The sequence below is a fragment of the Salmo salar genome, chromosome ssa13 (genome assembly GCF_905237065.1).
Source record: "Salmo salar chromosome ssa13, Ssal_v3.1, whole genome shotgun sequence".
NCBI classification, from domain to species: Eukaryota; Metazoa; Chordata; class Actinopteri; order Salmoniformes; family Salmonidae; genus Salmo; species Salmo salar.
Window position 1 is genome coordinate 11,573,576 of NC_059454.1, and position 144,179 is coordinate 11,717,754.

General features: G+C 45.4%; 3 protein-coding genes across 6 annotated transcripts; 2 read left to right on the plus strand and 1 right to left on the minus strand.

The window, feature by feature from the left end:
- Positions 1-11,829: 11,829 nt before the first annotated feature.
- Positions 11,830-14,195, minus strand: LOC106566443 (nuclear factor 7, brain). Its single transcript, XM_014134486.2, has 2 exons — positions 13,880-14,195; positions 11,830-13,617 (listed from the first exon to the last, which is right to left on the minus strand). The coding sequence occupies exon 2, from the start codon at positions 13,384-13,386 to the stop codon at positions 12,385-12,387; it is 1,002 nt and encodes a 333-aa protein (XP_013989961.2). The 5' UTR covers positions 13,387-13,617; positions 13,880-14,195; the 3' UTR covers positions 11,830-12,384.
- A 3,095-nt stretch (positions 14,196-17,290) lies between these two features.
- LOC106566442 (solute carrier organic anion transporter family member 4A1) lies at positions 17,291-91,299 on the plus strand. 4 transcript variants are annotated; one of them, XM_045692934.1, is made up of 13 exons: positions 31,013-31,351; positions 52,931-54,045; positions 57,741-57,831; positions 59,581-59,702; positions 59,816-59,927; positions 67,212-67,366; positions 70,439-70,694; positions 76,762-76,924; positions 81,385-81,563; positions 82,952-83,016; positions 83,352-83,500; positions 83,689-83,850; positions 90,517-91,299. In XM_045692934.1, the coding sequence occupies exons 2-13, from the start codon at positions 53,187-53,189 to the stop codon at positions 90,520-90,522; spliced, it is 2,319 nt and encodes a 772-aa protein (XP_045548890.1). In that variant the 5' UTR covers positions 31,013-31,351; positions 52,931-53,186; the 3' UTR covers positions 90,523-91,299. The 4 variants fall into 4 exon arrangements, with proteins under 4 accessions (XP_013989955.1, XP_045548890.1, XP_013989957.1 ...); XM_014134480.2 differs by lacking the exons at positions 31,013-31,351; positions 90,517-91,299 and adding an exon at positions 17,291-17,463 and having other exon boundaries at positions 83,689-84,497; XM_014134482.2 differs by lacking the exon at positions 90,517-91,299 and having other exon boundaries at positions 83,689-84,497.
- A 22,640-nt stretch (positions 91,300-113,939) lies between these two features.
- LOC106566449 (stress protein DDR48-like) lies at positions 113,940-114,464 on the plus strand. The gene has a single exon (XM_014134496.1). It carries the CDS (start codon positions 113,940-113,942, stop codon positions 114,462-114,464), a length of 525 nt encoding a protein of 174 aa, XP_013989971.1.
- The last annotated feature ends 29,715 nt before the right edge of the window (positions 114,465-144,179 follow it).

Consider the following 144,179-nt stretch of genomic DNA (forward strand, 5'->3'; position numbering starts at 1 on the left):
AGTGGTAAGATCTCATCAAATCTCTTCTTATTGATTCAACAGACGGTACGATATTATCTGTTTTCATATTGTTTGTGATCTAACCAGGGTCAATAATACACATCTGGGGCGTCCAAATTAATATCCAGACGCCTGCTGTAAACAGTGGAATGTTTGTTCAAAATAAATAAATAATCACAAAAGTGATACATAGACATTGATGTCTAATTTGCAACAAAAAAAATATATATATATTGCGTTAATTCCCAAAGATGTGGTTATAACTTACAGAGACTTTACTGGTCATTTTCTGGACCATCCTCGTGTGTATTGTGTTTTTCATGGGCATGGCAAACGTGGTTTTTCAAGATAACATGTTTTTCATGGGCATGGCAAATGTGGTTTTTCAAGATAACATGTTTTTCATGGGCATGCCAAATCAAACTCTCTGAGGGCATTGGCCTGCAAGGCACCTCCATGTCAAAAGCAACCCTGAGTAGGTCAGTTGGAGAATGTATTCAACCTTATTGGCATATTACCCAGAGTGCCTTTCGAGTGTATTGCAGTTAACACCCATGACTGTATTTGTTAGTGGCAGAGATATGGTTGTTGTATTCAATGGTTTTCACTACTGTAGCCTTCACCAAGTGAGTGTTTAAGTGAACATGTTATCTTTCAAATTAAACTCTTTATGAAAATACATTACATGTATCATAAGGCCTTTCTTTGAGGGGCTAGTTACAACCTAACGCAGTGGTCTGAAACTCCTGGTTTACAGGTCACATCAAACCTGCAAGTCACATTATGCTGGCTTGCAAAGTAATGTGTTATTTATATCGGAATCCGGCACGAAGTGAGGATAAACAACAATTTGAACTTCTAATTCACCTGCAACCAGTATTCAGAATGACTGCCAGGGAAGATTGTTTACTGACCACAGGAGGCTACTGAGGGGAGGAAGGCTCATAATAAATGGCTGGAACAGAGTGAATGCAATGGTATTGAAAACATGGAAACGTGTTCGATGCCATTCCATTAATGCCGCTCCAGCCATAACTATGAGCCCGTCCTCCCCAATTAAGGTGCCAACAGCCGCCTGTGTTATTGAGACTAGCTAATTGATATAGACTGGAACAGCCATCTCAGTAACGGGTGCAATAAGTCCATCTACGAACAGACTAGATTTGTTTTGAAAAAGGTTTGTTATTTATTGTGTAGCATGATTAATCAACCAATCAAAGTAAATGCAAAAACAATTCTGAAAATCAACCTGCTGGTAAGCTGGACAATTAAAATGCTGTTTTGAACAAACTTGTTGAAATTCAACTGACTTTGAGCAGAGTTTGTTGAGCAAACACACATTAGCTCAGTGTTTGTCCTTTTGAAGTCCACTCAACTCAGAATAATGCTGATTAAGCAATTGGTGTGTGTGTGTGTGTGTGTGTGTGTGTGTGTGTGTGTGTGTGTGTGTGTGTGTGTGTGTGTGTGTGTGTGTGTGTGTGTGTGTGTGTGTGTTCCATGCGTGCGTGTACGTGTGTGCGTGCCTTTGGCAAACAAGGTGGAAACTACAGACATGATGAGATATTCATCTTATATTAGATCTGATACAAAGACGTACAGGATAGGAGAAAGATAGATTGATTTTAACAAAAAGGCAGGAAGATCCTAAACACATCACTAGTTATTTTATATATAATGTAAGATTATAAAAAAGTTAAACAAAAAGTTAAAAAGGCATGGACTAGATACTAGTGGTTAAAATTGACAATTGTGTCAAGTTCATTCATAAAAATGTTAAACAGAATGCAGACTCCTATACGCTGTAAAGAATCGAATGGAACCATGACGGAGGAAATATCTGAAAATATGACTCATGACTGAGATTAGGTTCCTCCTCAAAGGGTTGAATAACACTGATTGTCAGTTCACCGTTATCCGCCTCTCGATTGATTCCCCTCTAGTTTGGGATGGGGACATAGTGATCACACTTAGGACCAGTCAGGTGTTTGTCACAAGTTAATGTGCAGGAGAATGAGAAAGTACCATGGTTCAGTCCACAGTGATGATAATGGTTCCCATGCTGTATGTTTATATATCACCCACCCTGGAGGTTCTGTTTATGTAGGGGTTTAAGCCACACCTGGAGCGCTGGAGTGGACTGGCTGTTTACATTGTTTACATTCCCAATGTCAAAATGTCAATGTCAAAACGGATCACAGGTGTTTTTAACAACGTGGGTTTCCCTGTACTGACCTGCACACAACACTTTGACAAAACCGTCTGGTTTTCCCCTCAGACCATCCCCATGGTCCACCCATCTCCCCTCAGACCATCCCCATGGTCCACCCATCTCCCCTCAGACCATCCCCATGGTCCACCCATCTCCCCTCAGACCATCCCCATGGTCCACCCATCTCCCCTCAGACCATCCCCATGGTCCACCCATCTCCCCTCAGACCATCCCCATGGTCCACCCATCTCCCCTCAGACCATCCCCATGGTCCACCCATCTCCCCTCAGACCATCCCCATGGTCCACCCATGTCCCCTCAGACCATCCCCATGGTCCACCCATCTCCCCTCAGACCATCCCCATGGTCCACCCATCTCCCCTCAGACCATCCCCATGGTCCACCCATCTCCCCTCAGACCATCCCCATGGTCCACCCATGTCCCCTCAGACCATCCCCATGGTCCACCCATCTCCCCTCAGACCATCCCCATGGTCCACCCATCTCCCCTCAGACCATCCCCATGGTCCACCCATGTCCCCTCAGACCATCCCCATGGTCCACCCATCTCCCCTCAGACCATCCCCATGGTCCACCCATCTCCCCTCAGACCATCCCCATGGTCCACCCATCTCCCCTCAGACCATCCCCATGGTCCACCCATCTCCCCTCAGACCATCCCCATGGTCCACCCATCTCCCCTCAGACCATCCCCATGGTGCACCCATTACCCCTTATACTGAACCCACGGTCCACAAAGACAGTCAGTCTGCCTCTCCCTACCAACAGAGGGCAGCAATCAGGAGACAGGTTGGGAGAACTCACCCCACAAGGTGTCTGTTCTGTCTTGTTTTTCTCAATGCCATTATCTATCACATTCTGACTAATAGCTGTTAGTAGATTATCTCTCACCTTAGTGTCATGAACCAAGTCATGCAGAGGGAGAACAGTGAAGGATAGGATGTCTGGGGTCCTTTGTAGACTATCCAGCCATTTTTTAAAGCCTTCAGAGTCTGGTTTGGTCAAATCAAATTAAATCAATTGAATCAAACACATGTTTAGCAGATGTTATTGTGGGTGTAGCAAAACGTTTTTTGTTCCTAGCTCCAACAGCGCAATAAATATCTAACAATACACAACAATACACACAAATCTAAAAGTAAAAGAATAGCATTTTGAAATATATAAATATTTGGATGAGCAATGTCGGAGTCCGGAAAACTATAGTTTGTTAACAAGAAATTTGTGGAGTGTTTGAAAAACAAGTTTTAATAACTCGAACCTAAGTATATGTAAACTTCCAACTTCAACTGTATATTTTATGTCCCCCCCACTTCTAAAACCAAAGTTACTCCCCTGGCTGTAGATGTCCTAAAGTGTGCTCAAGGTGATGCGCTGGGCTGACCGCACCACCCTCTGAAGAGCCCTGCGGTTATGAACGGTGAAGTTGCCGTACCAGCCTTATGCTCTCAGTGGTGCATCTGTAAAAGTTTGTGTGGGTCTTAGGGGGCAAGCCGAATTTATTCCACCTCCTGTGGTTAAAGAGGTGCTGTTGTGGCTTCTTCACCACACTGTCTGTGTGTGGGTGGACCATTTCAGATTGTCAGTGATGTGTACGCCGAGGAACTTGAAGCTTTTCACCTTCTCCACTGCCCACCACCAGACCCATCCCGTCGATGTGGATAGGGGGCTGCTTCCTCTGATGTCTCCTGAAGTCGATGATCCGCTCCTTCATTTTGTTGACGTTGAGGGAGAGGTTAATTTCCTGGCACCACTCCGCCAGGGCCCACACCTCCTCCCTGTAGGCTGTCTCGTCGTCGTTGCTAAGCAGGCCTACCACTGTTGTGTCGACTGCAAACTTGATGATTGAGTTGGAGGCGTGCGTGACCACACATTCACGGGTGAACAGGGAGTACAGGAGGGGGCTGAGCATGCACCCTTGTGAGGCCCCAGTGTTGAGGATCATTGTAGTGGAGGTGTTGTTGCCTACCTTCACCAGCTGGGGGCAGTCCGTCAGGAAGTCCAGGGTGGGGTTCAGACCCAGGGCCCCGAGCTTAATGAAGAGCTTGGAGGGTACTAGGGTGTTGAATGCTGAATAGTAGTCAATGAAAATAATTCTTACATAGGTATTCCTCTTGTCCAGATGGGATAGGGCAGTGTGTAGTGTGATGGCTGATTGCATCATCCATGGATCTATTGGCACAGTATGCAAATTGCAGTGAGTCAGCCCTCCCCACCCGTCACCTCAGTGCTGTGGCTCAGGAAACCCTTGTCATAACCTGTAATACTGTCTTCATTATTAAAGACCTTTGAACACTGCCCACTCAACACATTTAACAACCCCATGCCATCAGACAACCCCATACAAAGACATGTCTGCACCTGGGACACAGAGACCTGGTTCAGGGTGGCCAAGCAGGTGCGGATTCCAGTCACCCTCTTCATCCTCCCCCCAAGGTCCACCAGGTGAATGTAGTGGGTTCCATAAGTGTCAATGAACTGCTGGTACGGCTCACTGCTGTTGGACGTGTACTCCTTTGGGAGAGAAGCTATGTTGAACTGCTGGTACGGCTCAATGCGGTTGGACGTGTACTCCTTTGGGAGAGAAACTATGTCCCGCTGGGCGTATGCTGGAGGCCCTGAATCTAGGAGATGGAAAGAGCAAGGTTACTGTGAGGGTGGGTGGTGGTTGACAAGGTACTGTGAGGTTGGGTGGTGATGACAGGGTATTGTGAGGGTGGGTGGTCTTGACAGGTTACTGTGAGGGTGGGTGGTGATGACAGGGTACTGTGGGGGTGGGTGGTGATGACAGGGTACTGTGAGGGTGGGTGGTGATGACAGGGTACTGTGAGGGTGGGTGGTCTTGACAGGTTACTGTGAGGTTGGGTGGTGATGACAGGGTACTGTGAGGGTGGGTGGTGTTTACAGGGTACTGTGAGGGTGGGTGGTGATGACAGGGTACTGTGAGGGTGGGTGGTGATGACAGGTTACTGTGAGGGTGGGTGGTGAGGACAGGGTACTGTGAGGGTGGGTGGTCTTGACAGGTTACTGTGAGGGTGGGTGGTGATGACAGGGTACTGTGGGGGTGGGTGGTGATGACAGGGTACTGTGAGGGTGGGTGGTGATGACAGGGTACTGTGAGGGTGGGTGGTGTTGACAGGGTACTGTGAGGGTGGGTGGTGTTTACAGGGTACTGTGAGGGTGGGTGGTGTTTACAGGGTACTGTGAGGGTGGGTGGTGATGACAGGGTACTGTGAGGGTGGGTGGTGATGACAGGGTACTGTGAGGGTAGGTGGTGATGACAGGGAACTGTGAGAGTGGGTGGTGTTGACAGTGCACTGTGAGCGTGGGTGGTGTTGACAGTGTTTGTTGTTATTGTTTGCTATGAAGAAATGACAATGTCTCAATGTAATAAATTGCATAATTTACCAAATTAGTCACCATAGAATATCTCTGTTCTCTCTTCTCTGTCATCCTCCCCTCTTTTTATAGGAAAGGAACAAAAACACTAAACTTAGTGTTATCCTTCTCAAGATAGCAAATGTTTGAGTTATCATTTTATCTCCATGTTTAGCAGTGCAATACAATGTGCAGATGAGAATGATAGTGTTGTTTTCATTCTTTTCAGATTATTAATAGGACAGGAGAAGCAGGTACGGGGAGTCAAACATTTAATAGGGAACAGACATAGAACACGACAGGAACAGTGTCAGCACACGGGTAAACAAGGACATATGACAAACACAGTCCCAAAGTCACAGTGAACAGAACTAGGGAACAGACAGTTATAGGGAAGGCAATAACACAAGTAATAGAGTTCAGCTGAGTCCAATGAGCGCAGATGCGCATGACGGGGAAAAGCAGGTGTGCGTACTGATGGTGGCTTGATTGCGTAATCCTGGAGAGCCGGAGGAAGAGCGGAAGCACGCTTGACATAGTGTGTCAGTGTTTACAGAACGCCACAGTGAGAAGGGCTTTATCATATGGTGGTGCATGTTTTCTCTTTGGCATTATGGAGTATTGTGTGTAGTTTGATGAGCGGGGGGACGGGACGATTTAATCCATTTTAGAATAAGGCTGTAACATTTCAAAATGTGGAATAAGTCCACCAGAGCTGTTTCCAGAGAATTGAATGTTCATTTGCCTACCATAAGCCGAGAATTTGTCAGTATGTCCAATCGGCTTCACAACTGCAGACCATATGTAACCACACCAGCCCAGAACATCCACATCCGTCTTCTTCACCTGCAGGATCATCTGAGACCAGCCACCCAGACAGTTGATGAAACTGTGGGTTTGGACAACATAATCATTTCTGTACAAAATGTCAGAAACCAACTCAGGGAAGCTCATCCGCGTGCTCGTCGTCCTCACAAGGGTCTTGACCTGACTGCAGTTCCACGTCGTAACCAACTGCGGAACCAACTTCAGTGGGCAAATGCTCACCTTTGATGGCCACTGGCAAGCTGGAGAAGTGTGCTCATCACGGCTGAATCCCGGTTTCAACTGTACTGGGCAGATGGCAGACGGCGTGTATTGCATTGTGTGTGAGTGGATTGCTGATGTCAACGTTGTGAACAGAGTGCCTCATGGTGGCGGTGGGGTTATGGTACGGGCAGGCATAAGCTACGGACAACTAACACACTGCATTTTATCGATGGCAATTTGAATGCACAGAGATACCGTGATGAGATCCTGAGGCCCATTGTCGTGCCATTCATCCGTTGCCAACACCTCATGTTTCAGCATGATAATGCACAGTCCTATGTTGCACGGATCTGTACACAATTCCTGGAAGCTGAAAAAGTCCCAGTTCTTCCATGGCCTGCATACTCACCAGACATGTCACCCATTGAGCATGTTTAGGATGCTCTGGATTGACGTGTACAACAGCATGTTCCAGTTCCTGACAATATCAAGCAACTTCGCACAGCCATTGAAGAGCCATAGACAACATTCCACAGGCCACAATCAACAGCCTGATCAACTCTATGTGAGGGAGATGTGTCGCGCTGTATGAGGCAAATACTGATTTTCTGATCCATGCCCCTACTTTTTTTTTTTAAAGGTATCTGTGACCAACAGATACATATCTGTATTCCCAGTCATGTGAAATCCATAGATTAGGGCATAATGTATACTTAAATTGACTGATTTTTCCTATGATCTGTAACTCAGTAAACTCTGTTGCATGTTGCATTTATATTTTTGTTCAGTTATTGTTATTGTCATTTAATTTAACATTGACTAAAGCCATGGTCCACATACAGTCGACTGTTGGTTTACCTCTCCCTGTCTGCAGGGGGCAGCAATCAGCAGAGAGGTTGGGTGAACTCACCAGACAGAGAGCATGTTCTATTTTGTTTTTCTCAATCCTGCTGTCTATCACATATTGACTAAATAGCGGGTCTGTGATTATCACTGACCTTATTGTCATTAACCGACCCATACAGTGGATACAGAGAGAAGGACATGATGTCTGGAAACCTTTTAAGAATGTTCCATCATTATGAGCCGTTGTCCTCTTTGGTCATGGATAACTGTCCAATCCAGCTAGTCACCTCATTGACTGGGAGAGGAGGTAAACTGATGGTTTGGGAGAGAGGACTTGTCTGCCGTGAAAGATGAGGATGAAGAGCTATATGAGAGAGAGCTGGTGGACAAACACCACAGTTTCTTTGTGCAGATTCTGTGGTAGTGTCAGTCCACCATGTACAGGGAGAGTTTCTGCAGCTGTCCTCTCATGCCTGGGTTATTACATAGTCTGCAAGAGTTAGTAGGGGTTAGCTGGCTATGCACATCGATCGGATAGTTGCCCTTGCGCTGCATTTGAACAATAGCATAGCCCTCCTCAGCCTGATCGTAGCCAGGCACAAATCTGTCTTTGTAAAGATTACATTATTTTGGGGTCCCTGGGCGACAGGTAAGACAGAGGCAGGAACAGCAGGTGAGACAGGGCCAGGAACAGCAGGTGAGACAGGCGGAACAGCAGGTGAGACAGGGCCAGGGACACCAGGTGAGACAGGGACAGCAGGTGAGACAGGGCCAGGGACACCAGGTAAGACAGAGCCAAGAACAGCAGCTGAGACAGGGCCAGGAACAGCAGGTGAGACAGGGCCAGGAACAGCAGGTGAGACAGGGCCAGGAACAGCAGGTGAGACAGGGCCAGGGACAGCAGGTGAGACAGGGCCAGGAACAGCAGGTGAGACAGGGCCAGGAACAGCAGGTGAGACAGGGCCAGGGACAGCAGGTGAGACAGAGCCAGGGACACCAGGTAAGACAGAGCCAGGGACAGCAGGTGAGACAGGACCAGATAAACCAGGTGAGACAGGACCAGATAAACCAGGTAAGACAGAGCCAGGGACACCAGATGAGACAGAGCCAAGAACAGCAGCTGAGACAGGGCCAGGAACAGCAGCTGAGACAGGGCCAGGAACAGCAGCTGAGACAGGGCCAGGAACAGCAGCTGAGACAGGGCCAGGAACAGCAGGTGAGACAGGGCCAGGAACAGCAGCTGAGACAGGGCCAGGAACAGCAGGTGAGACAGGGCCAGGAACAGCAGGTGAGACAGGGCCAGGAACAGCAGGTGAGACAGGGCCAGGAACAGCAGGTGAGACAGGGCCAGGAACAGCAGGTGAGACAGGGCCAGGAACAGCAGGTGAGACAGGGCCAGGGACAGCAGGTGAGACAGGGCCAGGAACAGCAGGTGAGACAGGGCCAGCAGGTGAGACAGGGCCAGCAGGTGAGAGAGGGCCAGGAGCAGCAGGTGAGACAGGGCCAGGAACAGCAGGTAAGACAGAGCCAGGGACACCAGGTGAGACAGGGCCAAGGACACCAGGTAAGACAGAGCCAAGGACACCAGGTAAGACAGGGGAGAGAGGACGACTGATGCTGTCATTGTTGTTTCCTGGATAAGGTCAAGAAGTGGACAGAAGGATCTGCTAGGGTAGATCATAGATACAGAACATTCTACCTCATCATCAAGTGCACTTTACTACTGTTCCGACTTTTAATTTGCAAAAAAATGATAAATATTAGGCTGTTTAAAAATGGGGTATGCTTTATGCAGTGTATTACCGTTTAGCAAAATGTGAAAAAGAACATTTATAGTAAAGCGTTATATATATATATATATATATATATTATTATTACATTTGTTCTTCCTCTCCCCATTGTTAAATTTCTTTTAACCTCTCTTGGGGAGCGTCCCACCCACGGTTCACACTATTCAACAGCCAGTGAAAAATCAGAGCGCCAAATTCAAAACCACAAAATGTCATAATTCAAAGTTCTCAAACATACAACTATTTTACATTTTAGTCATTTAGCAGACGCTCTTATCCAGAGCGAATTACAGTAGTGAATGCATACATTACATTATTATTTTTTTTTTTATGTACTGGCCCCCCGTGGGAATTGAACCTACAACCCTGGCCTTGCACACACCATGCTCTACCAACTGAGCCACACCATTTTAAAGATACACGTGTCCTTAATGTAACCACATTGTCCGATTTCAAAAAGGCTTTACGGCGAAAGCATAAAGTTAGATTATGTTAGGACAGAGCCTAAACAAGAAAAACCACAGCCCTTTTCCTAGCAAGGACAGGCGTCACAAAAAACAGAAAACCAGCTAAAATGATGCACTAACCTTTGACGATCTTCATCAGATGACACTCCTAGGACATCATGTTACACAATACATGCATTTGTTGTTCGATCAAGTTCATATTTATATCCAAAAACAGCATTTTACATTGCCGCGTGATGTTCAGAAAATATTTTGCCTCCAATACTGCCGGTGAATCAGCACAACAATTTACAAAAATACTCATCATAAACGTTGATAAAATATTAAACTGTTATTCAAAGAATTATAGATGAACATCTCCTTTATGCAACCGCTGTGACAGATTTCAAAAAAGCTTCATGGGGAAAGCACACTTTGCAATAATCTGAGAACTGCACTCAGAAAACAACAGCAGGCAATACAGATACCTGCCATTTTGGAGTCATCTAAAATCATAAATAGCATTTGAAATATTCACTTACCTTTGATGATCTTCATCAGAAGGCACTTCCAGGCATCCCAGGTCCACAATAAATGTTGTTTTGTTCGATAAAGTCCATAATTTATGTCCAAATAGCTCCTTGTTGTTTGCACGTTCAGTAAGCTACTCCAAGTGTAGGAAGCGCGGCCAAAATGTCACAACGAAAAGTTAAAAAAAGTTATATTTACGTTCGTTCAAACATGTCAAACATTCTATAGCATCAATCTTTAGGGCCTTTTTAACTTAGAACTTCAATAATATTCCAACCGGACGATTCCAGTGTCTTGAAAAACGTTTTGGAACACAGCTACCCCTCACGTGAGTGTGCGCCAATGAACTCATGTGCTTTCCTGAGTCAACAACTTCCAACTTCCTCTGTTCGCTCTCTGTTCACCATAGACGCCTCAAACAACTTTCTAAAGACTGTTGACATCTAGTGGAAGCCTTAGGAAGTGCAAAATGAACCCTAAGTCACTGTGTGTTCGATAGGCAATGACTTGAAAGGACTACAAGCACCAGATTTCCCACTTCCTAGTTAGATTTTTCTCAGGTTTTTGCCTGCCTTATGCGTTCTGTTATACTCACAGACATCATTCAGACAGTTTTGGAAACTTCAGAGTGTTTTCTATCCAAATCTACTATTAATATGCATATTCTAGTCCCTGGGCCCGAGTAGTAGGCCGTTTAATTTGGGTACTTTTTTCGTCCGGCCGTGAAAATACTGCCCCTTACCCAAGAGAGGTTAATACTCACATATCTTCAATATCTCGGTGCTCTCTCTCTCTGTCTCATTTCTCACCACAAAAATGATATGTGCTCTTTGTCTCTCTTATAAAGAGTGCAGAGACTCTAAACAACTGTAGGTCGTTATCCATCTTAGCAGGATATAAGCTACATGAGTCCAAAGGTTACATAATCACATATCTAACTACAGTATACCTCAAGATCAAAAGCACAAATGTACATGATGAAAAGATACTATGTTTAACCCAATGCATGAAGCCTATTGGTGGTGGGACGGTTGATGGTATAGATCTACAGAAGGCCACTTCAAGGAGGACAAAGGGCTGTCCTGAGTAGTCTGCATGGTGAGAGGATAGAAGCTGGTATCAATAATAGTAGTAGAAGTCTGCTTGGTGAGAGGATATTTCATTTGGTTTAAATTTGATTAGGATTGCTTTTAGCCCACCAAAGGCTAGTCTTCCAAGAGTCCAAAAAATATATATTTACAAAAAGCTAAGTAAAAACACAAACAGAGATCCACATTCCCAAAACATTTACATATTACGAGTTACACCACCTAGCTAGGATAGTGGCTGGTGTCTAACATACAATTCATGTATGTGTCCAGTCATAAGTTATAAAAGGGGAACATCAGAACAATCTGTTGGTATTTCTTTCAGTGATGATGTGGCTGGAGACATGTTGCTTTTTGAAAGTCCAATATCTTGACAACTTGACTGCTGACATGCAAAACATTTTGGGACTGTGTTATCAGTGTCCAACCAGGCCTACTGGATTCACAGTAAATCCAATTGGCTTAAAGGCACATACACCAGTAATGCAAAATCAGGGTAAACTAATAGACCATTTTATTTGTCAAGTTCTCTGCACACAAGCTATAATAAATATGTGAAGGTGAGGAAGATGATAAACGTTATGAAAAGCCTCACCCTAATCTAAAATAGAAATTGCTCATTATAAAAACACAAGTCAACAAGTATGATATAATTTGATATATGTACAAAATGAATATTTACAAGATAGTAAAGCGTTAAAACCAAAACATACACTGTTTACATCACAGGGTTGTGGTTATGTAACATCTCAATAACTCAATGTAAAATCTGATTCCTAATCATAACGTCTGCACCATAGTGTCATTCAGTAATTCCCTTAATGCAGTTGTGAAAAGTTAAAGGTTTAAAAGTAAATGTACAGGTGGCATGTCAAATAAAATGTGAGACACTATGATGTGTGTTTAACTAAAGCGTTTACAGAGCATGTCAAATCTCCCTTTGATTCTGATCCATCCATGACCAATATCACAGTTCTGCCACGTTGTGTGTCAAAATTACTTGTAGATTGTTTTACTTTGATGTGACTGGAACTATGATAAGCAGATCAATACCAGCATACTGCCAGGGGGTCAGAATCTACTCCATCACATTCACCAATGTTAAAATAGGCTGACACATCCTTCCAATTACAGACTAGAGTATAGATAATCGACATGTCATCTGCATTGTAGAAAGAGAGTTCCTTGGTTGCACAATTTAGGTATAGCGCTATCTTTCGAGGTGTATCACTAAAAGTGATTAGTTTTTCGGTAACCGTACCGTGAATAGTATATTTTTGATTTCTATACCTGAGACACATTGTTCTTGAACCCAAAAGTCCAAACAAAAACCTCGCCGAAATCTTTTTAACTCCCAGTTCCCAGAAAGCCCCACTTCCCACTTCTATTTCCCAGCAGTGTTGTCCAGTGCTGAACTTACTCTTACTCACTAATTTTGATTGTTGTGATTGATGTCGAGCTGAATGAGTTAAAAAAGCTGATTCCGCATTTCCGGGAGTACAAAACACACTGCGTCTGTCATTGGAGATAGTCAGTTTCTGACTCAGTGTTTGTAGTGTGAGTCTCTCTGGAAGAGGTTTGATTACCTGCAGCATCTCCTTCCACACAAAGAACTGCAGGTGAGACTCATAGGGCCCCAGAGAGAAGGAGACCGGTGTCACCTTGAGGTCATCTACCCTGGACTTGTATGGACGCTCCTTGGTGGCGTCCTCAGTCGTGGCCTCCCCATGACGTTCTGGTGGTGGCATGTCCCTGTCCTTCAGTGCTTTTACCTCAGATAAGCCCATGTCATTCCACCAGTGCAGGAAACCCTCACTGTCTGGGATGTCCTGAGCAGATTTCATCATCACCTCCTTCTCTTTCCTCTCTGACAGTATCAACTCCATAGTCTCTAAATTCCCTCTCATCTTCTTCAAGGCCTTCTCTTCTTTCTCCTGCAACTCATTCTTTATCTGTTCTTCCCTCTTCTTCAGAAACTGGTGCATCTCTTCAAACTGGCTGCTGATTTGAGTCCTCAGCTGACAGGACTTAGTCTTGGTTTTTGTCATCTCTTCTTCCTGTTGTTCGGCCAGTTGCTCCACGGAGCTGTTGTCACTAGTGAGGAACTGAATGGCCTCATCTAGTTCCCGCCTCCTAGCTAAGGCTGCCTCTTTGATAGGTTTAAACTTATGCCCGTCATGCTTCTCCCCATCCCGGCATATGACGCAAACCAACTGTTGGTCTGTCTCACAGAATAGTTTCAGTTTCTCGTCATGGTCTGGACACAACCAGTCAGTCCCCTTTGAAAAAAATAAGCGTAATGCATTATTATTATTATTTTCTCCATAACATCCCAAATAAAGCATACACAGGTAGTGAATGAAAAGTGAAAAAATGCTGACTTGTAATATATTTTCCAAAAAGGTTGCTGGTTCGAATCCTCAAGCCAACTAGGTGAAAAATATGTCCATGTGCCCTTGAGCAAGGCATTTAACCCTAATTGCTCCTGTAAATTGCTCTGGATAAAAGCATCTGCTAAAATGTGAAATGTAAAAAACTCACCCCTCTCTTCTCATCGCGTACTGCTTCCTCTTTAGCTTTGTTGGCCAAGCTCTTCAGAATGTGGTTTGTTGAGAGGTTTCCCTCAGCTGTTGAGATTCTAGCCCGGCAATGAGGACACAGGTTCTGTGTTCTCCGAAAATGTGTAAAACATTGTCGACAAAATGAGTGACCGCAGGAGAGGCTAACTGGATCAGTGAAGAGAGAGAGACACACACAGAACAGGTTAGTTCCTCTATGTACGCAGTAGACGCCATCTCTCACACCAGATCCTTACCTAAGCCTGTGTTAAAATGAGGAAGCAGCTTTTAGTTTCACATCTATTCATCGTGGTTGTGAAACACTTTAACCACACCCTCTCTACGTGTACATTCAGCTCTACAGACACAGAGTGACTAATCTACCAATCACCTTGCATCATAAATAACTACTCAATATTATTTGTTGATCATTCAGTCGGTCAAAATTTACCCATGGTACATCACGGCTTTGATGCACAACCAGAAATTCTCCAGGTACCTGAAAGTAGCAACGAAGTAAAGAAGTCCAACATCACACCCTACTGGTTAATCAGTGCAGAGATATGAGATAGTCTTCAGACCTTGGTTTTAATGTCTAGGCTTCAGACCTTGGTTTTAATGCCTAGGCTTCAGACCTTGATTTTAATGTCTAGGCTTCAGACCTAGGTTTTAATGCCTAGGCTTCAGACCTTGGTTTTAATGCCTAGGCTTCAGACCTTGGTTTTAATGCCTAGGCTTCAGACCTTGGTTTTAATGTCTAGGCTTCAGACCTTGGTTTTAATGTCTATTCTTCAGACCTTGGTTTTAATGTCTATTCTTCAGACCTTGGTTTTAATGCCTATTCTTCAGACCTTGGTGTTTAATGCCTAGGCTTCAGACCTTTGCCTAGCTTCAGACCTTGGTTTTAATGCCTATGCTTCAGACCTTGGTTTTAATGCCTATGCTTCAGACCTTGGTTTTAATGCCTAGGCTTCAGACCTTGGTTTTAATGCCTAGGCTTCAGACCTTGGTTTTAATGTCTAGGCTTCAGACCTTGGTTTTAATGTCTAGGCTTCAGACCTTGGTTTTAATGCCTAGGCTTCAGACCTAGGTTTTAATGTCAAGGCTTCAGACCTTGGTTTTAATGCCTAGGCTTCAGACCTTGGTTTTAATGCCTAGGCTTCAGACCTTGGTTTTAATGCCTAGGCTTCAGACCTTGGTTTTAATGCCTAGGCTTCAGACCTTGGTTTTAATGCCTAGGCTTCAGACCTTGGTTTTAATGCCTAGGCTTCAGACCTTGGTTTTAATGCCTAGGTTTCAGACCTTGGTTTTAATGCCTAGGCTTCAGACCTTGGTTTTAATGTCTAGGCTTCAGACCTTGGTTTTAATGTCTAGGCTTCAGACCTTGGTTTTAATGTCTATTCTTCAGACCTTGGTTTTAATGTCTATTCTTCAGACCTTGGTTTTAATGCCTAGGCTTCAGACCTAGGTGTTAATGTCTAGGCTTCAGACCTTGGTTTTAATGCCTAGGCTTCAGACCTTGGTTTTAATGCCTATGCTTCAGACCTTGGTTTTAATGCCTATGCTTCAGACCTTGGTTTTAATGCCTAGGCTTCAGACCTTGGTTTTAATGCCTAGGCTTCAGACCTTGGTTTTAATGTCTGCTTCAGACCTTGGTTTTATCCTCAGACCTTGGTTTTAATGCCTAGGCTTCAGACCTTGGTTTTAATGCCTAGGCTTCAGACCTTGGTTTTAATGCCTAGGCTTCAGACCTTGGTTTTAATGCCTAGGCTTCAGACCTTGGTTTTAATGCCTAGGCTTCAGACCTTGGTTTTAATGCCTAGGCTTCAGACCTTGGTTTTAATGCCTAGGTTTCAGACCTTGGTTTTAATGCCTAGGCTTCAGACCTTGGTTTTAATGTCTATTCTTCAGACCTTGGTGTTAATGTCTAGGCTTCAGACCTTGGTGTTAATGTCTACACTTCAGACAGCGCCTGTGTTACACAGCAAACATACAGGAGGACAAGCTAAGACGTTGTTTTGTCCCCAATATCGTTTTTACCAGTGTGTTCCTTTCATGTGTAAACCCACCTAACTAACATGACAGTGATAAGGGAGAGATCATTAACATGACAGTGATAAGGGAGAGAGACTCTGCACACTAACTGCACACTCATATTTTAATTGCATCAACAACAGAAACATTAAATACATTGCTTGTGAACTCAACTATAGCAGAAAACAAAAGGACTTCTCATCTGACCACAAAAACAGACAAACCTCTGACACGGAACCCAAACCGGCAGCACGCGTGCACCATCGGGCATAAATGTATTTTGTCCCCCTACACCAAACGTGATCAAGACACGCAGGTTAAAATCTCAAAACAAACCCTGAACCTATGACATTAATTTGGGGACAATTTAGCTAGTTAGCTTGCTGTTGCTAGATAATTTGTCCTATATAGCTAGCTTGCTGTTGCTAGCTAATTTGTCCTGGGATATAAACATTAGGTTGCTATTTAATCTGAAATGTACAAGGTCCTCTACTCCGACAATTAATCCACACATAAAAACACCCAACCGAATCATTTCTAGTCATCTCTCCTCCTTTCAGGCTTTTTCATCGTTTAGCTTATATGGTGATTGGCATCTAAACTTTCAGACAACCGTCAACAGTTCATCTTTCAATCACCCATGTGGGTATAACCAATGAGGAGATGGCACGTGTGTACCTGCTTCTATAAACCAATGAGGAGATGGGAGAAGCAGGACATGCAGCACAACGCAGACGTGCGTGAGTAGTGTGGGTGCAATAATTGAATAACATAGATTCCTAAATTTATTTTGCAACGTTGGCGCATGCAACGTTGTGTAGTCAGGGTATGAGACTGGGATGCACTTGCTCTGCCTCTGACACGCACCCTACAGCCACTAAGGAGAGCCTAACATCCAGGGGAACATCACTTCCTGAAGGTGCTACTGCAGACTACAACCCTCAGATGGCCTCAACATGACAACCCAAACGTGACATGGATTAAATTACACCCAGACAGGGTTACAGACTAGCCTACTTAGCCACAACACAACAGCATTGAAAGAAAAATGGCAACTTGTAAATATGGAAAACCATAAACATATTGGTAGGCTACAGTAGAAGCTTCATTCGTATTCTTCTAGTCTACACGTTCTCTCATTTAACATTGCATCATGTACATGTACACATCTCCATGTAGCCTTGACTCATAAGTCGACATAATATTGTAGAAAGAAAAGTCACCGTGAAGCCACAACTCACTCATATCGACACCTCTCATTCGCGAGATCCTGCATCACGCCAATTGGTCCAGACGCGATAGCGCCATAGGGGGGCGAATATCATTGGGCGACATCAGCCTCTTTGAATTTACGGATGAAGCTGCGTTTAGCGGCCACACGACGCTGCCGCCATAGACCTGGAATAACTGCGAGGACCAACAAACAAAGAAGGACGTTCCGTATTAATGTAGAACATTTGAATCATGATTTCATCCACCCGAAGCCATCAAGGTCGAGAGACAACGGTTGGGTACCTAAAAGAACATTAACATGTAAGTATCTTACATTTTGTATCTGACACATCAGTGTTTACAGTTCCGTTTACGGGATGCTCTGTATCACCGATGGGCCAGCATCTTCACCATGCCCGCGGTCTATGGCTGTCACTACCGTAGCCTGATGGCAACGTGGATGCCGTGGCGTTACCCACCCAGTCGAGCACATGTTTTACGCCTACACATGAATGAAATATTTCCTCTCAGCTCTACACAGCATACATCTTTATCACGAATACTAAAACACATGTTGTTAATCAGTCACATTTGGCTCAGTGACGGTTGATAAATGGACAAAACGGGTTGTTCAACATCAACATGTCTGTAGTCTATTTAATCCCTCACAAGCCTGCTTGCTCTCTTTAATCCATCGGCTGCAATACAAAGGCATTCTGTGTATAGTTAGTTAATACAGCAGGGTGGTCGGGGGACTGGGACATAGTTAAAAATACACAATCAGTTCGTACCTTCATTACATGGGGATAAGATACTATATGCGTGGGAATACTTGAGAACAGATTTCCTAAATTAAAATCACTGAGTTGATTTCCTGGTGATTTTATGTCAATAGTCCTAATAAAAATAAAATAAATAAACTGTTTGATCATTATTATTATTATTATTGACCGTTATACCGTTAGCTGGGTGATGAACCAGCTGGGAACACTGACATGTACCAATGCTACTGTTTATGAAAGGATTTACGCTCATCATGTCTTGGTTATTAGCGCATGGATTTGCCCATCGTCAGGGTGTGTTGAGGCGTCACACTGAGGAATACAATGGAAGAAAACGAAACGGAAATGTACATAGGACGACACTAAACAACCTGATGGATTAATTTCTCTACCTCGTTTTACAAACGGACGTGTAGGTTATTATTAGTCCGTGATAATAGTGCCACTGCGGCGGGGATTATTTGGTCTCACTGTCATAGTTTATAATAGCCTACATATCTGCTCTTTGAGCGCGCAATATGTAGGCTATTTATATATATATATTTATATTTATATAGGGCTAGACGTTTTTGATACATAGGCTACTGGATTTTCGATTCCGTTCGCCTCATTTGTCTACGCATTCGCGCAAAGAGTCTATTTCCCGCGCGCAACATAGTTTCATGCATGTTCTTGCATTAACTCAGGTTAAACACGGTCAAACAGTGACTGGCACCTGCGTCTCTCGTGTGGCTTCATTTGATGTAGATCAACAGGAAAGTATTACAACCATACATCCTTGCAGTCGCAAAACGCTACTGTGTGTGGGTGAAGTGAAGGCACTGTGCACCTGTTCTAAGCTATTCCAAAAAACACGTGATATAGGCCTAAATAGACTATGAGTCATAATACCTATAAGTAACCACAAGGAAATGGTTTTCCACCATTCATTTTTCCGCAGGGGATTTTAGAAACGCTTAAAATAAGGGCTGTGTTTCATGTAGGTTTCCTCTGGTGTGACGTTTTGATAACCATGTAAATCTCTCTAGGACAAGGTGACTTTTATCAATATATTCCTGTGTATTTACATAGTGGGAAAATGATTGCAACCATTTCCCAGTTTGACCACTAGGTTTTATGGGTATTATGACGTCTTCACTGTGGGGCTCTATAGGGCGGGCCCAATGAATACACAGCCTATATACCAACCCTCTTAAAATATCAACCTCATACTTACTCCTGGCAGGTGAGTCATACACCATGCACCATTATCTAACTCCACACATATCTGTGATACAAAGTTGTAGCCTAGGTTCTGTATCCTACGGTCTTTATCCTACGGTCTGTATCCTACGGTCTGTATCCTACGGTCTGTATCCAAGGGTCTGTATCCAAGGGTCTGAAAGCCTAGGGTCCTGCATCCTATGGTCTGCAGCCTATGGTCTGCATCCTATGGTTCCCATCATTTGTATATTTAAGCAATAAGGCACCTTGGGGGTTTGTGGTATATTACCAATATACCATGGCTAATGGCTGTTCTTAGCCACAACTCAACGCTGTGTCTGAACACAGCCCTTAGCCGTGGTATATTGGCAATATACCACAAACCCCCAAGGTGCCTTATTGCTATTATGAACTGGTTACCAATGTAATTAGAGCAGTAAAAATACATGTTTTGCCATACCGGGTATACGGTCTGATATACCATGGCTGCCAGCCAATCAGCATTCAGGCCTCGAACCACCCAGTGTATAATAGCCTATATAGCATACTGAAATAAACTAAAATGTCCCTATACCTTGAAAGTATACCTGGGGATATATTGTCACATATTACACTATAACTGCCAGACCTGGTTTGACACACAGCTGTTTTAAGAGTGATTCCCAGTAACACTTGATCCCTTGTCCCGTATACAGAGGCCTAATTGACAGGGGTCTCCCATGTGAGCTTGTCCACTGTTAAGTTCCCATTGACTGTGGTTTAAACCCTCCCCATCCCACAGGAGACCACTACTCACTGTAAAAACCACATGAATCATTCATCCTGTTGACCGAATGACTGCATGGGTTGTAAGGGTAGTGTGTTGAAGCAGTCAAACCAATCACATGTCTGTCAGGGTGTAATGGAGAGGGTGTCCTCTGTGTGTCAGGGTGTAATGGAGAGGGTGTCCTCTGTGTGTCAGGGTGTAATGGAGAGGGTGTCCTCTGTGTGTCAGGGTGTAATGGAGAGGGTGTCCTCTGTGTGTCAGGGTGTAATGGAGAGGGTGTCCTCTGTGTGTCAGGGTGTAATGGAGAGGGTGTCCTCTGTGTGTCAGGGTGTAATGGAGAGGGTATCCTCTGTGTGTCAGGGTGTAATGGAGAGGGTGTCCTCTGTGTGTCAGGGTGTGGTGTCAGGGTGTTATGGTAGGGTGTGGTGTCAGAGTTTTGTGTCATGGTGTGGTGTCTGGGTGTGGTGTCAGAGTGTGGTTGCAGTAAATTAGATAGATGTTAATCATATTACGCTATGATCCAAAGATAATCTATTTTAGAGAAAGTGTGGGTATCAACAGTCATACAGCGTAACATTTGATTTAATATGTGTGTGTTTTTGTGTTTGCGCATATGCTGCGATTGCATGATTGTGTGGTGTCTTTGTGTGCTTTATCCCTTCTGCGCAAGGTCTCCAGAATGTCTGGTTGAGGAATTCACAGGAAAGGATAATGCCTACGGTCTGCAGGTCCAGTCCCTGCCATAAGCCCATGCAATAGAAACGGCAGCCATCTACATTCTGGTTCTGGTTAGGGATGTTCAGCCTCCTTCCTCTCCCTGCCACCTGCTCCCTATTTGGGCCTGGCAAGCGGATATTGCCTGAGTGAGCAGAATATTTTCACAATGAGGAAAGGTAGCACGCGCTCCAGCAGGTATATCTCTCTGGTCACCCCTAAAGCCAACTCCTCCTTTGGTCGTCTCTCCTTCCAGTTCTCTGTTGCCAATGACTGGAACAAAATACAAAAATCTCTGAAACTGGAAACACTTATATCCCTCACTAGCTTTAAGAACCAGCTATCAGAGCAGCTCCCAGGTCACTGCACCTGTACATAGCCCATCTATAATTTAGCCCAAACTACTACCTCTTCTCAAATCAAATGTATTTTTAAATAGCCCTTCGTACATCAGCTGATATCTCAAAGTGCTGTACAGAAACCCAGCCTAAAACCCCAAACAGCAAGCAAAGCATGTGAAAGAAGCACGGTGGCTAGGAAAAACTCCCTAGGAAAAACTCCCTAGAAAGGCCAAAAACCTAGGAAGAAACCTAGAGGAACCAGGCTATGAGGGGTGGCCAGTCCTCTTCTGGCTGTGCAGGGTGGATATTATAACAGAACATGGTCAAGATGTTAAAATGTTCATAAATGACCAGCATGGTCAAATAATAATAATCATAGTAGTTGTCGAGGGTGCAACAAGCACGTCCGGTGAACAGGTCAGGGTTCCATAGCCGCAGGCAGAACAGTTGAAACTGGAGCAGCAGCACAGCCAGGTGGACTGGGGACAGCAAGGAGTCATCATACCAGGTAGTCCTGAGGCATGGTCCTAGGGCTCAGGTCCTCCGAGAGAAAGACAGAAAGAGAGAATTAGAGAGAGCATATTTAAATTCACACAGGACACCGGATAAGACAAGAGAAATACTCCAGATGTAACAGACTGACCCTAGCCCCCCGACACATAAACTACTGCAGCATAAATACTGGAGGCTGAGACAGGAGGGATCAGAAGACACTGGCCCCATCCGATGATACCCCCCGGACAGGGCCAAACAGGCAGGATATAACCCCACCCACTTTGTCAAAGCACAGCCCCCACACCACTAGAGGGATGTCTCCAACCACCAACTTACCGTCCTAAGACAAGGCCGAGTATAGCCCACAACGATCTCCGCCATGGCACAACCCAAGGGGGGGGCGCCAACCCAGACAGGAAGACCACGTCAGTGACTCAACCCACTCAAGTGACGCACCCCTCCCATGGACGGCATGGAAGAACACCAGTAAGCCAGTTACTCAGCCCCTGTAAAAGGGTTAGAGGCAGAGAATCCCAGTGGAAAGAGGGGAACTGAGTCTGCGTCTCTCACATTGGTAGGCAGACCATTCCATAAAAATGGAGCTCTATAGGAGAAAGCCCTACCTCCAGCCGTTTGCTTAGAAATTCTAGGGACAATTAGGAGGCCTGCGTCTTGTGACCGTAGCGTACGTGTAGGTATGTACGGCAGGACCAAATCGGAAAGATGGGTAGGAGCAAGCCCATGTAATGCTTTGTAGGTTAGCAGTAAAACCTTGAAATCAGCCCTTGCCTTAACAGGAAGCCAGTGTAGGGAGGCTAGCACTGGAGTAATATGATCAAATTTTTGGGTTCTAGTCAGGATTCTAGCAGCCGTATTTAGCACTAACTGAAGTTTATTTAGTGATTTATCCGGATAGCCGGAAAGTAGAGCATTGCAGTAGTCCAGCCTAGAAGTAACAAAAGCATGGATACATTTTTCTGCGTCATTTTTGGACAGAAAGTTTCTGATTTTTGCAATGTTACGTAGATGGAAAAAAGCTGTCCTTGAAACAGTCTTGATATGTTCTTCAAAAGAGAGATCAGGGTCCAGAGTAACGCCGAGGTCCTTCACAGTTTTATTTCAGACGACTGTACAACCATCCAGATTAATTGTCAGATTCAACAGAAGATCTCTTTGTTTCTTGGGACCTAGAACAAGCATCTCTGTTTTGTCCGAGTTTAAAAGTAGAAAGTTTGCAGCCATCCACTTATTTATGTCTGAAACACAGGCTTCTAGCGAGGGCAATTTTGGGGCTTCACCATGTTTCATTGAAATGTACAGCTGTGTGTCGTCCGCATAGCAGTGAAATTTAACATTATGTTTTCGAATGACATCCCCAAGAGGTAAAATATATAGTGAAAACAATAGTGGTCCTAAAACGGAACCTTGAGGAACACCGAAATTTACAATTGATTTGTTAGAGGACAAACCATTCACAGAGACAAACTGATATCTTTCCGACAGATAAGATCTAAACCAGGCCAGAACTTGTCCATGTAGACCAATTTGGGTTTCCAATCTCTCCAAAAGAATGTGGTGATCGATGGTATCAAAAGCGGCACTAAGATCTAGGAGCACGAGGACAGATGCAGAGCCTCGGTCTGACGTCATTAAAAGGTCATTTACCACCTTCACAAGTGCAGTCTCAGTGCTATGATGGGGTCTAAAACCAGACTGAAGCGTTTCGTATACATTGTTTGTCTTCAGGAAGGCAGTGAGTTGCTGTGCAACAGCTTTTTCTAAAATTTTTGAGAGGAATGGAAGATTCGATATAGGCCGATTAGTTTTTTTATAATTTCTGGATCAAGATTCAGCTTTTTCAAGAGAGGCTTTATTACTGCCACTTTTAGTGAGCTTGGTACACATCCGGTGGATAGAGAGCCGTTTATTATGTTCAACATAGGAGGGCCAAGCACAGGAAGCAGCTCTTTCAGTAGTTTAGTTGGAATAGGGGTCCAGTATGCAGCTTGAGGGTTTGGAGGCCATGATTATTTTCATCATTGTGTCAAGAGATATAGTACTAAAGCACTTTAGTATCTCCCTTGATCCTAGGTCCTGGCAGAGTTGTGTAGACTCAGGACAATGGAGCTTTGGAGGAATACCCAGATTTAAAGAGGAGTCTGTAATTTGCTTTCTAATGATCATGATCTTTTCCTCAAAGAAGTTCATCCATTTATTACTGCTGTATTTATCCCCTACTGTATTTATTTATTTGATTTATTATTTGATTTATTTTGCTCCTTTGCACCATATTATTTATATTTTAACTTTGAACTTTCTTCAAACTACAAATCTACCATTCCAGTGTTTTACTTGCTATTCTTTATTTACTTTGCCACCATGGCATTTTTTGCCTTTACCTCCCTTATCTCACATCATTTGCTCACTTTGTATATAGTCTTATTTTTTTTCTTCTACTGCATCATTGATTGTATGTTGTTTTACTCCATGTGTAACTCTGTTTTTGTATGTTGTCGAACTGCTTTGCTTTATCTTGGCCAGGTCGCAATTGTAAATGAGAACTTGTTCTCAACTTGCCTACCTGGTTAAATAAAGGTGAAATAAATAAATAAAATAACAAGGTAGCCACCGAAACAGACCACTTATTAGTCATATGTTGTGTGTGTGGAGCGCAGGTCAGCTGTTTGTTCAGCCACACCCATTAATAACCCATCAACAACTGCCTGACTACATGTCATAAAGTGAAAACTTCAGTTGTGCCCCTTTCGTGTGTCCCGTTAACGGCGTGCAGCAGATAGAAAGTGTACAGACACAGGTGCCAAAGGTCCTAGTTAAGCTACTAAAATGTTGCAGTCTGGCTTCATTTTTTTTAAAGCTTGACAATTAATAACCAAAAAACAAAACCTGCAATAAAATAGAAACATGTTGGCCTATTATAGCACCATTTGAGCTGTATCCTAGGTTGGCGACTCAACTACAACGGCTACCATACCACAATGCACCATACCACAATGCACCATTCAACCGTGAAAACATGGTTTAAGTTGACATGCTAATGAACAGGGAACCATCGCGCTCTCCCAGAAGCTTGGCTGGTGTGTAAAACCCGCCAATTCAGACAAACCAAAAAGTTTCAACATTACAACAACCTATAGCTCCGTTTTTTGGTTATTCGTAGTTAATAAATACTTTTTGATTAGGGGGTCGCAGCATATTATGCACATCTGCGAGCATAGCAGCAAAGGACAAATATTATTTATCTCTTGTTTTAATATGTTAAAATGCTAATATGTTAAAAAGCAAATTTATTGTGTTTTTTTTTCTTTTCGATATGGTTCGTGCGCTGATTGAGTTTGACAACCCTGGGCTAGCGTATGTATTTACGTAGCTAGCTAATTATTTAGCAAGCTAAAAACATGGAGCCTAACGTTAGCTAGCTAGCTGCTGGGAGAATGTCATGTCATTGGAGGAGTAGGTGAGTGATCGACTTTTTCCCCTCATATCGTTTTTCGTTTTTGTGGCTTTTGGTGAATGTGTTCAAATGATCTAAAGTTACGCTGTTGCTACTGCCTGTAAACACACAGTCCAGTTCAAAGTGATTGATAACAGGCCCGTGTGGCAAATGTCTTATTTACATATAGGCCTGCTGTAACTCTGATTGGCTATGGCACACCGTTTTGTGTAGACTGGACAGGACCGAGGTTTTTATTCAGTTTTACTTACTGCAGTGTCTATTAATTGTCCCACTCTATATTGCTATAGAATTTTCACAAATGCCTTACTATATGTCATTCTCAAACATGCTATGAATTTATGAAAACGTTAAAATATCTAAGTAAAAAAAACAATTTAAAAGGGGAAGGGGGATACCTAGTCAGTTGTAAAACAATGCATTCAACTGAAATGTGTCTTCCGCATTTAACCCAACCCCTCTGAATCAGAGAGGTGCGCTGGGCTGCCATAATCGACATCCATATCATCGGTGCCCGGGGAACAGTGGGTTAACTGCCTTGCTCAGGGGAACAGTGGGTTAACTGCCTTGCTCAGGGGAACAGTGGGTTAACTGCCTTGCTCAGGGGAACAGTGGGTTAACTGCCTTGCTCAGGAGCAGAACGACAGATTTGTACCTTGTTGGTTGTATATGAACACATTTTAATGTGATTTCATGTTGCTAAAATGCTGTCAGTCCCATTTTAATATTAAGGCTATGTGAGAGGTTATGGAGCTACAGTCAGTGTCCAGACTTCAGTTTCCATTTAACCCATTTAAACAGAAGGCTACAGTTTTCTTTACGTGCAATAGGCCTATTTGAAGTCATATCTTGTAACTGTCAAATGTGTATATTGCCTCACATTCATCACACATAACATACCACTGCTATCATCCTCTTTAACCACTTCACCTGATCTTTCCCAAACATGACCTTTCTGGCCCTCCACTCTCTTTATTTTTAACTCTCCATTTCACAGCTTTCCTCTTGTTGAATTAAACTCCTTTTTTGCCTCCGTGGTTCAACCTCAACTTTCTCTGCCCGTTCCCAAAAGCATTTGGCGATTGGTGTGTTTTTGGTGTGCGTACAGTTAGGCCCTGAAGCTTAGGCTTACTGACTAATACCAGAGAGCCTCAAATAATGAAAGAGAACCTCAATGTAGCTCATAGATAGAAATTGCACAAGAAAGATACATTACAACATTATTTATTCAATCCACCCGCCAAGCACCCGCCCTTCATCCACACAATATTTCATTAGCCTAAACCCGCCAGCCCCGCGGATATAACCACGAGGACTAGAGTTATGAGTCAACCCGGACATCATAAATGTGTGTGTTTGTGAGCGCGTGTGCAAGAGAGAAAGAGAGTTATGTGTGTAATATGTACATCAAATCTAAACTAAAATATATGTACATGACTGGGTGAACTTTATGACTGGGTGAACTTTATGACTGGGTGAACTTTATGACTGGGTGAACTTTATGACTGGGTGAACTATATGACTGGGTGAACTATATGACTGGGTGAACTATATGACTGGGTGAACTCTACATGACTGGGTGAACTCTACATGACTGGGTGAACTCTACATGACTGGGTGAACTCTACATGACTGGGTGAACTTAGAAGAATAGATATAGTGTCTAGTTTGGTTATCAGACAAGAAGTTGTGTATACATTCTTTATTAACATGGCACCTTTTATAGCTTTACTGGTATCTGCAACGCTTTGTCAAATACTCTACTGTCGACGCCACCCTAGTTCCATATCTTCATCTGCATGAAATAAAATGGAAATAACTGACTTTAAATAGCTTGACAAATAAGGCAGCTGTCAGTGTGCATACAGATCAGGATCAATATTACCTGTCGCCAATGGTGACAGCTAGTCTTACTGGGGTCCGACACATAACGAAAAACACATTACAGGCAAAATACTTAGATACATTTAAAAACATTAACATGTAGTGTGTGTGTCTGTGCATCTATCAGTAACACGTACATGTCAGTAGATGCACACAACAAGTAGGTGACGTGTGGTATGTTAGATACTGTACAAGTTTGCATGTTCACTTGTTTTGTCTGTGTTTATTTCCTTGAAGGTCGTACCATACAACCATACAACCTCTCTCACTGTGTGATGTATGGTAAGCTGCTGGTAATGGCGACTTTGTTTGTGTGAGTGTGTGTGTGTGTGGGAGTGTGCTGCAGTGACCCAGCATCTCTTCTGTCTGTTTTTAATCATTGGCATTAAGAACCTTTATTTCAAATCGTCTTCCTGTCGACCTCGTTCCTCATGTAGGCTGCTGTAGCTCTTTTAATGATATCTGCAATAGTACCATGGTATTCACTGAGGCCTATTTTCATGTTGTTGTCTAAAGTACACTGCACTAGAGGTCGACCGATTATGATTTTTCAACACCGATACCGATTATTGGAGGCCCAAGAAAGCTGATACCGATTTAATTGGCCGATTTGTGTTATTTTTAATTTATTTTTATTTTATATATATATATATATTTGTAATAATGACAATTACAACAATACTTAATGAACAATGAACACTTTTATTTTAACTTAATATAATACATCAATAAAATCAATTTAGTCTCAAATAAATAATGAAACATGTTCAATTTGGTTGAAATAATGCAAAACAAAGTGTTGGAGAAGAAAGTAAAAGTGCAATATGTGCCATGTAAAAAAAGCTAATGTTTAAGTTCCTTGCTCAGAACATGAGAACATATGAAAGCTGGTGGTTCCTTTTAACTTCAATATTCCCAGGTAAGAAGTTTTAGGTTGTAGTTATTACAGGACTATTTCTCTCTATACCATTTGTATTTCATATACCTTTGACTATGGGATGTTCTAATAGGTACTTTAGTATTGCCAGCCTAATCTCGGGAGTTGATAGGCTTGAAGTCATAAAGAGCGCAATGCTTGAAGCATTGTGAAGAGCTGCTGGCAAACACAGTAAAGTGCTGTTTGAATTAATGCTTATGAGCCTGCTGCTTTCTACCACCGCTCAGTCAGGCTGCTCTATCAAATCATACACTTAATTATAACATAATAACACACAGAAATACGAGCCTTAGGTCATTAATATGGTCAAATCCGGAAACTATCATTTACAAAACAAAACGTTTATTCTTTCAGTGAAATACGGAACCGTTCCGTATTTTACCTAACGGGTGGCATCCCTAAGTCTAAATATTGCTGTTACATTGCACAACCTTCAATGTTATGTCATAATTACGTAAAATTCTGGCAAATTAGTTCGCAACGAGCCAGGCGGCCCAAACTGTTGCATATACCCTGACTCGGCTTGCACTGAACGCAATAGAAGTGACACAATTTCCCCAGTTTAATATTGCCTGCTAACATGAATTTCTTTTAACTAAATATGCAGGTTTAAAAATATATACTTCTGTGTATTGATTTTAAGAAAGGCATTGATGTTTATGGTTAGGTACAGTCGTGCAACGATTGTGCTTTTTTCGCAAATGCGCTTTTGTTAAATCATCCCCCGTTTGGCGAAGTCGGCTGTCTTTGTTAGGAAGAAATAGTCTTCACAGTTCGCAACGAGCCAGGCGGCCCAAACTGCTGCATATACCCTGACTCTGTTGCACAGAACGCAAGAGAAGTGACACAATTTCCCTAGTTAAAAGAAATTCATGTTAGGAGTCAATATTAACTAAATATGCAGGTTTAAAAATGTATACTTGTGTGTTGATTTTAATTAAGGCGTTGATGTTTAGGTACACATTGGTTCAATGACAGTGCTTTTTTTCACGAATGCGCTTGTTAAATTACCCGTTTGGCAAAGTAGGCTGGGATTCAATGATAAATTAACAGGCACCGCATCGATTATATGCAACGCAGGACAAGCTAGATAACTACACATGGTTGATATTACTAGTTTAACATTAACATTTTAGTCATTTAGCAGACGCTCTTATCCAGAGCGACTTACAGTAGTGAATGCATACATTTCATTTCATGCATTTTTTAAAATGTTTTATTGTACTGGCCCCCCGTGGGAATCGAACCAACAACCCTGGCGTTGCACACACCATGCTGGCGTTGCAAACACCATGTTCTACCAACTGAGCCACAGGGAAGGCAACTAGTGATTATGTTAAGATTGATTGTTTTTTATAAGATACGTTTAATGCTAGCTAGCACCTTACTTTGGCTCCTTGCTGCACTCGCATAACAAGTAGTCAGCCTGCCACGCAGTCTCCTCGTGGAGTGCAATGTAATCGGCAATGTAATCGGCCATGATCGGTGTCCCAAAAAATGCAGATTTACCGATTTGTTATGAGAACTTGAAATCGGCCCCAATTAATCGGCCATTCCGATTAATCGGTCAACCGCTACATTGCACAATTAATTCAGAAGAATTTTCTGAAGAGGGTCCTGTCCCACATAACTTGACCAAGTGGGTGTATGTCAGGCCAGGTGGAATAACTTGGCAATGGCCTTCGTTTGAGAACTCACAATGTCCCGCTGGCTGCTACTTGACTTTGTTCAAAGCCATTTTCACTGGACCATTCCTGTCCTTTCACATAACTACAACAGGCAAATCAAAGTCTGGTTGTTGAGTGGCCCCATACAAGTGGCCCCATACAAGCGCAACTAAAAAGTTTTCATTATGTTAGATTCATTTTACAGTACTTAGCTGAGGTGAGACTTGTTAGCACTTTAAGATGTGTATTTGTTTGATAGGAACAACAAGATGAACACATAAGAATGTGACAACAAGATGAATGACATAAAGATAATGGTTCAGATGTGGTCACATGCTTCCTGTTCTTACATTTGCAGATTTTCCCAGAAGTGTTATCCGAGAGATGACTAATTCACAGAACCGTTTAGAAAAAGTGAAGTGCCGTTTCAGATAATGGAACAAATGTCTACTTCTGATATGTAGTTCTTGGAAAGGCCCTCGAGTGACAGGTTCATTGTCTCCGCCGCCCTCCATGATCGTTCAGATGGTTGACCTACATCCTGCTGTCTCTGACGGTACTTCACTGAGGGGTCTTGTTCGTTTTCTCGTACTTTCTTTTCATGCTGTCTGTGGTTGAGGCACGCTCGTCAAGGTCAGCAGGCAAGGGCTCTTAATTAGCATCATCGTCATGGTGACCTCTCCTACCTCCTCACGAAGCTCATATAAGGGCAAGTCTGGCTTGGAGACGTCTGATAGGCTGACTCTCTAGGTCTTCTTCCAGTCAGTTTCACCTGCGATCTGACAGACCAACAGGAGGCAGCGAGCTCTGGCAAGCCTGTCTGTCTGGAGAAGTAGGGCAGGAGAGTTTAGTGTGTCTGTGTGTGTCATATAACCACTAACTCCTAACCACTAAGTCCTAACACTAATCACTAACTCCTAACCACTAACTCCTTACCCTAACCCTAATTGTAACTCTAACCCTAAATCTAACCCCTACACTTAAAATAGCCTTTGTCTTCATGGGGACATAGGAAAAGAAAAATAAGTGTTCTTGTTTTACTGTCCTTGTGGGGACTTTTGGGGATTTCAGGTCCCTACAATGATAGAAGAACCAACTAACACACACACACACACACAGTAGAGGAGTCGCACGTGTACATGATGAACTCTATAACAGTCTCTATATCTGAGGAAGGATTAATTGGTGTGTCCCCCTTTCTGACTCTCAGCCCCAAAAGACAAATAGCACAGGGGTGCAGACAGGGGAGGTGAGGGTTAAAAGAGCGTGCCTGCAGGGTGATGTTTGCTCTGTGAGCAGCAGTGAAGCAGAAAGCCAGTATTGGGTCAGTTCCTGCCTTGCCAAGTTCTATTAGCTCCCATAGAGTGAGATGACCCCTGTGGGGTGTACTGTTACTGCGCTGAACTGGAAGGCTGCAAGGCTGGGACGGGGCGTATCCCACTGACACCTGTCTGTACAGGACGACATCCTACACTGGCTGGCATATCTGGGTGTCAATGAAATCCGTCTATTAAGGATAGTATGAATAACTTTAACCACACTGGGACTATATGTACCTGGAGCCTCCTGACACAGCCCAGCCACACCTGTCTGACTCATCTGCACTCCTGAGCAAGTACCAGGAAGTTCAAAGGTCAACTTAATTTTTTTTTAAAGGATAGAAAGGTGTCATTGAAAAATACTGAACGTTTCAACCCTAATGCTTCTGAAACTACTGCTGCTGCTGTTTGGGGAGCACTTGGGTAGCGATACTTTGAGGATTTCCCCGCTAAGGGAATGTATTTTATCTCTGTGAATGTGGATGTACCCAACGACTCACCTGAAACCTGATCTCGTCTGCTGTGTGGAGAACATAGAAACACAAGAGGAAAGGAAAGACAACATCTATAGGAGGAAAATAATCTAGAGGAGAAGGAAAGCACAACTGAAGATCACTTACTCTGACTTGGTGTGTGTTTTTTTTAATAGCTCTTAGTCACATACAAAATCTCTGAATACAGTGTCACTTGACTGAATCAACTGGTAGATTTACCCGAGCACAAATATGTGGGTCAGTTTAATGCCAGACAGTTGTACTGCATGTATATTTCATAATGAAGCAGTAAAGTGTTATAACATTAACTTACTGGATGTAAGATTCCAAAGGGCTTCCCTGGACACTGTGTCACTACTGCTACTGTCAGTGTTAAACCACACGGCTTTCACGTGTTTACAATGTAACGTGTATAACAAGAGGACATTTGTGTAAATTGTAGCTAAGGAGATGCACTACAACATTGGAAATGTGGGGCTGGGGACTATTTCCTACCTCGTGAAAAACTCAACCTTAATTTTTCAAACTCTTTTCTGGCCATGTTGATATTTCATTAAATCCAACCTGTAATCAGGGTAGACGTAACATAGTAATCCTAAATCCGGGACACTCCAATTAGTATCAGATGTTACGTTTTGTATGGTATGTATTAATCTGTGGATGTCCATCATGCATTTCATGTTGATATGTTATGAATTACAATTTGTTGTGGCTAACGTTTGCTAGTTGCTAGGTTGCTAACGGTAACATTAGCTAGGTTAGGGTTAAGGTTAAAGGGTTAAGGTTTGGGTTGGGGTTAAGGGGAGGTTGAGCTAAAATGCTAAAGTTGTCCGTGAAGAGATTCGAACATGCAATCTTTGGGTTGCTAGACGTTCCCGTTACGTCTTCACCCATCCATCCCGACCCAACCAACTCTACTTTAGATTTTGTCTTAAGTAACCTTCTGTCTTATGTAACACATCATACTCATTTGGGTGGTCCGGATTTCCGTTTACTATGTTACGTCCGGTCTATGAGACCAGGCTGTTAAATCATGCATAGCCTGCAGAAACATTATGTAGCAGAGTACTGTAGATGTCTGTTGAACTGATATAGGTATCTGGCTAGTGATAACAGAAAACTGCTGCCCTATCCAGCATAATAAAGGAATGAGTCCTGTATGCCCCATGTATTTTAGATTGGCCCTGCCTTATACCCCAGGCACCCAGACGCTCTAAGACACACAGAGGACTGATGAATAGACAGACTCAGGTACAGCACAGTGTGTGTGAGAGGGAGAGTCGGTTAAAGATGGGGTACTGAGACATACAGTGTGACGTATTGTTTAGACAGAGAGAGTGTAGCTGTATGAGATGTGTCACGGCCCGGGTGTTGGAGAGGGACAGACAGCCACTGTGTCTCCAGGGCCTGGGGTTCTGCCACTGTGTCTCCAGGGCCTGGGGTTCTGCCACTGTGTCTCCAGGGCCTGGGGTTCTGCCACTGTGTCTCCAGGGCCTGGGGTTCTGCCACTGTGTCTCCAGGGCCTGGGGTTCTGCCACTGTGTCTCCAGGGCCTGGGGTTCTGCCACTGTGTCTCCAGGGCCTGGGGTTCTGCCACTGTGTCTCCAGGGCCTTGGGGTTCTGCCACTGTGTCTCCAGGGCCTGGGGTTCTGCCACTGTGTCTCCAGGGCCTGGGGTTCTGCCACTGTGTCTCCAGGGCCTGGGGTTCTGCCACTGTGTCTCCAGGGCCTGGGGTTCTGCCTCAGCCTCAGCCAACATCTCTGACAGCCTGCTGTCCATATGTCCAACTGTCTTTCTGGTAGTTGTATACCTGCTGTGCCATGTCTGTCTATCTGTCTGTCAGTTTGTCTACTCTACTGTACCTAACTTATTTTGTAGTGTTTATCCATCTGTCCCTCCAGTGTGTGTCACTGTGTGGTGTGTCACTGTGTGGTGTGTCACTGTGTGGTGTGTCACTGTGTGGTGTGTCACTGTGTGGTGTGTCACTGTGTGGTGTGTCACTGTGTGGTGTGTCACTGTGTGTGTGTGACTGTGTGTGTGTGTGACTGTGCGGTGTGTGTGTGTGACTGTGCGGTGTGTGTGTGTGACTGTGCGGTGTGTGTGTGTGTGTGTGTGTGACTGTGCGGTGTGGCTGTGTGTGGTGTGTGTGTGACTGTGTGTGACTGTGTGGTGTGTGCGTCAGATTACTCTGATGTGTACTGGTCAACTTCTGATTTGCTATCATGCTCTAGTCAGGATGCTGCTCCTCTATGAGCTACATACTGGTACTGCTCCTCTATGAGTTACATACTGGTACTGCTCCTCTATGAGATACATACTGGTACTGCTCCTCTATGAGATACATACTGGTACTGCTCCTCTATGAGTTACATACTGGTACTGCTCCTCTATGAGTTACATACTGGTGCTGCTCCTCTATGAGTTACATACTGGTACTGCTCCTCTATCAGTTACATACTGGTACTGCTCCTCTGTGAGTTATGTACCGGTACTGCTCCTCTATCAGTTACATACTGGTACTGCTCCTCTATGAGTTACATACTGGTGCTGCTCCTCTATGAGCTCATGTACTGGTGCTGCTCCTCTATGAGCTCATGTACTGGTGCTGCTCCTCTATGAGATGCATACTGGTGCTGCTCCTCTATGAGATACATACTGGTGCTGCTCCTCTATGAGTTACATACTGGTACTGCTCCTCTATGAGTTACATACTGGTACTGCTCCTCTATGAGTTACATACTGGTGCTGCTCCTCTATGAGTTACATACTGGTGCTGCTCCTCTATGAGTTACATACTGGTGCTGCTCCTCTATGAGTTACATACTGGTGCTGCTCCTCTATGAGTTATGTACCGGTGCTGCTCCTCTATCAGTTACATACTGGTACTGCTCCTCTATGAGTTACATACTGGTGCTGCTCCTCTATGAGCTCATGTACTGGTGCTGCTCCTCTATGAGCTCATGTACTGGTGCTGCTCCTCTATGAGCTCATGTACTGGTGCTGCTCCTCTATGAGATGCATACTGGTGCTGCTCCTCTATGAGTTACATACTGGTGCTGCTCCTCTATGAGCTACATACTGGTACTGCTCCTCTATGAGATACATACTGGTGCTGCTCCTCTATGAGATACATACTGGTACTGCTCCTCTATGAGTTACATACTGGTACTGCTCCTCTATGAGATGCATACTTGTGCTGCTCCTCTATGAGATACATACTTGTGCTGCTCCTCTATGAGTTACATACTGGTGCTGCTCCTCTATGAGCTCATTACTGGTACACCTACGCACAGTTGAAGTCAGAAGTTTACATAAACTTAGGTTGGAGTCATTAAAACTCATTTTTAAACCACTCCACACATTTCTTGTTAACAAACTATAGTTTTGTCAAGTCGGTTAGGACATCTACTTTGTGCATGACACAAGTCATTTTTCCAACTATTGTTTACAGACAGATTATTTCACTTATAATTCACTGTATCACAATTCCAGTGGGTCAGAAATGTATATACAGTAAGTTGACTATGCCTTTAAGTAGCTTGGAAAATTCCAGAAAATGAGGTCATGGCTTTAGAAGCTTCTGATAAGCTAATTGACATCATTTGAGTCAATTGGAGGTGTACCTGTGGATGTATTTCAAGGGCTACCTTCAAACTCAGTGCCTCTTTGCTTGACATCATGGGAATATCAAAAGAAATCAGCCAAGACCTGGTTCACAAAATAAATGGCATCATGAGGAAGGAAAATTATGTGGATATATTGAAGCAACATCTCAAGACATCAGTCAGGAAGTAAAAGCTTGGTCGCAAATGGGTCTTCCAAATGGACAATGACCCCAAGCATACTTCCAAAGTTGTGGCAAAATGGCTTAAGGACAACAAAGTCAAGGTATTGGATTGACCATCACAAAGCCCTGACCTCAATCTTATGGATACATTTGTGGGCAGAACTGAAAAAGTGTGTGCGAGCAAGGATCCTACAAACCTGACTCAGTTACACCAGCTCTGTCCGGAGGAATGGGCCAAAATGCACCCAACTTATTGTTGGAAGCTTGTGGAAGGCTACCCAAAACGTTTGACCCAAGCTAAACAATTTAAAGGCAATGCTACCAAATACTAATGAGTGAATGTAAACATGTGATGAAAGAAATAAAAGCTGAAATAAATCATTCTCTCTACTATTATTCTAACATTTCACATTGTTAAAATAAAGTGGTGATCCTAACTGACCTAAAACAACGATTTCTTACTAGGATTATATGTCAGGAATTGTGAAAATCTGAGTTTAAATGTATTTAGCTAAGGTGTATGTAAACTTCCAACTTCAACTGTATGTAAACACAGTGAGGATTGTTAGTCAGAACTTACTGTTTGTGCTGAGGTTAGTCAGAATTGGCTCTAAGTGCTCAATCTGGGTGGCAGTATACACAATGGATGTCATCCTCGTAAAACCATCCTTGTACAAATTTTTCTTGGGCGTACAGTAAGGATGTAACTGTATATAGATAAACAGTATGAAGAACAATACTACCTCTGGTGCCACACAGAGATGAAGGAATCCTGGGGGTTTAATAGTGTTCCTTGTAGACTAAACACAATGGGGAGATCATTATCAAGGCTTGATCTCATGGAAATAGTAGGTTTGCTGTTTGCTGCCTTAACCTCCCAGGAAGCATTGAGTTAACTGGGGCTGAAAGACAACAGTCTTAGTGGGCTGTACCTTGGTTAGTTTTGTAGTGATTGGTTGATTTTCCTTTTTTTCCTCCAATGACGTTACCATTGGACCATACTCTTCATCCAGAATCAAACATTGCACATGCTCGGGCCAGTCTTTCATAATACATCATTTTTTTTAACATACAGTACTTTCCCAAATTATTGTTTTTCAAATATGTTTAGTTTTATATTTTCCCCTCAGTCTGTCCAGGGTCAGCGTCAAGTTACTGTACCATATTACCAAACGTAAACCTAAAAATTACGATGTCACCGACAGTGCAGGAAAGTAGTTTTTAGCCATGTAGCGGTGTAGCTGACTGCTGGTGGACTACTGGTGACTACTACTGGGATTGTTGACATTGACAGTTCAGCATTATTTTATTTTATTTTAAGATAAACTAAAATAATGCTGAACTGTCAATGTCAACAATCCCAGTAGTCCACCAGTAGTCAGCTACACCGCTACATGGCTAAAAACTACTTTCCTGTAGGTAACTAGTGGTGTAGGTAACTAGTGGTGTAGGTAACTAGTGGTGTAGGTAACTAGTGGTGTAGGTAACTAGTGGTGTAGGTAACTAGTGGTGTAGGTAACTGCTGGTGTAGTCTAACTAATGGAACTGCCCACTACATCTTACACAAGAAAACATAACATAACCCTTATTTGTTGTTCTCTATCTGACCATTGTGCGAAGTAATTACTCTCTGGCTGTCACACAGATGTCACTACCCTGTCACCCTCACCGGGTCGGCAGAAACCGGATGTATCTGGTTTTCAGGGTAAATGAAAATAGAGCCTTTGATGCGGTCTTCCTCTTTCGCACGTTAATCTTAACTCTTCCTACACATTTTCTGGATTAGTTGAACAGTGTAGAAGAGAACTTCCTCTTTTTTTCTTCTCATCAGGACCAGAAAGAAAGAAAGTGCTCTCTGTCATTTCTTTTATCTGCTACTTTGTATTATATGACATTTGGATTTAGATATCATTCTTTTTTTTTACCAGGTAGTTTTGATATAGTGAACTGCTTTTTCTAAGTAACTTAAGTTAAACAAATGATACCCCTTAATCTCGTAATGATTGGTTTACTGTAGCTCAACGTCTTGCGATGTGAAGTAATTGGTAGTTAGATTGTATGTTCAGAGTAGCTTCCCCAACATTGGACATGGATACCTCCTACTCTGTTTTATCTGAGGAATGGAGGTTGTGTGTACTATTGTTAGTGAAAGTGCTTCTCTTCTAAAAACAGGTACCTGTTCTCTGTGAGAGAGTGACTCTACCTCTTGAGAATGAGGACCGCTAGTCCTGTCGCTTATTTATCTGAGATATGGTTTGTTTTTGAGGTCCTCATTTCAAATCAAATCAAATCCAATTGTATTGTATTTGTCACATGCGCCAAATACAACAGGTGTAGACCTTACAAGTGAAATGCTTACTTACAAGCCCTTAACCAACAACACCGTTTTAAGAAAAATAAGTGTTATGTAAAAATAGAAAATAAAAGTAACAAATAATTCAACAGCAGCAGTAAAATAACAATAGCGAGGCTATATACAGAGGGGTACCGGTACAGAGTCAATGTGTGGGGGCACAGGTTAGTCGAGGTAATTGAGGGTAATATGTACATGTAGGTAGAGTTATTAATGTGACTATGCATAGATAACAACAGAGAGTAGCAGCAGTGTAAAATGGGGGACGGGGGACAATGCAAATTGTCTGGGTAGCCATTTGATTGGATGTTCAGGAGTTTTATGGCTTGGGGGTAGAAGCTGTTAAGAAGCCTTTTGGACCTAGACTTGGCGCTCCGGTACCGCTTGCCCTGCGGTACCGGAGTGAACTCACTTTGATGTAGAAAATGAAATGATATGAAATGATATGACAGGTCTGTAAAACACTAGGTTTGCCAAATCTCAAGTTTGGCCCTTGTTTTTCTTATATCCGAAGCACTGGGACACAAACCAACAATAATGGATATCAGGCCATGGCTCATTGTGAACGTTGGCTCAAGTGTTTTCCTCCCAGCCCCAGAATTCTAATCATAGACTAATCTAGGCAAGTTGTCTCACTCTCTCTCTTTCTCTCTCACAGTCAGGAAACACCTTGTAAGTACTGTATGTTTCTCTTCAGACATACATTTGACCTGGGAGAAGTAGCAGGGGGCAGTTTGCTCCCTGGACTTTCTACAGACCTACTTATCCACCCCTCCAACCACATCCTTAACTGTCTAACCTTTTCATCCTAAACAAACATACACAAGCATACCTTAACATCCCAAACAGACTGCACCCCAGAAAAACATTCCCTGCTCGCCCCCATCCATTCACACCAGCACTCGCTTCCAGGATACTCATCTAACTATCTCTCTCCAGTCCAGTGAGAATAGCAATGGTCTGAGGGAAATGAGGATATCTCCACTTGGCCATCAATCAACCGCTCGATAAGATTTAATTAGGATTTAATAGGATTTTTCTGGTCTGGCTCCCGTCGGTATGCCCTTCTATCTGCAATCATCATAGCAAGTTGCTGAAGGTTGTCATCTTTTTCTGTTTTCTTATCAAGACAAAGGAGCTGATCGTGGACTACAGGAAAAAGCGGGCCCCCATTAACATCGACGGGGCTGTAGTGGAGCGGGTCGAGAGTTTCATGTTCCTTGGTGTCCAATTCACCAACGAACTATCATGGTTCAAACACACCAAGACAGTCGTGAAGAGGGCACGACAACACCTTTCCCCCCTCAGGAGTCTGAAAAGATTTGGCATGGGTCCTCAGATCCTCAAATGGTTCTACAGCTGCACCATCGAGAGCATCCTGACTGGTTGCATCACCGCCTGGTGTGGCAACTGCTCGCCATCTGACCGTAAGGCGCTACAGAGGGTAATGCGAACGGCCCAGTACATCACCGCGGCCAAGCTTCCTGCCATCCAGGACCTAGGAAAAGCCCATAAAATTGTCAGAGACTCCAGTCACCCAAGTTATAGGACTGTTTTCTCTGTTACCTCACGGCAAGCGGTACCAGAGCGCCAAGTCTAGGACCAAAAGGCTCCTTAACAGCTTCTACCCCCAAGCCATTAGACTGCTGAACACTTCATAAAAATCTCCATCGGACAATTTACATTGACACCCCCCCTCTTGTACATTGCTGCTACTCGCTGTTTGTTTGTTACATTTTACATTTTAGTCATTTAGCAGACACACTTATCCAGAGCGACTTACAGTAGTGAATGCATACATTTCATACTTTTTTTCTCCACCCATTTCCCCCCCCCCGTGTTACTTATGCATAGTCACTTCACCCCCACCTACATGTACAACTAGCCTGTGCCCCCGCACACTGACTTGGTACCTGTACCCCCCTGTATATAACCTCCTTATTGTTGTTCTTATTGTGTTACTTTTTATTATGACTTTTTATTTTAGCCTACTTGGTAAATGTTTTCTTCTTCTTGAACTGCACTGTTGGTTAAGGGCTTGTAAGTAAGCGTTTCACAATAAAGTCTACACTTGTTGTATTCGGCGCATGTGGTAAATAAAGTTGGATTTGATTTGAACAGTACCACACCTCAACAGTGCCATTACTTCATACAGTATTGTTAGGACATTAGTTGTGGTTAGGTATGTACACTACCGGTCAAAACGTTTTACAACACCTACTCTTATTTTTACTATTTTCTACGTTGGAGAATAATAGTGAAGACATCAAAACTATGATATAACACATATGGAATCATGTAGTAACCAAACAAAGTATTAACAAATGAAAATATATTTGAGATTCTTCAAAGTAGCCACTCTTTGCCTTGATGATAGCTTTTCACACTCTTGGCATTCTCTCAACCAGCTTCATGAGGTAGTCACCTGGTATGCATTTTAATTAACAGGTGTGCCGTCTTAAAAGTTAATTTGTGGAATTTATTTCCTTCTTAATGTGTTTGAGCCAATCAGTTGTGTTGTGACAAGGTAGAGGTGGTATACAGAAGATAGCCCTACTTGGTAAAAGACCAAGTCCATATTATGGCAAGAACAGCTCAAATAAGCAAAGAGAAACTTACAAGTTCATTAGCGTTACCTCTGCTGCAGAGGACAAGTTCATTAGAGTTACCTCTGCTGCAGAGGACAAGTTCATTAGAGTTACCTCTGCTGCAGAGGACAAGTTCATTAGAGTTACCTCTGCTGCAGAGGACAAGTTCATTAGAGTTACCTCTGCTGCAGAGGACAAGTTCATTAGAGTTACCAGCCTTAGAAATTGCAGCCCAAATAAATGCTTCACAGAGTTCAAGTAACAGGCACATTTCAACATCAACTGTTCAGAGGAGACTGTGTGAATCAGACCTTCATGGTCAAATTGCTGCATAGAAACCACTACTAAAGGGAACCAATAAGAAGAGACTTGTGTCATGACTGTCATGATCTGGTCAGGGTACAGGAGACCACCACCCTACAGATTATCTCCCAAACCCCCAACAGAGGAGGAGAGATCTAGGGGTCTGAAGATGTGGGGGTTTTATGACCCCTCACGCCCATAATAAACCTTAGGCCACAGAGAAATTCCTTTGTCCTCACAATGGAGAACTGGCCTCAGAACATTAAACATGCAATAAAGGGACTTTGGAACAATGGTTTCCGTCAGCCACAATATGAAAATGTATGTAACTTTTGTATTGTTATTAAAGGTTAAGAGATTACGTTATTATGAAAACATTGTACCTTTAAGAGTTTTCCCAGTATATGCCTGATGTTTATACATTGTACGTTGTGTGGAAAATATCCAAATCAAAGAGAATGTTTTGGTAAGGATGAAATGTGAAGTTAGTGTCTAAAATTGGATTTTAGTCAAATCTAGGCCTTGTCCCTTAACTTGGTACGCCCAGAGAATTGCCCTAAAGGCGGTTACGCCCACTTCTGACCCGAGGGTATAAGACAGGAGAGTGAAGAATTAACATATCAGACTAAGTGACCCCAAGCTGCAGTGAAGGTCTAACAAAGTCAACGAACCCCAAAACGAAACACAAGGTTGAAGACAAAGAAATCTTTTTCTACACGAGCTACGGACGAGTAGCTGTGTCTAAGCGGGTGAATTCAAGCCGAACCACCCAGCCTCCACTCTCCATTGAATCGTGGTATCTACACCGTTCGAGTCCGAAGCTGTGAGCTCTGAGCTACAGAGCTGTCTGTCCTCAGAAGACCCCTTTCAGATCAAGGGTGAGGGATCAGACCACTAAGCCAAGAAGGACACTGACATCGTGAGGACAACCAGAGAGTTGCGCCGGAGAAGTGCGTCATTGAGAAGCCTAAACGACCCACGCGGAGCTTCCCACCTGAGACCTCCAACACGTAATTACATCATTATATTCTGGCCCATAAGAGCGGCAGTTCGGGGCAAGGCTAGGTTTAAATAAGCATAGCTGACAAATGAACCCAAATGTATATTTCTCTCGTGTACTTTCTTGGTTTCTCTCTCTTTTAAATCCCCATTTTGGGTAACACGCGCCATAGTGTGTTGGCCCGTTATACTAAGTCCTAATCAATAGCCTAGACTGTGTTTTGTGTATGTGTATTTTTATCATCATTTTAGCTTGCTAGTAAATAAATAATCAACTAAGATTGGTGTGGTAAACTCATTGGTGTAGCCCGGGTTCGTGCAGATTCACGGATTATGCGACGTTCAGACATGAGACAAGAGGTTGATTAATTTAGCAACTGTTGTAAAATCGATATTCTGATATTCTTTGAGTTAATTTGGGAAATAGAAACTCAAACTAATTTCCCATGGTGCCCCAGGTTGATGAGTTAATAATTGCTTGATTCATTGCTTAATTCATTTAATCACGCAATTATAAACCGTTAATCATTCGATGAGCAACAGTCGTCACATTAACTAATACAACGTCACGACACTTGCTTGGGTCAAGAAACACGAGCAATGGACATTAGACCGGTGGGAATTTGTCCTTTGGTCTGGAGTCCAAATCTGACATTTTTGGTTCCAACCGCCGTGTCTTTGTCAGACGTGGTGTGGGTGAATGGATGATCTCTGCATGTGTATTTCCCACCGTAAAGCATGGAGGAGGAGGTGTTATGGTGTGAGTGTCACCAGCAAAGCAAACCGTCTGTGATTCATTTAGAATTCAAGGCACACTTAATCAGAATGGCTACCACAGCATTCTGCAGCGATACGCCATCCCATCTGGTTTGGGCTTAGTGGGACTAACAGGAAAATGACCCAACACACCTCCAGGCTGTGAAGGGCTATTTTACCAAGAAGGAGAGTGATGGAGTGCTGCATCAGATGACCTGGCCTCCACAATCACCAGCCTTCAACCAAATTGAGATGGTTTGGGATGAGTCGGACTGCAGAGTTAAGAAAAAGCAGCCAACAAGTACTCAGCATATGTGGAAACACCTTCAAGACTGGTGAAAAAGCATTCCAGGATAAGCTGGTTGAGAGAATGCCAAGAGTGTGCAAAGCTGTCATCAAGGCAAATGGTGGCTATTTGAAAAATCTGAAATATAAAATATATTTGGATTTGTTTATCACTTTTTTGGTTACTACATGATTCCATATGTGTTATTTCATAGTTTTGATGTCTTCACTATTATTGTACAATGTAGAAAATAGTAAAAAATAAAGAAAAACCCTTGAAGGAGTAGGTGTTCTAAAACTTTTGACCTGTAGTGTATGTAGACAAAAACTGTGATGTCATCACGGCTGTGGATATCAGCTTTGTGGTATTACCTATGTGGACTCTGGGCAGAGGCTCCAGTATAATGATTTGTTTTGAGGATCCTGAAAGCAGCCGCTTTGATTTAACCTGTAAAGTGACACTCAGGGAACACCTGTCTGTTTCAGCTGGTTAGGGAGAGGAAGTCGAGGCACTTATTGGACTGGTTTATTTTACATAACCTCTGATAGTGTGTGTTTTAGAGATGGAGAGAGACCATCCTTTGGGATCCCTCGTAGTCCAGTGTCGTTTCCCTCCAGTTATCACGGTTCAGGGTTGTCGTTTGGGTCTGGCTGGACATGGTTCTGGAGATCCGTGACTTGCAGATCTTATCTCAGTGGGGTCGGGGATGGTCAGATCTTGTCTCAGTGGGGTCGGGGGTGGTCAGATCTTGTCTCAGTGGGGTCGGGGGTGGTCAGATCTTGTCTCAGTGGGGTCGGGGAATGGTCAGATTATGTGGATTCACATGGCCTTACTTGAGGTGTGCTTTGAGGTTGTTACGGAAATGCTTTTTCTGTCTTCCTGGGGCACGGTATCCATCCCTGAGCTGTGAGTAGAAGATTTGTTTTCCTCACGAGGTGACCTGCCCATCTGAGTTGATGTCTCATTTCGTTGGCTTCTATACCGGAGGACTTGTCGTCTCATTACGATGGCTTCTATACCGGAGGACTTGATGTCTCATTACGATGGCTTCTATACCGGAGGACTTGATGTCTCATTTCGTTGGCTTCTATACCGGAGGACTTGTCTCATTACGATGGCTTCTATACCGGAGGACTTGATGTCTCATTACGATGGCTTCTATACCGGAGGACTTGATGTCTCATTACGATGGCTTCTATACCGGAGGACTTGATGTCTCATTACGATGGCTTCTATACCGGAGGACTTGATGTCTCATTACGATGGCTTCTATACCGGAGGACTTGATGTCTCATTACGATGGCTTCTATACCGGAGGACTTGATGTCTCATTACGATGGCTTCTATACCGGAGGACTTGATGTCTCATTACGATGGCTTCTATACCGGAGGACTTGATGTCTCATTACGATGGCTTCTATACCGGAGGACTTGATGTCTCATTACGATGGCTTCTATACCGGAGGACTTGATGTCTCATTACGATGGCTTCTATACCGGAGGACTTGATGTCTCATTACGATGGCTTCTATACCGGAGGACTTGACGTCTCATTACGATGGCTTCTATACCGGAGGACTTGATGTCTCATTACGATGGCTTCTATACCGGAGGACTTGACGTCTCATTACGATGGCTTCTATACCGGAGGACTTGACGTCTCATTACGATGGCTTCTATACCGGAGGACTTGATGTCTCATTACGATGGCTTCTATACCGGAGGACTTGACGTCTCATTACGATGGCTTCTATACCGGAGGACTTGACGTCTCATTACGATGGCTTCTATACCGGAGGACTTGACGTCTCATTACGATGGCTTCTATACCGGAGGACTTGACGTCTCATTACGATGGCTTCTATACCGGAGGACTTGGATCTCTGCAGGACACTGATGTTGGTTTCTCTGTCTTCCCAGTAGTTGTTAAGTATTTTCCTGAGGCAGCGTTGGTGGAACCTTTTCAAGGGGTTTAATGTGTTTTCGATATGCGGTCCAGGTTTCTACACCGTATAGCAGGGTAGGGATGATCATGGAGGTATACACATCCACTTTGGTCCTGGTGGTAATGTCGTGATCCTGGACGACCCTGTTTCTGAGTTTACCAAAGGCAGCACTAGCTAGTGTAGCATATTGCAGCAAAGATGGCTACTGTAGGTGTGGGAAACTGGGATTGTTTTTTTTAAACTATTGCATTGTTGGCAGTGATCTTGGTAGGTGTGCTCCCGGAGCTTGCTGGTTGAGGACATTTGTTTTGCTGGTGTTGAGTGTTGGACCCATCCTGATGTATGCTTCTATAAATATGTTAACGATGGCCTGGAGGTCAGCTTATGAGCAGGTTCTCACAGAAGTGGTTGTGGTTCTTGACTTGGCTCTAAAACTGATGATATTGAATATGTTCCCATCTGTCCTGTAGGTGATGTTTATGCCTATGGACAGTCTGCTATCTGTCAGGTGACCCATTCCAGCCAGGAAGACAGAGAAGAGGGTTGTTGATAGGACGCAGCCTTGCTTTACTTCGGTCCTTATCTCGATTGACTCTGTGGTTTCACTACCAGAGAGAGTGACACACCGTCATGCAGGAAGTGGAGGATGTTAACACATTGTGTAGGGCAGCCACATTAGGAGGATATTATGGATATTATTACGATATTATGTTATATTATACTGTATAATACAGTGGTTATTATTTGATATTATGTTATATTATATTATACTGTATAATACAGTGGTTATTATATGATATTATGTTATATTATACTGTATAATACAGTGGTTATTATATGATATTATACTGTATAATACAGTGGTTATTATATTATATTATACTGTATAATACAGTGGTTATTATATTATATTATACTGTATAATACAGTGGTTATTATATTATATTATACTGTATAATACAGTGGTTATATGATATTATATTATATTATACTGTATAATACAGTGGTTATTATAATGTTATATTATATTATACTGTATAATACAGTGGTTATTATATTATATTATACTGTATAATACAGTGGTTATTATATGATATTATGTTATATTATACAGCGGGTATGATGTTATATTATACTGTATAATACAGCGGGTGGGGGGGGTCCGGTAAGGTGGTCAATGGGAGGTGGTGGTAAGCTCTAGCTAGTTACCCAGGTGGATTAGCTGGTGTAGTGGTGGGCCGTTCCAGCCGTCAGGGTTGGGCATTGTGCCGTCTCAGCGTGTGCCTTTAAGAGGCTTGGAGAGACAGGCTTAGAACCTGGGATACCTCAGTCTCTATCTCTCTCCCTGACTCTGTTTCTATCATCAGCCTGGCTCTGGCTCTCTCTCTGGCGCTCTCTCTGGCTCTCTCTCTGGCTCTCTCTCTGGCTCTCTCTCTGGCTCTCTCTCTGGCTCTCTCTCTGGCTCTCTCTCTGGCGCTCTCTCTGGCGCTCTCTCTGGCGCTCTCTCTGGCGCTCTCTCTGGCTCTCTCTCTGGCTCTCTCTCTGGTTCTCTCTCTGGCTCTCTCTCTGGCTCTCTCTCTGGCTCTCTCTCTCTCTTCTTTGGGATATATTTGTGATTACCATGAGGAGGAGTGGAGGTAGGATGCTAATCATAGTTAATATTATCTTAGTGTTTGCTGTCATGCTTCATGATTTGTATCGAAGAGTAATTGAGAAAACATTGAAAAAAAAACCACTATAGTGAATCTAAGTAATTTTTTTCCTCGATCTGATTATATTGTTAGTAAATGAAGTAAATGATGTTGTGCCGAGGAGAGGAGTATTAGGCTAGTAGGTTATGTGAAAGAAAAGGGAGAAAGAAATTCTGCGTAGCTCCCAAAGCTAAGCAAGAAAAGAGGAGTTTCTTAAAACCAGTCCCTCAGAATGAAAGATAACAACAGCACTGTGCTCACTTTAATGATATGTTTAAAGTGGTTGTTAGCTTTTCTTTCGTAATACTTGCTCAACCAAACATTAAGGAAAGGAACCAATAAAACGATATGGGTTTAGCGACCATTGAACAAGACATCACATGTTTATTGTTCTGAAGAATGTTGGCAGACCAAACTGTTTCCGCAGGTGTCCTGGGAGTTCTAAAGCACTTACATTATATTCAATAGAATGGGTTCAAGAATCAAAACAGAACATGGTCTCTACAAACCAAGCAACAAGGAGTATGTTTAAGGTAAGAATGGGCTACTTCATAGAAATATCCAAGTGTTATCTGACTAAATGCTTTCAGTTGTTTCTGATTGGCTGTTTTTGTGTTGGGATAGGTTTGATGAGATGGAGTCTGAACTGTAGAATGTGATTAGCTGGTGAACTCTTCAAGGGAGAATGAAGCAAAGGCAATGTTGGCTACTGTGTAGCTATACTTTACCAGGGATTGACATAATGTCACGTCCTGACCCTGGTATGAGGTCATTTTTCCCTAGTAGATTGGTCAGGGCGTGAGGGGGGGGTTTCGTCTATGCGTTTTGGGTTTTCTGTTTTCTATGTGGGTTGTCTAGAGTTTCATTCTATGTTGTCATTTTCTATGTTGTGGCCAGGTATGGTTTTCAATCAGAGGCAGCTGTCTATCGTTGTCTCTGATTGGAAGCCATACTTAGGCAGGCTGTTTTTCATGGGGTTTTGTGGGTGGTTGTTTTCCGTTTAGTCTAGTGTACCTGGCGGGACTGTTGTTGGTCGTTTTGTTGTTAAAGTGATTTCATTAAATACAAAGAATGAGCGCTATCCACGCTGCGTCTTGGTCTCCATTCAACGACCCCTGCGACACATAAAGTCTGAAAGCAAGTATTTCAGGGATTGACATAAAGTCTGAAAGGCACTTGCCCATTGGGCAAATCAGGAGTATTTTTTTGGTTGCCCGAAGATTATGATCACTTGACCGAAAAATTTAAATGAGCTATTTACACGCAGAATGCCTTACCGTGTATTGTCTGCCTTTCACCTACTCATAGGGGAGGAATCAGGAAGATCAGTATTGGAATTCTTTGGTGGTGTGGGGTGAAGTGGTGAGGGGTGGTGTGAGGTGGGGTGAGGTGGTGTGGGGTGAGGTGGTGTGGTGTGGGGTGAAGAGGGGTGAGGTGAAGAGGGGTGAGGGGGGTGGGGTGAAGAGGGGGTGAGGGGGTGAGGTTGGGTGAAGAGGGGTGGGGTGGTGTGGGGTGAGGTGGTGTGGTGTGGGGTGAGGTGGTCTGGGGTGAAGAGGGGTTGGTCTGGGGTGAAGAGGGGTGAGGTGGTGTGGGGTGAAGAGGGGTGAGGGTGGGGGTGAAGTGGGTGGGGTGAAGGGGGTGTGAGGGGGTGTGGGGGGTGAGGTAGTGTGAGGTCAGGGGGTGAGGTGGTGTGGGGTGATGTGGGGGTGGGGTGATGTGGGTGAAGGGGGTGAGGTGGTGTGGGGTGAATGATGTGAGGGGTGAGGTGATGTGGGGTGAAGGGGGTGAGGTGGTGTGGGGTGAAGGGGGGTGATGTGGTAGGGGTGATGTGAGGTGGGGTGGGGTGAAGAGGGGGGTGATTTGAGGTGGGGAGGGGTGAGGGGTGATGTGAGGGGTGATGTGGGGGTGATGTGGGGGGTGAAGGGGGTGAGGTTGTGTGGGGTGAAGAGGGGTGATGTGGGGTGAAGAGGGGTGATGTGAGGTGGTGAGGGGAGGGGTGAGGAGGGGAGGGTGAGGTGATGGGGTGAAGGGGGGTGAGGTGATGTGAAGGGGGGTGAGGTGATGTGAAGGGGGGTGAGGTGATGTGAAGGGGGGTGAGGTGATGTGAAAGGGGGTGAGGTGATGTGGGGTGAAGGGGGGTGGGGTGAAGGATGTGAGGTGAGGTGGTGTGGGGTGAAGAGGGGTGATGTGAGGTGGTGAGGGGATTAGAGGGGTGATGTGAGGGGTGAGGTGGTGTGGGCTGAAGGGTGGTGTGGGATGAGGTGGTTTGGGGTGAAGAGGGGTGAGGTGGTGTGGGGTGAAGAGGGGTGATGTGGGGTGAAGGGGTGATGTGAGGGGTGAAGTGGTGTGGGGCTGAAGGGGTGGTGTGGGGATGAGGGGTGGTGTGGGGTGAAGAGGGGTGAGGTGGTGTGGGGTGAAGAGGGGGGAGGTGGGGTGAAGAGGGGGTGAGGTGGGGTAGGGGTGATGTGGGGTGAAGAGGGGTGAGGTGGTGTGGGGTGAGGTGATGTGGGGTGAAGATGGTGTGGGGGTGAAGTGAGGTGGGGTGGGGTGAAGGGGGGTGATGTGAGGTGATGTGGGGGTGAAGATGGGTGAGGTGAAGAGGGTGAGGTGGTGTGGGGTGAAGAGGGGTGAGGTGGTGTGGGGTGGGGTGAAGGGGGGTGATGTGAGGGGAGGGGTGAGGTGATGTGGGGTGAAGGGGGTGAGGAGGGGTGATGTGAGATGGTGTGGGGTAAAGAGGGGTGAGATGGTGTGGGTTGAAGAGGGTGAGGTGGTGAGGGTGAGGTGAAGAGGGGTTTATGAGGTGGGGAGGGGTGAGGTGATGTGAGGTGGTGAGGGGAGGGGTGAGGTGATGTGGGGTGAAAGGGGGTGAGGTGGGGTGATGTGGAGATGGTGTGGGGTGAAGAGGGGTGATGTGAGGTGGTGAGGGTGAGGTGATGGGGGGTGAGGTGGTGAGGTGGTGTGGGGTGAGGTGATGTGGGGTGAAGTGGGGTGAAGAGGGTGGTGTGGGGTGAGAAGGGTGAGGTGGTGTGGGGTGAAGAGGGGTGAGGTGGTGTGGGGTGAAGAGGGGTAATAGAGGTGGTGAGGGGAGAGGGTGAGGTGGTGTGGGGTGAAGGGGGGTGAAGAGTGGGTAAGTGGTGTGGGGTAAAGAGGGGTGAGGTGGTGTGGGGTGAAGAGGGGTGAGGTGGGGTGAAGAGGGTGAGGTGGTGTGGGGTAAAGAGGGGTGAGGTGGTGTGGGGTGAAGAGGGGTAATATGAGGTGGTGAGGGAGGGGTGAGGTGGTGTGGGGTGAAGGGGGTGAAGAGTGGGTAAGTGGTGTGGGGTAAAGAGGGGTGAGGTGGTGTGGGGTGAAGAGGGGTGAGGTGGGGTGAAGGGGGGTGAGGTGGTGTGGGGTGAAGGGGGTGAGGTGGTGTGGGGTGAGGTGATGTGGGGTGAAGATGGGTGAGATGGTGTGGGGTGAAGAGAGGTGGGGTGGGGTGAAGAGGGGTGATGTGAGGTGATGTGGGGTGAAGATGGGTGAGGTGGTGTGGGGTGAAGAGGGTGAGGTGGTGTGGGGTGAAGAGGGGTGAGGTGGTGTGGGGGTGGGGTGAAGGGGGGTGATGTGAGGGGAGGGGTGAGGTGATGTGGGGTGAAGGGGGGTGAGGAGGGGTGATGTGAGATGGTGTGGGGTAAAGAGGGGTGAGGTGGTGTGGGTTGAAGAGGGGTGAGGTGGTGTGGGGTAAAGAGGGGGTGAGGTGGTGTGGGGTAAAGAGGGGTGAGGTGAAGAGGGGTTATATGAGGTGGGGAGGGGTGAGGGGATGTGAGGTGATGTGGGGTGAAGGGGGGTGAGGAGGGGTGATGTGAGATGGTGTGGGGTAAAGAGGGGTGAGGTGGTGTGGGTTGAAGAGGGGTGAGGTGGTGTGGGGTAAAGAGGGGTGAGGTGGTGTGGGGTAAAGAGGGGTGAGGTGAAGAGGGGTTATATGAGGTGGGGAGGGGTGAGGGGATGTGAGGTGGTGAGGGAGGGGTGAGGTGATGTGGGGTGAAAGGGGGTGAGGTGGGGTGAAGAGGGGTGATGTGAGATGGTGAGGGGTGAAGAGGGGTGATGTGAGGTGGTGAGGGTTGAGGTGATGGGGGTGAGGTGGTGTGGGATGAGGTGATGTGGGGTGAAGTGGGGTGAAGAGGGTGGTGTGGGGTGAAGTGGGGTGAAGAGGGTGGTGTGGGGTGAAGAGGGTGAGGTGGTGTTGGGTGAAGAGGGTGAGGTGGTGTGGGGTAAAGAGGGGTGAGGTGGTGTGGGGTGAAGAGGGGTGATGAGGTGGTGAGGGGAGGGGTGAGGTGGTGTGGGGTGAAGGGGGGTGAAGAGTGGGTAAGTGGTGTGGGGTGAAGAGGGTGAGGTGGTGTGGGGTAAAGAGGGGTGAGGTGGTGTGGGGTGAAGAGTGGTGATGTGAGGTGGTGAGGGGTGATGTGGGGTGAAGGGGGTGAGGTGGTGTGGGGTGAAGGGGGTGAGGTGGGGGGTGAAGAGGGGTGATGTGAGATGGTGAGGGGGTGATGTGAGGTGGTGAGGGGTTGAGGTGATGGGGGGTGAGGTGGTGTGGGGGTGAGGTGAAGTGAAGTGGGTGAGGTGGTGTGGGGTGAAGAGGGTGAGGTGGTCTGAGGTAAAGAGGGGTGAGGTGGTGTGGGGTGAAGAGGGGTTTATGAGGTGGGGAGGGGTGAGGTGGTGTGGGGTGAAGGGGGTGAGGTGGGGTGAAGAGGGGTGATGTGAGATGGTGAGTGGTGAAGAGGGGTGATGTGATGGGGGGTGAGATGGTGTGGGGTGAGGTGATGTGGGGTGAAGTGGGGTGAAGAGGGTGAGGTGGTGTGGGGTGAAGAGGGTGAGGTGGTGTGGGGTAAAGAGGGGTGAGGTGGTGGTGTGGGGTGAAGAGGGGTTATATGAGGTGGTGAGGGAGGGGTGAGGTGGTGTGGGGTGAAGGGGGGTGAGGTGGTGTGTGAAGAGGGTGAGGTGGTGTGGGGTGAAGAGGGGTGAGGTGGGGTGAAGAGGGGTGATGTGAGATGGTGAGTGGTGAAGAGGGGTGATGTGATGGGGGGTGAGATGGTGTGGGGTGAGGTGATGTGGGGTGAAGTGGGGTGAAGAGGGTGAGGTGGTGTGGGGTGAAGAGGGTGAGGTGGTGTGGGGTAAAGAGGGGTGAGGTGGTGGGTGTGGGGTGAAGAGGGGTTATATGAGGTGGTGAGGGGAGGGGTGAGGTGGTGTGGGGTGAAGGGGGGTCAGGTGGTGTGAAGAGGGTGAGGTGGTGTGGGGTAAAGAGGGGTGAGGTGGTGTGGGGTGAAGAGTGGTGATGTGAGGTGGTGAGGGCTGAAGGGTGAGGATGTGGGGTGAAGGGGGGTGGCTTGGGGTGACGAGGGGTGATGTGAGGTGGATTCGGGGTGAGGTGATGTGGGGTGAAGGGGGTGAGGTGATGTGGGGTGAAGTGGTGTGGGGTGAAGAGGGTGGTGTGGGGTAAAGAGGGGTGGTGTGGGGTAAAGAGGGGTGGTGTGGGGTAAAGAGGGGTGAGGTGGGGTGAAGAGGGGTGAGGTGGGGTGAAGAGGGGTGAGGTGGGGTGAAGAGTGGTGATGTGAGGTGGTGAGGGGAAGGGTGGGTGGGGTGAAGGGGGGTGGCTGGGGTGACGAGGGGTGATGTGAGGTGGATTCGGGGTGAGGTGGGGTGAAGGGGGTGAGGTGATGTGGGGTGAAGTGGTGTGGGGTGAAGAGGGTGGTGTGGGGTAAAGAGGGGTGAGGTGGGGTAAAGAGGGGTGAGGTGGGGTGAAGAGGGGTGAGGTGGGGTGAAGAGGGGTGATGTGAGGTGGTGAGGGGTGATGGGTGAGGTGGGGTGAAGAGGGGTGATGTGTGGGGTGGGGTGAAGAGGGTGAGGTGGCGAGGGGTGAAGTGGTGTGGGGTAAAGGGGGGTGCAGGGCTGTGGGGTGAGGTGGTGTGGGTTGAAGAGGGTGAGGTGGTGTGGGGTGAAGAGGGGTGATGTGAGGTGGTGAGGGGAGGGGTGATGTGGGGTGAAGGGGGGTGAAGTGGTGTGGGGTGAAGGGGGGTGGTGTGGGGTGAGGTGATGTGGGGTGAAGAGGGGTGAGGTGGTGTGGGGTGAAGAGGGGTGAGGTGGTGTGGGGTGAGGGTGATGTGGGGTGAAGAGGGGTGAGGTGGTGAGGTGGTGTGGGGTGAAGAGGGGTGGTGTGGGGTGAAGAGGGGTGAGGTGGTGTGGGGTAAAGAGGGGTGAGGTGGTGTGGGGTAAAGAGGGGTGAGGTGGTGTGGGGTAAAGAGGGTGAGGTGGTGTGGGGTAAAGAGGGGTGAGGTGGTGTGGGTTGAAGAGGGTGAGGTGGTGTGGGGTGAAGAGGGTGAGGAGGGGTGGGGTAGGAGATCCAGGGGTCAGCTGATCACCATATGAATGACCTTTGGTTCACCTGTTAGCCTGTGTTCTCTACCTTCTGTTCCACAGCACCATGTACACTCACCGGGTTCATTTGCATTTATCAGAGATATTATTCAAAGTATTTCAACTGTCATTCATGGAGGACAATGTTCTTGAGAGCCAGTAAAGTATATAGGGAACATTCACTGAATAGATACAGTATGTCTTCATGTGAAATGGTGAGATGACTGCTGTGTTTGTCTAGGGGGGGAGGGTCTGTTTGTCTGGGGGGAAACCTGTGGGTCTGGACAATGTAGTTGTGTTAGTGTTTTGGCCTGTCCTTGGACCAGCTCCCCCCATGCAGAGCTAATCTCTTTAGTGTTTATTCTGGTCCTCTGGACCGCTCCATCGCCCCGGCACCATCACAGGAGGGTAATAGGTAGTACAGTACCACGAGACCGGGCTAAACCGGACCAGACCAGAGACACGTGCTCTCTGTCTTTCAGCAGGCACTAGACAGAAAGGAATTGGCTCAGATTAAAGTTCACGTGTTTTATTAGAATCCATTTTTTTTAATCTCCACATTTTCATATTTTCAAAAGAACACCTTGTGATAATGTCTGACAGTCCTCTCTCCTTTTTTTAGGAGGACGTTTCCCAGAGGCCCCGGTAAAGCATATCTTGTCCATTTCCCTGTGTAGTGGTCCCCTCTGGCAGAGGATTGCTTTCGACTTGCAGACACTTTCACTGCTCAATGGCATAACCAAACACTGGGTGAGAGAGTACAGACACTAGCCCACAGGAGAAAATCATCCCTTTCTTACAGCACACTCCCTCTCCCCCAAAATCCTCCCCTGTCTCCCAGGCCTTTTATCCCTCTCAGAGAGCCCCTCCCTGGGGTCATGCCTATCCTACTCAATGCCGACGCCTCCTTCAGCTCCAAGCAGGAGCTGCTGGACCTCCAGGACAGCCCCATGGGCCCCTCCCTAGAGACACCCAGCCCTGTGGACTCTCAGAAGGACAGCCCCATGGGCCCCTCCCTAGAGACACCCAGCCCTGTGGACTCTCAGAAGGACAGCCCAGTGGGTTCAGGCCCCGGCAGCCACATCATCCTCACCAGGGCTGCTACCCCACTGCCTGGACAGCTTTACATGGGCGAAGCGCCCGCGGAGACCCCACTGGGCCTCACATTCATCCCCACAGACTCAGCAGGGATGTGTGGCTGGGGGGCTCTGACACCCCGAGTCATCCAGACCTTCAACACCCCTCGCTGGGTACTGTTCTTCCTGTGTGTGGCCTCCTTCCTCCAGGGCATGATCATCAACGGCTTCATCAACACCGTGGTGACCTCAATAGAGAGGCGCTTTGACCTGCGCAGCTACCAGACCGGGCTCATCGCCAGCTCTTACGACATCGCTGCCTGTGTGTGCCTGGCCTTCGTCAGTTACTTTGGTGGGACGGGGCACAAGCCTCGCTGGCTGGGCAGTGGGGTGCTGGTCATGGCGCTAGGATCTCTTGTGTTCGCCCTGCCTCACTTCACCACTCCCCCGTACCAGGTAAGCATGCCCGAGCGGACAGGGGTGTGCACGGGGAACCGTACCAGCCCGTGCCATGAGAGGGAGGGCGGGGGCCTGTCCAGCTACCGCTTTGTCTTCATGCTGGGCCAGTTCTTGCATGGGGTGGGAGCCACGCCCCTCTACACTCTGGGCGTCACCTACCTGGACGAGAACGTCAAGTCCAGTTACGCTCCGGTGTACATCGGTGAGTCACTACGCACAACACTCTGACCATCGTTCTGATCTCTTTATGAGATGTATTTCCTACGCTTTCATGTTAATTCATGTGGTGCATGTCTTTGTCATCCTCTAGAGAAAAGTTTCCATTGTTTTTAATAACGGTACAATGTTTCATTTAAACGTAAAACAAAAATACAAGGACCTGTAAACTGCAGATCACAGCTTACTTGATTTTTATATGGTGTAGACTATCGTCTTACTACTCTTCTTCTCTCTGTGCTGGCGGTGTTTGTGGTGGCTGACTGATACCGTGTCCTGGATGTGTTTGTGGTGGCTGACTGATACCGTGTCCTGGATGTGTTTGTGGTGGCTGACTGATACCGTGTCCTGGATGTGTTTGTGGTGGCTGACTGATACCGTGTCCTGGATGTGTTTGTGGTGGCTGACTGATACCGTGTCCTGGCGGTGTTTGTGGTGGCTGACTGATACCGTGTCCTGGATGTGTTTGTGGTGGCTGACTGATACCGTGTCCTGGATGTGTTTGTGGTGGCTGACTGATACCGTGTCCTGGCGGTGTTTGTGGTGGCTGACTGATACCGTGTCCTGGATGTGTTTGTGGTGGCTGACTGATACCGTGTCCTGGATGTGTTTGTGGTGGCTGACTGATACCGTGTCCTGGATGTGTTTGTGGTGGCTGACTGATACCGTGTCCTGGCGGTGTTTGTGGTGGCTGACTGATACCGTGTCCTGGATGTTATTGTGGTGGCTGACTGATACTGTGTCCTGGCGGTGTTTGTGGTGGCTGACTGATACCGTGTCCTGGATGTGTTTGTGGTGGCTGACTGATACAGTGTCCTGGATGTGTTTGTGGTGGCTAACTGATACCGTGTCCTGGATGTGTTTGTGGTGGCTGACTGATACCGTGTCCTGGAGGTGTTTGTGGTGGCTGACTGATTCCGTGTCCTGGATGTGTTTTTGGTGGCTGACTGATACCGTGTCCTGGATGTGTTTGTGGTGGCTGACTGATACCGTGTCCTGGATGTGTTTGTGGTGGCTGACTGATACTGTGTCCTGGAGGTGTTTGTGGTGGCTGACTGATACCGTGTCCTGGATGTGTTTGTGGTGGCTGACTGATACCGTGTCCTGGATGTGTTTGTTGTGGCTGACTGATACCGTGTCCTGGATGTGTTTGTGGTGGCTGACTGATACCGTGTCCTGGATGTGTTTGTGGTGGCTGACTGATACCGTGTCCTGGATGTGTTTGTTGTGGCTGACTGATACCGTGTCCTGGATGTGTTTGTGGTGGCTGACTGATACCGTGTCCTGGCGGTGTTTGTGGTGGCTGACTGATACCGTGTCCTGGAGGTGTTTGTGGTGGCTGACTGATACCGTGTCCTGGCGGTGTTTGTGGTGGCTGACTGATACCGTGTCCTGGCGGTGTTTGTGGTGGCTGACTGATACCCTGTGTGAATTTTATCCATGTGGTCTCTTCTACATTAGGTGTGTGTGTGTGGATGGTCAAAGACCACAGACAAATAACACAGCAGCCACCAGAATACTGTGAGACTTGTCAAACAAGGGTGGAATGACAGGAAACAGGATGTGCAGATGAGAGCAGAGTCTGATTCATTGGTGTGAGGGTCATTTGGCTGACTCATGAGATATAGCCGAGAATGACTCACTAACTACACTAGCGTTAGATGTGAAATCATGAGTGTAGAGAGGATTGTATCTAGTGGATCGGAATGGCAATTTTTAACTCCATAAGGGTGACAGACTGTTTACACCCCTGTTGATTGGTTGTTGAATACAGTTGTTGAAATTGGATGTGGGTAACGTTATGTCATTATGTCTCCAACTGAACTCCAACAGACAAGTCCCAGAAACCCCTGCTTACATCTGTTCTCTATTGACCTGACATCATACAGGATCAAAGTCACGTCCAGAATCAGGCCTGCGATTCTGACCATCCTTTACCCCTCCCATCTTTCCATTCAGCACTTTCCCCACAGACATCAATAATATGCCTTTGAATTGTGCCTCTCCCCTGCTTTTTTCCTTTGAGGCAATAGAAGAAAATCGCCATTTCAATGACCTCAGTGAGAACTCAGTGAATGGACTGTCTGTCTCTGTCAGCTTATTGATCAAAATAAACAACATGTATGAAAACCAAACTATCAAAGTAGGAACAATGAGGTCTTATAACCTGGTTGAGGCAGGAACAATGAGGTCTTATAACCTGGTTGAGGCAGGAACAATGAGGTCTTATAACCTGGTTGAGGCAGGAACAATGAGGTCTTTTAACATGGTTGAGGCAGGAACAATGAGGTCTTATAACCTGGTTGAGGCAGGAACAATGAGGTCTTATAACCTGGTTGAGGCAGGAACAATGAGGTCTTATAACATGGTTGAGGCAGGAACAATGAGGTCTTATAACATGGTTGAGGCAGGAACAATGAGGTCTTTTAACATGGTTGAGGCAGGAACAATGAGGTCTTTTAACATGGTTGAGGCAGGAACAATGAGGTCTTTTAACCTGGTTGAGGCAGGAACAATGAGGTCTTTTAACCTGGTTGAGGCAGGAACAGTTGTATTGTATGTATTAAGGATCTCCATTACCTGTTGCCAAGGCAGCAGCTACTCTTCCTGGGGTCCAGCAACATTCAGGCAGTTATAGACAGTTTAAAATGTTTCATAACACTTTTCACAACACATTAAGTGTGTTCCCTTAGACCACTTCTCTACACGCACGTACACATGGATTTTGTTTTGTAGATATTAGCTGTTTTTTTATCTGATTCTACTGCTTGCATGAGTTACTTAATGTGGAATAGATTTCCATGTATTCGTGACTATGTAGTACTGTGCGCCTCCCATAGTCTGTTCTGGACTTGGGGACTGTGAAGAGACCTCTGGTGGCATGTCTTGTGAAGAGACCTCTGGTGGCATGTCTTGTGAAGAGACCTCTGGTGGCATGTCTTGTGAAGAGACCTCTGGTGGCATGTCTTGTGAAGAGACCTCTGGTGGCATGTCTTGTGAAGAGACCTCTGGTGGCATGTCTTGTGAAGAGACCTCTGGTGGCATGTCTTGTGAAGAGACCTCTGGTGGCATGTCTTGTGAAGAGACCTCTGGTGGCATGTCTTGTGGGGTATGAACAGGTGTATGAGCTGTGTGCTAGTCATTTAGACAGACAGCTCGGTGCTTTCAACATGTCAATACCTCTCATAAATACAAGTAGTGATGAAGTCAATCTCTCCTCCACTTTGAGCCATGAGAGATTGACATGCATATCATTAATTTAGCTCTCTGTGTACTTTTAAGGGACAGACGTGCTGCCCTGTTCTGAGCCAATTGTAATTTTCTGAGGTCCCTCTTTGTGGCACCAGACCACATGACTCAACAGTCGTCCAGGTGCGACAAAACCAGGCCTGTAGGACCTGCCTTGTTGATAGTGTTGTTTAGAAGGTAGAGCAGCGCTTTATTATGGACAGACTTCTCCCCATCTTAGCTACTGGTGTATCAATAGGTTTTGACCATGACACTTTACAATACAGGGTTACTCCAAGCAGTTTAGTCACCACATTATTTATTACAATATTTAGTTGAGGTTTAGGGTTTAGTGAATGATTTGTCCCAATTACAATGCTTTTAATAACAATGAGGGGAAGTAGGAAGTCCCTAACTGATGCTCTTTTCTGGTCTGTCTGTCTGGCTTCTCAGGGATCTTCTATACAGCAGCCATCGTGGGTCCAGCAGCAGGGTACCTTCTAGGAGGATACTTCCTCAACATCTACACAGAGATCCACATGATGTGAGTACCTCTGTCTGTCTGTCTGCCTCCACCTATCATACCTCTTGACTCAGCTCAGAGGAACAGCTTCTTAATCCGTCTGTATTTACTGTATCTGATTCAGCTGGACCCATAGACTGTATAAAAATGATTTCACCTTAAAAGGGGAAATGCCTTCCTACAGATATACAATAGTACCCTCTAGTGATATACAGATATACAATAGACTCCAGCCATCCTAGTCATAGACTTGTATTCGGCGCATGTGACAAATAACATTTGATTTGAGTGGCAATTCTACAGATATACAATACTACCCTCTAGTGGCCATTCTACAGATATACAATACTACCCTCTAGTGGCCATTCTACAGATATACAATACTACCCTCTAGTGGCCATTCTACTGATATACAATACTACCCTCTAGTGGCCATTCTACTGATATACAATACTACCCTCTAGTGGCCATTCTACAGATATACAATACTACCCTCTAGTGGCCATTCTACTGATATATAATACTACCCTCTAGTGGCCATTCTACTGATATACAATACTACCCTCTAGTGGCCATTCTACAGATATACAATACTACCCTCTAGTGGCCATTCTACAGATATACAATACTACCCTCTAGTGGCCATTCTACAGATATACAATACTACCCTCTAGTGGCCATTCTACTGATATACAATAGTACCCTCTAGTGGCCATTCTACTGATATACAATACTACCCTCTAGTGGCCATTCTACAGATATACAATACTACCCTCTAGTGGCCATTCTACAGATATACAATACTACCCTCTAGTGGCCATTCTACAGATACAATACTACCCTCTAGTGGCCATTCTACAGATACAATACTACCCTCTAGTGGCCATTCTACAGATACAATACTACCCTCTAGTGGCCATTCTACTGACATACAATACTACCCTCTAGTGGCCATTCTACAGATATACAATACTACCCTCTAGTGGCCATTCTACAGATATACAATACTACCCTCTAGTGGCCATTCTACTGACATACAATACTACCCTCTAGTGGCCATTCTACAGATATACAATACTACCCTCTAGTGGCCATTCTACAGATATACAATACTACCCTCTAGTGGCCATTCTACAGATATACAATACTACCCTCTAGTAGCCATTCTACAGATATACAATACTACCCTCTAGTGGCCATTCTACAGATATACAATACTACCCTCTAGTGGCCATTCTACAGATATACAATACTACCCTCTAGTGGCCATTCTACAGATATACAATACTACCCTCTAGTGGCCATTCTACAGATATACAATACTACCCTCTAGTGGCCATTCTACAGATATACAATACTACCCTCTAGTGGCCATTCTACAGATACAATACTACCCTCTAGTGGCCATTCTACAGATACAATACTACCCTCTAGTGGCCATTCTACAGATATACAATACTACCCTCTAGTGGCCATTCTACAGATATACAATACTACCCTCTAGTGGCCATTCTACTGATATACAATACTACCCTCTAGTGGCCATTCTACAGATATACAATACTACCCTCTAGTGGCCATTCTACTGATATACAATACTACCCTCTAGTGGCCATTCTACAGATACAATACTACCCTCTAGTGGTCCTTTGCAGTGTAACATTTACTCATAATTCTCAATAAATAATCCAATGCTCTCGACTTCATTATTGTCCATCTCGCAACTTTTTGTCCTCTTCGTCATATTCTGTGCCCCTTCCCTGTGTGTAGGACGGAGCTGACTCCAGAGAACCCTCTGTGGGTGGGGGCCTGGTGGATTGGCTTCCTGGCAGGAGGCGCAGCAGCGCTGGTCGTCGCCCTGCCCATCCTGGGTTACCCACGCCAACTACCAGGTTACTGACCAACTTAATGTCACTTCACCACCACAGAACCCAACACATCCCAATCATATCAGTCTTTGACATCAACATATATATCTGTATTTTCTCCCCCTTTGTCTGTCCAGGCTCTCAGAAGTATGTGGCCATGCGTGTATCTGAGGCCCACCAGCTGAAAGATGGCAGTCAGGCCAGTGCATCAGACCCTCAGTTTGGGAAGTCAGTGAAAGACATGCCTAGGTACAGTAGGTGACCCTACCCTTTACGATACAGAAGGAACCAAGCCTTCCACTCTCCTTGTCCCCTGACCCTGTCCCCTTACCCTGTCCCCTTACCCTGTCCCCTTACCCTGTCCCCTTACCCTGTCCCCTGACCCTGTCCCCTGACCCTGTCCCCTTACCCTGTCCCCTGACCCTGTCCCCTGACCCTGTCCCCTGACCCTGTCCCCTTACCCTGTCCCTGTCCCCTACCCTGTCCCCACTACCCTGGCCCCTACCCTGTCCCCTACCCTGTCCCCTACCCTGTCCCCTTACCCTGTCCCCTGACCCTGTCCCCTGACCCTGTCCCCTGACCCTGTCCCCTGTCCCTGTCCCCTGTCCCTGTCCCCTACCCTGTCTCCACTACCCTGTCCCCTACCCTGTCCCCTTACCCTGTCCCCTTACCCTGTCCCTGTCCCCTTACCCTGTCCCCTTACCCTGTCCCCTACCTTGTCCCCTACCCTGTCCCCTTACCCTGTCCCCTGACCCTGTCCCCTTACCCTGTCCCCTTACCCTGTCCCCTTACCCTGTCCCCTGTCCCTGTCCCCTTTCCCTGTCCCCTTACCCTGTCCCCTTATCCTGTCCCCTTACCCTGTCCCCTTACCCTGTCCCCTTACCCTGTCCCCTTACCCTGTCCCCTTACCCTGTCCCCTTACCCTGTCCCCTACCCTGTCCCCTACCCTGTCCCCTTACTCTGTCCCCTTACCCTGTCCCCTTATCCTGTCCCCTTACCCTGTCCCCTTACCCTGTCCCCTACCCTGTCCCCTACCCTGTCCCCTTACCCTGTCCCCTTACTCTGTCCCCTTACTCTGTCCCTGTCCCCTTACCCTGTCCCCTTACCCTGTCCCCTTACCCTGTCCCCTTACCCTGACCCTGTCCCCTGACCCTGTCCCCTTACCCTGTCCCCTTACCCTGTCCCCTGTCCCTATCCCCTACCCTGTCTCCACTACCCTGTCCCTGTCCTCTTACCCTGTCCCTGTCCCCTTACCCTGTCCCTTGCCCTGTCCCCTTACCCTGTCCCCTTACCTTGTCCCCTTACCCTGTCCCCCTTCCCTGTCCTCTTACCCCGTCCCCCGTCCCTGTCCTCTAACCTTGTCCTCTAACCCTGTCCTCTAACCCTGTCCCCTTACCCTGTCCCCTTACCCTGTCCCTTACCCTGTCCCCTTACCCTGTCCCCTTACCCTGTCCCCCTTCCCTGTCCCTGTCCCCTTACCTTGTCCCCTTACCCTGTCCCCTGTCCCTGTCCTCTTACCCTGTCCCCTGTCCCTGCCCCCTACCCTGTCCCCTACCCTGTCCCCTACCCTGTCCCCTTACCCTGTCCCCTTACCCTGTCCCCTTACCCTGTCCCTGTCCCCTTACCCTGTCCCTGTCCCCTTACCTTGTCCCCTTACCCTGTCCCCTGTCCCCTTACCCTGACCCTGTCCTCTTACCCTGTCCCCTGACCCTGTCCCCTGACCCTGTCCCCTTACCCTGTCCCCTGACCCTGTCCCCTGACCCTGTCCCCTGACCCTGTCCCCTGACCCTGTCCTCTTACCCTGTCCCCTTACCCTTTCCCCTTACCCTGTCCCTGTCCCCTTACCCTGTCCCTGTCCCCTTACTCTGTCCCTGTCCCCTTACCCTGTCCCCTTACCCTGTCCCTGTCCTCTTACCCTGTCCCCTACCCTGTCCCCATACCCTGTCCCTTACCCTGTCCCCTACCCTGTCCCTACCCTGTCCCCTACCCTGTCCCTACCCTGTCCCCTACCCTGCCCCTCTACCCTGTCCCCTACCCTGTCCCTTACCCTGTCCCCTGGCCCTGTCCCCTTACCCTGTCCCCTTACCCTGTCCCCTTACCCTGTCCCCTTACCCTGTCCCCTGTCCCTGTCCCCTTACCCTGTCCCCTTACCCTGTCCCCTTATCCCTGTCCCCTTACCCTGTCCCCCTTACCCTGTCCCCTTATCCTGTCCCCTTACCCTGTCCCCTACCCTGTCCCCTTACTCTGTCCCCTTACCCTGTCCCCTTACCCTGTCCCCTTACCCTGTCCCCTTACCCTGTCCCCTACCCTGTCCCCTTACCCTGTCCCTGTCCCCTTACCCTGTCCCCTTACCCTGTCCCCTTACCCTGTCCCCTTACCCTGTCCCCTGACCCTGTCCCCTTACCCTGTCCCCTTACCCTGTCCCCTTACCCTGTCCCTATCCCCTACCCTGTCTCCACTACCCTGTCCCCTGTCCCTGTCCTCTTACCCTGTCCCTGTCCCCTTACCCTGTCCCTTGCCCTGTCCCCTTACTCCTGTCCCCTTACCTTGTCCCCTTACCCTGTCCCCCTTCCCTGTCCTCTTACCCTGTCCCCCGTCCCTGTCCTCTAACCTTGTCCCCTAACCCTGTCCTCTAACCCTGTCCCCTTACCCTGTCCCCTACCCTGTCCCCTTACCCTGTCCCCTTACCCTGTCCCCTTACCCTGTCCCCTGTCCCTGTCCTCTTACCCTGTCCTCTTACCCTGTCCCCTTACCCTGTCCCCTGTCCCTGCCCCCTACCCTGTCTCCTACCCTGTCTCCTACCCTGTCCCCTACCCTGTCCCCTTACCCCTGTCCCCTTACCCTGTCCCCTTACCCTGTCCCTGTCCCCTTACCTTGTCCCCTTACCCTGTCCCCTGTCCCCTTACCCTGACCCTGACCCTGTCCTCTTACCCTGTCCCCTTTCCCTGTCCCCTTACCCTGTCCCTGTCCCCTTACCCTGTCCCTGACCCTGTCCCCTGACCCTGTCCCCTTACCCTGTCCCCTTACCCTGTCCCCTGACCCTGTCCCCTGACCCTGACCCTGTCCTCTTACCCTGTCCCCTTTCCCTGTCCCCTTACCCTGTCCCTGTCCCCTTACCCTGTCCCTGTCCCCTTACCTTGTCCCCTTACCCTGTCCCCTGTCCCCTTACCCTGACCCTGACCCTGTCCTCTTACCCTGTCCCCTTACCCTGTCCCCTTACCCTGTCCCTGTCCCCTTACCCTGTCCCCTGACCCTGTCCCCTTACCCTGTCCCCTTACCCTGTCCCCTGACCCTGTCCCCTGACCCTGTCCCCTGACCCTGTCCCCCTACCCTGTCCCCTACCCTGTCCCCTTACCCTGTCCCCTTACCCTGTCCCCTGACCCTGTCCCCTTACCCTGTCCCCTACCCTGTCCCTTACCCTGTCCCCTTACCCTGTCCCCTACCCTGTCCCCTGACCCTGTCCCCTTACCCTGTCCCCTGACCCTGTCCCCTGACCCTGTCCTCTTACCCTGTCCCCTTACCCTGTCCCCTTACTCTGTCCCTGTCCCCTTACCCTGTCCCCTTACCCTGTCCCCTACCCTGTCCCCTACCCTGTCCCTTACCCTGTCCCCTACCCTGTCCCTACCCTATCCCCTACCCTGTCCCTACCCTGTCCCTACCCTGTCCCCTACCCTGTCCCTTACCCTGTCCCTTACCCTGCCCCCTACCTTGTCCCCTTACCCTGTCCCCTGGCCCTGTCCTCTTACCCTGTCCCCTACCCTGTCCCCTTACCCTGTCCCTTACCCTGTCCCTTACCCTGTCCCCCTTCCTTTCCCCTTCCTGTCCCCTGTCCCTGTCCTCCCACCCTGTCCTCTTACCCTGACCCTGTCCCCTGACCCTGTCCCCTTACCCTGTCCCCTTACCCTGTCCCCTTACCCTGTCCCCTTACCCTTACCCTGTCCCCTACCTTGTCCCCTTACCCTGTCCCCTTACCCTGTCCCCTTACCCTGTCCCCTTACCCTGTCCCCTTCCCTGTCCCCTTACCCTGTCCCCTTACCTTGTCCCTGTCCCCTTACCCTGTCCCCCTACCCTGTCCTCTTACCCTGTCCCTGGCCCCTACCCTGTCCCCTTCCCTGTCCCCTTACCCTGTCCCCTTACCCCTTCCCTGTCCCCTTACCCTGTCCCCTTACCCTGTCCCTTACCCTGTCCTCTTACCCTGTCCCTGTCCCCTACCCTGTCCCCTTATCCTGTACCCTTACCCTGTCCCCTTACCCTGTCCCCTTACCATGTCCCCTTACCATGTCCCCTTACCCTGTCCCCTTATCCTGCCCCCTTCCCTGTCCCCTTACCCTGTCCCTGTCCCCTTACTCTGTCCCTGTCTCCTTACCCTGTCTCCTTACCCTGTCCCCTTACCCTGTCCCCTTACCCTGTCCCTCTACCCTGTCCCCTTACCCTGTCCCCTTAACCTGTCCCCTTACCCTGTCCCCTTACCCTGTCCCCTACCCTGTCCCCTTAACCTGTCCCCTTACCCTGTCCCCTTACCCTGTCCCCTACCCTGTCCCCTTACCCTGTGCCCTACCCTGTCCCCTTACCCTGTCCCCCTACCCTGTCCCCTGGCCCTGTCCTCTTACCCTGTCCCTGTCCTCTTACCCTGTCCCCTTACCCTGTCCCCTACCCTGTCCCCTTACCCTGTCCCTGTCCCCTTACCCTGTCCCTTACCCTGTCCCTTACCCTGTCCCCTTCCTTTCCCCTTCCTGTCCCCTGTCCCCTGTCCTCTTACCCCTGTCCCTGTCCTCTTACCCTGTCCCCTTAACCTGTCCCCTTACCCTGTCCCCTTACCCTGTCCCCTTACCCTGTCCCCTTACCCTGTCCCTTCACCCTGTCCCCTTACCCTGTCCCCTTACCCTGTCCCCTTACCCTGTCCCCTGTCCCCTTACCCTGTCCCTGTCCTCTTACCCTGTCCCCTTACCCTGTCCCCTTACCTTGTCCCCTTACCCTGTCCCCTTACCCTGTCCCCTTACCCTGTCCCCTTACCCTGTCCCCTTACCCTGTCCCCTTACCCTGTCCCCTTACCCTGTCCCCTTACCCTGTCCCCTTACCCTGTCCCTGTCCTTACCCTGTCCCTGTCCCCTTACCCTGTCCCCTCACCCTGTCCCCTTACCCTGTCCCCTTACCCTGTCCCCTTACCCTGTCCCCTTACCCTGTCCCCTTACCCCTGTCCCTTACCCTGTCCCTTACCCTGTCCCCTCACCCTGTCCCCTTACCCTGTCCCCTTACCCTGTCCCCTTACCCTGTCCCCTTACCCTGTCCCCTTACCCTGTCCCCTCACCCTGTCCCCTTACCCTGTCCCTTCCTTACCCTGTCTCCTTACCCTGTCCTTACCCTGTCCCCTACCCTGTCTCCTTACCCTGTCCTTACCCTGTCCCCTTACCCTGTCCCCTTACCCTGTCCCCTTACCCTGTCCCCTTACCCTGTCTCCTTACCCTGTCCCCTTACCCTGTCCCCTCACCCTGTCCCCTTACCCTGTCCCCTTACCCTGTCCCTTTCCTGTTTTTAAATGGTGAGAGAATCGCAACACCTGGTAGAGAGAGGCTGTAAGACAGAATGAGTTGCATTATGGGTGCTGTCTGTTACGTCATGACACGTCACAATTTAACGTACAGCGTCGGAGGGGTCCGTTTTTTAAAAAACTTTTCTCCAATACTATTGGTCCATTACCATGTCAATCAACGCTTGAATAGAAACGTAGTTCACACCCCAGATTGTGACGTCAACACAGTCACTACAGTCCCATTCGTTTTCATTGCAGCCTCATTTGAATGTCGCTGTTGCGCAAATTTGTTCGGAATGGGGTTAGTCACCGTTATTCACCTTTTTAAAGGCAATGTTTCTGCATTCACAGGAAATCAGGCATATGTCGGCTCAATGTCAATTGCGCTATAGCACGGCTCTTCTGCGGCGCCAGATTGAATCTAGGTCTTATGTAAGCATAGTGTTGTTATCCCTCCTAGCGTAGCCACTGGGTTTACTATGGGTACATTTAGCCGCACTTGAGCTCACAAAGCAGATTCTCCATGGCAACAGGGGATTACTGAGAGGAAACAGGACAAAGACTACATTGTGTTATATAACATGGTAGTAAAGTATCTCGGAGTAGGAGGGCTGATCTAGGATCTGTCTGAATCAGTTTACACTAGTAGAAAAATATTGTTCCAAAAGGGTTCTGTGGCTGTCCCCATAGGAGAACTCTTTTTAGTTCCAGGTAAAACCCTTTTTGTTTCCAGGTATAACTCTATTGAGGTCCATGTAGACCCCTCTGTGGAAAGGGTTCTACATGGAACCCAAAAGGGTTCTACCGGGAACCAAAAGGGTTTCTTCAAAGGGTTCTCCTATGGGGACAGCTGAATAACCCTTTTTGGTTGTAGATGGCACATTTTTTTCTAAGAGTGTATTCATATAGAGTATATTTAAAAGGGAAAAGTGATCGTGGACTCTGAGATGTTGTGGATACGGACCCAGGTCTCTGTGTTGGAGCTTATGGATAAGCTTTACTTTAATTAACAACTGAAGATCTTACTAAGGAAATAACCCCACTCACTCTCTCTGTATCTCTCTCTTTCACTCTCCCTTCTCGCTCTCTCTCTCTCTCACTCTCCCTTCTCGCTCTCTCTCTCTCTCACTCTCCCTTCTCGCTCTCTCTCTCTCTCACTCTCCCTTCTCGCTCTCTCTCTCTCACTCTCCCTTCTCGCTCTCTCTCTCTCTCACTCTCCCTTCTCGCTCTCTCTCTCTCTCACTCTCCCTTCTCGCTCTCTCTCTCTCTCACTCTCCCTTCTCGCTCTCTCTCTCTTTCACTCTCCCTTCTCGCTCTCTCTCTCTTTCACTCTCCCTTCTCGCTCTCTCTCTCTCTCTCTCTCTTTCACTCTCCCTTCTCGCTCTCTCTCTCTCTCTCTCTTTCACTCTCCCTTCTCGCTCTCTCTCTCTCTCTCTTTCACTCTCCCTTCTCGCTCTCTCTCTCTCTCTCTTTCACTCTCCCTTCTCGCTCTCTCTCTCTCTCTCTCTTTCACTCCCCCCTTCTCTCTCTCTCTCACTCCTCCCTTCTCTCTCTCTCTCTCTCTCTCTCTCTCTCTCTTTTTCACCCTCCCTTCACTCTCCCTTCTCGCTCTCTCTCTCTCTCTCTCTCTCTCTCTTTCACTCTCCCTTCTCTCTCTCTCTCTCTCTCACTCTCCCTTCTCTCTCTCTCTCTCTTTCACTCCTCTCTCTCTCTCTCTCTCTTTCACTCCTCCCTTCTCTCTCGCTCTTTCTCTCTCTTTTTCACTCTCCCTTCACTCTCCCTTCTCTCTCTCTCTCTCTCTCTCTTTCACTCTCCCATCTCTCTCTCTTTCACTCCTCCCTTCTCTCTCGCTCTCTCTCTCTTTTTCACCCTCCCTTCACTCTCACCCTCCCTTCTCTCTCTCTTTCACTCTCCCTATCTCTCTCTCTTTCACTCTCTCTCTCTCTCTCTCTCTCTCTCTCTCTCTCTCTCTCTCTCTCTCTCTCTCTCTCTCTCCTCTCTAGGTCAGTGTTGCTCCTGCTGAAGAACCCTCCCTTCCTCTTCCTGTGTCTGGCGGGGGCCACAGAGGCCACCCTCATCGCTGGCATGTCCACCTTCGGCCCCAAGTTCCTGGAGTCTCAGTTCAGCCTGAGTGCGTCTGAGGCAGCTACCTGGTTTGGTGAGAGAGAGTCAGAGCACTAACTCCACCCCAACACAAACATGCACTTACAGGCTGTAATAGCCTGCCGTTTCCTGGGCATCTTTTTATTCATTATTGCCATAGGTATATGTTTAACTGGTACTCCTTACTGCTGGTACTCCGTACCGGACCTTACCGACTTACTTTCACCCCTGCATGCACCGGCAAAATAAATAGTTGCTGTATGCCGTACCTTTTCACAATAATTCATACAAAGATGCCAAGGAAACGGCAGGCTAATACCCTAGTATTTATCATCAGCGCATGTCTGTCGATTATCTTTCTTTTGTTTTATTGACTTGAAAACTGTGGTGTGATTCAATGATAAAAGTGACATTTTGTGAAGGCAGAGGTGCACCAACAGCTGTGGATGCATCCATACAGGTTACAAGTGTAGGCCTTTTCATTAGCTCAGCTGTGGATGCATCCATACAGGTTACAAGTGTAGGCCTTTTCATTAGCTCAGCTGTGGATGCATCCATACAGGTTACAAGTGTAGGCCTTTTCATTAGCTCAGCTGTGGATGCATCCATACAGGTTACAAGTGTAGGCCTTTTCATTAGCTCAGCTGTGGATGCATCCATACAGGTTACAAGTGTAGGCCTTTTCATTAGCTCAGCTGTGGATGCATCCATACAGGTTACAAGTGTAGGCCTTTTCATTAGCTCAGCTGTGGATGCATCCATACAGGTTACAAGTGTAGGCCTTTTCATTAGCCTCGTTGGTGTATTGTTACAGATGACTCATCACATGGCGGGTGCACAGTGCTCTGTCTGGATGCAGGAAGGACTCCAGAGTCCATGTCCATGCGTGGGTAGTCAGTCTTTTTGACAATAAGATGAAAACATCATGACTGGTTGTGTTTATGACACATTAAAAGGTCATATATTTGAAAAGTTAACTAACAGATCTTTACTGTTAGGCCCACAGAGATCATATTGAATTAACAGGGATTCTATTTGTAATTCTATCCATGAATAAAGAACTATTGGTCACCTACCAGGAAGAAATGAAACCTACTTTCACCCCTGAGTGCATGTGACATATGTGAAACCCTTCCTCTTATGAGGTGTTTTCACGTATGACGTTCTCCTATTCGCTTTCCTGGAGCGTTTGTCAGAATTCTACTGAATCATTTTTGAAAGACCTGAAAATAACCACTTCAGGATGTGATGTCATTCTACATGACGTTAGCAAGCTTGTTTACAATGGGACGTCACAATACGTGGTGCTCTGGATCTTGGGCCTGCTACTCGCACAGGTCCAGGATTTGTTTCAGCCTGGATTCGTTTACGTTCCACACATGCTTTAAAGAGCGGATCAGGGAACCGAACGCTCCAGGATCTGGATCATACAGGGGATTATGGGAAAGCACCCTTAGTCACAGTCCTACCATTTAGCTAGTTATACCTCCATCCTTATCCCTTAGCCGCAGTCCTACCATTTAGCTAGCTATACCTCCATCCTTATCCCTTAGCCTCAGTCCTACCATTTAGCTAGTTATACCTCCATCCTTATCCCTTAGTCGCAGTCCTACCATTTAGCTAGTTATACCTCCATCCTTATCCCTTAGTCGCAGTCCTACCATTTAGCTAGTTATACCTCCATCCTTATCCCTTAGTCGCAGTCCTACCATTTAGCTAGTTATACCTCCATCCTTATCCCTTAGCCGCAGTCCTACCATTTAGCTAGTTATACCTCCATCCTTATCCCTTAGCCGCAGTCCTACCATTTAGCTAGTTATACCTCCATCCTTATCCCTTAGCCGCAGTCCTACCATTTAGCTAGTTATACCTCCATCCTTATCCCTTAGTCGCAGTCCTACCATTTAGCTAGTTATACCTCCATCCTTATCCCTTAGTCGCAGTCCTACCATTTAGCTAGTTATACCTCCATCCTTATCCCTTAGCCGCAGTCCTACCATTTAGCTAGTTATACCTCCATCCTTATCCCTTAGTCGCAGTCCTACCATTTAGCTAGTTATACCTCCATCCTTATCCCTTAGCCGCAGTCCTACCATTTAGCTAGTTATACCTCCATCCTTATCCCTTAGTCGCAGTCCTACCATTTAGCTAGTTATTCCTCCATCCTTATCCCTTAGTCGCAGTCCTACCATTTAGCTAGTTATTCCTCCATCCTTATCCCTTAGTCGCAGTCCTACCATTTAGCTAGTTATTCCTCCATCCTTATCCCTTAGTCGCAGTCCTACCATTTAGCTAGTTATACCTCCATCCTTATCCCTTAGCCGCAGTCCTACCATTTAGCTAGTTATTCCTCCATCCTTATCCCTTAGTCGCAGTCCTACCATTTAGCTAGTTATACCTCCATCCTTATCCCTTAGCCGCAGTCCTACCATTTAGCTAGTTATACCTCCATCCTTATCCCTTAGTCGCAGTCCTACCATTTAGCTAGTTATTCCTCCATCCTTATCCCTTAGTCGCAGTCCTACCATTTAGCTAGTTATTCCTCCATCCTTATCCCTTAGTCGCAGTCCTACCATTTAGCTAGTTATTCCTCCATCCTTATCCCTTAGTCGCAGTCCTACCATTTAGCTAGTTATACCTCCATCCTTATCCCTTAGCCGCAGTCCTACCATTTAGCTAGTTATTCCTCCATCCTTATCCCTTAGTCGCAGTCCTACCATTTAGCTAGTTATACCTCCATCCTTATCCCTTAGTCGCAGTCCTACCATACACATGGTATTAACCTTCCCTCTCCTCCCACCAGGCTACATGGTACTAACCTTCCCTCTCCTCCCACCAGGCTACATGGTACTAACCTTCCCTCTCCTCCCACCAGGCTACATGGTACTAACCTTCCCTCTCCTCCCACCAGGCTACATGGTATTAACCTTCCCTCTCCTCCCACCAGGCTACATGGTATTAACCTTCCCTCTCTTCCCACCAGGCTACATGGTATTAACCTTCCCTCTCCTCCCACCAGGCTACATGGTATTAACCTTCCCTCTCCTCCCACCAGGCTACATGGTATTAACCTTCCCTCTCTTCCCACCAGGCTACATGGTACTAACCTTCCCTCTCCTCCCACCAGGCTACATGGTGGTACCCGCGGGTGGAGGGGGCACTTTCCTGGGCGGCTACATTGTGAAGAAGCTGAACCTCCGTTGCCGTGGCATCGTTAGGTTCTGCATGGTGTGTGCCGTCATCAGTCTTCTTGCCATCTTCATCTTCCTCATCCACTGTCCCAACGTCCCCATGGCCGGGGTGACTTCCCCCTACCGCACCAACCTGCCACCGGGTCATCAGTACAATGAACAGTATGAGCCAGCCCACAACCTCCGCAACAGGTAAGCCCAGACCAGGCCCGGTGGAATATTTGACATTATTTTGTCTTACCCATTATACATTATAATCATTATTTTGAGTACAAAGAAGTGGAAGTTAGCAATACAGACTGGTAGGGTTGAGACAGTCATGGAATTGTGCATGAGGGGTAATTGGCAATCCAAATGACCAAGGTCTCCGTAATAACCTTTGGGACGGCAGGTAGCCTAGTGGTTAGACCGTTGGACTAGTAACTAAAAGATTGCCGGATCGAATCCCTGAGCTGACAAGGTGAAAATGTGTCTTTCTACCCCTGAACAAGGCAGTTAACCCACTGTTCCCTCATTGTAAATAAAAATGACTTCTTAACTGACTTGCCTAGTTAAGTAATGGTTACATGTAAAAAAAAAAATTGCACAAAGAAAATTCTAATTACATATATTCTGTACCAGTCAAAAGTTTGGACACACCTATTCATTCAAGGGTTTTTCTTTATTTTGACTATTTTCTACATTGTAGAATAACAGTGAAGACATCAAAACTATGAAATAACACATATGGAATCATGTAGTAATCAAAAAAGTGTTAAACAAATCAAAATATATTTTATATTTGAGATTCTTCAAAGTAGCCTTGATGACAGCTTTGCACACTCTTGGAATGCTCACAACCAGCTTCACCTGGAATTATTTTCTAACAGTCTTGAAGGAGTGTCCACATGCTGAGCACTTGCTGGCTGCTTTTCCTTGGACTCTGCGGTCCAACTCATCCCAAACCATCTCAATTAAGTTGAGGGCTGGTGATTGTGGAGGCCAGGTCATCTGATGTAGCACTCCATCACTCTCCTTCTTGGTAAAATAGCCCTTACACAGCCTGGAGGTGTGTTGGGTCATTGTCCTGTTGAAAAACAAATGATAGTCCCACTAAGCGCAAGCCAGATGGGATGGTGTATCGCTGCAGAATGCTGTGGTAGCCATGCTGGTTAAGTGTGCCTTGAATTCTAAATAAATCACAGACAGTGTGACCAGCAAAGCACCATCACACCTCCTCCTCCATGCTTCACGGTGGGAACCACACATGCGGAGATCATCCGTTCACCTACTCTGTGTCTCACAAAGACGCCGCGGTTAGAACCAAAAATTGGACTCATCAGACCTAAGGACAGATTTCCACCGGTCTAATGTCCATTGCTCGTGTTTCTTGGCCCAAGCAAGTCTCTTCTTATTATTGATGTCCTTTAGTAGTGGTTTCTTTGCAGCAATTCGACCATGAAGGCCTGATTCTGACTCTCCTTCCAGACTCACATTAACCATCTCCAATCCAAAATTAAATCTAGAATCGGCTTCCTATATCGCAACAAAGCATCCTTCACTCATGCTGCCAAACATGCCCTCGTAAAACTGACCATCCTACCGATCCTCGACTTCGGCGATGTCATCTATAAAATAGCCTCCAACACTCTACTCAACAAATTGGATGCAGTCTATCACAGTGCCATCCGTTTTGTCACCAAAGCCCCATACACTACCCACCACTGCAACCTGTACGCTCTCGTTAGTTGGCCCTCGCTTCATACTCGTCGCCAAACCCACTGGCTACAGGTTATCTACAAGTCTCTGCTAGGTAAAGTCCCCCCTTATCTCAGCTCAATGGTCACCATAGCAGCACCCACTCGTAGCACGCGCTCCAGCAGGTATATCTCACTGGTCACCCCCAAAGCCAATTCCTCCTTTGGTCGCCTTTCCTTCCAGTTCTCTGCTGCCAATGACTGGAACGAACTGCAAAAATCACTGAAGCTGGAGACTCATATCTCCCTCACTAGCTTTAAGCACCAGCTGTCAGAGCAGCTCACAGATCACTACACCTGTACACAGCCCATCTGTAAACATTCCATCTATCTACCTCATTCCCATACGGTATTTATTTATTTATCTTGCTTCTTTGCACCCCAGTATCTCTACTTGCACATTCATCTTCTGCACATCTACCATTCCAGTGTTTAATTGCTATATTGTAATTACTTCGCCACTATGGCCTATTTAATGCCTTAACTCCCTTATCTTACCTCATTTGCACTCACTGTATATATACTTTTTTGTTTTCTTTTGTTGTACTGTATTATTGACTATGCTTTGTTTATTCCATGTGTAACTCTGTGTTGTTGTATGTGTCGAATTGCTATGCTTTATCGTGGCCAGGTCGCAGTTGTAAATGACAACTTGTTCTCAACTAGCCTACCTGGTTAAATAAAGGTGAAATTACAAAAATAAAAAATTCATGCAGTCTCCTCTGAACAATTGATGTTGAGATGTCTCTTACTTGAACTCTGTGAATCATTTATTTGGTCAGCAATCTGAGGCTGGTAACTCTAATGAACTTATCCTCTGCAGCAGAGGTAACTCTGGGTCTTCCTTTCCTGTGGCGGTCCTCATGAGAGCCAGATTCATCATAGCGCTTGATGGTTTTTGCAACTGCACTTTAAGAAACTCTCAAATTTCATGACATTTTCTGGAATGACTGACCTTCATGTGTCACGCTCGTAGAAAAGGTCGGACCAAGGCGCTGCGTGATTTGAGTTTCACATATTTATTTAAAGTGAAACTCAGAAAACAACATACAACGAACGTGAAGTCGTAGTGCTCAACACACTAACACAAAACAATATCCCACAACCCAGGTGGGAACAATGGAGAACTTAAGTATGATCCCCAATTAGAGATAACGAACATCAGCTACCTCTAATTGGGAACCATACCAAGAGCACCAACATAAAAATGAATAGACTAGAACACCCCCTAGTCACGCCCTGACCTACAACACCATAGAGAACCAAGGGCTCTCTATGGTCAGGGCATGACAGTACCCCCCCCAAAGGTGCGGACTCCGGCCGCAAAAACCTGAAATCAAATGTTGAGGGTACTGGGGTGACTAGTCTCGGTGGCGGCTCTGGTGCGGGTCGCCGCCCCCGCCCAGGCCCCGGATCCGGCCATGACGCCGGGTTGAATGCCGTGCCTGGACTGGGCACCGGTGCAGAGGAGGGCTCCAGCCATGAAGCTGGGTTGGCCGCCGTGCCTGGACTGGGCACCGGCGCAGAGGAAGACTCCGGCCTTGGAGCGGGACTGGACGCCGTGCCTGGACTGGGCACCGGCGCAGAGGAAGACTCCTGCCATGGAGCGGGACTGGACGCCATGCCTGGACTGGGCACCGGCGCAGAGGAAGGCTCCGGCCTTGGAGCGGGACTGGATGCCGTGCCTGGACTGGGCGCAGAAGGAGTCTCCTGCCAGGGAGCGGGACTGGACACCGTGCCAAGACTAGGCATCGGCGCAGGTTGCACCGGACTGATGACACGCTCCTCCGGTCGAGTGCGTGGAGCCGGCACAGGACGCTCCGGGCTGGAGAGGCGCACTGGAGGCCTAGTGCGTGGAGCCGGTACAGACTTCACCAGACTGCTGACAGGCTCTTCAGGTCGAATGTTGAGTAGAACACACTTGACCAACATCTCTCTCCCCCAACTTCTCCATCTCCTCCCTGACGGTCTCTTCCCTCTGCTCAACAGCCAGCTCCATGTGCCCCCCCCCCCCAAAAAGTATCTTGAAGACACGCTTGCTCTGTAGCCTACTCCTTGCTAACTCTTCTCTCCGGTATCCCTCATTGCACTCCTCCATCAACTCCCATTCGGGCTCTGGCACTCTCCGCTGCTCAGCCGACCACCCCTCGTGCCCCCCCCAAAAAAAAAAATCTTGGGGTTTCTGTGGCCGCGGTCCACGGGGTCGTCACTGTCCTTCCTGATTTCCTGGCGACTCCCGCCAAGGAAGGGTCTCGCATCCTCCCATGATCTCTTCCCCGGTCCAACTCACTTTTCCCTCCGTTGCACGCTGCTTGGTCCCTTTGTGGTGGGATATTCTGTCACGCTCGTAGGAAAGGTCGGACCAAGGCGCAGCGTGATTTGAGTTCCACATATTTATTTAAAGTGAAACTAAGAAAACAACAAACATACAATGAACGTGAAGTTGTAGTGCTCAACACAGTAACACAAAACAATATCCCATAAAGCAGGTGGGAACAGGGAACCCTTAAGTATGATCCCCAATTAGAGACAATGAACATCAGCTGCCTCTAATTGGGAACCATACCAAGAGCACCAACATAGAAATGAAAAGACTAGAACACCCCCTAGTCACGCCCTGACCTACAACACCATAGAGAACCAAGGGCTCTCTATGGTCAGGGCGTGACATCATGTCTTAAAGTAATGATGGACTGTTGTTTCGCTTTGCTTATTTGAGCTGTTATTTCCATAATATGGACTTGGTCTTTTACCAAATAGGGATATCTTCTGTATACCACCCTACCTTGTCACAACACAACACAACTGGCTCAAACACATTAAGAAGGAAAGAAATTCCACAAATTAACTTTTAACAAGGCACACCAGTTAATTGAAATGCATTCCAGGTGACTACCTCATGAAGCTGATTGAGAGAATGCCAAGAGTGTGCAAAGCTGTCATCTAGGGTGGTTATTGAAGAGTCTCAAATATAAAGTATATTTTGATTTGTTTAACACTTTTTTTGGTTACTAAATGAATCCATATGTGTTATTTCATAGTTTTGATGTCTTCACTATTATTCTACAATGTAGAAAACAGTAAAAATAAAGAAAAACCCTTGAATGAGTCAGTGTGTTCTAACTTTTGACCGCTACTGTAGATTTTAGTTATTTTTGTACGCACATTTTCTAATTTCCTCTGTTCCTGACTACATGTGCTGCCATATAAATAGAATGAATAGATCGGTCGTCCCCATTCAAGTCAATGATGTGTCAAGAGGGTGTACAGCTGTGACTTTTCGTAGCAGTTTAGGAGAGCATTTTAGCTAACCCTAACCCTTTTCCTAACCTTAACCTAAGTCTTCTCACCTGCCATGTTAATTATCCTAACCTGCTGCTGTCACGCCTGCTCCCGCTCTCCCTCTCTGGCGCTCGAGGGCGCCAGGCTGCCCTTCATTACACACACCTGTTACCATCATTACGCGCAGCTGCGCTCATTGGACTCACCTGGACTCCTTCCCTTTGTTGATTGCCCCGTCTATAACTGTCTGCTGCCCAGTTTGTTCCCTGTGTCAGCATTGATGTTGTTATTTTCCCCTGTCCAGACGCTTGTCCTGTTCCATGTTCGTTGCTCATTAAATGTTCTACATGCTTCTCGTCTACAAGCGTCAAGCCTCACAGCTGCGTAAATTCTCTTAACCTGTTACGTAAAAGAAACTTCCGGTCATACCTGTACTCCCTGTAGTCAGAATCTCAATTTGGGCAACAGGAGTGTCTGAATAGTCTCTCCCTGTGTGTACCAATAGGAGCAAAGCTAGAAGTAAAAGCGAAGTTAAAGATGGGAAGGTTAAGACAACTTAATAATTCCATGCTGTTCGAAAATGAACACATTCATGGGAATCCAGCACTGTTGCTGGATTCTACAGATTTAGCAGTGAAAACATTATCAGCAGTTGAGAAATCCACGAATAAAGTGGCTGTAAATTAGTTTTAAACGTCTAAATGAATAAAATGACAGTAAAGCAGTTATGTTCACTGAGTAGTTAGCTGAAATTCACTATGATTGTGTTTATTTTTCACTTTCTCTCGCTCTCTCTCTCTCTCTGTGTCTCCTCTCTCTCTGTCTCCTCTCTCTCTCTCTCTTGCTCTCTCTGTCTCTGTCTCTCACTCTCGGTCTCCTCTCTTTCTCTCTCTCTGTCTCCTCTCTCTCTCTCTCTGTCTCCTCTTTCTCTCTGTCTTCTCTCTCTCTCTCTCTCTGTCTCCTCTCTCTTTCTCTCTGTCTCTCTCTCTGTCTCCTCTCTCTCTCTCTCTGTCTCCTCTCTCTCTCTCTGTCTCCTCTCTCTCTCTCTGTCTCCTGTCTCCTCTCTCTCTCTCTGTCTCCTGTCTCCTCTCTCTGTCTCCTGTCTCCTCTCTCTCTCTCTCTGTCTCCTGTCTCCTCTCTCTCTCTCTGTCTTCTCTCTCTGTCTCCTCTCTCTCTCTCTCTCTGTCTTCTCTCTCTCTCTGTCTCCTCTCTCTCTCTCTCTCTCTCTCTCTCTCTCTCAGCTCTTGGTTGGGGGACAACCTGATGGTGAGATGTAATGCAGACTGTCACTGTTTACGAGAGCTCTATAACCCAGTCTGTGGAGCCGACGGTGTGATGTATTACTCCCCTTGCCATGCAGGCTGCAGCACAATCAACCACACAGAGGTCTCCACAGGTAGACAGGTAACCAACCAACTGTTCAGCAAAGATCTCACTTAAATTAGTTAATGAAGATGAACGGTAGTCTGTCAGTATACATGTTCACTCTGTGTGACTGTCCCTTCTGTGTGACTGTCCCTTCTGTCAAATGAAATTGTATTGGTCACATACACATGGTTAGCAGTGTGTTAATGAAGAAAAATGTATTGCGAGTGTAGCGAAATGCTTGTGCTTCTAGTTCTGACAGTGCAGTAATATCTAACAAGTAATCTAACAATTCCCCAACAACTACCTAATACACATAAATCTAAGTAAAGGAATGGAATAAGAATATGTACATATAAATATATGGTTTAGCAATGGCCAAGCGGCATAGGCAATGTGCAATAGATGGTATAAAATACAGTCTATACATATGAGATGAGTAATGTGAGATATGTAAACATCATTAAAGTGACATTATTAAAGTGACTAGTGATCCATTTATTTAAGTGGCCAATGATATCAAGTCTGTATGTAGGCAGCAGCCTCTCTGTGTTAGTGATGGCTGTTTAACAGTCTGATGGCCTTGAGATGGAAGCTGTTTTTCAGTCTCTCGGTCCCAGCTTTGATGCGCTGTGGCGCCTTCTTCAACACACTGTCTGTGTGGGTGGACCATTTCAGTTTATCCGTGATGTGTACGCTGAGGAACTTAAAACTTTCCACCTTCTCCACTACTGTTCCGTCGATGTGGATAGGGGGGTGCTTCCTCTGCTGTTTCCTGTAGTCCACGATCATCTCCTTTGTTTTGCTGACGCTGAGTGAGAGGTTGTTTTGCTGACACCACACTCCGAGGGCCCTCACCTCCTCCCTGTCTCATCGTTGTTGGTAATCAAGCCTACAAGTGTCGTCTGCAAACTTGATGATTGAGTTGGAGGCGTGAGTGGCCACGCAGTCATGGGTGAACAGGGAGTACAGGAGGGGGCTGAGCACGCACCCTTGTGGGGCCACAGTGTTGAGGATCAGTGGAGATGTTGTTTCCTACCTTCACCACCTGGGGGCGGCCCGTCAGGAAGTCCAGGACCCAATTGCACATGGCGGGGTTGAGACCCAGGGCTTCTAGCTTAATGATGAGCTTGGAGGGTACTATAGTGTTGAATGCTGAGCTATAGTCAATGAACAGCATTCTTACATACAGTTGAAGTCGGAAGTTTACATAAACTTAGGTTGGAGTCATTAAAACTAGTTTTTCAACCACTCCACAAATGTTTTGTTAACAAACTATAGTTTCGGCAAGTCAGTTAGGACATCTACTTTGTGCATGACACAAGTAATTTTTCCAACAATTGTTTACAGACAGATTATTTCACTTATAATTCACTGTATCACCAGTGTATCATCCAGTGGGTCAGAAGTTTACATACACTAAGTTGACTGTGGCTTTTAGCAGCTTGGAAAATTCCAGAAAGTGAAGTCATTGCTTTAGAAGCTTCTGATAGGATAATTGACATATTTTGAGTCAATTGGAGGTGTACCTGTGGATGTATTTCAAGACCTACCTTCAAACTCGGTGCCTCTTTGCTTGACATCATGGGAAAATCAAAAGAAATCAGCCAAGACCTCAGAAAAAAATTGTGACCTCCACAAATCTGGTTCATCCTTGGGAGCAATTTCCAAACGCCTGAAGGTACCACGTTCATCTGTACAAACAATAGTACTCAAGTATAAACACCATGGGACCACGCAGCCGTCATACCGCTCAGGTAGGAGACGCATTCTGGTTCCTAGAGATGAACGTACTTTGGTGCGAAAAGTGCAAATCAATCTCAGAACATCAGCAAAGGAACAGGTACAACAGTATCTATATCCACAGTAAAACGAGTCCTATATCAACATAACCTGAAAGGCCGCTCAGCAAGGAAGAAGCAACTACTCCAAAACTGCCAGAAAAAGCCAGACTACGGTTTGCACCTGCACATGGGGACAAAGATCATACTTTTTGGAGAAATGTCCTCTGATCTGATGAAACAAAAATAGAATTGTTTGGTCATAATGACCATCGTTATGTTTGGAGGAAAAAGGGGGAGGCGTGCAAGCCGAAGAACATCATCCCAACCATGAAGCACGGGGGTGGCAGCATCATGTTGTGGGGGTGCTTTGCTGCAGGAGGGACTGGTGCACTTCACAAAATAGATGGCATCATGAGAAAAGAAAATTATGTGGATATATTGAAGCAACATCTCAAGACATCAGTCAGGAAGTGAAAGCTTGGTCACAAATGCGTCTTCCAAATGGACAATGACCCCAAGCATACTTCCAAAGTTGTGGCAAAATGGCTTAAGGACAACAAAGTCAGGGTAGTGGAGTGGCCATCACAAAGCCCTGACCTCAATCCCATAGAAAATCTGTGGGCAGAACTGACAAAGTGTGTGCGAGCAAGGAGGCCTACAATCCTGACTCAGTTACACCAGCTCTGTCAGGAGAAATGGGCCAAAATTCACCCAACTTATTGTGGAAGCTTGTGGAAGGCTACCCAAAACGTTTGACCCAAGTTAAACAATTTAAAGGCAATGCTACCAAATACTAATTGAGTGTATAGTGTAACGGGCGTCGTCAAAGGTAGTGGACCAAGGCGCAGCGGGTTGAGTGCTCATTTTTACTTTTATTGAACACTTAACAACAAAACAAGAAAACGAATGAATGCACAGTATTGCAGGCTAAACACAGCTATGCAAAAACAACTTCCCACAAAAGACAGGTGAAAAAGGGCTACCTAAGTATGACTCCCAATCAGCAACAACGATGTACAGCTGTTCCTGAGATGTACAGCTGTTCCTGATTGAGAGCCATACCAGGCCAACACAAAGAAATACACTTCATAGAAATACAAAAACATAGAACCATACCCAAAAACCCCGATAACACAAAACAAACACACCCCTACCACGCCCTGACCAAACTACAATAACAAATAACCCCTTATACTGGTCAGGACGTGACAGTATATAAACTTCTGACCCACTGGGAATGTGATGAAAGAAATAAATGCTGAAATAAATCATTCTCTCGACTATTATTCTGACATTTCACATTCTTAAAATAAAGTGGTGATCCTAACTGACATAAAACAGGGAATTCTTACTAGGATTAAATGTCAGAAATTGTGAAAAACTGAGTTTAAATGTATTTGCCTAAGGTCTATGTAAACTACCGACATACTTACAACTGTAGGTATTCCTCTTGTCCAGATGGGATAGGGCAGTGTGCAGTGTGATGGTGATTGCATCGTCTGTGGATCTATTGGTAAGCAAATTGAAGTGGATCTAGGGTGACAGGTAATGTAGAGGTGATATGATCCTTGACTAGTCTCTCAAAGCATTTCATGATGACAGAAGTGGGTTGTACGGGGCGATAGTCATTTAGTTCAGTTACCTTTGCCTTTTTGGGTACAGGAACAATGGTGGCCATCTTGAAGCATGTGGGGACAGCAGACTGGGATAGGGAGAGATTGAATATGTCCATAAACACACCAGCCAGCTGGTCTGCGCATGATCTGAGGATGCGGCTAGGGATGCCGTCTGGGCCGGCAGCTTTGCGAGGGCTAACACGTTTAAACGTCTTACGGAGAAGGAGAAGGAGAAGGAGAGCCCACATTCCTTGATAGCGGGCTGTGTCGGTGGCACTGTATTATCCTCAAAGCGGACAAAGAAGGTGATTAGTTTTCCTGGAAGCAAGACGTCGGTGTCCGTGGCGTGGCTGGTTTTCTTTTTGTAATCCGTGATTGTCTGTAGACCCTGCCACATACGTCTCGTGTCTGAGCCGTTGAATTGCGACTCAACTTTGTCTCTATACTGACATGTCACTTGTTTGATTGCCTTGCGGAGGGAATAACTACACTGTTTGTATTCGGCCCTAATCCCCCAAAAACTAAATATTGCAAAGTTTCCTAAGGACTAGATGCGAGGCAGCCCTCTCTGTCTGCACCATTTTGTCCTTTCTGACTGTCTCTTCTGTCTGACTGTCCCTTCTCTCTCCCCTACTGTCCCTTCTGTCTGACTGTCCCTTCTCTCTCCCCTACTGTCCCTTCTGTCTGACTGTCCCTTCTCTCTCCCCTACTGTCCCTTCTGTCTGACTGTCCCTTCTCTCTCCCCTACTGTCCCTTCTGTCTGACTGTCCCTTCTCTCTCCCCTACTGTCCCTTCTGTCTGACTGTCCCTTCTCTCTCCCCCTACTGTCCCTTCTGTCTGACTGTCCCTTCTCTCTCCCCTACTGTCCCTTCTGTCTGACTGTCCCTTCTCTCTCCCCTACTGTCCCTTCTGTCTGACTGTCCCTTCTCTCTCCCCTACTGTCCCTTCTGTCTGACTGTCCCTTCTCTCTCCCCTACTGTCCCTTCTGTCTGACTGTCCCTTCTCTCTCCCCTACTGTCCCTTCTGTCTGACTGTCCCTTCTCTCTCCCCTACTGTCCCTTCTGTCTGACTGTCTCTTCTGTCTTGTGCCCCTGGTCAGGTGTACTCGGGCTGCACCTGTGTGGTGGGGGGGAACGTCACGTCTGGGCAGGAGGGTCTGGCTCTGGATGGGAAGTGCACCAGCTCCTGTAGTCACATGCCAGCCTTCCTCACCTTCCTCTTCATCGTCATCTTCTTCACCTTCCTGTGTAGTATCCCCGCCCTCACTGCTACCCTCAGGTGGGTACAGACCCTAACTCTCACTGCTACCCTCAGGTGGGTACAGACCCTAACCCTCACTGCTACCCTCAGGTGGGTACAGACCCTAACTCTAACCCTCACTGCTACCCTCAGGTGGGTACAGACCCTAACTCTCACTGCTAGCCTCAGGTGGGTACAGACCCTAACCCTCACTGCTACCCTCAGGTGGGTACAGACCCTAACTCTCACTGCTACCCTCAGGTGGGTACAGACCCTAACCCTCACTGCTACCCTCAGGTGGGTACAGACCCTAACCCTCACTGCTACCCTCAGGTGAGTACAGACCCTAACCCTCACTGCTACCCTCAGGTGGGTACAGACCCTAACCCTCACTGCTACCCTCAGGTGGGTACAGACCCTAACCCTCACTGCTACCCTCAGGTGGGTACAGACCCTAACCCTCACTGCTACCCTCAGGTGGGTACAGACCCTAACCCTCACTGCTACCCTCAGGTGGGTACAGGCCCTAACCCTCACTGCTACCCTCAGGTGGGTACAGGCCCTAACTCTAACTCTCACTGCTACCCTCAGGTGGGTACAGACCCTAACTCTCACTGATACCCTCAGGTGGGTACAGACCCTAACTCTCACTGCTACCCTCAGGTGGGTACAGACCCTAACCCTCACTGCTAGCCTCAGGTGGGTACAGACCCTAACTCTAACCCTCACTGCTACCCTCAGGTGGGTACAGACTCTAACCCTCACTGCTACCCTCAGGTGGGTACAGACCCTAACCCTCACTGCTACCCTCAGGTGGGTACAGACCCTAACCCTCACTGCTACCCTCAGGTGGGTACAGACCCTAACTCTAACCCTCACTGCTACCCTCAGGTGGGTACAGACCCTAACTCTCACTGCTACCCTCAGGTGGGTACAGACCCTAACTCTCACTGCTACCCTCAGGTGGGTACAGACCCTAACTCTCACTGCTACCCTCAGGTGGGTACAGACCCTAACTCTAACCCTCACTGCTAGCATCAGGTGGGTACAGACCCTAACTCTAACCCTCACTGCTAGCCTCAGGTGGGTACAGACCCTAACTCTAACCCTCACTGCTACCCTCAGGTGGGTACAGACCCTAACTCTCACTGCTACCCTCAGGTGGGTACAGACCCTAACTCTCACTGCTACCCTCAGGTGGGTACGGAGCAGACAGACAAAAGAGAGTGTGTGAACTGTGGTATATTTCTGTTATAACCATGTCTGCGTGTAACCTCAGTGTGTGAACTGTGGTATATTTCTGGTATAACCATGTCTGAGTGTAACCTCAGTGTGTGAACTGTGGTATATTTCTGTTATAACCATGTCTGAGTGTAACCTCAGTATGTGAACTGTGAATCTGAAGTGCTCTCTGTCGACCCCTACAGGTGTGTCCCAGACAGCCAGAGGTCCTTTGGACTGGGTATCCAGTGGATCGTGGTGAGAAGTCTAGGTATTTAATTTCTCTTGTTGAATTTGCTTTGATTTGATAAATGTGTCCTTGTGGCCTGAGAGTCCCGACAACAAGTTCCCGAGTGGCGCAGCAGGTCTAAGACATGGCATCTCAGTGTTAGAGGCGTCACTACAGACCCTGGTTTGAATCCAGGCTGTATCACAACCGGCTGTGATTGGGAGTCACATAGGATGGCGAACAATTGGCCCAGCGTTGTCCGGGTTTGGCCGGTGTAGGCTGTCATTATAAATAAGAATTTGTTCTTAACTGATTTGCCTTGTTAAATAAAGTTTAAATTAAAAAACAGTAAATTATGTGATATGTTGTTCCTGAAGGTGGGATCCCAGGCCCGATAGCATTTGGCTCTGTGATCGACATCTCATGCCTGCTGTGGCAGGACCAGTGTGGAGAGCAGGGCTCCTGCTACCTCTACCAGAACTCTGCCATGAGCCGCTACACCCTTATCGCTGGCATCATCTACAAGGTAACTCAAGGCCCACATGTCTGTTATTTCATTCTGTTATAGGATTGTGTTCAAGGACTTTCTTTATACTCGTGACCATATCAAATATTTGTTTAACTGAGAGAGAATTCTATTCTCCCTCCTCTAACCATAGTGCATGTCTTATTCTCTGTTCTCTCTCACTCTTCATCCGTCCCTCCCTCCGTCAGGTTCTCGGCACGCTGTTCTTCCTGCTGGCCAGTGTTCTGTACAAGCCCCCTCCAGAGTCGCCCCAGAGCAGCTGTGAGAGCACCGACCACGGGGCTGGGGACAGCGGGGGAGAGACCGGGGACCTCTCCATCAAGGACCTTCCGCCAAAAATCATCACCAATGTACACGCCAGGTTATGATGACTTCAGACCCCACCCACATCTCACCGCGCGCGTGTGTGTGTGTTGGTGTGTGTCGTGTCACTGCTTCCTCAATCACTGCCAACCCGTGCCCGTCTCATGGCCACTCCCATCACACAGACACATCACCCCAGGGCAAGGCATGTCTGATCCACCTACTGAGCCCAACTTCATCCCATGGGCTTGCCCTCCATCGCCTCCCTGCCAGCCCACTGAACTTGGGGTTTGTGTGATGTGATGAGACTTAGACCAAGGTCACAGATAGGGTCAAAGGTTATTCTGAGAAGTAAGAAAGTCTCCTGATGGCTTTTGGGATTTAAACCACTGAAAAGACCCACTTTAAGGGATCTAGTAAATCTGGATCAAGGAAACGTTACAGATTGCACGATAGAAATGAAAAGGTCATTTCTGATTGAGACGACATATTGCAGAGTTTACCGTGAATGCAGTCCCCGCTAACACGGGAACATTGCCTTTAAATTTCAATCACGCTGTAACAATAAACTTCTATGATACAGATTGAAAAGAAGCCTTAAATGAGTATGGTATGGGACATGGGACAGTATCTATAGTATGAGACAGTATTTATAGTATTGGACAGTATCTATAGTATGGGACATGGGACAGTATCTATAGTATGGTACAGTATATATATACTATGGGACATGGGACAGTATTTATAGTATGGACAGTATTTATAGTATTGTACAGTATCTATAGTATGGGACAGTATCTATAGTATGGGACAGTATTTATAATATGGGACAGTATCTATAGTATGGTACAGTATATATACTATGGGACATGGGACAGTATCTATAGTATGGACAGTATTTATAGTATTGGACAGTATCTATAGTATGGGACATGGGACAGTATCTATAGTATGGACAGTATTTATAGTATTGGACAGTATCTATAGTATGGGACAGTATCTATAGTATTGGACAGTAAATATACTATGGGACATGGGACAGTATCTATAGTATGGACAGTATTTATAGTATTGGACAGTATTTATAATATGGGACATTATCTATAGTATGGTACAGTATATATACTATGGGACATGGGACAGTATCTATAGTATGGACAGTATTTATAGTATTGGACAGTGTCTATAGTATGGGACAGTATCTATAGTATGGACAGTATTTATAGTATTGGACAGTATCTATAGTATGGGACAGTATCTATAGTATGGTACAGTATCTATAGTATGGTACAGTATATATACTATGAGACATGGGACAGTATCTATAGTATGGACAGTATTTATAGTATGGGACAGTATCTATAGTATGGGACAGTATCTATAGTATGGGACATGGAAGAGTATCTATAGTATGGTACAGTATATATACTATGGGACAGTATTTATAGTATGGTACAGTATTTATAGTATTGGACAGTATCTATAATATGGGACAGTATCTATAGTATGGTACAGTATATATACTATGGGACATGGGACAGTATCTATAGTATGGACAGTATTTATAGTATTGGACAGTATCTATAATATGGGACAGTATCTATAGTATGGTACAGTATATATACTATGGGACAGTATTTATAGTATGGTACAGTATCTGTAGTAAGGGACAGTATTTATAGTGAATGTCATGCCATCAGTATGAAGCATTCCTTATATTGAGGGATGAAAGAAAGAGGCATTTAACACTCGTAAAACAACCCTGTTGTCTTGCCTAACACATTTACAGCACATCATTTTCATATAATATAAACTATAGACCACAAGTATTTAAAGGTACTTACTGTTATTATACCTATACCTAGTGAGAAAAATAACACTCATGTACTTTAACAAATGGAAGAGCACACAGCCTGTCTACATGTCCTTCAACTAGTCAGATCCATGGTGTGATATCATCCTGTCTACATGTCCTTCAACTAGACAGATCCATGGTGTGATATCATCCTGTCTACATGTCCTTCAACTAGTCAGATCCATGGTGTGATATCATCCTGTCTACATGTCCTTCAACTAGACAGATCCATGGTGTGATAACATCCTGTCTGTGTACTTCAACTAGTCAGATCCATGGTGTGATATCATCCTGTCTACATGTCCTTCAACTAGTCAGATCCATGGTGTGATATCATCCTGTCTGTGTCCTTCAACTAGACAGATCCATGGTGTGATATCATCCTGTCTACATGTCCTTCAACTAGACAGATCCATGGTGCGATATCATCCTGTCTGTGTCCTTCAACTAGACAGATCCATGGTGTGATATCATCCTGTCTACATGTCCTTCAACTAGACAGATCCATGGGGCGATATCATCCTGTCTGTGTCCTTCAACTAGTCAGATCCATGGTGTGATATCATCCTGTCTACATGTCCTTCAACTAGTCAGATCCATGGGGTGATATCATCCTGTCTACATGTCCTTCAACTAGTCAGATCCATGGTGTGATATCATCCTGTCTACATGTCCTTCAACTAGTCAGATCCATGGTGTGATATCATCCTGTCTACATGTCCTTCAACTAGTCAGATCCATGGTGTGATATCATCCTGTCTACATGTTCTTCAACTAGACAGATCCATGGTGTGATATCATCCTGTCTACATGTCCTTCAACTAGACAGATCCATGGTGTGATATCATCCTGTCTACATGTCCTTCAACTAGACAGATCCATGGTGTGATATTCATCCTGTCTGTGTCCTTCAACTAGACAGATCCATGGTGTGATATCATCCTGTCTACATGTCCTTCAACTAGTCAGATCCATGGTGTGATATTCATCCTGTCTGTGTCCTTCAACTAGACAGATCCATGGGGTGATATCATCCTGTCTACATGTCCTTCAACTAGACAGATCCATGGTGTGATATCATCCTGTCTAAATGTCCTTCAACTAGACAGATCCATGGTGTGATATCATCCTGTCTAAATGTCCTTCAACTAGACAGATCCATGGTGTGATATCATCCTGTCTACATGTCCTTCAACTAGACAGATCCATGGTGTGATATCATCCTGTCTACGTCCTTCAACTAGACAGATCCATGGGGTGATATCATCCTGTCTACATGTCCTTCAACTAGTCAGATCCATGGTGTGATATCATCCTGTCTACATGTCCTTCAACTAGACAGATCCATGGGGCGATATCATCCTGTCTACATGTCCTTCAACTAGTCAGATCCATGGTGTGATATCATCCTGTCTACATGTCCTTCAACTAGACAGATCCATGGTGTGATATCATCCTGTCTACATGTCCTTCAACTAGACAGATCCATGGTGTGATATCATCCTGTCTACATGTCCTTCAACTAGTCAGATCCATGGTGTGATATCATCCTGTCTACATGTCCTTCAACTAGACAGATCCATGGTGTGATATCATCCTGTCTACATGTCCTTCAACTAGACAGATCCATGGTGTGATATCATCCTGTCTACATGTCCTTCAACTAGACAGATCCATGGTGTGATAACATCCTGTCTACATGTCCTTCAACTAGTCAGATCCATGGTGTGATATCATCCTGTCTACATGTCCTTCAACTAGACAGATCCATGGTGTGATACCATCCTGTCTGTGTCCTTCAACTAGACAGATCCATGGTGTGATATCATCCTGTCTACATGTCCTTCAACTAGTCAGATCCATGGGGTGATATTCATCCTGTCTGTGTCCTTCAACTAGACAGATCCATGGTGTGATATCATCCTGTCTACATGTCCTTCAACTAGTCAGATCCATGGTGTGATATCATCCTGTCTACATGTCCTTCAACTAGTCAGATCCATGGTGTGATATCATCCTGTCTACATGTCCTTCAACTAGTCAGATCCATGGTGTGATATCATCCTGTCTGTGTCCTTCAACTAGACAGATCCATGGGGCGATATCAAGACACATAAATGCACTTTAAGACCTAATCAGCACTGATGAACTTAGACAATGGTATTATACAAGAGTTATTCTGGTAGTGTATGCTAGTTGTAATTAACAGCTAGGGACAATGCACAAAATAAATGAGTTGCAGTATAAAGAAAAGACAACAGGCCTCTTCTCCAAACCTCCAAGTGTGCCAAGTACCATTGCCCCAATCTGTTTTCTGTTTTGGGATCTTATAGAAATGAATAGCACTGTTTGTTTATGTATTCATTTCATTTGATTGTTTTCACATGATTTGGTATTGTCCCAGACATCTTTGTATATGCAGTAGAGCAGGGCTGCCCAACCCTCTTCCTGGAGATCTACTGTCCTGTGGGTTTTCAGTCCAACCCTCTTCCTGGAGATCTACCGTCCTGTGGGTTTTCAGTCCAACCCTCTTCCTGGAGATCTACCGTCCTGTAGGTTTTCAGTCCAACCGTCTTCCTGGAGATCTACCGTCCTGTGGGTTTTCAGTCCAACCGTCTTACTGGAGATCTACCGTCCTGTGGGTTTTCAGTCCAACCCTCTTCCTGGAGATCTACTGTCCTGTGGGTTTTCAGTCCAACCCTCTTCCTGGAGATCTACTGTCCTGTGGGTTTTCAGTCCAACCCTCTTCCTGGAGATCTACCGTCCTGTGGGTTTTCAGTCCAACCGTCTTACTGGAGATCTACCGTCCTGTGGGTTTTCAGTCCAACCCTCTTCCTGGAGAGCTACCGTCCTGTGGGTTGCTGCTCAACAAGACCTTAACTAGCTACATCAGATATGCTAAATTAGGGTTGGACTGAAAACCTACTGGACAGTAGATCTCCAGGAAGAGGGTTGGACTGAAAACCTACTGGACAGTAGATCTCCAGGAAGAGGGTTGGGCTGAACCTACTGAACAGTAGATCTCCAGGAAGAGGGTTGGGCTGAACCTACTGGACAGTAGATCTCCAGGAAGAGGGTTGGACTGAACCTACTGAACAGTAGATCTCCAGGAAGAGGGTTGGGCTGAACCTACTGGACAGTAGATCACCAGGAAGAGGCTTGGGCTGAACCTACTGGACAGTAGATCACCAGGAAGAGGCTTGGGCTGAACCTACTGGACAGTAGATCTCCAGGAAGAGGGTTGGGCTGAACCTACTGGACAGTAGATCTCCAGGAAGAGGCTTGGGCTGAACCTACTGGACAGTAGATCTCCAGGAAGAGGGTTGGGCTGAACCTACTGGACAGTAGATCTCCAGGAAGAGGGTTGGGCAGCCCTGAAGTAGAGGATGTAGCTGATGATTCAGAATTACTTTTCCCTGACCAAACAATCACCCTCAAATTACCCTGTTCTTGAACACTTTACAGTATAGTTTTTGTCTTTATTGTTTACATTACGGTGACATGACACTTTAGAACTTGTGTTGGCCATTTTACATTTCTCATGTTTTTAATGTATTCATTTTTGATGGACCCAAATGCCTCCAAATCTTCTCTCCTTCGTTCTCCCACCTGATCCCACCATGGACTTTACCGCCACATGATAGTGTGTGTAACCTTAAACCTTCCTAGTCTTACTATTGTGTCTCTTCACTCACTAGCACTTCTGTGAATCTAGTCTTATGGGTTTTGTTTTGGTACTTTTGTAAAGGAAATGGAAACGTATATGACTTTTATTGAAATGTTTCTTAAGATGTTTTTTTAAAACAACAGGTGAACAACACTATCATTTGTTTTGTTTGAAAAAAAAATTATTAGCATTTCAAATCATTGCATGACTGCCCACTTCAAAATCACTTGCATGTACCACATGTACACACACAACCAACCAAATGACATATGTCTTCTCTCACTCCCTGTATCTCTCTCTTCCTCAAACACACAGACACACTCATCCTCTTACTCTCCCAGCAGAAACAACAACTATACTATAACTATCTCCATTACCTTCTGACACTTCAGAGACACTCAGAGTCTCAAATAAAGCTCAAATTAAGCTTTTTCAATTCCAGGGCATTGAATTCATGTGACTGAAACAAGGATTTTTTTCCTCGCTCAAATCACAGAAACACTGACACAGCGACCATTGGACCAAACACATTGATGCATTTAATAGCCACCGGGTTCTTCATGAAGCGGTACTAAAGAACTAAGCAAGGTCACTCAAGAAGAGACGGAAGTAAAAGACAAACTATGTGGGAGATAGGATTGTGGGACAAAGGATCAGTTTCCATGGATACTGTTGAGCCATGACTCTTGTCGGTCTGTTTGCAGACATTACATTTATGACTCTTGGCAAATACACACAGGGACACATTAATGAACATTAAATACACTCAGGGACACATTAATGAACATTAAATACACCTAGATGATCAAATACACACAGGGACACATTAATGAACATTAAATACACTCAGGGACACATTAAATACACACACGTTCTGAGAATCAAACGCAGTATTTCAAACATTACCATACTTATTGGAACAATAGATATTTTACACGTACTGTATGGAAACCCATCATACTGTACAGACAGCAGAGGCAAGGACCTTGCAAATGAAATACACACATTCATATATATAGACAGAGTTGAGATTGCATTCATAAATATCATTGAACAGACAGAAACAACAGTGGATAGTGTGACAATGATACATTAAGAAAATCACTTTATCCGTACATTCAAACTATACATTTGATACTTGTATTCCTCTCTCTTTTTTCCTCTCTTCATCCCTCTCTTTCTTGGACTCAGGAATGAACAACTTGTCATCTAAGTTGTCACACAGAGTCTGCTGGTCGGTTAGAATGCTACATTTTTTTAAATAGTCCCAAGTCTAGGAGGTGGAAGGAGGGTTCAAACCGTAGCCCTCTTCTCCTGCAGCCTGTGAGGCCCACTGTCCAACGTCAGTCTGACAATATTATTGCCGTGGAGCGGTCTCCTAATGACGAAGGAAGGTCGCTGGACCGAAGTGTGCTGCAACGCCAGTGAGAGCCATTGGCCAATGCCTCTCATTGGTTTCAGCTATGCCACACACCACCCCCCCCCCTCAGTCAGGAGACTTTGATCTGAACACCGTGGACTATATGCTGCTCTGCTGCCATGGAGACGGACCACAACACAGTGCCTTCAAGAGCTGAGGGGGAGTCGAGACCGATTGGTTTACTGTGTGTGTGTGTGTATTGTAAGTGTGGATGTGTTTAGATGAAATGAATGCATGAGGAGGCTAGGTACAGTATGTGACTGTGTTTTAACATGCCTCCGTTCTATTATGCTCTACTGTTGCTGTTGAATGAAGAAGAAAAATATAAGCTAAACAGCAGAGTGGTGCTGTGTTGCATTGACATGGATTGAGTTTTAACTGCAAGATTACCGTGTACATTTCTGTAAATACGAATGATGTACCATCACCTACTTTGTGATTTACCAATGCATTTTACCTTATCCAATTCTGTTGGAAGTTCATTTCAATCAGCTTCATGCTTACTCTATGTCCTCGTGTACTGTGATATGTGTTATGAATTACTTTCACGACCACACGTGTATTACAGTTTTTCCCAATTGTTAAGACAAGTTCTCTGAAACTACATCTCAGGTACTCAAAATTCTAAACACAAAACCGCCAATTTCCCCCAAACCCCACAGCCATCTTGCAAAATGAAACACAGCAATCAAGATCATGTACTCACTGCTCAACATTAAACTCTGCATACAAATGAGACACACACACATCAAATGAATCTAAGTTAGTGACAACTGAGCTCACACTAATGTGACATATTCAGTACACTACTATCTATCAGGATAAGGTAAGACCCAGACGCAGACCGTGTCAAAGTAACAATGTTTATTACAGAAACAGAGGCAAAGGTACAGGACGGCAGGCAGGCAGGGGCAGGCGGGCAGGGTGATCAGGCAGGGGCAGGCAGGGTGATCAGGCAGGAGCAGGCAGGGTGATCAGGCAGGGGTAGGGGCAGGCAGGGTGATCAGGCGGGTTCAGGGGCAGGACAGTAAGCTTGACAAACAAGCCGAACTGGTAACAGAAACAGAAAACACAGTTATAAGTACACAGGGGGTAATGGGGAAGATGGGCGACACCTAGAGGGGGGGGAGACAAGCACAAAGGACAGGTGAAACAGATCAGGGGGGTGACACTATCAGAACCTTCAGTTTAAAGACTAAGATTTTGTTGTTATATTGTATATTGTTTGTGTGTGACTCAATACATGTCAAACATTATACTGTAAGCACACAGTAAAAATGCAAAAATACAGTAAATATATATATTTTGCATATGCAAAGGAAGAAAAATAATTAGATCATATATATATATATATTAGATCAACTGTATGGAATAGATAAACTGTAGAAATACAGTAAAATCAAAATTATAAGTCAAGAAACAAATACTCCATTGTGAAAACAAAATCATGTCTGTTGTTTAGGTCCAGCAACAGATTTTTCATCAACATCACAGGTGATATTCTCCTTGGCCAGACAGCAGGGGAAACATCTTCTGGCATGACTCACCCACCCCTGTCAGGACTCTGCTGGAATGGCACCACAGACCTCCATTTCCTGGAGAAGGGCCATACATTCATGGGGTTTGTGAACATACACCTTCCACCGCCGTGCTGAAAGCAACTCATCAATGGGGTTGAGAAATGGGGAATATGGTGGGAGATAGAGAATTGTAAACCTGGAATGGTCATGGAAGCTGTTGCGGACCTGAGCAGCCCGATGGAAACTCACGTTGTCCCAGATTAGAACATACATTTGCTGCTCAGGATCACCTGGCCCTCTCTGCTCTGGCTGAAAAAGATTGTCATGTAAGGTGTTCAGGAAATTAAGGAGATGGGCAGTGCTGTATGGTCCAAGGGTGGCATGGCGGTGGAGGACCCCATTGTGGCTCATAGCTGGGCATGTGGTGACATTTCCCCCGCGCTGGCCACGTACCTCAATGATGACTGACCAATGACGTTGACCAATGATGTTCCTTCCTTTCCTCCTCGTCTTCGCTAAATGGAATCCAGCCTCATCTATGAATGAGTTTCTGGGGGACGGGATTTGCATCCAACTCCATGATTCTCTGAAATGACAGTAAATACTATAATTGCTGTATAGTAAAGTTCACTGACAACATCAATGAGTCTAATGTTTTAAGAGTGTAATACTAGTACATGACTTACTTGCACATATTCCTACTGTTTATCCTTCACTCTTTGGGAATTCGTTTCATATATGACTGTGTAGATTTGCTTCATCCAGAGATGGTGTTTCTGAAGGATGGGGGCTATGGTTGATAAGCTCACTCTGATGTTATGGAAGATGACCGGATTACAGCCTCCTGTTTGTCTGTAAATACACGTGTTCTACCACCATGTACGTCGTGGTCATCTTTCAGTTCTATAACAACTAAATAGCATACAGTACAGTAAACACTACAGTAATACAGTATACAAGATAAACATGTTACAGAATAGTATAGCTCCCAGTTTCCTCCATACAGTACAGTAAACACTACAGTAATACAGTATACAAGATAAAACATGTTACAGAGTAGTATAGCTCCCAGTTTCCTCCATACAGTACAGTAAACACTACAGTAATACAGTATACAAGATAAACATGTTACAGAGTAGTATAGCTCCCAGTTTCCTCCATACAGTACAGTAAACACTACAGTAATACAGTATACAAGATAAACATGTTACAGAGTAGTATAGCTCCCAGTTTCCTCCATACAGTACAGTAAACACTACAGTAATACAGTATACAAGATAAACATGTTACAGAGTAGTATAGCTCCCAGTTTCCTCCATACAGTACAGTAAACACTACAGTAATACAGTATACAAGATAAACATGTTACAGAGTAGTATAGCTCCCAGTTTCCCCCATACAGTACAGTAAACACTACAGTAATACAGTATACAAGATAAACATGTTACAGAGTAGTATAGCTCCCAGTTTCCTCCATACAGTACAGTAAACACTACAGTAATACAGTATACAAGATAAACATGTTACAAAGTAGTATAGCTCCCAGTTTCCTCCATATAGTACAGTAAACACTACAGTAATACAGTATACAAGATAAACATGTTACAAAGTAGTATAGCTCCCAGTTTCCTCCATATAGTACAGTAAACACTACAGTAATACAGTATACAAGATAAACATGTTACAGAGTTGTATAGCTCCCAGTTTCCTCCATACAGTAATACATGAATCATTTACGTTGTTTCCCCTTCCAGTATGTATTGGAATCTACAGTTTTTACTGTGCTTTATGTTGTACTACTGTCAAGTAGTAAAAGTACTAGAGAGGTCCAATGTCTGCAGTACAAACCTCTTCTCATTTTGGAACGTCCGGATGATGGATGTTACGGTGAAGCGGCTCAGATTGGGCTGCACTCTCTGCCCAGCCTCTCTCAAGGTCAAACCATGGTTGACCACATGGTCTGCCCAGCCTCTCTCAAGGTCAAACCATGGTTGACCACATGGTCTGCCCAGCCTCTCTCAAGGTCAAACCATGGTTGATCACATGGTCTGCCCAGCCTCTCTCAAGGTCAAACCATGGTTGACCACATGGTCTGCCCAGCCTCTCTCAAGGTCAAACCATGGTTGACCACAAGGTCCACCACAGTCACCGAGACTCCTCTCCTTGTTCTTGGTCTTCCTTATTCTCCACCTCTATCTCCACCTCTCCCTGCTAACTTTGCTTCCATTGTTCTCCAAACACAGGAGTACTCACCTGTGGTCTTTTGATTGCAAAGTTGAACATTTATGCAATTAGTGTTTGAACATGTGAAGAGTGAAAATGATCAATTGGTAATTGATCTTAGCTTGTTGAACAGTGTTGCTTTTCATTTGAACACAAGAGATTTTAGTTGTGAAAGTTGTGCCAAAATATAGAGAATTGTGTGTTGTGTTTTGCCAAATGTTTGTTATAGAATTTTAATCTGTGCCAGTAGTATTGCAGATTTGGTGTCTGGTTCTGTTAAATGGGTTACAGATTTGGGTCATTGTGACTCATGGGCCAGTTTTAGTGTGTTAACAATTGGGAAATACTGTAAGTATTATTTTGCAGACCCTGTGACAATGTGAAAGAAAACTATTCAAACTCAGGCTCAATGGTTGTGAGTTGTTTCCCATAGTGACATTAAAGTAAAACTCCACACAAAAAACATATTTTGATATTTATTTCATTAGTCCATTGTTGATATAAACCCAAAATGTTTTGCATGTCAGCAATCAAGTTTTAAAAGATATATAACTTTCAAAATACAGAAATACAGCCGGTATGATGCAATTTGAATTATATATTGCAAAACGCTGCATCATATAATTCAAAATGCATCACAACGGCTGTATTTCCCCAAAAAGGTTTGGGTGTAATTTTCCTTGAAGTGCTGAGTGGGAATGTATTGTAATCTTCATTCAGCTGTACTTACTGACAGTAGCCAGACACACAGACAAAATATTCATTAGGTCAACAGTTGACCCCAAAGCAAAGGCAACAACTTCAAAATGATAGATAATTGTGGCACTATTGTGAGACCAGACGCTGATAGAGAACAGCATCTGGAATATAAACAGGAGTATTAAACGGTTTCCAAAGACAAACATCCATCTACCATTCCCAATAACAAACAGTAGTCAACTACCCTTCCCCTTTATAGACAGTAGTCATCTACCCTTCTCCTTTACAGACAGTAGTCATCTACCTTTCCCCTTTATAGACAGTAGTCATCTACCCTTCCCCTTTACAGACAGTAGTGATCTACCCTTCCCCTTTATAGACAGTAGTCATCTACCCTTCCCCTTTACAGACAGTAGTCATCTACCCTTCCCCTTTACAGACAGTAGTCATCTACCCTTCTCCTTTATAGATAGTATTCATCTACTCTTCTACTTTACAGACAGTAGTGATCTACCCTTCCCCTTTATAGACAGTAGTGATCTACCCTTCCCCTTTATAGACAGTAGTCATCTACCCTTCTCCTTTATAGACAGTATTCATCTACTCTTCTACTTTACAGACAGTAGTCATCTACCCTTCCCCTTTATAGACAGTAGTCATCTACCCTTCCCCTTTATAGACAGTAGTCATCTACCCTTCCCCTTTATAGACAGTAGTCATCAACACTTCCCCTTTATAGACAGTAGTCATCTAACCTTCTCCTTTACAGACAGTAGTCATCTACACTTCTCCTTTACAGACAGTAGTCATCTACTCTTCTACTTTACAGACAGTAGTCATCTACCCTTCCCTTTTATAGACAGTATTCATCGACTATTCTACTTTAAAGACAGTAGTCAACCACCCTTCTCCTTTACAGACAATAGTCATCTACCCTTCCCCTTTACAGACAGTAGTCATCTACCCTTCCCCTTTACAGACAGTAGTCATCTACCCTTCCCCTTTATAGACAGTAGTCATCTACCCTTCCCCTTTACAGACAGTAGTCATCTACCCTTCCCCTTTATAGACAGTAGTCATCTACCCTTCCCCTTTATAGACAGCAGTCATCTACCCTTCCCCTTTACAGACAGTAGTCATCAACCATTCCCCCTTTATAGACAGCAGTCATCTACCCTTCCCCTTTACAGACAGTATTCATCTACCCTTCTCCTTTACAGACAGTAGTCATCAACACTTCCCCTTTATAGACAGTATTCATCTACCCTTCTCCTTTACAGACAGTAGTCATCTACCCTTCTCCTTTATAGACAGTAGTCATCTACCCTTCCCCTTTATAGACAGTAGTCATCTTCCCTTCCCCTTTATAGACAGTAGTCATCTACTCTTCTACTTTACAGACAGTAGTCATCTACCCTTCCCCTTTACAGACAGTAGTTATCTTCCCTTCCCCTTTATAGACAGTAGTCATCTACTCTTCTACTTTACAGACAGTAGTCATCTACCCTTCCCCTTTATAGACAGTATTCATCTACTCTTCTACTTTACAGACAGTAGTCATCTACCCTTCCCCTTTATAGACAGTAGTCATCAACCCTTCCCCTTTATAGACAGTAGTCATCTACCCTTCACCTTTATAGACAGTAGTCATCTACCCTTCCCCTTTATAGACAGTAGTCATCTACCCTTCACCTTTATAGACAGCAGTCATCTACCCTTCTCCTTTATAGACAGTAGTCATCTACCCTTCCGCTTTACAGACAGTAGTCATCTTCCCTTCCCCTTTATAGACAGTAGTCATCTTCCCTTCCCCTTTATAGACAGTAGTCATCTACTCTTCTACTTTACAGACAGTAGTCATCTACCCTTCCCCTTTACAGACAGTAGTCATCTTCCCTTCCCCTTTATAGACAGTAGTCATCTTCCCTTCCCCTTTACAGACAGTTGTCATCTACCCTTCTCCATTATAGACAGTATTCATTTACTCTTCTCCTTTACAGACAGTAGTCATCTACCCTTCCCCTTTACAGACAGTAGTCATCTACCCTTCCCCTTTACAGACAGTACTCATCTACCCTTCCCCTTTACAGACAGTAGTCATCTTCCCTTCCCCTTTATAGACAGTAGTCATCTACCCTTCTCCTTTATAGACAGTAGTCATCTACCCTTCCCCTTTACAGACAGTACTCATCTACCCTTCCCCTTTACAGACAGTAGTCATCTTCCCTTCCCCTTTACAGACAGTACTCATCTACCCTTCCCCTTTACAGACAGTACTCATCTACCCTTCCCCTTTACAGACAGTAGTCATCTTCCCTTCCCCTTTACAGACAGTACTCATCTACCCTTCCCCTTTACAGACAGTAGTCATCTACCCTTCCCCTTTACAGACAGTAGTCATCTACCCTTCCCCTTTACAGACTGTACTCATCTACCCTTCCCCTTTACAGACAGTAGACATCTTCCCTTCCCCTTTATATACAGTAGTCATCTACCCTTCTCCTTTATAGACAGTAGTCATCTTCCCTTCCCCTTTATAGACAGTAGTCATCTACCCTTCCCCTTTATAGACAGTTGTCATCTACCCTTCTCCTTTATAGACAGTAGTCATCTACCCTTCCCCTTTATAGACAGTAGTCATCTACCCTTCTCCTTTATAGACAGTAGTCATCTACCCTTCCCCTTTACAGACAGTAGTCATCTACCCTTCTCCTTTATAGATAGTATTCATCTACTCTTCTACTTTACAGACAGTAGTGATCTACCCTTCCCCTTTATAGACAGTAGTGATCTACCCTTCCCCTTTATAGACAGTAGTCATCTACCCTTCTCCTTTATAGACAGTATTCATCTACTCTTCTACTTTACAGACAGTAGTGATCTACCCTTCCCCTTTATAGACAGTAGTCATCTACCCTTCCCCTTTATAGACAGTAGTCATCTACCCTTCCCCTTTATAGACAGTAGTCATCAACACTTCCCCTTTATAGACAGTAGTCATCTAACCTTCTCCTTTACAGACAGTAGTCATCTACCCTTCTCCTTTACAGACAGTAGTCATCTACTCTTCTACTTTACAGACAGTAGTCATCTACCCTTCCCCTTTATAGACAGTATTCATCTACTCTTCTACTTTACAGACAGTAGTCATCTACCCTTCTCCTTTACAGACAGTAGTCATCTACCCTTCCCCTTTACAGACAGTAGTCATCTACCCTTCCCCTTTACAGACAGTAGTCATCTACCCTTCCCCTTTATAGACAGTAGTCATCTACCCTTCTCCTTTATAGACAGTAGTCATCTACCCTTCCCCTTTACAGATAGTAGTCATCTACCCTTCCCCTTTATAGACAGTAGTCATCTACCCTTCTCCTTTATAGACAGTAGTCATCTACCCTTCCCCTTTACAGACAGTAGTCATCTACCCTTCCCCTTTACAGACAGTAGTCATCTACCCTTCCCCCTTTATAGACAGCAGTCATCTACCCTTCTCCTTTATAGACAGTAGTCATCTACCCTTCTCCTTTATAGACAGTAGTCATCAACACTTCCCCTTTACAGACAGTATTCATCTACCCTTCCCCTTTACAGACAGTATTCATCTACCCTTCTCCTTTATAGACAGTAGTCATCTACCCTTCCCCTTTATAGACAGTAGTCATCTTCCCTTCCCCTTTATAGACAGTAGTCATCTACTCTTCTACTTTACAGACAGTAGTCATCTACCCTTCCCCTTTACAGACAGTAGTTATCTTCCCTTCCCCTTTACAGACAGTAGTCATCTACTCTTCTACTTTACAGACAGTAGTCATCTACCCTTCCCCTTTATAGACAGTATTCATCTACTCTTCTACTTTACAGACAGTAGTCATCTACCCTTCCCCTTTATAGACAGTAGTCATCAACCCTTCCCCTTTATAGACAGTAGTCATCTACCCTTCACCTTTATAGACAGTAGTCATCTACCCTTCCCCTTTATAGACAGTAGTCATCTACCCTTCACCTTTATAGACAGCAGTCATCTACCCTTCTCCTTTATAGACAGTAGTCATCTACCCTTCCCCTTTACAGACAGTAGTCATCTTCCCTTCCCCTTTATAGACAGTAGTCATCTTCCCTTCCCCTTTATAGACAGTAGTCATCTACTCTTCTACTTTACAGACAGTAGTCATCTACCCTTCCCCTTTACAGACAGTAGTCATCTTCCCTTCCCCTTTATAGACAGTAGTCATCTTCCCTTCCCCTTTATAGACAGTTGTCATCTACCCTTCTCCATTATAGACAGTATTCATTTACTCTTCTCCTTTACAGACAGTAGTCATCTACCCTTCCCCTTTACAGACAGTAGTCATCTACCCTTCTCCTTTATAGACAGTATTCATCTACTCTTCTACTTTACAGACAGTAGTGATCTACCCTTCCCCTTTATAGACAGTAGTCATCTACCCTTCCCCTTTATAGACAGTAGTCATCTACCCTTCCCCTTTATAGACAGTAGTCATCAACACTTCCCCTTTATAGACAGTAGTCATCTAACCTTCTCCTTTACAGACAGTAGTCATCTACCCTTCTCCTTTACAGACAGTAGTCATCTACTCTTCTACTTTACAGACAGTAGTCATCTACCCTTCCCCTTTATAGACAGTATTCATCTACTCTTCTACTTTACAGACAGTAGTCATCTACCCTTCTCCTTTACAGACAGTAGTCATCTACCCTTCCCCTTTACAGACAGTAGTCATCTACCCTTCCCCTTTACAGACAGTAGTCATCTACCCTTCCCCTTTATAGACAGTAGTCATCTACCCTTCTCCTTTATAGACAGTAGTCATCTACCCTTCCCCTTTACAGATAGTAGTCATCTACCCTTCCCCTTTATAGACAGTAGTCATCTACCCTTCTCCTTTATAGACAGTAGTCATCTACCCTTCCCCTTTACAGACAGTAGTCATCTACCCTTCCCCTTTACAGACAGTAGTCATCTACCCTTCCCCCTTTATAGACAGCAGTCATCTACCCTTCTCCTTTATAGACAGTAGTCATCTACCCTTCTCCTTTATAGACAGTAGTCATCAACACTTCCCCTTTACAGACAGTATTCATCTACCCTTCCCCTTTACAGACAGTATTCATCTACCCTTCTCCTTTATAGACAGTAGTCATCTACCCTTCCCCTTTATAGACAGTAGTCATCTTCCCTTCCCCTTTATAGACAGTAGTCATCTACTCTTCTACTTTACAGACAGTAGTCATCTACCCTTCCCCTTTACAGACAGTAGTTATCTTCCCTTCCCCTTTACAGACAGTAGTCATCTACTCTTCTACTTTACAGACAGTAGTCATCTACCCTTCCCCTTTATAGACAGTATTCATCTACTCTTCTACTTTACAGACAGTAGTCATCTACCCTTCCCCTTTATAGACAGTAGTCATCAACCCTTCCCCTTTATAGACAGTAGTCATCTACCCTTCACCTTTATAGACAGTAGTCATCTACCCTTCCCCTTTATAGACAGTAGTCATCTACCCTTCACCTTTATAGACAGCAGTCATCTACCCTTCTCCTTTATAGACAGTAGTCATCTACCCTTCCCCTTTACAGACAGTAGTCATCTTCCCTTCCCCTTTATAGACAGTAGTCATCTTCCCTTCCCCTTTATAGACAGTAGTCATCTACTCTTCTACTTTACAGACAGTAGTCATCTACCCTTCCCCTTTACAGACAGTAGTCATCTTCCCTTCCCCTTTATAGACAGTAGTCATCTTCCCTTCCCCTTTATAGACAGTTGTCATCTACCCTTCTCCATTATAGACAGTATTCATTTACTCTTCTCCTTTACAGACAGTAGTCATCTACCCTTCCCCTTTACAGACAGTAGTCATCTACCCTTCCCCTTTACAGACAGTACTCATCTACCCTTCCCCTTTACAGACAGTAGTCATCTTCCCTTCCCCTTTATAGACAGTAGTCATCTACCCTTCTCCTTTATAGACAGTAGTCATCTACCCTTCCCCTTTACAGACAGTACTCATCTACCCTTCCCCTTTACAGACAGTAGTCATCTTCCCTTCCCCTTTACAGACAGTACTCATCTACCCTTCCCCTTTACAGACAGTACTCATCTACCCTTCCCCTTTACAGACAGTAGTCATCTTCCCTTCCCCTTTACAGACAGTACTCATCTACCCTTCCCCTTTACAGACAGTAGTCATCTACCCTTCCCCTTTACAGACAGTAGTCATCTACCCTTCCCCTTTACAGACTGTACTCATCTACCCTTCCCCTTTACAGACAGTAGACATCTTCCCTTCCCCTTTATATACAGTAGTCATCTACCCTTCTCCTTTATAGACAGTAGTCATCTTCCCTTCCCCTTTATAGACAGTAGTCATCTACCCTTCCCCTTTATAGACAGTTGTCATCTACCCTTCTCCTTTATAGACAGTAGTCATCTACCCTTCCCCTTTATAGACAGTAGTCATCTACCCTTCTCCTTTATAGACAGTAGTCATCTACCCTTCCCCTTTACAGACAGTAGTCATCTACCCTTCTCCTTTATAGATAGTATTCATCTACTCTTCTACTTTACAGACAGTAGTGATCTACCCTTCCCCTTTATAGACAGTAGTGATCTACCCTTCCCCTTTATAGACAGTAGTCATCTACCCTTCTCCTTTATAGACAGTATTCATCTACTCTTCTACTTTACAGACAGTAGTGATCTACCCTTCCCCTTTATAGACAGTAGTCATCTACCCTTCCCCTTTATAGACAGTAGTCATCTACCCTTCCCCTTTATAGACAGTAGTCATCAACACTTCCCCTTTATAGACAGTAGTCATCTAACCTTCTCCTTTACAGACAGTAGTCATCTACCCTTCTCCTTTACAGACAGTAGTCATCTACTCTTCTACTTTACAGACAGTAGTCATCTACCCTTCCCCTTTATAGACAGTATTCATCTACTCTTCTACTTTACAGACAGTAGTCATCTACCCTTCTCCTTTACAGACAGTAGTCATCTACCCTTCCCCTTTACAGACAGTAGTCATCTACCCTTCCCCTTTACAGATAGTAGTCATCTACCCTTCCCCCTTTATAGACAGCAGTCATCTACCCTTCTCCTTTATAGACAGTAGTCATCTACCCTTCTCCTTTATAGACAGTAGTCATCAACACTTCCCCTTTACAGACAGTATTCATCTACCCTTCCCCTTTACAGACAGTATTCATCTACCCTTCTCCTTTATAGACAGTAGTCATCTACCCTTCCCCTTTATAGACAGTAGTCATCTACCCTTCCCCTTTATAGACAGTAGTCATCTACCCTTCTCCTTTATAGACAGTAGTCATCTACCCTTCCCCTTTATAGACAGTAGTCATCTACCCTTCTCCTTTATAGACATTAGTGATCTACCCGTCCCCTTTATAGACAGTAGTGATCTACCCTTCCCCTTTATAGACAGTAGTCATCTACCCTTCCCCTTTATAGACAGTAGACATCTACCCTTCCCCTTTACAGACAGTTGTCATCTACCCTTCTCCTTTATAGACATTAGTGATCTACCCGTCCCCTTTATAGACAGTAGATATCTACCCTTCCCCTTTAGAGACAGTAGTCATCTACCATTCTCCTTTACAGACAGTAGTCATCTACCCTTCCCCTTTATAGACAGTAGACATCTACCCTTCCCCTTTACAGACAGTTTTGATCTACCCTTCCCCATCTTGAGAGAGTAGTAATCTACCCTTCCCCTTTATAGACAGCAGTCATCTACCCTTCCCCTTTATAGACAGTAGTCATCTAACCTTCCCCTTTATAGACAGTAGACATCTACCCTTCCCCTTTATAGACAGTAGACATCTACCCTTCCCCTTTACAGACAGTTTTGATCTACCCTTCCCCATCTTGAGAGAGTAGTAATCTACCCTTCCCCTTTATAGACAGCAGTCATCTACCCTTCCCCTTTAAAGACAGTAGTGAGCTACCCTTCCCCTTTAAAAACAGTAGTCATCTTCCCTTCCCCTTTATTGACAGTAGTCATCTACCCTTCCCATTTACAGACAGTAGCCATCTACCCTTCCCCTTTATAGACAGTAGTCTTCTACCCTTCCCCTTTACAGACAGTAGTGATCTACCCTTCCCCTTTAAAAACAGCAGTCATCTACCCTTCCCCTTTATAGACAGTAGTCATCTACCCTTCTCCTTTATAGACAGTAGTGATCTACCCTTCCCCTTTATAGACAGTAGTCATCTACCCTTCCCCTTCACAAACAGTAGTCATCTACCCTTCCCCTTTATAGACAGTAGTCATCTTCCCTTCCCCTTTATAGACAGTAGTTATCTACCCTTCTCCTTTATAGACAGTAGTGATCTACCCTTCCCCTTTATAGACAGTAGTCATCCACCCTTCCCCTTTATAGACAGTAGACATCTACCCTTCCCCTTTATAGACAGTAGACATCTACCCTTCCCCTTTATAGACAGTAGACATCTACCCTTCCCCTTTACAGACAGTTTTGATCTACCCTTCCCCTTTAAAAACAGCAGTCATCTACCCTTCCCCTTTATAAACAGTAGTGATCTACCCTTTCCCTTTAAAAACAGTAGTCATCTACCCTCCCCATTTTGAGAGAGTAGTAATCTACCCTTCCCCTTTATAGACAGCAGTCATCTACCCTTCCCCTTTATAAACAGCAGTCATCTACCCTTCTCCTTTATAGACATTAGTGATCTACCCGTCCCCTTTATAGACAGTAGTCATCTACCCTTCCCCTTTATAGACAGTAGTCATCTAACCTTCCCCTTTAAAAACAGCAGTCATCTACCCTTCCCCTTTATAGACAGTAGTCATATACCCTTCCCCTTTATAGACAGTAGTCATCTACCTTTCCCTTTATAGACAGTAGTCATCTACCCTTCCCCTTTATAGACAGTAGTCATCTACCTTTCCCTTTATAGACAGTAGTCATCTACCCTTCCCCTTTATAGACAGTAGTCATCTACCCTTCTCCTTTACAGACAGTAGTCATCTACCCTTCTCCTTTACAGACAGTAGTCAACTACCCTTCCCCTTTACAGACAGTAGTCATCTACCCTTCCCCTTTACAGACAGTAGTCATCTACCCTTCTCCTTTACAGACAGTAGTCATCTACCCTTCTCCTTTACAGACAGTAGTCAACTACCCTTCCCCTTTACAGACAGTAGTCAACTACCCTTCCCCTTTATAGACAGTAGTGATCTACCCTTCCCCTTTACAGACAGTAGTCATCTACCCTTCCCCTTTATAGACAGTAGTCATATACCCTTCCCCTTTATAGACAGTAGTCATCTACCTTTCCCTTTTATAGACAGTAGTCATCTACCCTTCCCGTTTATAGACAGTAGTTGTCTACCCTTCCCCCTTTAAAGAGAGTAGTCAACTACCCTTCCCCTTTATATACAGTAGTGATCTACCCTTCCCCTTTAGAGAGAGTAGTCATCTACCATTCCCCTTTACAGACAGGAGTAATCTACCCTTCAACTTTACAAACAGTAGTCATCTACCCTTCACCTTTATAGACAGCAGTCATCTACCCTTCCCCTTTACAGACAGTAGTCATCTACCTTTCCCCTTTATAGACAGTAGTCATCTACCCTTCTCCTTTATAGACAGTAGTCATCTACCCTTCCCCTTTATAGACAGTAGTGATCTACCCTTCCCCTTTATAGACAGTAGTCATCTACCCTTCCCCATTATAGACAGTGGTCATCTTCTCTTCCCCTTTATTGACAGTAGTCATCTACCCTTCCCCTTTATAGACAGTATTCATCTACTCTTCTACTTTACAGACAGTAGTCATCTACCCTTCCCCTTTATAGACAGTAGTCATCAACCCTTCCCCTTTATAGACAGTAGTCATCTACCCTTCACCTTTATAGACAGTAGTCATCTACCCTTCCCCTTTATAGACAGTAGTCATCTACCCTTCACCTTTATAGACAGCAGTCATCTACCCTTCTCCTTTATAGACAGTAGTCATCTACCCTTCCCCTTTACAGACAGTAGTCATCTTCCCTTCCCCTTTATAGACAGTAGTCATCTTCCCTTCCCCTTTATAGACAGTAGTCATCTACTCTTCTACTTTACAGACAGTAGTCATCTACCCTTCCCCTTTACAGACAGTAGTCATCTTCCCTTCCCCTTTATAGACAGTAGTCATCTTCCCTTCCCCTTTATAGACAGTTGTCATCTACCCTTCTCCATTATAGACAGTATTCATTTACTCTTCTCCTTTACAGACAGTAGTCATCTACCCTTCCCCTTTACAGACAGTAGTCATCTACCCTTCTCCTTTATAGACAGTATTCATCTACTCTTCTACTTTACAGACAGTAGTGATCTACCCTTCCCCTTTATAGACAGTAGTCATCTACCCTTCCCCTTTATAGACAGTAGTCATCTACCCTTCCCCTTTATAGACAGTAGTCATCAACACTTCCCCTTTATAGACAGTAGTCATCTAACCTTCTCCTTTACAGACAGTAGTCATCTACCCTTCTCCTTTACAGACAGTAGTCATCTACTCTTCTACTTTACAGACAGTAGTCATCTACCCTTCCCCTTTATAGACAGTATTCATCTACTCTTCTACTTTACAGACAGTAGTCATCTACCCTTCTCCTTTACAGACAGTAGTCATCTACCCTTCCCCTTTACAGACAGTAGTCATCTACCCTTCCCCTTTACAGACAGTAGTCATCTACCCTTCCCCTTTATAGACAGTAGTCATCTACCCTTCTCCTTTATAGACAGTAGTCATCTACCCTTCCCCTTTACAGATAGTAGTCATCTACCCTTCCCCTTTATAGACAGTAGTCATCTACCCTTCTCCTTTATAGACAGTAGTCATCTACCCTTCCCCTTTACAGACAGTAGTCATCTACCCTTCCCCTTTACAGACAGTAGTCATCTACCCTTCCCCCTTTATAGACAGCAGTCATCTACCCTTCTCCTTTATAGACAGTAGTCATCTACCCTTCTCCTTTATAGACAGTAGTCATCAACACTTCCCCTTTACAGACAGTATTCATCTACCCTTCCCCTTTACAGACAGTATTCATCTACCCTTCTCCTTTATAGACAGTAGTCATCTACCCTTCCCCTTTATAGACAGTAGTCATCTTCCCTTCCCCTTTATAGACAGTAGTCATCTACTCTTCTACTTTACAGACAGTAGTCATCTACCCTTCCCCTTTACAGACAGTAGTTATCTTCCCTTCCCCTTTACAGACAGTAGTCATCTACTCTTCTACTTTACAGACAGTAGTCATCTACCCTTCCCCTTTATAGACAGTATTCATCTACTCTTCTACTTTACAGACAGTAGTCATCTACCCTTCCCCTTTATAGACAGTAGTCATCAACCCTTCCCCTTTATAGACAGTAGTCATCTACCCTTCACCTTTATAGACAGTAGTCATCTACCCTTCCCCTTTATAGACAGTAGTCATCTACCCTTCACCTTTATAGACAGCAGTCATCTACCCTTCTCCTTTATAGACAGTAGTCATCTACCCTTCCCCTTTACAGACAGTAGTCATCTTCCCTTCCCCTTTATAGACAGTAGTCATCTTCCCTTCCCCTTTATAGACAGTAGTCATCTACTCTTCTACTTTACAGACAGTAGTCATCTACCCTTCCCCTTTACAGACAGTAGTCATCTTCCCTTCCCCTTTATAGACAGTAGTCATCTTCCCTTCCCCTTTATAGACAGTTGTCATCTACCCTTCTCCATTATAGACAGTATTCATTTACTCTTCTCCTTTACAGACAGTAGTCATCTACCCTTCCCCTTTACAGACAGTAGTCATCTACCCTTCCCCTTTACAGACAGTACTCATCTACCCTTCCCCTTTACAGACAGTAGTCATCTTCCCTTCCCCTTTATAGACAGTAGTCATCTACCCTTCTCCTTTATAGACAGTAGTCATCTACCCTTCCCCTTTACAGACAGTACTCATCTACCCTTCCCCTTTACAGACAGTAGTCATCTTCCCTTCCCCTTTACAGACAGTACTCATCTACCCTTCCCCTTTACAGACAGTACTCATCTACCCTTCCCCTTTACAGACAGTAGTCATCTTCCCTTCCCCTTTACAGACAGTACTCATCTACCCTTCCCCTTTACAGACAGTAGTCATCTACCCTTCCCCTTTACAGACAGTAGTCATCTACCCTTCCCCTTTACAGACTGTACTCATCTACCCTTCCCCTTTACAGACAGTAGACATCTTCCCTTCCCCTTTATATACAGTAGTCATCTACCCTTCTCCTTTATAGACAGTAGTCATCTTCCCTTCCCCTTTATAGACAGTAGTCATCTACCCTTCCCCTTTATAGACAGTTGTCATCTACCCTTCTCCTTTATAGACAGTAGTCATCTACCCTTCCCCTTTATAGACAGTAGTCATCTACCCTTCTCCTTTATAGACAGTAGTCATCTACCCTTCCCCTTTACAGACAGTAGTCATCTACCCTTCTCCTTTATAGATAGTATTCATCTACTCTTCTACTTTACAGACAGTAGTGATCTACCCTTCCCCTTTATAGACAGTAGTGATCTACCCTTCCCCTTTATAGACAGTAGTCATCTACCCTTCTCCTTTATAGACAGTATTCATCTACTCTTCTACTTTACAGACAGTAGTGATCTACCCTTCCCCTTTATAGACAGTAGTCATCTACCCTTCCCCTTTATAGACAGTAGTCATCTACCCTTCCCCTTTATAGACAGTAGTCATCAACACTTCCCCTTTATAGACAGTAGTCATCTAACCTTCTCCTTTACAGACAGTAGTCATCTACCCTTCTCCTTTACAGACAGTAGTCATCTACTCTTCTACTTTACAGACAGTAGTCATCTACCCTTCCCCTTTATAGACAGTATTCATCTACTCTTCTACTTTACAGACAGTAGTCATCTACCCTTCTCCTTTACAGACAGTAGTCATCTACCCTTCCCCTTTACAGACAGTAGTCATCTACCCTTCCCCTTTACAGATAGTAGTCATCTACCCTTCCCCCTTTATAGACAGCAGTCATCTACCCTTCTCCTTTATAGACAGTAGTCATCTACCCTTCTCCTTTATAGACAGTAGTCATCAACACTTCCCCTTTACAGACAGTATTCATCTACCCTTCCCCTTTACAGACAGTATTCATCTACCCTTCTCCTTTATAGACAGTAGTCATCTACCCTTCCCCTTTATAGACAGTAGTTATCTTCCCTTCCCCTTTATAGACAGTAGTCATCTACTCTTCTACTTTACAGACAGTAGTCATCTACCCTTCCCCCTTTATAGACAGTAGTCATCTACCCTTCTCCTTTATAGACATTAGTGATCTACCCGTCCCCTTTATAGACAGTAGTGATCTACCCTTCCCCTTTATAGACAGTAGTCATCTACCCTTCCCCTTTATAGACAGTAGACATCTACCCTTCCCCTTTACAGACAGTTGTCATCTACCCTTCTCCTTTATAGACATTAGTGATCTACCCGTCCCCTTTATAGACAGTAGACATCTACCCTTCCCCTTTACAGACAGTAGTCATCTACCCTTCTCCTTTACAGACAGTAGTCATCTACCCTTCCCCTTTATAGACAGTAGACATCTACCCTTCCCCTTTACAGACAGTTTTGATCTACCCTTCCCCATCTTGAGAGAGTAGTAATCTACCCTTCCCCTTTATAGACAGCAGTCATCTACCCTTCCCCTTTATAGACAGTAGTCATCTAACCTTCCCCTTTATAGACAGTAGACATCTACCCTTCCCCTTTATAGACAGTAGACATATACCCTTCCCCTTTACAGACAGTTTTGATCTACCCTTCCCCATCTTGAGAGAGTAGTAATCTACCCTTCCCCTTTATAGACAGCAGTCATCTACCCTTCCCCTTTAAAGACAGTAGTGAGCTACCCTTCCCCTTTAAAAACAGTAGTCATCTTCCCTTCCCCTTTATTGACAGTAGTCATCTACCCTTCCCATTTACAGACAGTAGCCATCTACCCTTCCCCTTTATAGACAGTAGTCTTCTACCCTTCCCCTTTACAGACAGTAGAAATCTACCCTTCCCCTTTAAAAACAGCAGTCATCTACCCTTCCCCTTTATAGACAGTAGTCATCTACCCTTCTCCTTTATAGACAGTAGTGATCTACCCTTCCCCTTTATAGACAGTAGTCATCTACCCTTCCCCTTCACAAACAGTAGTCATCTACCCTTCCCCTTTATAGACAGTAGTCATCTTCCCTTCCCCTTTATAGACAGTAGTTATCTACCCTTCTCCTTTATAGACAGTAGTGATCTACCCTTCCCCTTTATAGACAGTAGTCATCCACCCTTCCCCTTTATAGACAGTAGACATCTACCCTTCCCCTTTATAGACAGTAGACATCTACCCTTCCCCTTTATAGACAGTAGACATCTACCCTTCCCCTTTACAGACAGTTTTGATCTAACCTTCCCCTTTAAAAACAGCAGTCATCTACCCTTCCCCTTTATAAACAGTAGTGATCTACCCTTTCCCTTTAAAAACAGTAGTCATCTACCCTCCCCATTTTGAGAGAGTAGTAATCTACCCTTCCCCTTTATAGACAGCAGTCATCTACCCTTCCCCTTTATAAACAGCAGTCATCTACCCTTCTCCTTTATAGACATTAGTGATCTACCCGTCCCCTTTATAGACAGTAGTCATCTACCCTTCCCCTTTATAGACAGTAGTCATCTAACCTTCCCCTTTAAAAACAGCAGTCATCTACCCTTCCCCTTTATAGACAGTAGTCATATACCCTTCCCCTTTATAGACAGTAGTCATCTACCTTTCCCTTTATAGACAGTAGTCATCTACCCTTCCCCTTTATAGACAGTAGTCATCTACCTTTCCCTTTATAGACAGTAGTCATCTACCCTTCCCCTTTATAGACAGTAGTCATCTACCCTTCTCCTTTACAGACAGTAGTCATCTACCCTTCTCCTTTACAGACAGTAGTCAACTACCCTTCCCCTTTACAGACAGTAGTCATCTACCCTTCCCCTTTACAGACAGTAGTCATCTACCCTTCTCCTTTACAGACAGTAGTCATCTACCCTTCTCCTTTACAGACAGTAGTCATCTACCCTTCCCCTTTACAGACAGTAGTCATCTACCCTTCCCCTTTATAGACAGTAGTGATCTACCCTTCCCCTTTACAGACAGTAGTCATCTACCCTTCCCCTTTATAGACAGTAGTCATATACCCTTCCCCTTTATAGACAGTAGTCATCTACCTTTCCCTTTTATAGACAGTAGTCATCTACCCTTCCCGTTTATAGACAGTAGTTGTCTACCCTTCCCCCCTTTAAAGAGAGTAGTCAACTACCCTTCCCCTTTATATACAGTAGTGATCTACCCTTCCCCTTTAGAGACAGTAGTCATCTACCATTCCCCTTTACAGACAGGAGTAATCTACCCTTCAACTTTACAAACAGTAGTCATCTACCCTTCACCTTTATAGACAGCAGTCATCTACCCTTCCCCTTTACAGACAGTAGTCATCTACCTTTCCCCTTTATAGACAGTAGTCATCTACCCTTCTCCTTTATAGACAGTAGTCATCTACCCTTCCCCTTTATAGACAGTAGTGATCTACCCTTCCCCTTTATAGACAGTAGTCATCTACCCTTCCCCATTATAGACAGTGGTCATCTTCTCTTCCCCTTTATTGACAGTAGTCATCTACCCTTCCCCTTTATAGACAGTAGTCATCTACCCTTCTCCTTTACAGACAGTAGTCATCTACCCTTCTCCGTTACAGACAGTAGTCATCTACCCTTCCCCTTTAAAGACAGTAGTGATCCACCCTTCCCCTTTATAGACAGTAGTCATCTACTCTCCCCCTTTATAGACAGTAGTCATCTAACCTTCCCCTTTATAGACAGTGGTGATCTACTCTCCCCCTTTATAGACAGTAGTCATCTACCCTTCCCCTTTACGAACAGTAGTCATCTAACCTTCCCCTTTATAGACAGTAGTGATCTACCCTTCCCCTTTATAGACAGTAGTCATCTACCCTTCCCCATTATAGACAGTAGTCATCTACCCTTCCCCTTTACAAACAGTAGTGATCTACCCTTCCCCTTTATAGACAGTGGTGATCTACTCTCCCCCTTTATAGACAGTAGTCATCTACCCTTCCCCTTTACAGACAGTAGTCATCTACCCTTCTCCTTTATAGACAGTAGTCATCTACCCTTCCCCATTATAGACAGTGGTCATCTTCTCTTCCCCTTTATTGACAGTAGTCATCTACGCTTCCCCTTTATAGACAGTAGTCATCTACCCTTCTCCTTTACAGACAGTAGTCATCTACCCTTCTCCGTTACAGACAGTAGTCATCTACCCTACCACTTCACAAAACAGTAGTAATCTACCTTTCCCCTTTACAGACAGTAGTCATCTACCCTTCTCCTTTATAGACAGTAGTCATCTACCCTTCCCCTTTATAGACAGTAGTCATCTACCCTTCCCCTTTACAGACAGTAGTCATCTACCCTTCCCCTTTATAGACAGTAGTCATCTACCTTTCCCCTTTACAGACAGTAGTCATCTACCCTTCTCCGTTACAGACAGTAGTCATCTACCCTTCCCCTTTATAGACAGTAGTCATCTACCCTTCCCCATTATAGACAGTGGTCATCTTCTCTTCCCCTTTATTGACAGTAGTCATCTACCCTTCCCCTTTACAGACAGGAGTAATCTACCCTTCAACTTTACAAACAGTAGTCATCTACCCTTCACCTTTATAGACAGTAGTCATCTACCCTTCCCCCTTTAGAGAGAGTCGTCATCTACCCTTCCCCTTTACAGATAGTAGTCATCTACCCTTCCCCCTTTAGAGAGAGTAGTCATCTACCCTTCCCCTTTATAGACAGTAGTGATCTACCTTTCCCCTTTACAGACAGTAGTGATCTACCTTTCCCCTTTACAGACAGTAGTGATCTACCCTTCCCCTTTACAGACAGTAGTCATCTACCCTTCCCCTTTATATACGGTAGTGATCCACCCTTCCCCAGTATTCATTGACCCTTCCCCAGTACAGACAGTATGCATTGACCCTTCCCCAGTACAGACAGAATGCATTGACCCTTCCCCGGTACAGACAGTATGCATTGACCCTTCCCCAGTACAGTATACATTGACCCTTCCCCAGTACAGTATACATTGACCCTTCCCCAGTACAGTATACATTGACCCTTCCCCAGTACAGTATACATTGACCCTTCCCCAGTACAGTATTCATTGACCCTTCCCCAGTACAGTATTCATTGACCCTTCCCCAGTACAGACAGTATGCATTGACCCTTCCCCAGTAAAGTCAGTATTCATTGACCCTTCCCCAGTACAGACAGTATGCATTGACCCTTCCCTATTGTACCCTCCATTATGAGGGCATGCTGTTAGCCCTCTAGTTTACCAACACCACTGAATGATGTGTGTACTGTGTGATTGATAGCCATGAATTCTTCAGCATCAATATGCCATTTAACAATACATTAGCAGTATGTGAAGCATATTGACCCCCCCACCGATTACCAGGATGGGGGTCAATTCCATGTCATTTCCATTCAATTCAGAAAGTAAACCAAATTCCAATTCCAAGTGGTCCTCATTGAAAAACATTGAAGATAATTGGAATTTCAGTGCACTTCCTTATATGACTGGAATTGAAATGGAATTGACCCCAGCCCCCCTGTTTACCACTAGCAAGGTCAGAGTAACTCCATTTCTCAGCCACACAAACATACAGGGCACACAACTCCTTCATACAAACTCTACGTTTTCATAGGATCTGAGACTGTCAAATGTAACCCGTTCCTGTGGGGTATTCTGTTTTCTTCTAATAGTTGGTGTTGTGGATGATTTTCTGTGTATGTCAATCTGTTGTCATAAGGACCTTGCCTTGGTCCCCTGATAGGGGTTCTGAATGGGGACAACAAGCACATTGTGAAGACATGGCTTAGCAATGGAATCTTGCTATAATACTGAAAATGTTTTTTATGGGCAGAATTTGAATGGAGCTGTTTTTAAACAAATAAATGTTGTAAAAGGACATGCGATTGAGTGTACTACTTTTCATATGATAATTCAGTGGAAAATTACCGTTTTTTTTATGACCTCACATGTTTCTGACTGTTTTAACCACTAGGTGGCAACAGGTTTCCATGACGACCCCAGCCTTCTGTAGCACCCAGTTCCCATCATCCTGCAATTGAAACCCTAAGACCATTGCCGCGGGAAGTAGTTTGGGGGTGGGGGTTACTGCGATGTCTTTCTTACACGGGAGGAGAATGGAAAAACGTTTTTGCCCACACTGCAGATGGCTATATCAATGCATAGTCACTTTAACTCTACCTACTGTACATGTACATATTACCTCAATTACCTCGACTAACCGGTGCCCCCACACATTGACTCTGTACCGCTACCCCGTGTATATAGCCTCACTATTGTGATTTTACTGCTGCTGTTGAATTATTTGTTACTTTTATTTTCATTTTTTTACTTAACACTTATTTTTCTTAAAACTTTTTAAAGCATTGTTGGTTAAGGGCTTGTAAGTAAGCATTTCACTGTAAGGTCTACCTGTTGTATTTGGCACATGCGACAAATCAAATTTGATTTGATTGGATTTATATCGGACCACTCTTGTTTTTTATGTGGTGCTTCGATGGCTATGCCTAAAACCCTGAACACCTACGGTAATCTGAACACCTATGGTAATCTGAAGACCTACGGTAATATGAACACCTATGGTAATCTGAAGACCTACGGTAATATGAACACCTATGGTAATCTGAACACCTATGGTAATCTGAAGACCTACGGTAATATGAACACCTATGGTAATCTGAACACCTACGGTAATATGAACACCTATGGTAATCTGAACACCTACGGTAATATGAACACCTATGGTAATCTGAACACCTACGGTAATCTGAACACCTACGGTAATCTGAACACCTACGGTAATCTGAACACCTATGGTAATCTGAAGACCTACGGTAATATGAACACCTATGGTAATCTGAACACCTACGGTAATATGAACACCTATGGTAATCTGAACACCTACGGTAATATGAACACCTATGGTAATCTGAACACCTACGGTAATATGAACACCTATGGTAATCTGAACACCTACGGTAATCTGAATGGGGTGCTGCAGTGGCTATGCCTAAAACCCTGAACACCTACGGTAATATGAACACCTGTTGTAATCTGAACACCTATGGTAATCTGAACACCTATGGTAATCTGAACACCTACGGTAATCTGAACATCTACGGTAATCTGAACACCTACGGTAATATGAACACCTACGGTAATCTGAATGGGGTGCTGCAGTGGCTATGCCTAATACCCTGAACACCTACGGTAATCTGAACACCTATGGTAATGTGAATGGAGAGGTGTAATAGATTTTTCTGTCAGAAGGCTTCATTTTCATCGACATCCACCATGATTAGGATGGGCCGATTTTTTAATGGAGTTTGTGGATTTAGAATGAGCCCTGTACTTCAGCTGCTGAAGTCACCGTGTTCATCACAACATGTCCAGTCAGACACTAGTGACATGGTTGTTTATTTATTGCCTCCTATTTCTCTCGCTCTCATTCTCTCTCTCTGTTTTTGTTTATCTTTGTTTATCTGTTGCTCTTGCTCTCACTCACTCTTTCCTTGTCTCTTTGTCAGTTCTGTGAGTCATGGAAAGTTGCCAGAGACTCAAACAGTAACAGAGAGAGAGAAAGAGAGCGATACCTGGTGTGAGCTCAACATGCTACCCCAAAGACTGCCCTACGAGAATATGTGACCTTTTAAGGAACATACTTCAATCACCAGCCAAAACTCACAGCACTCATTGAGATTATGTGTGAAATGTAATTGTCACTCACTGGTGATGTCAGCTAAATAAATCCCAAACAATGTCATGTTTTACTAGATAGAAACACAAATCCAAACAGTGTCACATTTTACTAGATAGAAACACAAATCCAAACAGTGTCACATTTTACTAGATAGAAACACAAATCCAAACAGTGTCACGTTTTACTAGATAGAAACACAAATCCAAACAGTGTCATGTTTTACTAGATAGAAACACAAATCCAAACAGTGTCACGTTTTACTAGATAGAAACACAAATCCAAACAGGTATTTGCATGTTTGTGTTCCATCCCCTACACAGGTCAGACAGAAGTAATCCAGTTTGGTGTTTGGGCTGACACAACACACAACTAAACCAGTTAGCTCAGCAAGCAACAACACAATGTAAGGCTCATTATTGTTGGTTTCTCATCTTTTAATCACCCACTCCTTCAGTGGAAACAACTTCACCTGCTAAAAAAAATCATTATGTATATATTTCTTTTTCCAAGCTGCACTCACAGCACTATGAGAAATGGATTGGACGCGGCACACAATACTGCAGCTTACAGATTGCAGGGGTTAAGATAAGTGCATCCTGGATTCTAAAGCCTGGTCTCATAGACTAGATATAACATAGTAAATGTAAATCCGAGTCACTCAAATCAGTATGATATGTTACATTTGCAGAGGTGGGTATTCATTGATGACAATGGAAGCCAAGCTTCTCCAAATATTTGACCAATAATAATAATAATAAGTATATATATATATATATATACAGTGGCAAGAAAAAGTATGTGAACCCTTCAGAAACACCTGTATTTCAGCATAAATTCGTCATCAAATTTGATCTGATCTTCATCTAGGTCACAACAATAACAAACAAACAATTATACGTTTTCTTGTCTTTATTGAACACACTGTGTAAATATTCACAGTGCAGGGTGGAAAGAGTATGTGAACCCTTGGATTTAATAACTGGTTGACCTTCCTTTGGCAACAATAACCTCAACAAAACGTTTTCTGTAGTTGCGGATCAGACCTGCACAACGGTCAGGAGGAATTTTGGACTATTCCTCTTTATAAAACTGTTTCATTTCAGCAATATTCTTGGGATGTCTGGTGTGAACTGTTCTCTTGAGGTCATGGCACAGCATCTCAATCAGGTTGAGGTCAGGACTCTGACTGGGTCACTCCAGAAGCCGTATTTTCTTCTGTTGAAGCCATTCTGTTGTCGATTTACTTCTGTGTTTTGGGTCATTATCCTGTTGCATCGCTCAACTTCTGTTGAGCTTCAATTGGCGGACATACAGCCTAACATTCTCCTGCAAAATGTCTTGATAAACTTGGGAATTCATTTTTCTGTCGATGATAGCAAGCTGTCCAGGCCATGGGGCAGCAAAGCAGCCCCAAACCATGATGCCCCCTCCACCATACTTTCCAGCTAGGATGAGGTTTTGATGTTGGTGTGCTGTGCCTTTTTTTCTCCACACATAGTGTTGTGTGTTCCTTCCAAACAACTCAAATGTAGTTTCATCTGTCCACAGAATATTTTGCCAGTAGCTCTGTGGAACATCCAGGTGCACTTTTGCAAACTTCAGATGTGCAGCAATGTTTTTTTTGGACAGCAGCGGCTTCTTCCGTGGTGTCCTCCCATGAGCACCATTCTTGTTTAGTGTTTTACGTATTGCAGACTCGTCAACAGAGATGGTAGCATGTTCCAGAGATTTCTGTAAGTCTTTAGCTGACACTCGGGATTCTTCTTAACCTCATTGAGCATTCTGCACTGTGCTCTTGCAGTCATCGTTGCAGGACGGCCACTCCTAGGGAGAGTAGCAACAGTGCTGAACTATCTCCATTTATAGACAATTTGTCTTATCGTGGACTGTTGAACATCAATGCTTTTAGAGATACTTTTGTAACCCTTTCCAGCTTTATGCAAGTCAAAAATTCTTAATCTTAGGTCTTCTGAGATCTCTTTTGCTCGAGGCATGGTTCACATCAGGCAATTCTTCTTGTGAATAGCAAACTCTAATTTTATGAGTGTTTTTTTATAGGGCAATGCAGCTCTAACCAACATGTCCAATCTCGTCTCATTGATTGGACTCCATGTTAGCTGACTCCTGAATCCAATTAGCTTTTGGAGAAGTCATTAGCCTAGGGGTTCACTTACTTTTTCCAATCTACACTGTGAATGTTTAAATATGTATTCAATATAGACAACAAAAATACAATAATTTGTGTGTTATTAGTTTAAGCACACTATGTTTGTCTATTGTTGTGACTTAGATGAAGATCAGATCAAATTTCATGACCAATTTATGCAGATATCCAGGTAATTCCAAAGGGTTCACATACTTTTTCTTGCCACTGTATATCTTTCGTCTCTCTGTGTTTTCATAATTTCTCTTCAATTCGCAAGTGGCAGAATTTCACCCACCTACCAGTCTTGATCAATGAGAGAAGACTTGAAATAAACAAGATGGCGGTGTACCCGTTGTTGGATTACTTCATGGAGCAATTTTATTTTAACAACGGAGCATTTTCTAAATTCAAACGGACCCCCTGCTACTGGACATAGACATTTTATGAAACTCCTGTTTCCACAAATCGAGGATGAAGACAATATCGGCAAAAAAGGTTGGTCAAAGATTCTCAGTGCTAGACCAAACAGTACCTATCCTGTAACTCCCAGTAATTCTTTTACCCCAAAACTTTGGTTAAATCACATTATCTGGTGTAACAATCTAGCTACAGTTCTCTGCACTTTACTGCACCTGAGACACACTGAACTGTACAACACTGTTCATACTGTATTTTTCTGTTTGTTACTTTTACCATTTAACATTCTTGTTGAATACCCAGTTCTCTTTTTGAGTTAGTTAAGTAGTGTACACTCCCCTGTATTTTACATTTTGAGAAATAACATTCTTTGGATATATCTGAATGTCACATACGTTTTTGACGTTCAGTTTGATGCTACGTTTGATGCTTCAGAGCACTGTACAGCTTCTTTAAATATTATATGTAAATCCATAAAGGCAGACAACTTTCGAAGATTGATAGAAAATATCCCTATTTACAGTATTTTATGGTGGTTCTACGTGGTCTTACGCCGAGCCACATTGTCTGCATTTACACAGACAACCCAATTCTGATATTTTTTCCACTAATTGGTCTTTTGACCAATCGCATCAGATCTTTTTCAGAATTGATCTGTTTGGTCAAACACCACTGGCAATGGTGTTTGGCATGCTGGGTTGTGGAAGCTGAGACTCTTTGTGCTTGTGGTGAATGGTATTGACCTGTCTTCGGTGTACGGCCAGCTGGATAAGACTCTGCCGGAAGTAGTGTAAGGCTTGTAGACCTTCACCACCAACTTTTTCAACCTCTTGCAGAAGATTTGCTGGTACTGCACATCTCCTGGAAAGACGTGGTTGTGGTGTTACCATTTTACACTTTTTGTGGAAGGGACGTAGGGCAACACGCCTGTGTAGGTAAAGGTGTCAATCGATTGGGACTTGTTTAGGAACAATGAAGGACATTGGGAGTTGCTTTTGAGAGGAAAGATCAGTCAACAAAGTGAATGGGCTGGGGGGCTGCAGAAGGTGTGAATGTCGTAGGAGGGCAGTTCTTAAACAGTAGGTATTGTTGTGTATTGGAGATTGAAAGGTGCCGTTTCTCCTCAATCGTTCTCATTCACAACAGTGCATTTACTGTCTCTAAACACAACCAAAATCCACTTCCTAATCTCAAAGACCTGTCTGTAAACCTCCCTCAGCCCATTGACTTTGACAAATCGTTTGTGTCAATAGTAGCCCTTGGCAGGGGCTTTTTGTAGACGTGTCTTTGTATTGTGTTTTGAGAATCTGCAGAGAAAATAATGAGATGGTTATGTCATTACTGTTGTAGTATTGATTTTATACCTTTCAGTGTCCCTTGATGGTTTTTGTCCCGCAATCTTGCTGTGCTCCATAACTGCAAGACGTGTCCCCTCCCTCACACTTGTGTACCCAAAATTCAGCCGCCTTGGGGTATTTTTCAGCAGGGCACTGTGGAAGGACTCCAGATAACCTGAGTTTTACAAAGAGAAAAGGTAAACATTTAATAGGGGTAGGCTAAATTGATCACATGGTCAGCAAGATACTCTGTGGTACTCAGGCTACATGTAATCCAATAACACAAACACAAACCCATACAAACACTACCACATTCATGTTTATGCAATGCTTACTGTAAATGTAGCTTTTTAGCTGTCAGCTGGTAAATATTTTTGCCAATTTACCTTCACCTTGTGCAGAGTTAAGGGTTGGAAGCACATGCCAATGGAATCAACACCCAACAATACACAATTTAACTACCCCACTAATTGTATTGATCTCTATTAGACTGGCTATCTTAGCATACCTAACATGGACATTTAATTATTGTCAGCTTACTGTTAGCTAGTGTCATTAAATTGCCAGCAAGATTGCTAGCCAGCTGAGAACCAACTAACCAACCATAGACAATAAATACACGATCATCATTGCTACCAACACACAAACAGATTTTTAGTAACGGAGTGTTTTCCAGACAAGGATGGAATAAATGGTCGGCATTCCAATTCATCCCAAAGGTGTTCGATGGGTTTGAGGTCAGGGCTCTGTGCAGGCCAGTCAAGTTCTTCCACACTGATCTCGACAAACTATTTCTGTATGTACCTCGCTTTGTGCATGGAGGCATTGTCATGCTGAAACAGCCTTCCCCAAACTGTTGCCACAAAGTTGGAAGCACAGAATCATCTAGAATGTCATTGTATGCTTTAGCGTTGAGATTTCCCTTCACTGGAACTAAGGGGCCTAGCCGAACCATGAAAACAGCCCCAGACCATTATTCCACCGCCAACAAACTATGCATTCGGGCAGGTAGCGTTCTCCTGGCATCCGCCAAACCCAGATTTATCAGTCGGACTACCAGATGATGAAGCGTGATTCATCACTCCAGAGAACACGTTTCCACTGCTCCAGAGTCCAATGGCGGCAAGCTTTACACCACTCCAGATGGTGATCTTATGCTTGTGTGCTGCTGCTCAGCCATGGAAACCCATTTCATGAAGCTCCCAACAAACAGTTATTGTGCTGACGTTGCTTCCAGAGGTAGGAAGGAACTTGGTAGTGAGTGTTGCAATCGAGGACAGACAATTTTTACACGCTACTAGCTGCAGCTTTGAAGGCAAAAACAAAAGAATCGCAAACGTCTAACAACACAAAGGTTGTATGTTCGAATCACATCTTGGACAGCTTTAGCATTTTAGCTAATTAACAACATTTTAACTACTTACTACTTTTTAGATACTTTGCAACTACTTAACATGTTAGCTAACCTTAACCCCTAGCCTAGCTAATGTTAGCCTCCTAGGTAGCGTTAACAATAGCCACCTAACCACCTAGCTAACGTTAGCCATAACAAATTGGAATTTATAACATATCATCTGTTTTGCAAATTTGTAACATATCATAAGAATTGTAATTCGTAACATATCATGCGAAATGGGTGGTGGACATACACAAATTAATAGATACCATACAAAACGTAACATATCATACTAATTGGAATGTCCCAGATTTACATTTACTATGTTACGTCTACCCCTGAATCGAGGTTGGAATTCTCCACGAGTCCAAACTCACCAGTGTGAAATAAATGTTTTCTTCTTCCATTTTGTAATTTTTCTCTGGCATCCACTCTACATCATGCTGTTGGCTAGAGTTCACAGATAAGTTAACACGAGTAGAGAGATTAGAGTACCCTGCCTGCCTGCCTGCCTGCCTGCCTGCCTGCCTGTCTGCCTGCCTGTCCACTTGTCTGTCTGCCTGCCTGTCCAGCTTGTCTGTCTGCCTGCCTAGCTTGTCTGTCTGCCTGCCTATCTTCCTTTGTCTCTCTCACATTCACTCAATCTCTCTGCTCCCTCTTTCTTTCTTTCTTTCTTTCTTTCTTTCTTTTTTCTTCCTCTTGCTTATCCCCTTACCTTTCTGAGTAAATTGAAGAGGGCTTTTCATTGTTCAAACGAAAAGCAATTCTCCATTTCAATCGTGTGCTGTGACAGCATGGGAAGGGAAGCACACTCCTGAGACTACGGTAACATATGCAGTGGGCTCAATTGCAATCAAACAGGACAAGAGGCTTAGAGAGGGGATTTCTGGCTCCTACCAAAGTTACACTCACTGGGTACAAAACCCTGTCACGTCACTGTCACCCAACACCGTGTTACGTCACTGTCACCCAACACCGTGTTACGTCACTGTCACCCAACACCGTGTTACGTCACCCAACACCATGTTACGTCACTGTCACCCAACACCATGTTACGTCACTGTCACCCAACACCACGTTACGTCACCCAACACCGTGTTACGTCACTGTCACCCAACACCGTGTTACGTCACTGTCACCCAACACCATGTTAAGTCACTGTCACCCAACACCATGTTACGTCACCCAACAACATGTTATGTCACTGCCACCCAACACCATGTTACGTCACTGTCACCCAACACCATGTTACGTCACCCAACACCATGTTATGTCACTGCCACCCAACACCACGTTACGTCACCGTCACCCAACACCATGTTACGTCACCCAACACCATGTTATGTCACTGCCACCCAACACCACATTACGTCACCCAACACCACGTTACGTCACCGTCACCCAACACCACGTTACGTCACCGTCACCCAACACCACGTTACGTCACCGTCACCCAACACCACGTTACGTCACCGTCACCCAACACCACGTTACGTCACCGTCACCCAACACCACGTTACGTCACCGTCACCCAACACCACGTTACGTCACCGTCACCCAACACCACGTTACGTCACCGTCACCCAACACCATGTTACGTCACCCAACACCATGTTATGTCACTGCCACCCAACACCATGTTATGTCACTGCCACCCAACACCACGTTACGTCACTGTCACCCAACACCATGTTACGTCACCCAACACCACGTTACGTCACTGTCACCCAACACCATGTTACGTCACTGTCACCCAACACCATGTTACGTCACCCAACACCATGTTATGTCACTGTTACCCAACACCATGTTACGTCACCCAACACCATGTTATGTCACTGTCACCCAACACCATGTTATGTCACTGCCACCCAACACCATGTTATGTCACTGCCACCCAACACCATGTTATGTCACTGCCACCCAACACCATGTCATGTCACTGTCACCCAACACCATGTCACTGTCACCCAACACCACGTCACTGTCACCCAACACCACGTCACTGTCACCCAACACCACGTTACGTCACTGTCACCCAACACCACGTTATGTCACTGTCACCCAACACCACGTTACGTCACTGTCACCCAACACCATGTTATGTCACTGTCACCCAACACCATGTCACTGTCACCCAACACCACGTCACTGTCACCCAACACCACGTTACGTCACTGTCACCCAACACCACGTTACGTCACTGTCACCCAACACCACGTTACGTCACTGTCACCCAACACCACGTTACGTCACTGTCACCCAACACCACGTTACGTCACTGTCACCCAACACCACGTCACTGCCACCCAACACCACGTCACTGCCACCCAACACCACATTACGTCACTGCCACCCAACACCACGTTACGTCACTGCCACCCAACACCACGTTACGTCACTGCCACCCAACACCACGTTACGTCACTGCCACCCAACACCATGTTACGTCACTGTCACCCAACACCATGTCACTGTCACCCAACACCACGTTACGTCACTGTCACCCAACACCACGTTACATCACCCAACACCACATTACGTCACTGTCACCCAACACCACGTTACGTCACTGCCACCCAACACCATGTTACGTCACCCAACACCATGTTATGTCACTGCCACCCAACACCATGTTATGTCACCCAACACCATGTTACGTCACTGTCACCCAACACCATGTTATGTCACCCAACACCATGTTACGTCACTGTTACCCAACACCATGTTACGTCACCCAACACCATGTTATGTCACTGTCACCCAACACCACGTTACGTCACCCAACACCACGTTACGTCACCCAACACCACGTTACGTCACTGCCACCCAACACCACGTTACGTCACTGCCACCCAACACCACGTTATGTCACTGCCACCCAACACCATGTTACGTCGCCGTCACCCAACACCACGTTATGTCACTGCCACCCAACACCATGTTACGTCGCCGTCACCCAACACCATGTTACGTTAATTAATCACTACCAATTAATCTCCACTGAGAATGCATCTGTTCTGTGTGATTGTGTGATTGTGTGAGTGGGTGTGTGTGTGTGTGTGAAGGTGCTCTGCTTCACCACCTCCAGAGCTCCATGCCAACAGAACAGCTGCTTTGTCTTAGCACATGAAGGCTTAAAACCTCTTGGGGCTAGGTGGGACGCTAGCGTGCCACCCGTGGTGCACTCCATCAACAGCAGGTGCATTTCAAGAGCGGCAAATTTGAATCCAAATAAATGTCAAAATTCAAATTTTTCAAAAATACAACTATGTTACACCATTTGAAAGATAAACATCTCCTTAATCTAACCACGTTTTACGATTTCAAAAAGGTTTTACGGCGAAAGCATAAATTTAGAGTATGTTAGGACAGTACATTTACAAGAGTTGTGTGTAATGTTTTGTCAAGTCAAAGACAGGGTCACCAAAACCATAAAACCAGCTAAAATGATGCACTAACCTTTTACAATCTCCATCAGATGACACTCCTAGGACATTATGTTAGACAATGCATGCATTTTTAGTTCTATCAAGTTCATATTTATATACAAAAACAGCGTTTTACTATGGCATTGATGTTGAGGAAATCGTTTCCCTCCAATAACCGGCAGTCAAGTCAGCGTCAGAAATTAAATAATTAAAATTAGAAAACATTGGTAAAATATTATATTGTCATTTAAAGAATTATAGATTTACATCTCTTGAACGCAATCAACTTGCCAGATTTAAAAATAACCTTACTGGGAAATCACACTTTGCAATAATCTGAGCACTGCGCCCAGAAAAATACGCGTTGCGATACAGACTAGACGTCATGTTGGGGAGATCTAAAATCGAAAATACTATGTAAATAATCCATTACCTTTGATTCTCTTCATCAGATGTCACTTCCAGGTATCACAGGTCCATAACGAATGTAGTTTTGTTCAAAAAAGCTCATCATTTATGTCCAAAAATCTCCGTCTCGTTAGCACATGATGTAAGCCAGCCGGACTTCTCGTCATGAACGAGGGGAAAAAATATATTTCCGTTCGTTCAAACATGTCAAACGTTGTATAGCATAAATCATTAGGGCCTTTTTTAACCAGAACATGAATAATATTCAAGGTGGACGAATGCATACTCTTTTATAACGTATTGGAACGAGGGTACCCAACATGAACTAGCGCGCCAGGTGTCTAATGGGACATCACCGTTCCATGGCTCTTGTTCGGTCAGATCTCCCTCCAGAAGACTCAAAACACTTTGTAAAGGCTGGTGACATCTAGTGGAAGCAATAGGAAGTGCCAAAATATTCCTAAACCCCTGTGTTTTTCAATGGGATAGGTTTAAAGTCAATACAACACATCAGGTATCCACTTCCTGTCAGAAAATGTCTCAGGGTTTTGCCTGCCAAATGAGTTCTGTTATACTCACAGACACCATTCAAACAGTTTTGGAAACTTTAGAGTGTTTTCTATCCATATATAATAAGTATATGCATATTCTAGTTACTGGGTAGGATTAGTAACCAGATTAAATCGGGTACATTTTTTTTATCCAGACGTGCAAATGCTGCCCCCTAGACCCAACAGGTTTTAAGGCATGTGTTTTAAATTTTTTTATAACACAACATTAAAATTGAACCCACTTTACCATCATGCCACAACAAAATTCTCTATTCATCGCACTCATTTCCACAAATTGCTCAGGCACAGCTGACATGGTCTCTCGTGCGCCAGGGAAAATATATGTAATATATGATTATGCTAACAGAGCAGTAGGCTTTTACTCTGATCTGTAACTCAGTCATTGAATCAACAAAATAACTATGCATTTACATCCTTTTTCCCACCCACGCTACCTGCCATATATACATATCAATATACTTCCAATCAAGCATCTTGCTACAGAGTAATAGCCCTCTATTTTCCCGTCAGCTGATTGATATAGCTTTATTTTAGTGGAAAGTAAATTGCTGGGGAAACGTTCACTCATGCATTTACATAGCCAGGCTTCCTGACACCTACAGTAGAGTGGGTGGCTGAGTTCGAGGGGTAGGGAGAGGAGGGGTAGGAGGATGAGGAAGAGGGGTAGGAGGACGAGGAGGAAGACTATGGCAGGTTCGGCGTATCAGAAGGTAAAAAGAGAGGATAAGGTAGAGGAGGAAAGGCAGAAGAATGAGCCCGGGGAGTGAAAACCAAATCAGCTTCACAAAAAAAAAAAAAACAGTGTCTAAAATGAGGATTTTAGCCACTAGGAAACAAGCAAGCAAATAAACAAGCAACCAATAACCGTGACCTTTTGTTAGGTGTCCCCAGGGGTATGTGTGTGTGTGTGTATGTTAGTTAGTTAGTTAGAAGTGCAGGGTTGTTTGTTTACTGACCCCTCTAACCATGTCGTGTGTCATAGCGAGGCCCTTCATCACCATGATCACGGGCGGCACCACAGTTAGGGGCTGGGTATTTATCCCAACCATGGAGCAGGGAGCAGGGCTATAGCTGGGATTAGAGCTGGCTGCCTGCAGACACCGTCTTTCTCTCTCCCTTCTGTCCTCCACACACACAGCGCCTTCCTCTCTCCCTTCCTGTCCTCCACACACACAGCGTCTTCCTCTCTCCCTTCCTGTCCTCCACACACACAGCGTCTTCCTCTCTCCCTTCCTGTCCTCCACACACACAGCGCCTTCCTCTCTCCCTTCCTGTCCTCCACACACACAGCTCCTTCCTCTCTCCCTTCCTGTCCTCCACACACACAGCTTCCTCTCTCCCTTCCTGTCCTCCACACACACAGCGTCTTCCTCTCTCCCTTCCTGTCCTCCACACACACAGCTCCTTCCTCTCTCCCTTCCTGTCCTCCACACACACAGCGCCTTCCTCTCTCCCTTCCTGTCCTCCACACACACAGCGTCTTCCTCTCTCCCTTCCTGTCCTCCACACACACAGCTCCTTCCTCTCTCCCTTCCTGTCCTCCACAAACACAGCGTCTTCCTCTCTCCCTTCCTGTCCTCCACAAACACAGCGTCTTCCTCTCTCCCTTCCTGTCCTCCACACACACAGCGCCTTCCTCTCTCCCTTCCTGTCCTCCACACACACAGCGTCTTCCTCTCTCCCTTCCTGTCCTCCACACACACAGCGTCTTCCTCTCTCCCTTCCTGTCCTCCACACACACAGCGTCTTCCTCTCTCCCTTCCTGTCCTCCACACACACAGCGCCTTCCTCTCTCCCTTCCTGTCCTCCACACACACAGCGCCTTCCTCTCTCCCTTCCTGTCCTCCACACACACAGCGCCTTCCTCTCTCCCTTCCTGTCCTCCACACACACAGCGCCTTCCTCTCTCCCTTCCTGTCCTCCACACACACAGCGTCTTCCTCTCTCCCTTCCTGTCCTCCACACACACAGCTCCTTCCTCTCTCCCTTCCTGTCCTCCACAAACACAGCGTCTTCCTCTCTCCCTTCCTGTCCTCCACAAACACAGCGTCTTCCTCTCTCCCTTCCTGTCCTCCACAAACACACCGTTCAATTAGAGACGTTGTCAATCCTGGCTACGCAACACCACCTCCTCGCTGTACTTTTCCCTCTGTTTTAATAACTTTATGTTTTCCCCTCACTCTTGCTCTGTCTGTCTGTCTCATAATAATGTCTGGAATGGAGCAAATCGAATGGCATCAAACCATTTGTTTGATGTATTTGATACCATTCCACCTATTCCACTCCAGCCATGACCACGAGCCCGTCCTCCCCAATTAAAGTGTCACCAACCTCCTGTGGATTCCATTTAGAAAGTAACCTACCCAACCCATGCATTTTCTGCCACAGTTGACAGTTCTCATTTTCTCAACCCTTGAATTTACATCCAAATTAGGTCATTTGTTTGTAATAATTGATTTTTCTGTCCATTTGTATTCAGCTCCAAACGCTGCGGGGGGGGGGACAGCTGCCGGATGCTGGATCAGAGACAGGGGGAAGACATGTTGGAGACAGCTGCTGGATGCTGGATCAGAGACAGGGGGAAGCCATGTTGGAGACAGATGCTGGATCAGAGACAGGGGGAAGACATGTTGGAAAAAGCTGCTGGATGCTGGATCAGAGACAGGGGGAAGCCATGTTGGAGACAGCTGCTGGATGCTTGATCGGAGACAGGGGGAAGCCATGTTGGAAACAGCTGCTGGATGCTGGATCAGAGACAGGGGGAAGACATGTTGGAAACAGCTGCTGGATCAGAGACAGGGGGAAGCCATGTTGGAAACAGCTGCTGGATGCTGGATCAGAGACAGGGGGAAGACATGTTGGAAACAGCTGCTGGATCAGAGACAGGGGGAAGACATGTTGGAAACAGCTGCTGGATCAGAGACAGGGGGAAGACATGTTGGAAACAGATGCTGGATCAGAGACAGGGGGAAGACATGTTGGAAACAGCTGCTGGATCAGAGACAGGGGGAAGACATGTTGGAAACAGCTGCTGGATCAGAGACAGGGGGAAGACATGTTGGAGACAGCTGCTGGATGCTGGATCAGAGACAGGGGGAAGCCATGTTGGAGACAGATGCTGGATCAGAGACAGGGGGAAGACATGTTGGAGACAGCTGCTGGATCAGAGACAGGGGGAAGACATGTTGGAGACAGCTGCTGGATGCTGGATCAGAGACGGGGGAAAGCCATGTTGGAGACAGCTGCTGGATGCTTGATCGGAGACAGGGGGAAGCCATGTTGGAAACAGCTGCTGGATGCTGGATCAGAGACAGGGCAAAGCCATGTTGGAAAAAGCTGCTGGATGCTGGATCAGAGACAGGGGGAAGCCATGTTGGAAACAGCTGCTGGATGCTGGATCAGAGACAGGGGGAAGACATGTTGGAAACAGCTGCTGGATGCTGGATCAGAGACGGGGGAAAGCCATGTTGGAGACAGCTGCTGGATGCTTGATCGGAGACAGGGGGAAGCCATGTTGGAAACAGATGCTGGATCAGAGACAGGGGGAAGACATGTTGGAGACAGCTGCTGGATCAGAGACAGGGGGAAGACATGTTGGAGACAGCTGCTGGATGCTGGATCAGAGACGGGGGAAAGCCATGTTGGAGACAGCTGCTGGATGCTTGATCGGAGACAGGGGGAAGCCATGTTGGAAAAAGCTGCTGGATGCTGGATCAGAGACAGGGGGAAGCCATGTTGGAAACAGCTGCTGGATGCTGGATCAGAGACAGGGGGAAGACATGTTGGAAACAGCTGCTGGATCAGAGACAGGGGGAAGCCATGTTGGAAACAGCTGCTGGATGCTGGATCAGAGACAGGGGGAAGACATGTTGGAAACAGCTGCTGGATCAGAGACAGGGGGAAGCCATGTTGGAAACAGCTGCTGGATGCTGGATCAGAGACAGGGGGAAGACATGTTGGAAACAGCTGCTGGATCAGAGACAGGGGGAAGCCATGTTGGAAACAGCTGCTGGATGCTGGATCAGAGACAGGGGGAAGACATGTTGGAAACAGCTGCTGGATCAGAGACAGGGGGAAGCCATGTTGGAAACAGCTGCTGGATGCTGGATCAGAGACAGGGGGAAGACATGTTGGAGACAGATGCTGGATCAGAGACAGGGGGAAGACATGTTGGAAACAGCTGCTGGATCAGAGACAGGGGGAAGCCATGTTGGAAACAGCTGCTGGATCAGAGACAGGGGGAAGACATGTTGGAGACAGCTGCTGGATGCTGGATCAGAGACGGGGGAAAGCCATGTTGGAGACAGCTGCTGGATGCTTGATCGGAGACAGGGGGAAGCCATGTTGGAAACAGATGCTGGATCAGAGACAGGGGGAAGACATGTTGGAGACAGCTGCTGGATCAGAGACAGGGGGAAGACATGTTGGAGACAGCTGCTGGATGCTGGATCAGAGACGGGGGAAAGCCATGTTGGAGACAGCTGCTGGATGCTTGATCGGAGACAGGGGGAAGCCATGTTGGAAACAGCTGCTGGATGCTGGATCAGAGACAGGGCAAAGCCATGTTGGAAAAAGCTGCTGGATGCTGGATCAGAGACAGGGGGAAGCCATGTTGGAAACAGCTGCTGGATGCTGGATCAGAGACAGGGGGAAGACATGTTGGAAACAGCTGCTGGATCAGAGACAGGGGGAAGCCATGTTGGAAACAGCTGCTGGATGCTGGATCAGAGACAGGGGGAAGACATGTTGGAAACCGCTGCTGGATCAGAGACAGGGGGAAGACATGTTGGAAACAGCTGCTGGATCAGAGACAGGGGGAAGACATGTTGGAAACAGCTGCTGGATCAGAGACAGGGGGAAGACATGTTGGAAACAGCTACTGGATGCTGGGTCAGAGACAGGGGGAAGCCATGTTGGCATCACTAACTCCGCAGAAACTTTTCTCATTGGAGTGAATGAGACTTGCAGTTTTAAAGTGCAGTAACTGTGTTATTTTGGATGTAATATTTGCAGCATACTGCAGTTATACTGCCTTCTAACTACAGTTTACTGTAGCATAACTGTACTGCAGTGTACTGCAGTTGCTCCCGAATGACGAGGCGGTCTAAGGCACTGCATCTCCGTGCTAGAGTCATCAATACAGACCCTGGTTTGATTCCAGGCTGTATCACAACTGGATGTGATTGGGAGTCCCACAGAGCGGCGCACAATTGGCCCAGCGTTGTCCGGGTTTGGCCGGTTTAGGCCGTCATTGTAAGAATTTGTTCTTAATAAATCCTGTTGGGGCTAGGGGGCAGTATTTGCACGGCCGGATAAAAAACGTACCCGATTTAAACTGGTTACTACTCTTGCCCAGAAACGAGAATATGCATATAATTTGTGGATTTGGATAGAAACACTCTAAAGTTTCTAAAACTGTTTGAATGGTGTCTGTGAGTATAACAGAACTCATATTGCAGGCCAAAACCTGACAAGATTCCATACAGGAAGTGCCCTGTCTGACAATTTGTTGTCCTTCTGTTGCATCTCTATCGAAAATACAGCATCTGTGCTGTAACGTGACACTTTCTAAGGCTCCCATTGGCTCTCTAAAGCCGCCAGAAAGTGGAATGGGGTGTCTGCTGTCTCTGGGCAAAGTACAACAGCTCTGTTTGTGAGTGGTCAGCCTGGGGACAGTGAGACTGAGATGCGCATTCACGAGAATTCTCCATTTTTTTCTTTCAGCCTTTGAATGAATACAACGTTGCCCGGTTGGAATATTATCGCTATTTTACGAGAAAAATAGCATAAAAAATTATTTTAAACAGTGTTTGACATGCTTCTAAGTACGGTAATGGAATATTTTGAATTTTTTTGTCACGAAATGCGTTCGCCCGTCACCCTTCGGATAGTGACCTGAACGCACGAACAAAACGGATCTATTTGAATATAACTATGGATTATTTGGAACTAAAATAGTCATATGTTTGAGAAATTGAAGTTATAGCGTTTTTGAGGTATTTGTATTTCGCGCCATGCGATTCCACTGGCAAGCGTCCCACCTAGCCCAGGGAAGTTTTAACTGACTTGCCTAGTTAAAAACTGCACTCTGACTGCAATCTTTTTTCGTAATGGGAATGAGAGAGAAAGAGCGAGATCAGAGGGTTCAGGGAGACAATGTCGGGGTAGTGTCAGCCTGCCTCCTCATTATCTGCAGTCATTTTCAGAGTGAGAGAGAGAGAGAAAAAAAGAAATTGGCGAGGGCACTAGAACAGTCTGCAGCACCCGGCCTCACCTTTCTAGAATCTGAAGTAAAATGTTTACTATTTGCTGATGATCTGGTGCTTGAGGGTCTACAGCAGCACCTAGATCTTCTGCACAGATTCTGTCAGACATGGGCCCTGACAGTATATCTCAGTAGGACAAAAATAATGGTGTTCCAAAAAAGGTCCAGTTGCCAGGACTACAAATTCCATCTAGACCCCGTTGCAATAGAGCACACAAAAAACGATACATACCTCGGCCTAAATATCAGCACCACAGGTAACTTCCTCAAAGCTGTGAACGATCTGAGAGACAAGGCAAGAAGGGCCTTCTACGCCATCAAAAGGAACATAAGATTTGATATACCAATAGGGATCTGGCAAAAAATACTTGAATCAGTTCTAGAACCCTTTGCCCTTTATGGTTGTGAGGTCTAGGGTCCGCTCACCAACCAAGAATTCACAAAACGGGACAAACACCAAATTGAGACTGCATGCAGGGGCGCAGCAGTCTAAGGCACTGCATCCCAGTGCTTTGGCATCACTACAGCCTGGGGTTCAATCCCAGGCTGTGTCATTACCGGCCGTGACCGGGATTCCCATAGGGCGGCGCACAATTGGCCCAGCATCGTCTGGGATAGGGGACGGTTTGGCAGAGGGGGCTTCACTTGGTTCACTATGTACAGACTCAGTGAGCATAGCCTTGCTATTGAGAATTGCTGCCTTAGGCTATGTGCACACTGCCCACAAAATGAGGTGGAAACGGAGCTGCACTTCCTAACCTCCTGACAAATCTATGACCATATTAGAGACACATATTTGCCTCAGATTACACAGACCTACAAAGAATTCGAAAACAAATCAAATTTTGATTAGCTCCCATATCTATTGGGTGAAATACCACAGTGTGCCATCACAGCAGGAATATTGTGACCTGTTGCCACAAGAAAAGGGAAACCAGTGAAGAACAAAACGCTATTGTAAATTCAACCCATATTTATGTTGAGAGAGAGAGACTCCTGTACACATGTCTACCTTGCAAGTCCTTTCACAAACCATGTCAATTCTTTGTTGGGAGCTTGCTAACAATTCTTCATGGCTAGCTAACAGTAGTAGTAGCTAGCCAGTTAGCCCTATTGACTTATTATGGGCTTGTGATCTACGGTACGTAGGCAGGTAAACATGCCAAAATGAACACAGCTATTAACAAATCAAGATAAAATATTGTAGTCAGGCAACATATGAGATGTGAATAGGAAACATTTTATTCTGAAGTGCGAATGTATTTTCTCTCTCTTCAGCTTAAATAATACTCGCCATCGTATTTTTTTATTGCGTCTTTTTTTACGTGGTTTCTTTGCATACTTTTCGTTGAAGCTTGCAGCGATTCATGCTTAAAAACGGAGTACGGGCTCAGTTCGTATTGATACTCCGACCCTCCCGTGCTCTAAGTTGCATACTCGGGCACGGTAGTATACATTTTGAGAAACACACAGGGAGTGTAGCTGTCCATTCAGCACCATCAAATCAAATGTATTTATATAGCCCTTCTTACATCAGCTGATATCACAAAGTGCTGTACAGAAACCCAGCCTAAAACCCCAAACAGCAAGCAATGCAGGTGTAGAAGCACGGTGGCTAGAAAAAACTCCCTAGAAAGGCCAAAACCTAGGAAGAAACCTAGAGAGGAACCAGGCTATGAGGGGTGGCCAGTCCGCTTCTGGCTGTGCCGGGTGGAGATTATAACAGCACATGGCCTAGATGTTCAAATGTTCATAAATGACCAGCATTGTCAAATAATAATAATCACAGTAGTTATCGAGGGTGCAACAAGTCAGTAACACAAGAGTAAGTGTCAGTTGGCTTTTTCATAGCCGATCTTTGAGAGTATCTCTACCGCTTCTGCTGTCTCTAGAGAGTTGAAAACAGCAGGTCTGGGACAGGTAGCACGTCCGGTGAATAGGTCAGGGTTCCAGCAGGTCTGGGACAACAGGTCTGGGACAGGTAGCACGTCCGGTGAACAGGTCAGGGTTCCATAGCTGCAGGCAGAACAGTTGGAACTGGAGCAGCAGCACGGCCAGGTGAACTGGGGACAGCAAGGAGTCATCAAGCCAGGTAGTCCTGAGGCATGGTCCTAGGGCTCAGGTCCTCCGAGAGAGAGAAAGAAAGAAAGAAAAAGAGAGAATTAGAGAGAGCATATTTAAATTCACACAGGACACTGGAAAAGACAAGAGAAATACTCCAGATGTGACAGACTGACCCTAGCCCCCCGACACATAAACTACTACAGCATAAATACTGGGGCTGAGACAGGAGGGGTCAGGAGACACTGTGGCCCCATCCGATGAAACCCCAGACAGGGCCAAACAGGTAGGATATAACCCCACCCACTTTGCCAAAGCACAGCCTCCACACCACTGGAGGGATATCTCCAACCACCAACATACCATCCCGGGACAAGGCCGAGTATAGCCCACAAAGATCTCCGCCACGGCACAGCCCAAGGGGGGGCGCCAACCCAGACAGGAAGACCACGTCAGTGACTCAACCCACTCAAGTGACGCACCCCTCCCAGGGACGGCATGGAAGAACACCAGTAAGCCAGTGACTCAGCCCCCTGTAATAGGGGTAGAGACAGAGAATCCCAGTGGGAAGAGGGGAAACCGGCCAGGCAGAGACAGCAAGGGCGGTTCATTGCTCCAGCCTTTCCGTTCACCTTCACACCCCTTGGCCAGACTATACTTAATCATAGGACCTACTGAAGAGATATGTCTTCAGTAAAGACTTAAAGGTTGAGACTGAGTCTGCGTCTCTCACATGGGTAGGCAGACTATTCCATAAAAATGAAGCTCTATAGGAGAAAGCCCTGCCTCCAGTTGTCTGCTTAGAAATTCTAGGAACAATTAGGAGGCCCACGTCTTGTGACCATAGCGTACGTGTAGGTATGTACAGCAGGACCAAATCAGAAAGATAGGTAGGAGCAAGCCCATGTAATGCTTTGTAGGTTAGCAGTAAAACCTTGAAATTAGCAATATAATCAGTAATATGATCAATTTTTGGGGTTCTAGTCAGGATTCTAGCAGCCGTATTTAGCACTAACTGAAGTTTATTTAGTGCTTTATCCGGGTAGCTGGAAAATAGAGCATTGCAGTAGACCAACCTAGAAGTAACAAAGGCATGAATTAATTTTTCTGCGTCATTTTTGTATAGAAAGTTTCGGATTTTTGCAATGTTACGTAGATGGAAAAAAGCTGTGCTTGAAACAGTCTTGATATGTTCTTCAAAAGAGAGATCAGGGTCCAGAGTAACGCCGAGGTCCTTCACAGTTTTATTTGAGACGACTGTACAACTATCCAGATTAATTGTCAGATTCAACAGAAGATCTCTTTGTTTCTTGGGACCTAGAACAAGCATCTCTGTTTTGTCCGAGTTTAAGAGTAGAAAGTTTGCAGCCATCCACTTCCTTATGTCTGAGACACAGGCTTCTAGCGAGGGCAATTTTGGGGCTTCACTATGTTTCATTGAAATGTACAGCTGTGTGTCATCCGCATAGCAGTGAAATTTTAACATTATGTTTTCGAATGACATCCCCAAGAGGTAAAATATATAGTGAAAACAATAGTGGTCCTAAAACGGAACCTTGAGGAACACCGAAATTTACAGTTGATTTGTTAGAGGACAAACCATTCACAGAGACAAACTGATATCTTTCCGACAGATAAGACCTAAACCAGGCCAGAACTTGTCCATGTAGACCAATTTGGGTTTCCAATCTCTCCAAAAGAATGTGGTGATCGATGGTATCAAAAGCAGCACTAAGATCTAGGAGCACGAGGACAGACGCAGAACCTCGGTCTGACGTCATTAAAAGGTCATTTACCACCTTCACAAGTGCAGTCTCAGTGCTATGATGGGGTCTAAAACCAGACTGAAGCGTTTCGTGTACATTTTTTGTCTTCAGGAAGGCAGTGAGTTGCTGCGCAACAGCTTTTTCTAAATGTTTTGAGAGGAATGGAAGATTCGATATAGGCCGATAGTTTTTTATAATTTCTGGGTCAAGATTTGGCTTTTTCAAGAGAGGCTTTATTACTGCCACTTTTATTGAGTTTGGTACACATCCGGTGGATAGAGAGCCGTTTATTATGTTCAACATAGGAGGGCCAAGCACAGAAAGCAGCTCTTTCAGTAGTTTAGTTGGAATAGGGTCCAGTATGCAGCTTGAAGGTTTAGAGGCCATGATTATTTTCATCATTGTGTCAAGAGATATAGTACTAAAACACTTTAGTGTCTCCCTTGATCCTAGGTCCTGGCAGGGTTGTGCAGACACAGGACAACGGAGCTTTGGAGGAATACGCAGATTTAAAGAGGAGTCTGTAATTTGCTTTCTAATGATCATGATCTTTTCCTCAAAGAAGTTCATGAATTCATCACTGCTGAAGTGAGAGCCATCCTCTCCTGGGGAATGCTGCTTTTTAGTTAACTTTGCGACAGTATCAAAAATAAATTTCGGATTGTTCTTATTTTCCTCAATTAAGTTGGAAAAATAGGATGATCGAGCAGCAGTGAGGGCTCTTCGATACTGCACGGTACTGTCTTTCCAAGCTAGTCGGAAGACTTCCAGTTTGGTGTGGCGCCATTTCCGTTCCAATTTTCTGGAAGCTTGCTTCAGAGCTCGTGTATTTTCTGTATACCAGGGAGTTAGTTTCTTATGACAAATGTTTTTAGTTTTTAGGGGTGCAACTGCATCTAGGGTATTGCGCAAGGTTAAACTGAGTTCCTCGGTTAGGCGGTTAATAGATTTTTGTCCTCTGACGTCCTTGGGTAGGCAAAGGGAGTCTGGAAGGGCATCAAGGAATCTTTGGGTTGTCTGAGAATTTATAGCACGACTTTTAATGCTTCTTGGTTGGGGTCTGAGCAGATTATTTGTTGCGATTGCGAACGTAATAAAATGGTGGTCCGATAGTCCAGGATTATGAGGAAAAACATTAAGATCCACAACATTTATTCCATGGGACAAAACTAGGTCCAGAGTATGACTGTGGCAGTGAGTATGTCCAGAGACATGTTGGACAAAACCCACTGAGTCGATGATGGCTCCGAAAGCCTTTTGGAGTGGGTCTGTGGACTTTTCCATGTGAATATTAAAGTCACCAAAAATTAGAATATTATCTGCGATGACTACAAGGTCTGATAGGAATTCAGGGAACTCAGTGAGGAACGCTGCATATGGCCCAGGAGGCCTGTAAACAGTAGCTATAAAAAGTGAGTGAGTAGGCTGCATAGATTTCATGACTAGAAGCTCAAAAGACGAAAACGTCATTGTTGTTTTTTTGGGGTTAAATTTAAATTTGCTATCATAAATGTTAGCAACACCTCCGCTTTTGCGGGATGCGCGGGGGATATGGTCACTAGTGTAACCAGGGGGTGAGGCCTCATTGGACTAACACAGGGAGTGTAGCTGTCCATTCAGCACCATGGACTAACACAGGGAGTGTAGCTGTCCATTCAGCACCATGGATTAACACAGGGAGTGTAGCTGTCCATTCAGCACCATGGACTAACACAGGGAGTGTCACTGTCCATTCAGCACCATGGACTAACACAGGGAGTGTAGCTGTCCATTCAGCACCATGGACTAACACAGGGAGTGTAGCTGTCCATTCAGCACCATGGACTAACACAGGGAGTGTAGCTGTCCATTCAGCACCATGAACTAACACAGGGAGTGTCACTGTCCATTCAGTACCATGGACTAACACAGGGAGTGTAGCTGTCCATTCAGCACCATGGACTAACACAGGGAGTGTCGCTGTCCATTCAGCACCATGGACTAACACAGGGAGTGTCGCTGTCCATTCAGCACCATGGACTAACACAGGGAGTGTAGCTGTCCATTCAGCACCATGGACTAACACAGGGAGTGTAGCTGTCCATTCAGCACCATGGACTAACACAGGGAGTGTAGCTGTCCATTCAGCACCATGGACTAACACAGGGAGTGTAGCTGTCCATTCAGCACCATGGACTAACACAGGGAGTGTAGCTGTCCATTCAGCACCATGGACTAACACAGGGAGTGTCACTGTCCATTCAGCACCATGGACTAACACAGGGAGTGTCGCTGTCCATTCAGCACCATGGACTAACACAGGGAGTGTAGCTGTCCATTCAGGACCATGGACTAACACAGGGAGTGTAGCTGTCCATTCAGCACCATGGACTAACACAGGGAGTGTAGCTGTCCATTCAGCACCATGGACTAACACAGGGAGTGTCACTGTCCATTCAGCACCATGGACTAACACAGGGAGTGTCACTGTCCATTCAGCACCATGGACTAACACAGGGAGTGTAGCTGTCCATTCAGCACCATGGACTAACACAGGGAGTGTCACTGTCCATTCAGCACCGTGGACTAACACAGGGAGTGTCACTGTCCATTCAGCACCGTGGACTAACACAGGAAGTGTAGCTGTGCATTCATTTTTCTTGGGGGGAAATTACATTTGAGCACCATGGACAGCGCTACTCTAGCCTGACCCTCATCAACCAGCCTGCTGCAGACAGGAAATCCTTCACCACATAGTGAAAGAGTGTCATAGAGATAGAGGCTAGAGAGACTAGTGTTGTTATTACCACCCCTTCCCTCCCCATTCTCTCCAACCTTACCTGAGCCACTTCAGAGATGTCCCGTAGCTTACCTTTCCATACTGAGAAAACATGAGTATTTCCAGATGCAGTTATAACATATGGTAGTCACATTGGGATTGTTCACCTTGTTGTTTGCATCTTCAAAACACGTCTGTCACATGGGAAGTCCCATTATCGTGTCTGACAGATTGGCTTCATTTTCCTTCTAGATGCCATCTTCCAATTTCCAGACTGTCATGTGGGATGAGTGTCTTTCACCTTGCTCTAAAGATCAGCAGATCTGACCGCTTTAAGATCAGGATTTTCCACACTTATTTTAATCTTCCTAAGAGTAACACTGAATCACTGAAAGCAGAAAGCTGAAATGTCCACATGTACATCTGCTCAAAGGTGGATAAAGTACCCAATTGTCATACTGTAGTAAAAGTAAAGATACCTTAATAGAAAATGGCTCAAATAAAAGTGAAAGTCACTAAGTAAAATACTACTTGAGCAAAACTCTACAAGATACCTAAGTATAATTGCTAAAATATACTTTCAAATTCCTTATGTTAACCAGAAGGCACGATTATTTGTAATTTTTTTAAGGATAGCCAGGGGCACACTCCAACACTCCAACACTCAGACATCATTTAGAATTGAATTTCCCTATACCCATCATGAGGTTTCTACAACCTAGCCTATGAATGAAAGTTTACCACGTAGGTGCACAGGTCGAGAGACATTAGTGTGATCAAGGTAACAGACAATGCCACATTCTTTACCAACCTTGCACACTCTTGCCTGCATCTAGCTGATCTAGGGTGTAATAATTAGTCCAACAATTAGTTTCAACAGAATCGCAAACAAGAGTTTGTATTGGACAAATTCAGATATGTTTATCCCTGTTCCGTTTGCTTCCGTTTAAGAAACATTTTTCAACAGAATTGGAGGAAACGCAGTTTACTTTCATAGCAGCCACATACAAACAGCATGATCACTTTGCTCATTGTAATTCCTTCTCACATCTTCATGCACTCCTCCTCTCTCACCTTTTCCCTTCGCTTGTGGACTTCAGTGTACAACACATCAGTTGTCTGTGACCAGGTGAAAAATCTTTTCCAAGCAAAAACGTCATATCATAACCGATAACCACTACACACGGCCTACATTGTTGTCACCATATTATCTAACATCATAGTCAACATAGCTAATAAAACGAACACATTAACTAGTAACACCGCTACAATCATGCAATACAGTTTACAGTCAGCAAGCACTTTAGCAGTTACACCGGCGGGCCCTGGTGGCAATAAATTAATAAAACCAAAAGCTTACCTTGAATTGGAAGAGTTCCAGTGTTGGATAGTCATAGCCAGCGAGCTAACATAGCATCCCTCTCTGTTTGCGCTGGGTGTTTGAGCTAAACAAGCTGGCTAGATATCTAAGTAAGTGAAAGTGAAAAATACTATGAAATATAGCTAGCTCTCTCTCTCCCTTGCTCTCTTGCTTCTCCTTCATTTTTGAAGAAATGTATTTGTTCAAAACTGTTCAACTATTGTCTTTCTCTTTGAGTCAACTACTCACTACATTTTATGCACTACTGTGCTCACTAGCTGTAGCTTATTGCTTTCAGTACTATATTCATTCTCTGATCCTTTAAAACCTGTTTGGGATAGGGGGCATTATTTTCACGGCCGGATAAAAAAACGTCCCCGATTTAATCTGGTTACTACTCCTGCCCAGAAACTAGAATATGCATATGATTAGTAGATTTGGATAGAAAACACTCAAAAGTTTCTAAAACTGTTTGAATGGTGTCTGTGAGTATAACAGAACTCATATGGCAGGCCAAAACCTGAGAAGATTCCATACAGGAAGTGCCCTGTCTGACAATTTGTTCTCCTTCTGTGGCATCTCTATCAAAAATACAGCATCTGTGCTGTAACGTGACATTTTCTAAGGCTTCCATTGGCTCTCAGAAGGCGCCAGAAAGTGGAATGACGTCTCTGCAGTCTCTGGGCAAGTGGTCAGGCTGAGAACAGTGACACTGGAGATGCGCGTTCATGTGAATTCTCCATTTTTTTCTTTCAGCCTTTGAATGAATACAACGTCGCCCGGTTGGAATATTATCGCTATTTTACGAGAAAAATAGCATAAAAATTATTTTAAACAGTGTTTGACATGCTTCGAAGTACGGTAATGGAATATTTTGAATTTTTTGGTCACAAAATGTGCTCGCGCGTCACCCTTCGGATAGTGACTTGAACGCACGAACAAAACGGAGGTATTTGAATATAACTATGGATTATTTGGAACCAAAACAACATTTGTTGTTGAAGTAGAAGTGGGAGTGCATTCTGACGAAGAACAGCAAAGGTAATCCAATTTTTCTTATAGCAAATCTGAGTTTGGTGAGGGCCAAACTTGGTGGGTGTCAAATTAGCTAGCCATGATGGCCGTGCTATGTACTCAGAATATTGCAAAATGTGCTTTCGCCGAAAAGCTATTTTAAAATCTGACACCGCGATTGCATAAAGGAGTTCTGTATCTATAATTCTTCAAATAATTGTTATGTTTTTTGTCAATGTTTATCGTGAGCAATTTAGTAAATTCACCGGAAGTTTGCGGTGGGTATGCTAGTTCTGAACATCACATGCTAATGTGAAAAGCTGGTTTTTGACATAAATATGAACTTGATTGAACAAAACATGCATGTATTTTATAACATCATGTCCTAGGAGTGTCATCTGATGAAGATCATCAAAGGTTAGTGCTGCATTTAGCTGTGGTTTTGGTTTTGTGACATATATGCTTGCTTTGAAAATGGCTGTGTGATTATTTTTGGCAGGGTACTCTCCTGACATAATCTAATGTTTTGATTTTGCTGTAAAGCCTTTTTGAAATCAGACAATGTGGTTAGATTAACGAGAGTCTTGTCTTTTAAAATGGTGTAAAATAGTCATATGTTTGTGAAATTGAAGTTATAGCATTTTTGAGGTATTTGTATTTCGCGCCACGCTCTACCATTGGATATTGGTGAGGCGTTCCGCTAGCGGAACGTCTGTCCCTAACAGGTTTTAATTTGGGTGGACAAAAGGTCAGTTCATGCTGCAAGAACCCTGATAGGTTGGAGGACGTCCTCCCGAAGTTGTCATAATTACTGTGTAAGTCTATGGAAGGAGGTGAGAACCATGAGTCTTCTAGGTTTTGTATTGAAGTCAATGTACCCAGAGGAGGACAGAAAACTAGCTGTCCTCCGGCTACACCATGGTGCTACCCTACAGAGTGCTGTTGAGGCTACTGCAGACCTTCGTTGCTAAACACTGTGTTTCAATGTATTATTTGGTAACGTGGATATATTAAGTATAATTTCATCTAAAAATGATAGCTTTTTTAATGTTTCAATATTTTAATGTTATTAAATGCACTGAGGAGGATGGTCCTTCCCTTCCTTCTCTGAGGATACTCATCTGATGATACTGCATCGCAACACATGCATTGACATCCTCTCCCAATCCCCTACAGCAACAAGTTAGTGACAGAGCAGACATGGGACATGCTGATTGGATGGCAACCAACAATACCCGTGAGTCTCTTAGACAGTGTGGCTCTCTTCAAAACCATGATTATGTGTGTTTCTCTCTCCCCATGACAACATTCATCCCCAGCCTCGCTCGTCATCACATCTGCATTTCACTCCACCAGGCCACCACACACACCACCAAGCACCACTACCCATCACCATTCGTCAGACAGCCCAGCAGAATAGGACCTTTATCCAATCAATAGGGTCAGAACCAGCAAGAAGGATTTAGAGATGGAGCAAAGACAAGCAGGCCTTGCTTGTCTTTCTGTCGGCCAATAATCCTGACATGTTTGTGACTGAGCGGAGCGTGGTCGGCCCCAAGACGGTAAACACACGTAGGCTGCTGCCTGTTCAGCTCCGAGAGGGGTCATCAACATCCTCAGCACCCCAATATTAATAACTCGTATCACTATGCAACAGATGTCACTGAATCTGATAGACAGTGGAGATGATTGACACATTAGAAGTTACAAAGCATTTATGTGCAAACAGAGATTAGAGGGAAGAAATAAAGGGAGAATAGTGAGATAGGAGGAAATAGAGGTGGTGGGAGGGCAGAGGAGAGATTGAGTATGATTAGGATTGGATTGGGCCGGTGTGGTACAGCACCACTGGGCCTGTGTGGTACAGCTGTATTGGGCCTGTGTGGTACAGCACCACTGGGCCTGTGTGGTACAGCTGTATTGGACCTGTGTGGTACAGCTGTATTGGGCCTGTGTGGTACAGCACCACTGGGCCTGTGTGGTACAGCCTGTGTGGTACAGCCACTGGGCCTGTGTGGTACAGCCACTGGACCTGTGGTACAGCTGTATTGGGCCTGTGTTGTACAGCTGTATTGGGCCTGTGTGGTGCAGCTGTATTGGGCCTGTGTGGTACAGGACCACTGGGCCTGTGTGGTACAGGACCACTGGGCCTGTGTGGTACAGGACCACTGGGCCTGTGTGGTACAGCTGTATTGGGCCTGTGTGGTACAGCACCACTGGGTCTGTGTGGTACAGCTGTATTGGGCCTGTGTGGTACAGCTGTATTGGGCCTGTGTGGTACAGCTGTATTGGGCCTGTGTGGTACAGGACCACTGGGCCTGTGTGGTACAGCTGTATTGGGCCTGTGTGGTACAGCACCACTGGGTCTGTGTGGTACAGCTGTATTGGGCCTGTGTGGTACAGCTGTATTGGGCCTGTGTGGTACAGCTGTATTGGGCCTGTGTGGTACAGCTGTATTGGGCCTGTGTGGTACAGCACCACTGGGTCTGTGTGGTACAGCTGTATTGGGCCTGTGTGGTACAGCTGTATTGGGCCTGTGTGGCCAGAGCCTAATTTCATTCCCAGTCCGACACTGAACCACCCTGAATGTGATACAAAAGGAGCCATGTCCTTGTTATCTCTCACAAACTGTCTGTGTGTTATCCATCACCAACTGTCTGTGTGTTATCCATCACCAACTGTCTGTGTGTTATCCATCACAAACTGTCTGTTATCCATCACCAACTGTCTGTTATCCATCACCAACTGTCTGTGTGTTATCCATCACCAACTGTCTGTTATCCCTCAGCAGCTGTTTGTTATCCATCACCAAATGTCACTGTCTGTTATCCATCACCAGCTGTCTGTGTGTTATCCATCACCAACTGTCTGTGTGTTATCCATCACCAACTGTCTGTGTGTTATCCATCACCAACTGTCTGTGTGTTATCCATCACCAACTGTCTGTGTGTTATCCATCACCAGCTGTCTGTGTGTTATCCATCACCAACTGTCTGTGTGTTATCCATCACCAACTGTCTGTTATCCATCACCAACTGTCTGTGTGTTATCCATCACCAACTGTCTGTGTGTTATCCATCACCAACTGTCTGTTATCCATCACCAACTGTCTCTGTGTTATCCATCACCAACTGTCTGTGTGTTATCCATCACCAACTGTCTGTGTGTTATCCATCACCAACTGTCTCTGTGTTATCCATCACCAACTGTCTCTGTGTTATCCATCACCAACTGTGTGTTATCCATCACCAACTGTCTGTGTGTTATCCATCACCAACTGTCTGTGTGTTATCCATCACCAACTGTCTGTGTGTTATCCATCACCAACGGTCTGTGTGTTATCCATCACCAACTGTCTGTTATCCATCACCAACTGTCTGTGTGTTATCCATCACCAACTGTCTGTGTGTTATCCATCACCAACTGTCTGTTATCCATCACCAACTGTCTCTGTGTTATCCATCACCAACTGTCTGTGTGTTATCCATCACCAACTGTCTGTGTGTTATCCATCACCAACTGTCTCTGTGTTATCCATCACCAACTGTGTGTTATCCATCACCAACTGTCTGTGTGTTATCCATCACCAACTGTCTGTGTGTTATCCATCACCAACTGTCTGTGTGTTATCCATCACCAACGGTCTGTGTGTTATCCATCACCAACTGTCTGTGTGTTATCCATCACCAGCTGTCTGTGTGTTATCCATCACCAAATGTCTCTGTGTTATCCATCACCAACTGTCTGTGTGTTATCCATCACCAACTGTCTGTGTGTTATCCATCACCAACTGTCTGTGTGTTATCCATCACCAACTGTCTGTGTGTTATCCATCACCAACTGTCTGTGTGTTATCCATCACCAACTGTCTGTTATCCATCACCAACTGTCTGTGTGTTATCCATCACCAGCTGTCTGTGTGTTATCCATCACCAGCTGTCTGTGTGTTATCCATCACCAACTGTCTGTGTGTTATCCATCACCAGCTGTCTGTGTGTTATCCATCACCAGCTGTCTGTGTGTTATCCATCACCAGCTGTCTCTGTGTTATCCATCACCAACTGTCTGTGTGTTATCCATCACCAACTGTCTGTGTGTTATCCATC

Coding starts and splice junctions, on each gene's coding strand:
- LOC106566443 (XM_014134486.2), bottom strand. CDS start 13,386: ATGACAAAAACCAAGACTAAGTCCTGTCAGCTGAGGACTCAAATCAGC.
- LOC106566442 (XM_014134480.2), top strand. CDS start 53,187: ATGCCTATCCTACTCAATGCCGACGCCTCCTTCAGCTCCAAGCAGGAG. Junction 57,832..59,580: donor TACACAGAGATCCACATGAT/GTGAGTACCTCT, acceptor CCCTGTGTGTAG/GACGGAGCTGACTCCAGAGA. Junction 70,695..76,761: donor GCCCACAACCTCCGCAACAG/GTAAGCCCAGAC, acceptor TCTCTCTCTCAG/CTCTTGGTTGGGGGACAACC.
- LOC106566449 (XM_014134496.1), top strand. CDS start 113,940: ATGGCTATGCCTAAAACCCTGAACACCTACGGTAATCTGAACACCTAT.